Genomic DNA, 110,364 nt, shown 5'->3' on the forward strand with positions numbered 1-110,364 from the left:
TACACATATGTCCATGAGACCAAAGGTTCACAGCTTTAACACTCCCAACGTATCTTACTCCCTCATTTGGTTTCCAGGAGAGCCCAAACTCAGCTTTGGATCCAACACCAAGCAAGACGTTGCTGTCTCCTCCAGCTTCCAGCATCAGCCCAGCTCTCATGCGCAACTCTGGCTATTGTTCTGGGATCATGTGGTTGAGTGTGAGAGAAGTGTGGAAAATGCCTAAGCCACCCATCTAGAGAGCAACATCGAGCTCATTCTTTGGGCTTATCAAGCCACTGTGCCTTGATAAGGCAACTGGTTTGGCAGGCTTCCTCTTCTATACTCTGCCCTCACAGTACATTTACAAAGAGGTAAAGGACCTCCATCATACGCCCCATAAGGGAAAGAGTTGGCACCACCCAATGAGGGACGCAGGTGGTGCTGGTCTAAAAGACAGAGCCTAGGGCTTGCCAATCAGAAGGCTGGCGGTTCAAATCCCCACAACGGGGTGAGCTGCTGTTGTTCGGTCCCTGCTCCTGCCAACTTGGCAGTTCGAAAGCACATCAAAGTGCAAGTAGATAAATAGGAACCGCTCTGGTGGGAAGGTAAACAGCGTTTCCGTGCGCTGCTCTGGTTCGTCAGAAGCGGCTTAGTCATGCTGGCCACATGACCCGGAAGCTGTTTGTGGACAAACGCCAGCTCCCTCAGCTGTGGGATGAACGCCGCAACCCCAGAGTCGTCTGCGACTGGACCTAACAGTCAGGAGTACCTTGACCTTTACATTTAAGAGGAATAAAAGGATCTCACAGATCTCCCTTAAGCTGCAGCTCTACAGGGTCTCCTTTCTGTCCCTATTCCAGGGGCTCTTCTCCTGTCACCTTGGGGCTGGCTAAGGAATGTGCTAAGTGGACACAACGTGCAGCTCAGTTTTCTCCAAATTTGTCATGCTTTTTAGCCTCACTTTTTAGACATGCATCATTTCACGACACAGTAATTCAGTTTTATTATCAAACTGGCGGTTATCCCTTTCCAGCCCTGGGAGGAAGGCAGGGAGCATTCGCACAACAGTTTGGGAAGCTCCGCTTTAGCCTCTCAACAGGGGTCCTCTGTAGGGAAGCAACTACAAAGCCTGCTTGGGAGGAGGCTGAACTGTCTTGAGGAAGCGGAGGTCACAGTCAAGGGTTGTTTGCTTCTGGGTTTTTTTAGCTCTTACAGGCAAAAGCACAGAGGGTGCTAATAGCTGGTGGAAGATGAAGTTCCAGTGGGTTACTTGCCTTCAGTTTAATTTCTGCCTTTTGAATGCTGGGTTGTGGTTTTCTGAACATCTGGCATGTTCCCTTTCTGTCCAGGGGTTACAAATTGAGTCTCCCAAACTTTCAATTTATCTGTGCCACCTCCCTTCTCCCGTAAGGGGCAAGATGTCTGGGGAGGAAACTAAGAAAGCTCCAGGACTGTTTCTGTGAAGATGTGAGACATTTTTCTCCTCAGAAAAGGCAGGAATGTGATTAAACTGGACAGAGATATGGGAGTAGCTCTCTAACAGAGTTTCCCCACGTTTCCCTTCTTCTCCTGCTTGGAAGTATTAGAATTCAGGATCAAAACCTTTCTCTTTAGAGTTGTCTGCTTTGCCGTGCGGCTGCTGAGAGGGATGGTGCCTCCCTGGAGAGGAGGCAAAGGTCTTCCAGAGGCATTGTCCCTCTGATGTTATTTATTCATCATTCCCAGGAAACAGATTCACAACATACCATGTTTGGCTTGCCACACCTGGATTTCCGCTTTGATCTTTAGGGCAGGCATGGCCAAATTTGGCCCTCCTAATGTTTGGGACTACAACTCCCATGATCCCTAGCTAACAGGACTGGTGGTCAGGGATGATGGGAATTGTAGTCCCAAAACATCTGGAGGGCCAAGTTTGGCCATGCCTCTCTTTGAGGTGTGCTGGCCACATGCCTTGTGCTATTTCTGGACTGCAAGTTGCTGGACTAGATGGTCCTTGGGGTCCCCCAACTCTACAATTCTAGATTCTGTTTTACAGGACAAGCACAAAGACCCCAGACTTACTGCTCCAAGGGCAATACTGGCCCTAAGGAGCAGAGCACGTCTTGCTCAGGGTGTAGGTAAGGAAGTCTGGCAAATACTCCTCAAAATGCCCATTTCCCCTCTTACAGACCAAGGGAAAAGTCACCTGCAATCCACTTAAGAGTCCTAGAATTGTAGAGTTGGAAGGAACCCCAAGGGTCATCTAGTCCAACCCCCTGCAAGGCAGGAATCTCAGCTGAAGCATCCATGGCTCAGTGGGCAAGCCAGAGAGGGAACCACCGCTGTTGCTTTCCCACAATCTGTGAGGAAGGAACATGTGACAGATTGTTCCAGGTGGAGGTAGAGGCTCCCAACTTTGGGGAATTGATTCTGAAGCTGGCCGATAACCCGCTTTTTACAAAGTGCTGCAGTGACATTGCTTCCTACATAAGTGGCATGTTTTGCCACAGAGCTCCATCCCTCTTAAAGCAGCCATGGCTCCTTCCCACCTGGGCACAGCTGATGGCCTCTGGGTTTAAGGTGGTTCCACCAGAGGCATTCACCATGTGAACCTGTCACATGTGGGTGAACAATGCAGCTTGTCACCCCCCCCCCAGCTGAATTTTGCATTTAAATAAATAGCTATTAGGGGCCCTATGTGATGGGTGCACGGGGGCGGCTAAACTCTGTGTATGTATATATGCCCCCCACCCCCACAGCACAGGTGTCCCTTGACGGCAAAGAGAGCCATTACCTCTTGCTCCATGAAATTAATACTGAAATATCAGCTCTTTTATTTGCTCAGAAAACTGTGTACAAAAGTGCCAGCTTAGAAAAGGTAGCAGATATATGATCTACCTTCATTGCGGTAGTAGATGTCTAGTTACCTGACAGCTAAAATAGAGAGCTCACAAGCAGGTATGTTGTCACAGCCCCTCTAAACGGGAGCAGGTGGTTTTTGGCATGCGCTGCTCCTAAAGTCAGAAAATTAAGCAAGAGGCAGAATGTGAGAACTGGTGGATAGGAACTTTTTCTCCTATCTCCACTGTGAATTATTTCAAGGCAGCAGAGTAGAATATGGGAATTCAATGAGGGCAGCAAGAGCAGCACAGACTCCAGCCCCCCTCCGCCCGTGGCACACAGCACTTCAGCACTGTTAGGCGGAATAAATGGACAAGACCAGCCCATTAGAACACTGATTCCACGTTGCCCATCTCCACACAGACAGTCTTCAGCTGAGAGTAATATTCTATTGCTGCTTCGCCATTCTCTCGGCCAAACCCTGCAAGAGAGAGGTCCATGGTAAGACTGCAACTCTATGGCTCCCTGTGAGAAGAACTCTGGAAACCTGCATGGCAGGAACTGCTCCATGGAATGGAGAACATGGCATCTGATGCTGAAGCCACTATTTGCTCTTAAAAATATGGTTTTCCTTGTGAAGGTTTCAGAGGCAAGCTTGCTGGCAACTTACCTGTGAGAATGCAAAGGAACCAAGGGAGGGGACTTCCTTACTTATGTGCATGTACAGGTGAACCTAAAAGCTGGAGTTAGCATGTGCATGTCCTTTCTCACAGGGTGAGCAGTGCAAACAACAGATGTATGTATCTCCAACTGTTTCAGGCAGGCTGTATGGCCAACACCCAGAACGACCTTAAGCCAAAGGAACCAAGCGACAACAGGATTCTTGGCCAGCACCACATCCCTCCAGAAGGCCGCAGCTCTCTTGGTCCACAACCCAAGCTTGGCTAATATTTCCATTCCCTTTTACCAACTGGTATGTACTATGCTGAGAACCAAAGCCCAGCACTGTAGCCACCAGCTGAGCAGCTCACCTGACATCTTGTATCCTCCGAAGGGCAGCTCCACAGGGCTGACGTTGTAGTTGTTGATGAAGCACATCCCCGCCTGGAGAGCAGCCACGACTCGATGAGCCCGCTGGATGTCCCTAGGAGGCGGAAGGCTGGGGTGAAGCACCAGTGCGTCTCCCATGGCCCAGGAACCCTGTGGTGTTCCCTGGCCTTCCTTTCCTATGAGACAGGCTAGAGTAGGCCAAGGCACCACTGTCATTTCGGAGGAATGCCGGCTGATGAAGATGGCACACAATTCCAACTGGGCAGCAAGCATTTGCCATCATGCTCTGGGCTGATGTGCTGCTTCCCAACTTGAATCTTCCACAGATGCCACATTACAGAGCAGGCAGCCCCATTTACTGTCCAGTCTGGCCCCCCTTTCATTTTCCACCTCCCTTCCTGAAACCTATGCCCTTGATGGTACCTGGTAAAGACACCTCCTGCCAGGCCAAAACGAGTGTTGTTGGCTCTTTCTAGGACTTCCTCTTCAGTGTCAAAGGGCAGGATGGACATGACAGGCCCAAAAATCTCCTCTTGTACACATGTCATGTTGTCATTACAGTTTCCTGAGAGCAACACAGAAGTGATCAAATAATATTAAATAGGTATGCAGCTGTTCTGAATGCACAAGTGAGGAAGAAACAGATTCTCCCACCCAGTTATCCTGCAGTTATGAAACAAATTGGGATTTCAGAACTACCTGCTCGTTGCTTTAGATCTGGACAAACTATCAGTCTAAATCTATGCAACTTTATTTGAAAATAAGTCCCACTTTGTACAACAGTACTTGCTTCCAAGTAAAGTGTGGACAGGATCTCAGTGCCTGACAACTGAATTATTTACTGCACCCTCAATACTCTAAATATGAAAATTTCCTGCACAAATAAAACTACCATGTAAGGAGAAGAAATTACTTCTCCACACAGGTTATTTATAGTACAGAACATTCAAACATGTGGACCTTGAGTACCATCCCAAACGAGTCTTCTGATCATGTAGTTCAGATCATAGCACCAGCCGCCTGCAGAACAATGAAAGGGGCCACCATCCTTTCTCAATAATAATATAATAATATTTATTATTTGTACCCCGCCCATCTGGCTGGATTTCCCCAGCCACTCTGGGCGGCTTCCAACAGAAACCAAATACAACAATATCAAACATTAAAAACTTCCCTAAAAAGGGCTGCCTTCAGGTTTTTTCTGAATGTCAGGTAGTTGTTTATTTCCCTGACCTGTGATGGGAGGGCGTTCCACAGGGCGGGCGCCACTACCGAGAAGGCCCTCTGCCTGGTTCCCTGTAGTTTTGCTTCTCGCAGTGAGGGAACAGACAGAAGGCCCTCGGCGCTGGATCTCAGTGTCCGGGCTGAATGATGGGGGTGGAGACGCTCCTTCAGGTATACAGGACCGAGGCCGTTTAGGGCTTTAAAGGTCAGCACCAACACTTTGAATTGTGCTCGGAAACGTACTGGGAGCCAATGCAGATCTCTCAGGACCGGTGTTATGTGGTCTCGGCGGCCACTCCCAGTCACCAGTCTAGCTGCCGCATTTTGGATTAATTGCAGTTTCCGGGTCACCTTCAAAGGCAGCCCCACATAGAGCGCATTGCAGTAGTCCAAGCGGGAGATAACCAGAGCATGCACCACTTTGGTGAGACAGTCCGCGGGCAGGTAGGGTCTCAGCCTGCGTACCAGGTGGAGCTGGTAGACAGCTGCCCTGGATACAGAATTAACCTGCGCTTCCATGGACAGCTGTGAGTCCAAAATGACTCCCAGGCTGCGCACCTGGTCCTTCAGGGGCACAGTTACCCCATTCAGGACCAGGGAATCCTCCACACCTGCCCTCCTCCTGTCCCCCAAGAACAGTACTTCTGTCTTGTCAGGATTCAACCTCAATCTGTTAGCCGCCATCCATCCTCCAACCGCCTCCAGGCACTCACACAGGACCTTCACGGCCTTCACTGGTTCTGATTTGAAAGAGAGGTAGAGCTGGGTATCATCCGCATACTGATGAACACCCAGCCCAAACCCCCTGATGATCTCTCCCAGCGGCTTCATATAGATATTAAAAAGCATGGGGGAGAGGACAGAACCCTGAGGCACCCCACAAGTGAGAGCCCAGGGGTCTGAACACTCATCCCCCACCACCACTTTCTGAACACGGCCCAGGAGGAAGGAGCGGAACCACTGTATAACAGTGCCTCCAGCTCCCAACCCCTCTAGCCGGTCTAGAAGGATGTTATGGTCGATGGTGTCAAAGGCCGCTGAGAGATCCAGCAGAACTAGGAAACAGCTCTCACCTTTGTCCCTAGCCCGCCGGAGATCATCGACCAGCGCGACCAAGGCGGTTTCAGTCCCATGGTGAGGCCTGAATCCCGATTGGAAGGGATCCAAATGGTCCGCTTCTTCCAGGCGTGCCTGGAGTTGTTCAGCAACCACCCTCTCAATCACCTTGCCCAAGAATGGTAGATTTGAGACTGGGCGATAGTTGGCCATATTGGCCGGGTCTAAAGATGTTTTTTTAAGAAGCGGTTTAATGACCGCCTCTTTCAGCGGGGCTGGGAAGGCTCCCTCCCAGAGGGAAGCATTCACCACCCCGCGCAGCCCATCGCCCAGCCCCTCCCGGCTAGCTTTTATAAGCCAGGATGGGCAAGGATCAAGGAGACAGGTGGTTGGTTTCACTCGTCCAAGCAGCCTGTCCACATCCTCGGAGGTAACAGACTGAAATTGATCCCACGCAACTGGACTAGACAGGACTCTGGCACTCTCCCGCCCTGGCCCTGCTCCCACGGTGGAGTCTATCTCTTTCCGAATCTGAGCGATTTTATCTGCAAAAAACTTTGCAAACGCATTGCAGGAGATCTTGGGGTCCCTACCAGGCCCCGATGACGAAGGTGGCTCCGATAGATTCCGAACCACCTGAAAGAGTCTCCTGCTGCTATTTTCCGCAGATGCAATAGAGGCGGTGAAGAAAGTCTTCTTCGCCGTCGCTATCGCCACTTGGTAGGCTCGACGTTGAGCTCTAACCTGTGTTCGGTCGGATTCAGAATGGGTTTTCTGCCACCGGCGCTCTAGCCGTCTCAACGATTGTTTCATCGTCCTCAGCTCCGGGGAAAACCACGGGGCTGTCCGGGCTCCATGCAACCGGAGAGGGCGCTTCGGAGCCAAACAGTCAATAGCCCTGGTTAGCTCCACATTCCAGCGGGCCACCAGGGAATCGGCTGAAAGGCCATCAACATGGGATAAAGTATCCCCTACCACTCTCTGGAAACCATTTGGATCCATTAAGTGGCGGGGGCGGACCATCCGAATTGGTCCCACCTCCCTGCAGAGGGGAAGGGTTGCGGAGAAGTCCAGTTGCACCAGGAAGTGATCTGACCATGGCACTTCTTTAGTTTCACTTTTTTTTAATGTCAGATCACCAACATCCATAGAGGTGAATACCAGGTCTAAGGCATGTCCTCGGCTATGAGTTGGACCAGACTTATTCAGGGACAGCCCCATGGAGGCCATGCTTTCCACGAAGTCCCGAGTGGCCCCTTGTAAGGTCGTGTCGGCATGGATGTTAAAATCCCCTAGGACGACCAAACTAGGTGACTCCAGGAGAACATCCGCCACGACCTGAAGCAGCTCGGGCAGGGAATCCTTGGTGCAGCGGGGAGGTCGGTACACCAAAAGGAATCCTGTACTGCCCCTATTGCCCAACTTCCAGAACATGCACTCAGAGAACTGGGTCTTCCCAATAGGACGCCTGGTGCAAACTAATGACTTCCTAAAAATCACTGCAACCCCCCCTCCCCGCCCAGATGGCCTGGGTTGCTGTGCGTAAGAGAAACCTGGTGGACAAGCAGCGGCAAGGACAGGCCCATCCGCTTCATCCAACCAAGTCTCTGTTACACATGCCAGGTCAAGTCCACCATCCACAATCAAGTCGTGGATGGCAGTGGTTTTATTCAACATTGACCTGGCATTGCACAGCAGCATCTTCAGGTCATGTGGGTATCCCTTGCTGAATCCAGTATCCGTCCGGTCAGGACCAGACCCGGAGGCAGGAATAGTCCTCAGACAACGACTAAACCTGCCTCCTCGGCAATGACATGGTCTGGTCTTAGCGTAACTCCTCCTCCTGCCCATGATCACTGAGATCGGTTGTCCCAGTGCATCCCACCCTGTGGAACCTGCCCCAGCCATTTTGTTGGCCGGGACCCCCTCCCAGGCAGCCCTGACCCCACCCCTTAAGAACAAAATTAAACCTATATAAACCTTTCCTTCTCAACCTCAGGAAAGATTGTAAGGAGGCCAATTTCTTCTAAAAATGCCATACAAATCTGTGCACTGTGCTCATCGTCCCTCCCCTTCAGCATCAACATGGAACTGACCATGTTGGAGAATCAACCAATAATGGGGTTCATACCTAGCACACAGGGAGACATGTAAAAGCCACCACTCAGCTTAGGGTCATCTGGCACACAGGCTTCTCCTCCACACAGCACCAGGGCGCCCTGTAAATGCAAAATGTCCACAGCAGACCATTAGACTCCTTAAAAGGAAACTATGGGAAGCATCCAGTGAAGCCGTTGCGTTAGCCATGGGTTTCTGCTTGCGCAGTGGAATTTCCCCTCTCCGTCTCTTTCCCTCTTGCCCCCCTCCTTGCACAGCCTCCCCAGATATGCTCCAGAGGGTTGGGCAACCCCCAGAAGAGGTTTAGGGAGAGGAGAGGAGAGGGAAGGGACAGAAGTTGATGCTGCAATAGCAGAACTACTTTGCTGGACAGTGCCCTCTACTTCTAGTCCTTTGACCAGTCCATCCCAGTCTCCATGGGGCTCTTCTGCAACTGACAGCATTATTTAGTCTTGAAAACAGATAATCTGAGCACCATGCAAGCAAAAGTCATAACCCTTGCCAGAAGGCAAAGTACAATTGAGGCACAAAGTCCTTAAATGTGAATAGTCAAATGGTCTCGGATTCCTTGGCCTTATGTTGAGCTCTGGACTTCATGACCTTTAATCTTGCAGGGAGAATGTACGCCAACAGATCTGAAGCGACCTGCTAGATCCATAAGCAGAGAACTGAAGCATGGCCACCACTGCAAAAGAGCCCTATTTATTTGCTTGACATGAATGGCTGAATCTGCTATTGCTAGTTATGGGGAGGTACCAGTGGTGGAGGAAGCCTCCGCGCAGCCTGGGGCGGCGTGTGGAGACACCCCCCTGGGGGCGGGGCATTGTGATGTCACGACGCACATCGGGACGGGCTGTGCATGCTCAGTCCATCGGCACGGTGCTGCAGCTCCCATGGCGACCGGCGGCTTATGGGCTGCCCCGTCCGTGCTGCTTTATGGATGGAGCAGCCCCATGGGCCACCGCTCGCTTGCCAGTTCACTTGGTTGCCGTGGCGCCATCTCGGATGCACTGTGCATGCCCGGAATTTCTGGGCATGCACAGTGCATCCTGCCTGGTGCTGCTGCTCCCGCGGTGACCAGGGGAGCCGCTGGGCGAGCGGCAGCTCGTTGGGCTGCCCCGTCCGTCTTGCCAGGCACAGCCTTTGTTGTGAGCACAGATTATGGTGTCTGTATGATGTTCTTGGGGTGAAGAGAGGCCTATCCTCTGCTATCTGATATACTTCATGACTCTCACCTGATCCTTTGCTTGTTTAACAAAGCTCAACACCTTCTCCAGGTGGGAGTTGTTGATAAGTGCTCCCATCCGTGTGTCTTCTAGCAGGGGGTCGCCAATTTTGATATTCTGTGTCTGTTTTATGACTTCTTTGGTGAAGGAATTCAGTATCTCGTTTTGCACAAACACCCGAGTACCATTGCAACAAACCTGAGGCACAGAGAGAGATCTAAGAAAGTACCAACCAACCAACCAGCCAACCAACCACACCTTGCTTGCCGGCTCTGGTAGCAACAATGAGTCACCTGCTCACTGGATCTTTGGCACTGATTTAAAATCTCCTGGGAATGGAGAAAGTCAGACTCTTCCACACAGTACAAGAGTGTGAGCCGTAGTGCCACTTTTTGCATAGCAAACAAATGTTAGAATATAGGAATAGCACTGAAGTGTCTTCTTATGTGTCCTCTGAATACTGAGAATCTAGACCACCAGAAAAACTGGAGCTGCCCTCCCTTGAATGAGATAAGAAAAAGTTTGTTGAGAATTAGAGCACAAAGATATTCTTAGAACCCTCAGTGCCACCATGTGGGGAAAATATAAAGAGCAGTCGAGAGTGAACTACGGCATAAAGCAAAGCAGAAATGGCCTGAGACATTTAGCAGGCCCAATGATATTAGTTTAATCACTGCTCACACCAGTAAGAAAGGGATAGGCCTTGGCCTCTTGTCCTAAATAGTTGGGACTTTACAGGCATCTGCTTTCATGTCAAAATCAGATTCTCATTTATCTTAAAAACCAAGGTCTTCTATGCTGCAGTAATTTAGAAATGACAGATTTCTTTTTCAGCTGTAGAGAATGTTACCACTGAACTTTGGACTTCCCTGACAAGACATAAACAAGCTCCTCAGGAGGTCCACACCTCGCCTTGTGTGAGGAAGTTGGCCATGAGAGCTCCTTTTACAGCATTCTCCAGGACACAGTCAGAGAAGATGATAAGGGGGGATTTGCCCCCCAACTCCAGAGTAACTGGCTTGATCCCTTTGGCTGCCATCTCCATGATCTGTTGAAGCAAAGATGGAAGAAGGTGTATGAGCAACACAAGCAAGTCTATCACAACTCTGCAAAATCTCTAGAAAAGTGAAAAGGGACATCCTCATTTGGGAGTCTACATTTTTGCTTACGGAAGATACTTTCTGGTAATAAGTCAGGATTAAATGTCGAGCAATTCTGAGCCTGCAGTGATGTTACACTAACACAACTCTGTCTTCCATGCATAAAAGCATTTTGCAACACATGATAGATTTAACCACTCAGGACTGAAATTTCATCTTGCTTTTCATGTGTCCTTGCCAGACAATTCTGCAGCAACATAGATTGAAAGGAGGCCAGTGGAACTGCTAGCAGTTTCCCCAGAGGATACAACACGGAAAGCACCGACTGTAAGTGCAGTGTTGACATGCTTTACATCTGCGGCTTGCTCAAAACACACTGTCCTCTAGCAATTCAAAAGTCCAAAGAGATTTGAATGAAGTGAATGGCAAAGGCATAAACAGAAACTTCTCCTGTCCTGCTCTCTGGGGCATCTCCAGCTGGCCTTCCCCACCCCAGAGGCATGCCAGGTACTCCGAACTGGCCTTTGCATTGCATGCTTGTGCTCCTGTAGACTTACCACTTGGGAAGCCAGAGGGCTAAACTTTGCAGTTCAATATTGCCAGCTGGCATTGGTGTCCTGTACCTTGATTCCTGTAGGAACGCTCCCGGTGAAAGAGACCTTGGCCACATTCGGGTGCTGGCACAGGAACTGGCCTGTGGCAACTCCACCTTGCACCACATTGAAAAGCCCCTTGGGAACTCCAGCCTCATGGTAGATCTCTGCCAGCATCACAGTGGAGATAGGGGTGAAGGGAGAAGGCTTGAAGACCATTGCATTACCTAGGCAAGTCACATGGGCCAAGGGAGAAAGAACAGCTGTGCATTAACTCTATCTGGATGTGCAAAGGAGAAAGCTGGGGTGGGGAATGGATTTGCCTCTCTGTTCCCAGCTGAATGCCCAGTCCAAACATGATCGTTGAGTAAAGGCTTCTGCAAGAAATGGAGCCACCACAATGCTCATTCCGCCAAGCCCCATCTTAATTTGGTGGCCTCACAATCCACATTAATGTGTTCTCTCTCTTCTTCATCTGCCATTTATATACTTGACTTTATAATACTGCAGAGTATTGTTCCCTATTCCATGCATGGGCGCCCTACAAAGCCACTCCCTGCTACTAGCTGTTGGGGATGACACCCACATTCTCACTCCTCAAATACGAGCATCTCTTTTACCACAGGCCAAAGCCGGGGCAGACTTCCAGCAGGCAATCTGGAAAGGGTAGTTCCAGGCTCCTATTCCAACACAGACTCCAAGAGGTTCTCTTCTCGTATAAGCAAAGGATCCCCCGGGAAGCTGGATGTGCTGGCCTGGACAGGAAGGACAAAGCAAGATGAGCAGGAGAAGCACAGCTGGTCAGAGTGAGTGGCTTGCAAACTAAGAACCACAACAAAACAAAACAAAACATTACAAAGAGGTAAGAATAAAAAGAGTATAAAACATATGGTATATTTTATATTATAAAAAGAACAGGATTGCAAATAAATCCCCATTCATTAAGTGCATTTGAATGGCTTTTTGCTTTGGATTCTGGGTGCAACCTTCTTCCTGAGGAAAAAAGATTTCATTTAATTGCTCCAATTTACCGGTACCACCTGTGTGGTTAAGGTTGTAACAAGGTCACCAGTGACTGCAGATATTGATTTAGCCACTGCATGATCTTCCAGCACTATACTCAAATTCCCAAAGGTATCTTTATACTGGTACAGGTAGGTAGCCGTGTTGGTCTGCCATAGTCAAAACAAAATTAAAAATTAAAAATTTCCTTCCAGTAGCACCTTAGAGACCAACTAAGTTTGTTCTTGGTATGAGCTTTCGTGTGCATGCACACTTCTTCAGATACACTGAAACAGAAGCCACTAGACCCTTATATATAGTGAGGGAGTGGGGAGGGGTATTACTCAGAAGGGGGGTGGGAATGGGTGAGGTAAACCTGTTGACGACTGTTAACGACTGCAATTGGTCTTACAGGAAAAGGCAAGGGGTGAGATGGCTAAAGATAGGAACTGGTAATACTGATTATTTCCTTTGTAGCTGAGCCACCTGATGTCATATTACAGTTTCGGCAAGTATACAATACTGCACACACGGAACCATTTTTCACGCCCAGAGCTGGACCCCAGACATCACTGCATAAAACGGCATACAAGAATTCTGGAAAAAGTAACAAACCATATTATCTAAACAAGGAATGTTTCCTGTCTGAACATTCAGGCTCCTCCCATGACTTGAAGATGTTACCCACAATTGACTTCTGTACTGTTCCAAGGAGTATATTAGACTACTTGGGAAGAATGAAAAAATACAGAGCTAAGAGAACAGAACTAACAAATGGAGTTGCAGACTCTCACCTGCTAGGGAGCCAGCTAAGCCGGCATAATACTGCAGACACTGCCAAGATGTATCAATATCTATTCGGGCTTCAGTTATGGATTTGCCATTATTGATTGTTTCCAAGGTAGCTATTTCTTCCCTTCGCTCCTGGAATCCCAACAGAGACACAGTATGAATCAAACTATGCTATAGCAAGTGGAAATTGAATTACATGGCTGCCCAAAAGAAAGTCTTTGCCAAAAAAGCTAGAACTGTGGCAAATGAAAATGATAAACTTTATGGAGCTTGCCAAGCTGACAGCGAGACTGCGAGACTATATGATAATAGTCAATTGGTTAATTTATTAAACCGTTAAAGAATAGTGCAAATGAAACCCAGAAAGGAGAGATCGGAGGAAGTCCCCCTATAATGTTATAGAAAAAATGTTAAGACTTATAAGAAATGTATGTTTTGTGTTTGTATGATTTTGTTTTGTATGTTCTCTTTATCTTATAAAATGAATAAAAATTATTTAAAAACAAAAACAAAAAAGCTAGAACTGTGAAGTGATATACATTTGTGCATATTTCTTTGTGCTCTATAATCAGCTATTTCTAGTCATTCATTTATTAAAATAATGTATGAAGCAGAAGATGCCAAGGCAGTGTGCACTATAATAACTGAAGACAATTCACTAAAACACTACAATTATAAACATTTATATCTGCTGTGTCTAAGGAACAATAAAACAGGTACAACAGGAAGGCCTCAGTGAACAGATACATTTTTAGTAGCTGGTAAAATAGCAGTACTTTTGGCCCCTGCTGGATGCTCAGGGTGTGTGTGTGTGTGTGTGTGTGTGTGTGTGTGTGTGTGTTTGGGGGGGGGTGAGCGAGCAGCATGTGGCAGGACCAAGAGGGCTTTCCTCTTGAACTGCTCTTATTTATTATTTTGTTAAAGTACCAGCAACCTCCTGCAATGAGCCTTTAAGCAACATGCAAAATAAAAACAAACATTAAAACATATCAAAAGGCCACTAAAGTACAAATAATTCAGAATAATGCAGTCAGCCAACAAGAATAAAAACCGCCATAACTCCTTTTGGCAAATTAAGCAATGGCTACATGGCAGAGGCATAACGTAGCTGCAGAAGGAAGGCAGCTATGATCCAAGGGCCTCCAAGCACATGTCATACAAAGCAGCTCTGAGCAGTATGATAAGGTTGGGAAGGCAAGGACACCCCAACGCTTTCAATCTGAGCAAAGGTGACTTTTACTTACCCAGAGCTGTTAATAGGTTAGTGATTGACACAGCAGCACTGCAAACCAGAGCCCACAAATCTGGCTTCCAGGGGCAAATGCACTTCCCCCTCTAGCAAACTCTCCTTGCACAAGTTCTCCTCTCATTCTTCAAGTATTGCAGAGAACTCAGGAGAAGAGAGAGGCTGGCAGCAACCACAAGCTCGAGTTATTAAGCCAAGTCAAAATTGGTGGGCAAGGGCTGACTCATGTGATTTTTAACACATACCCGGATTATCCTGGCAGCCTCCAGCAGGACAGTGCTCCGTTCCATGCCGGACTTCTGACTCCATATTTTAAAGGCAGCCTGTGCATTTTGCACAGCCATGTCTACTTCCTTCTCTCCAGAGAAGAGAAATTTGCCAATAACTCGCCCTGAAGGGAAAATAGTAACAACAAGAATTCATATTTCTAAAGCACAATTTGTTAGCATACCTCTGTTACAAAAAGCTCTTAGAAGCAGATCTTGCATTTTGATTTTATGTTACTATTACAGATTTATTCCTGGTGTATCTGAATGGCCACATTCCTTAATTTTGAAAAGCCACAATCCAGAAAGAGGACAATTATTTATTAAATTTGTATACTGCCCTTCATCCACAGATCTCAGGAAGGTTCACAACATAAAAATATACTTAGACCAATGCACACTTAAAAACAAGCACCCAAGAGAGTCCACATTCAGCAACAAGAAAAGGAGAATTCTCCACAATCATACTGATTAAGCAAGTTTGCACAATTTCTTAAATTTGTAAATTGTTTGCTTTGCGTAATGTATCCTGTTTCCACCAGTCATTAGGAAGGTTAAAAGTGGAGGCAAAACTGGTTTCCCCTACATTTCCCCCCATGCTTTTACAGTTCTACAACGAGCTGACTGAAAATCTTTTGAGATGTCAATAGCTATTACTTACATGCTTAAATCTTATGTTTGCAACTGTAAGATCCAAAAACTTGGTAAAGAAAATATTTTTCAGAGTTCTGTGAAAGCTGCCTTTTCTGCACTTGCAACGGATTGGGCTTTCATTAAGGCCTTCAGACTCTTCTTTCCCAGGCTGGTTCAGGCTGCCTGGTCAGGGTGGTTCTCCCAGGTTACTCTGAGTTGTTGTTGCTCTTCTTCTTCTTCTTCTTCTTCTTCTTCTTCTTCTTCTTCTTCTTCTTCTTCTTCTTCTTCTTCTTCTTCTTCTTCTTCTTCTTCTTCTTCTTCTGTGAGCATCCACTAAGACTCACCTTGATCATGGTTGTCTTCTGGGCAGCTTTCAGGACAAGCCCCCACTTGTGAGCGTAGGCGCCTTTTCCATTATCACACGCTCACTTTTTGGCATAACCCCATGACTGCAAGTAGAAATGACTGCAGTTGTCATCAAGGTACTGGCTGTGCAAATGGCCTCTCCTTTTGTGCTGATAACAACTTTCTGATGGACTTTGAGGCTGTCTTCATACCACAGCAGGCCAGGTCACATGCTCTTTTCAGCATAACAAACGGTGTTCATTGCATTGTCCTTCATAACCAGTCACTTGCAGGATGTCAGCAGCTTCTCCAAGGGGAAGATCACCCTCCTGAGAGAATACTGTGTCCAGTTCTGGGCACCACAGTTCAAGAAGGATACTGACAAGCTGGAACGTGTCCAGAAGAGGGCAACCAAAATGGTCAAAGGCCTGGAAACGATGCCTTATGAGGAACGGCTTAGGGAGCTGGGTATGTTTAGCCTGGAGAAGAGAAGGTTAAGGGGTGATATGATAGCCATGTTCAAATATATAAAAGGATGTCATATAGAGGAGGGTGAAAGGTTGTTTTCTGCTGCTCCAGAGAAGCGGACATGGGGCAATGGATTCAAACTACAAGAAAGAAGATTCCACCTAAACATTAGGAAGAACTTCCTGACAGTAAGAGCTGTTTGACAGTGGAATTTGCTGCCAAGGAGTGTGGTGGAGTCTCCTTCTTTGGAGGTCTTTAAGCGGAGGCTTGATAGCCATCTGTCAGGAATGCTTTGATGGTGTTTCCTGCTTGGCAGGGGGTTGGACTGGATGGCCCTTGTGGTCTCTTCCAACTCTATGATTCTATGACCCCAGATCACACACAGAAGCTCCTGCTTCTGACCTGCCACTCTCAGCAACAAGCCCAGGTGCACACATAGCACCCAGATGCCAGTCCCAGCTGCACAGCTCACCCAGAAAGTACCCAATCTTCTTTCTGGATCATATTCATAAGCATGTGGCTTGCTCAATGCACACAATTAGACCCCCAGGCACTTTGGGGTACAGCGTGCCACTGTGCAGTCATCTCAACATGGAGGATGCAGCAGACCCAGGCCACCACTTCATAGAAGGGTTGGGAGGCTTGTTCTAACTGATGACGCCCATCCTTACACACTTGCCAATCACTCTTCTTAAGAGATTGCAACCAGAAGGAAGGAGTGTGTAGCATGCTGTCCTCACTTTCAGCTTGTCAAAGTTCTTGAGAAGTAAAGGCCATTGCGATATGTCCAATTGAGCCTCTCTGGATTCAGGCTTGATAAGGAATTCTCCTGAATATTGTACACCAGCAACTATTCATTGGGCAGGGTTTCTATTCTTTCTTTTTCCTATGCTTCTTAAGAGACAGAGTGTGGTTCATCTATTATCTTCTGCATAGGACTGCAGCCTGCGTGCTGAACAGAAAAAGCTATTTATTCTGCAACATGACATACCAAGAGGAAAAGCTTGAAGTGTCCCATCACACCCATGCCTGTACCAGGGGTAGGCAATTCATGGCCCTTGGCCTAATTTCATGAAAGTGGCAAGGGGAAAAACCAGAAGGAAAAGGGCAGGTAGAAACTCACTTACAGCTCTGTCCCTGCCCACTTTTAGCAGGGTAATTAGCAGGGTAACTAACCATACAAACACAAATTGATGTTCAAGACTGGAGTATTGTAAATTTGGTTCTTTGGTGTCAATGAACAAGATAATAAGTAAAAAGAAAATAAGCTTATATAAGCAATAAGCAACAACAAATGCCAATTAAATTGGGTGGGAAATGGTCTGACTTCTCAGACATGTTGGAAACTCTGCAACCTCTATCCCATTTGATGACACTGTAATGGCATCAGGACACTTTGGTTTATGATGGAAAATGCATTACCACAGATTTTTTTTAAATTGCCTTTTCTCCCCAAATAGTTTTATTGAATAATATAACAAGCCAAGTTCAATATTTGCTTGTTGTTGATTTGCTAACTGTAGCAAGAAAGTGACTTGCCAAATATTTGACACTGCACATCTCTGAAGGAATTGCTCCAAAAGGTTTGTGTTGAAAACAGGATCTGGTGTTATTGTATTGTGTAGTGAGACATATAAAGAAACATACATAGTCATTACACAGGGAACTGAATAAATGGTCTTTATTTATTAGTTATTAGAGAGGGGGAAATCCATGCTTGCTTGGGGGGAAATGATATAGTAAAGTATCAATGATTTTTGGTAAATGACAGACAATAAGACTCTCTGACTTATCATAGAGTTGGAAGGGATTCTGCGATTCATGTAGTCCAGCCCCCTACAATGCAGGAATCTCAAAGCATCCCTGACAGATGGCCACCCAACCTCTGCTTAAAAACCTCCAAGGAAGGAGAGTCCACATCTCTCGCGGGAGACCATTCCACTGCCGAACAGCTCTGTCAAAAAGTTTTTCCAGATGTTTAGTTGGAATCTCCCTTCTTGTAACATGAATCCATTGGTTCGAGTCCTACCCTTCAAAGCAGGAGAAAACAAGCTTGCTTCATCTTCCATATGATAGCTCTTAAGATATTTGAAAATGGTGATCATATTTCTTCTGTCTCCTCTTTTCCAGGCTCCCTCAACTGATCCTCCTAAGGCTGGGCTTCCAGACCCTTGATTACCTTGGTCATCCTCCCCTGCATATGTTCCAGCTTGTCAACATCCTTCTTAAACTGTGATACTGAGAACTGGACACCACAAGCAGGGATGAAACTAGACTTGATTTCACCTGGGTCAAAGACGTGGTTTGACACACACCCCAACACACATTTGTGTACACACACACACACTGTCTAGGAGCCTCAATGGTGCCCCTCTGAAGACTTCACCCGGGGCAAAAAAAAACCTGGCTTGCCCTACCATAGCTATGCCTCTGCCACAAGGCAGAATAGAGCAGTTCTATTACTTCCCTTGTTTGGGTCACTACACATCTGTTGATGCAGCCTAGAATAGCATTACCTTTTTTGCTGCTGCATCACTCATGTTTAGCGTGTGGTCTACTAAGACCCCTACCTAGATCCTTTTCACCTGTCACCTGTCCAGGTGTCTTATAGTTATGCAGCTGGTTATTCCTGCCTAAGCGTAGAACCTTAAATTTGTCCCAACTGAAATTCATTCTGTTAGCCTGGGCCCAGTTTTCCAGTCTGTTAAGGTCATCTTGAATCCTGATTCTGTCTTCTGGGGCAATAGCTCCCCCTCCCAGTTTGGTGTTTTCTACAAATTTGATGAGCATCCTCTCAATTCTTTCATCCAAATCATTTATAAAGACACTGAACAACATCTTTATCATTTATTATTGTTACAGCAAATACAATAGTTTTAAAAAATACATGTGCCTGGACAAATACCAGTGCTCCAATGTCTCCATTATTTGCAAGTCTTGCATATCAGCCCTCAGCCACATTTTTTACCAATCAGCAGATTCAAAGTTCAAGAATTAAAAGATAAGCAATTCAGAATGCACTTTGGCACGAGTACAGCCAGGCAGCAGCTTCAAAGGTCATAGATTCTTGTTTCTTCTGGTTGGAATAAATCTAAGCCAGAAACTTATTTGAATAATGTGAATAGTGATGTTAAATTCTCGAGAATAAACTATTGGAGAATATTGTCTATTAATGAAAATATTAGAGAGTTCTCATTAAAAATAGGAGAATATGGCACCTTGTACCATTGAATGGCACTGCAAAAACCAGTTACTGGCACTAAATAAAAATATAGAAACGTCAACTGTTTAAATCAAGGCCACATCACATGCTGTAACACATAATTGTATAGGCCTAGGTACTTTAATGCTTTATACACCTAAAGTTACTTTCTGTAAAAAGTATGGTCAAGGGTATAGAATTGCTAAGAATAAGGTCACACCAAAATGGAAAAAAGGCTATTACATATAGTTGAAATACATTTGAATTCAAATGTTCCTCAAATTAAATGAAAAGCACTTTTAAAACTAATAAAAAAAAGTTTTCTGTAGCTCACATTTCAGAACTGCCAATGGTGAATGACACAATACTCAGTAATGTAACTGGATTTAAAAAAAAATCATTATTCATTACTTACACTGGCAATATCACAGCTTGACTTATTATTTACTAGATTGTTTAAATGAGTGTTGTAAAACTGGTTCTTACATTAGAATTTACAGTTTGTGGAGAACATTCTCAGGATAATTTTCTAGTAGAGAATATTCTCAAGAATATTCTTTCTCGATAATACTCTCACCTCACCTCACTGAATGTGAATGCTAGCAAATTGATGTACTACAGAGTGTGTGTGTGTGTGGGGGGGGATTCCAAAGCCACCTTTTGCTGCAGCCGGGCTGCACTCCCTGAAGCCCCCCCCCCCCGGAACGTCACCCCGGAGATAATTACCCGTTGCTGGTTCATACGTCTCCTCACTGTGATCTCCATCCACAGGCTCAACGCGGGCACCCTCTCGGTAGTTGAGGGGCTGCTGCAGTTGAAATGTCCCAGTGATGGTGCTCATTGCTGCACAATGGAGCAGACCAGGAAAACCAGGTGGAATGAGTAAGAAGCGGGGATTGTGAAGCATCTGACAGCTGGCGAGCAGGATCAAGGCTGCATCAGACGGAAGAGAGGCCTATCAACCTCTGCTCCTTTCAAGCAGCAGGCAATGTGCCTGGAAATCGGTGTTATTTATCTGAAAGATTTATATACTGCCCTCCAGCAGAGCTACCAGGGCAGTTCACAAAAACAAGATAAAACTCACTATCTTATCAAGTTTTACCCTTCAATGAATTCCAAGCATGTCTATAAAACAGAGCCATGTATAATCCACTTTTAAACCCTCCTATTATTTTACGCAATTGGCTACAGATTGTCCCCAAGAGATAGGCAACACAAATCAGCCAACAGAGGGAAGGCTCCTTTCACCTTGTGCCGAGTGAAGCACGGTGGGAGAGGGCCTAGCATGGCACCTGGAAAACCAAAAGCAAGAGCAGCAAAAGCTTCCTGAAGAATCCTGCATCCAAATGGATGCTGTGTGCAGGGTGGCCCTCCAAACTGGCTCTGGAAGGGGTCAGGAGAACCCCCCAGAACAGCCCATGGGGTGGGGGAGGGGAGGGAGATTACAGTATGGTGTTGAGCATCTTTTGTAAGCTGTTTTGAGGGTCTACAAATGATGCGTCCACATCCCCAGGAGCGCAGGATTCAGGGCGGCCCAAAAGCTTCCTGTGGGGTGTACGTCCCTATCTCTTACTCTTTTTTTACAGTTACAGGTGGGTAGCCGTGTTCGTCTGCCATAGTCAAAACAAAATAAAAAAATCTTTCCAGTAGCACCTTAGAGACCAACTAAGTTTGTTCTTGGTATGAGCTTTCGTGCACATGCACACTTCTTCAGACAGTATCTTGGCCCAGCGGTCGCGGGTCCCGGGGAGGGAAGCGTTGGCTGGGCCTGGGGCTCCAAGGTATCTGAAGAAGTGTGCATGCACACGAAAGCTCATACCAAGAACAAACTTAGTTGGTCTCTAAGGTGCTACCGGAAAGAATTTTTTATTTCTTTTTTTACAGTTTGTTCACAGAGCTAAAATTCCCAACACAACAAAGGTTCCAAATGCACATTAAATGCATGGCTGTGGATATGACTTGGCCAAATGTGATTCAATAGCATCTCACAGAGACACTAACATCTCAAGGTGAGCGTCAATATTTCTATATACCACAGTATCATGGGCAGGGGCACAGCCCTGACAGGTTCTTCTCAAAACAACATTTAGCCAGAGGCTATTCAATAGCGGGTGGCGCTGTGGGTTAAACCACAGAGCCTAGGTCTTGCTGATCAGAAGGTCGGCGTTTCGAATCCCCGCGACAGGTGAACTCCCGTTGCTCGGTCCCTGCTCCTGCCCACCTAGCAGTTCAAAAGCACGTCAAAAGTGCAAGTAGATAAATAGGTACCGCGTCAGCGGGAAGGTAAGCAGCGTTTCCGTGCACTGCTCTGGTTCGCCAGAAGCGGCTTAGTCATGCTGGCCACATGACTCGGAAGCTGTTTGCGGACAAACGCTGGCTCCCTCGGCCTATAGAGCAAGATGAGCGCCGCAACCCCAGAGTCGGACACGACTGGTCCTAATGGTCCCTTAACCTTTTACCTTTATTCAATACCATCTCATGGAAGACACTCTCCTGGAGCAAAGTCTTATTGTGGCCCTAAGCTTATTTTGGGGGGCACATATTAAGTCCTTATCATTTTCTACATATTTTAGTAATTATTGGCAGAAAGAGAGCAAAAGCAATGAGTTACGGGAGTTTAAAACATGAAAATCCATATGCTCCAAGAGTATTTTACTTTGTTTCTTGAAGCTTGAACAGTGCTTTTCTGTTTGTGCTTTGCTGATAAAACTCCACAGGCGCAGAGAATATTTTTAGAATCTATGGAAGCTCAAGCCATGACCAATTGGCTGGTCCTTAAAATACCACATGGCTTGCTTTATGGCACCTTAGGGGGGGGGCAAGAGGGGGTGCTACAGTGCCAACCCAGGCTTTGCTGCAAGGTCCTCCTTGACTCCTAACACAGTTTCATTTCCCGCTTTCATGATTTGGGAAACGGGCCAACCAAGGCAGAGGAGCCAAGCTAACATTTCTTCCTCTGACGGCCCCCTGCTAGGTGGGAGGCTCCTGGTGCCACCATTAGCGAGCTTTAGGCACCAGGCGGAAACGTTCCTGTCTCCCAAGAGGGCCTCTTCGAAGCTGCCGGGGGTTTCCAAGGCATCCCCCCCAACACACACCCACCCTCGCTTTATGGGGCGGTGGGGGTTGGCCGCAAGTCCTTAGGCAGGATAAAGCGACCAACAATTTTAACAACAACAATAAGAGGAGCAGCAGCAGCAGCAGCAGCAGCACCTTGGAGCCCCCAGGCCCAGCCGACGCTTCCCTCCCCGGGACCCGCGACCGCTGGGCCAAGAGCCCCTTCGCAGGCCCCGCCAGGAAGACGGGAGGCCTCCAAGCGAGTCTCCGGGCGCCGGAGGCGAAGGGGCTTCTCGGCCCCCCCCCCACCGCGGGACCCCCGCTTCGCCCCTCCCGCGACCCGCACTCACTCGGCCTCCGGCGCAACAACGTCCGCGCAGCCCCGGGAGCGGCCGAGGGAGAGGACCCCGCCCCCGCCCCCCCGGAAGCAGGAAGCGAAGGGGAAGCCCCTGCGCCGCCCAGGGCGCGCCCGGGAGCAGGTTTAAAGACTTGCGTGTTGATGGGAAACCATCTGAGACACAGAGGTAAAAAGGGTAATAACAACCCTACTCTCCGCACTAGATAGAATCTCTTTTTGTTGCCCCCAAATTAAGTGTCCCCCCCAACTGTGTCGTGAGCACTTTTTGCTGTCCCGATAGGGAGAATCTAGGCAGCGCAGTTCTCAGAAATAAGCTGAGATCCGTGAGACTCACTCCCAACCTAAACCCAGCGCTCTTCTAAATGTATTTTATTAGAAATTATATTAATACATACCAAAAAATGAATAAAAAGAAATGTTTGCACACAAGTTATTACCATAATGAAAACATATTGTACAGTTGTCTCTTATCTTGATATGTACGATAAAGCTCATTGTTATATAAACTTATTTGGCTGGTTATTAGTAGCTCTTCTATAAGAAGTTAACTTACACATTGTTCTGGCAGTCCATAGTGCTGTGAGATTGAAGCTGCACAATGCTTTTTCCAATTTTACGCTTTACAGTTTGCAGCAATAAGATTTGTTACTATCTCCAAATCATTTAATACTGTGTTTTAAAGTACCCTAATAAAGTTCTGTTTGCAAGGCTATGATGCACTGCTCTCCTCTCCAGGACCCTCTAAAGCACCCCTTATTTCAAATTAATTGAATTTGGGGCAGTTCAAGATGTTTTACATGATGCTGCTGGCAGATCTTTTTTGCCAAAAGGGAGCTTAACTACCATAACTATGGCTTCTGTTTACTGACCCAGTGTGGGGCAAATCCCTTCCTAAAAAGAACCTTTCAAACTCTGGTGTCTTTTCAAGGTGTTGTCATGTTAAGTGGTGATTAAAATGTGATTTCTGATGGTCATGTGGATAGCAAGGGCTCCATAACTTTAAAAATGAAAACATAAGCCAATATTTTTGCCAAAATGTTACAATATTTTAAATTCACTGGCGCATGGCACTTGCTCCACCCAACTTTTGTTTCTAGCCTCATCCACACAAGCTATACAGTCATATTGATTTTGTCCCTTTGTCTTTTGTTGAATCATGCAAGCGCACCCTAAGCCATTCTCAGATCATGTCCTAGTACGGGAAGTAATACAAATCTTTCACAAGGTTGTAATGGCTCAGCGATTCCCTCCCATGATGTTGCAGCACCACCTGGTGGTTGAGTGCATTGGGGAAGAATGGAAGTCGTACAGTGGTACCTCTGGTTATGTACTTAATTTGTTCTGGAGGTCCGTTCTTAACCTGACACTGTTCTTAACTTAAAGCACCACTTTAGCTAATGGGGCCTCCTGCTGCTGCTGCTGCGCTGCCAGAGCACGATTTCTGTTCTTATCCTGAAGCATTATTTCTGGGTTAGCGGAGTCTGTAACCTGAAGCGTCTGTAACCCGAGGTACCACTGTACTTGGAACCAACACAGAGGGAATCAGAACTGCAACAGTATGGGAGGCAATGAAAGCTGTCATACAGGAAAACAGCACCAGCAAGACAGGAGACATGAAGAAAATGTGCGTCTGGGAAACGACCCACCTTGAGGTAGATGTAAAACAAATGGAGGAGGGGGCCGGAGACTTGAAATCAAGCTGCCATTTGACTCTGCGGCAAGCCAAGCCCCACTCAACTGTCTCTTGACATTGCTTATATACAATGCTAATCTTAACCAACTGCAATTGAAAAACGTCCAGGGGAAGCCAGTGGCTGAAACAAACCAATGCTGCTGTTCTGCAGCTGTCGGGAGTTTGTGGAATAAAAGCCTTGCTCAGAATAGTGTCTGAGGTGAACTATATGAACTGGAAGCACAGAGACAAAACAATTTTTCTTTTATTTTCACTTTGGTAAATGTTATTACACGAGATTCTTCTAACAAAGAATACTACTTCTGCTTACTTCTAAGTCATTCTTTCCTCATCAAACTTTGCTGAAGTTTTCACTGAAGCTGCACAGCACTCCATTTAATTCCACTAATCTATTTCTCCAATGTCCCAGAGTAGTAAGTGCAAGATTTAGCCCAAAGATGTGCTTCAGTGCTGATCTCTCTGCAAAACAAAGGTATGATAGTTACATAGGCAACATGTTCAGGAACCCTTCTGTGCAATCCAGAGTTTCTTGCAAAGTCAGGATGTTTCGACTAGTGAGATGCAACAAATTACTTCTCTTGTTTCAGGAGAACTTCCCAGATTGAGGTGGTGGGCCAAGGAATCCTCCAGCTTGCTTGGTGGCAGCTCGAGAAGGAGCCAAACCCAACAGCTTCTGAATATTCTGACAAACAAGAGAAAAACAAAAACTCATGTTGGTTTGTTTTCATGCAAGGGTGTGCATTGTGTAGGGCCCAACTGGGGTGATTTAGGGGTCTTCCCAGCATAGTCGGAACAGGGTCCCCACAAAGCCTTGCTGTATTTGTACTCTTCTATATGGAATAGCTCTATGCTTTGCCCACAGAGCACTGAAGAGCACAGCATTGGTTTTCACTAAAAAAATCATTAAAGTTTTTAGAAAACTGTATTTTACTGCAAGCAAAGAAACAAACAAAACCAGAGTTCTTCCAAACTCTGCAAGGAGCATTCTAGACAGCCTCACATTGCCAGGCCTATCAGAGGTGTGCAAGGTCTAGCACTGGAAAGGCTGGTGTAAAGTTGCAAGTTTTAAAAAATGCGCAAGCTAGAATACACACCACTCAACCACCTTTTAATTGCTTAAAGGTAAGAAAGAGCAAGAGACAAACCCCCACTCTCAAAATATGAAACTGGGAGGCTCTGACCCTCCCATACACATTAAACCCCTAGAACTTGGTACTGGTTGAAAACCTCATTCCCCCTTCTCCAACCCTATTTCGAAGCCACTTTTCTCTTCTATTCTGCAGCCCCGCTTTGCCCCCAAGTCCACGCAGCTGCCTCTTCTCCTTTAGGGCAGCTCCCCTTGCACACAGGACACCTCCATGTCTCCTCTCACCCACTGCAACTACTAAGCACCCTTTACACCTTTCATCCAGTTATGAAGCTACCACCCCCCATCTGATTCTGCAGACCCTTTTGTCCCTTGGCTTTCATCTTCGTACCCATTCCCATGCCTACCTCTTCCTTTATTGCACCCCATTTTCCACCTTCCCCCCTTTTCACTCTTCTCAACTCTCTTGCTCCCGGACCGTTGTCCTCTCTCATGTTCTGCAGCCCTCTTTGTGCATCCCCCCAAAAAATATTTACGTTTGCTCAGTTAGACATTGCCCACACAGCAGTATTTGCTTGTAGATTAAACATATGTTCAAAATTACTACACTGAACCTGGACCTTCATGTTGAAGACAACAGGGAACCAGGAGTGACACACATTGTATGAAGGTGCTATGGGATATTTGAGGGCTCTGCATCTTTTTGCACAAGGCAGCTGGGAAACAGACGAGAGAAAAGTGCAGCAAGAAAGGAGAGATGCTGAAAGGAAAAACGGGGCTATTTTAATCAACAGTAGAAGTTTGAGTAAAGCAGGGATGGACCTACCCTGGTAGACTTTCCCCCCTCAAATAACGCCCCCCACCCAGCAGTAACAAGGAGAAACAGCAGAGATGATACAACACAGAAGCTAATACCAAAACACTTAACACAGCAGAACCTTTCCAAATTGTCTTCTCCCTGTACTCAATCCTTCCTTCAAACTGCCACTTCCCCCGCCATCCCCTGCTCTCTAACCTCTGCCATTATTTGAAATCACCATTTCCCCCTTATATGTTATTTATTTATTGAATTTATATACCGCTCTACACCCGGAGGCCTCAGGGTGGTTCACAGAAAAGATCAACATAAAAACCACAACATTATTTCCCCCCTACTTTACTCAAACCTCTGCTGAGGTTTAAAACCACCATTTTCCTCTCAGTGATTCCCCATAACCACTTTGCTCAAACTTCTGCTGTTGTTTAAAACTACTACTTCTATCCTTTCACTGTTTCTCCTTCCTGGCTCCCATGCCACATCTGTTGCGCAACCAGCCTTCTTTTTGCTCCCCGATTCCACCCTGACTTTGCAAATCCAGGGTTGTGATGACACGCTCCCAAACCTCCAATGGGAGCTGTACAGTGATAGACAAGTTGAGATAAAATTAAAATGAATTATGGAGGAGAGTGACTCCTTTTTACTTCTGCCACAGAAGTCCCGCCTGCAATTGGGCATGTTTAATCCACTTTGGGGACAGCAAATTTCATTCATTTTGACCAAAAGTTACAGCAGTTTTTAGATTCCACATTATAGTGAACAGGGGTCAAGAGCTCTGTTTTCTACAGTGACATGGAACCCCAAACACAGATCAAAGTGGAGAGAGCACACACATACAAAGCAAAACACCCCATTTCTTGTCCCACTCTGTGCTTTAAGTTTCTCAGCAATGCTAAAACTACTCTGTTTATTACCAATAACTGCTGCTGGGACACATCATTTTGCTGCTTTAGCATAAACTTTAGATCTAATCATGCTGCCACTTGACACAATCATCTCAGCATTGCCCACCACTCCTGTTGTGAATGATACTTTTGCCTACAGTTAAGCTCTAACTGAATTATCTCTGACTACTTTTGTGCTCCATTCAACTCCAACTTTAAATTCTCCCAACCCCCATTTAAACTGTATGTCTGAATATGTATATATCTGTGTGACACAAGACACACACAGAGAGACACACACACACGACAATAGAGCATCTCACCCTGTATGCATTTGATGAATGGGCTCTAGTCCATGAATATTTATGTTGTAATAAATTTGGTTAGTCATTAAGATTCTATAAATTAATCCATGCTAACTGAGGCCACTCAGTTATGGACGAGGAAATGTGAACAATCTGCCTTGAGTCATTTTAATCAGCCAAGTTGTTGCATGGAGTGGGCAGAGGAAGAACAAACAAGGGACAGGATGTACATCTTCACACCCAGTCCAGATGTTGGTCGACTTTCCCAGCCACTTAAGGGTCCTTGAAAAACAATCCATGCAGCACTTCACACCCTCAGCAGGAAGCAGGAAGAACTCCAAGGCAGGATTGACGTGCCAAGGGGACATGGAAACAGCACAGAGGAAGCTGCTCACTGCAGGGAGATATTTCAGGCAACCTCAAGCTCAAGTCAGGAGTGAGCAGTGTCCCAGCCAAGGCTCAAAACATTTCCTCAACATCAAAACAACCAAGGGCAAATCAATTGAGACCTAAGTTGTTCACATCTCCTGGAGATCACCAGTGCAATGGCCTCAAACATTCCTCCCCCAAGTGTGAAAGAGTCAAATCTCTGCTACCCCCTTCCAATCAACAGTTCTGCAATACTGCATTGTCTCTCTAATGTACTTCCACTCTTCAACAGATTCCAAACAATATATTACACAGTTTATACATTAAAGTACACACATTTAACTTGTGTGCATTCAGCTTTACCTGCTCCTAAAAAAATACAAAAAGGGGGTGGGAGTCCAGGGGAAAAAGACAGGCAGCCCCACCCACCCTTGCACCTACTGTGTTTTGGCTTTTGCTGCTTTCCCCAGAATGGAGCCCCAGCATATTTTGTGGGTTTACTGTACTGCAATGTCCAATGGGACAGCCTCTGTGGTGCATGTGAAACTTTAGCCCATGCAGAATGAGGCACCCAACTGTTAACCAGAGCTAGTTATTGGGACCATGTTACTCTTCCGTTTAAACAGCTGCAATGGCTGCTGGTTTGCTTTCAGCACTAAGAACTTATGACCAGTATATGTAAAAGATCACTTACTCTTATATGAGCCTGTCCAACTGCTAAGCATGTCCTGCCAATTTCTGAGTTGAATTTGGCTTTTTTTTTTTTTTTAAGGAAGTACAATGGCAAGGATACTGAGAACATTACGCTAGTCATTTGTGGCCTCCAAAAATAAGGGAGAGCAGCGCTCACTCATTTACAATAATCTGGAGACAATTCTTATTTGATACATGTGCCCCCTGAAGAGTGGTTATTTAATGAGCCCGAGAGAAAATATCAAGCTCATATGAATGAGTATCAAAATGGTGGAAGGCTAGGGGAAAGGAGGAAGAGAAGAAGGCTACGACTGCATCTTTATATCACAGCATTGTAGTTGTGTCAGCCCTGTCAATTATGATAAAAGTAGTAAAATGTGAAACAGTGTTCCAAGCAAATTTTCTGAATAAGGCAACCCTCCATAGAGCAGCACTTACCTGCCGAATAGACATAGTGCATAGAATGTAGAGGAAGATGAAGGAACAATCTGTATAATCCTCACCCAGAAGATTACGATGGGACAAACCTTGGATGTAGGAAAGTGGCACAAAGGGGAGCTTGGCTACCACTCGGCCATCAAATCTGGGAAAAGCATACAGATGCACTTGGTTATCAGTACAAGTCGTCTGTGGTCAAGACACACATTCTCCAAACAAGGCAGCAGATGGAGCATTTAAACCAAACTGTGTAACATTCAAGGCATAGCATGAATAGGGTTGCCATATTTCAAAAAAGTTAAAATCGGGACACTAAAGTTGTTTCTCTGGGGTGGGGGCAAAGTCATTGAGCTTTTGGAAATTCACCAAAATATAGACTTCTGGCATGGGTTGCCATATGTCTGGATTTTCCCAGACATTTCAGTGATTTCCGCCTGGACACTGTTTCCGACTGCCATATTCTGGCTATATCCAGGAAATACCCCAAGGAATCTATCTTAACTTAAATCACTCAGGGGTACCAGATTTATGGTGCTGTAAGAGCTGCTGAACTGAACTGACAGTTTGACCTTAGAGCTGTTTGTGCTGAAAATGATAGAATAAGTCTGTAAACACATACTGGTACAGGCAAACCTCGGTTGTCTAATGTAATCCATTCCGGAAGGCCATTCAACTTCTGAAATGTTCTGACCACCAAGGATCAAAGGGCAGCTGGCAAAGTCAATGAGGGGAAAAGAAGAAAACTCCCCAGAAGCCGTTCGGTTTCTGGAAAACGTTCGAAAACTGGAGCATTTACTTCCGGGTATTCAGCATTTGGGAGCTGAAATGTTCCAAAACAGAGCCGTTTGGGAACTGAGCTTTGACTGTAGTAAAACTTACCCAGAAACAATCAGATTGTGAAGAGTCTGTGCCACCAGGAACCTTAAGCCACTGGAATACTACGAGGACTACAGGACACTTGTAGCTCCCAAGTGAAAACGCCAAATTTATACAGTATTTGGTTCAAAGCAGATTTGTCCTCTCCCAATTAGAGCAACCACAATTTCTTTAGGTGTACAGAGATAAAGAAAAACCCTTTTGTTTACAAGCCAGAGCAGGGACGTACTTCATCCACTGCCCCAACCCTCTGAGGTATACAGGTTGAAGGCTGTACAACTGTGTTTTGGAGCTGAGCCCAGATTGCTCAGGTCCAATATCATCCCTCAGTGTTCAGATCCTTTAACAGAAGGAGAGCAACAGCATGTAAAATAAGGGACAAACTTCTCAGAAATCAATTAACCAAACTGGGTTTTGAAAACATTTTATGTGTTGCCAAAGGGGAACAAAATTTCTTCCAGGCTCTACTTATACAGAGCAGAAAAGAAACGTGTGTATTTTAAGCTCCTGGCAGGGAGAGAAGTGCATGATGCTCCTTAACCAAGGTTACTCTGGGGGCAAATGTAGATGGTGGATTCTAGGCATCTGGCTAACTAGTTTCCAACAGCATGTCCTATAGTGCATTGCTGTATGAAGCTCTCTCTCTCATTTTCAGCAGGTGCTTCTGGTACTGTAAACTCTTAAATGAGTGTTTCTTCCTGCAGAGTTAACAATACAAGGCGCTGCACTTCCAGTAAGTGCCAACTGGAGAGCAAAGGCATTTTTGGCAGAACAGATAGGAACGGATGTTTATCTCCCTCTGACAGTGTTGTGATATTCTACGTGGTTCCTGTCTTCTTTTCTGGACACAGCTAAAAGAAAAAATTAGCAGGAAGTGCTACAGGGTATGAGCCCCATGCCTTTTAAATTGTTAGGGAAGAAAGATGAATATAGGAATATAGTCTAATTATCAAAATGAATATGACTAAGTCACTTTGAGACTTCTTACAAAAACTCACTTTTAAAATAATGTAAGAAAAACCCTGCTGGAACAGACAAAAATCTAGTCCAGCATCTCAAAGTCAAGGTCTTTCTTATCTGAAATCTATGGTTATTTTCCGCACCACCACATTGGGTGTACAGGTATTTATACAAACACCATAATGGAAGAATAGGTTAACCTCTTTTAAAATGTCAATGTCAAACTAAACCTTTGAGTTGCTTGAGGGTTGCGTTTAAATATCCTGGTTCATGTCTCCTCAATCATAAAGCACACTGAGTAGTCCTGACCAATTTATCACAGAATCATAGAATCAGAGTTGGAAGAGACCACAAGGGCCATCCACTCCAACCCCCTGCCAAGCAGGAAACACCATCAAAGCATTCCTGGCAGATGGCTGTCAAGCCTCTGCTTAAAGACCTCCAAAGAAGGAGACCCCACCACACTCCTTGGTAGCAAATTCCACTGCCGAACAGCTTTCACTGTCAGGAAGTTCTTCCTAATGTTTAGGTGGAATCTTCTTTCTTGTAGTTTGAATCCATTGCCCCGTGTCCTCTTCTCTGGAGCAGCAGAAAACAACCTTTCACCCTCCTCTATATGACATCCTTTTATATATTTGAACAAGGCTATCATATCACCCCTTAACCTTCTCTTCTCCAGGCTAAACATACCCAGCTCCCTAAGCCGTTCCTCATAAGGCATCGTTTCCAGGCCTTTGACCATTTTGGTTGCCCTCTTCTGGACACGTTCCAGCTTGTCATTATCATTCTTGAACTGTGGTGCCCAGAACTGGACACAGTATTCCAGGTGAGGTCTGACCAGAGCAGAATATAATGGTACTATTACTTCCCTTGATCTAGACGCTATACTCCTATTGATGCAGCCCAGAATTGCATTGGCTTTTTTAGCTGCTGCATCACACTGTTGACTCATGTCAAGTTTGTGGTTAATTGTTCTTAGCCTAGCTCATCTCACAGAAATGCTGGGGAGATAAATGACAATTGCAAAACACCCCTTTTCTACTATGAAAAGCTACCAAAATTACCATTGAGAATCCATATTGCTAGTGTGAGGAGCTCTCAACTAATTTCTGCTAGAAATGTAACAATGAATATTTGGGATATGTTTGACAAAAAACCTTGCTGGAGTCTGAGCTGAAATTCAAGAGCCAGTGCAGATAGACAGCTTATGAGTGTATGACATGGGGATTAATGGGAACTCATAGTGGCTACTTCCATTATTTGGAAAACTGCAACTTTCCCCTGCAATCATGAAAATAGCTCTGTGATCTTCCATGGGTCCGATGTCACACATACACAACTCAGTTTCTGGGAGATGGCATGCAAGCCTGCTAGTTAGTGAATGAAGGGGTTAAGGACCAGAGTTGTACTGCTAGATAGACTCGAGTTACACCCACTCTCCTCCACGGAGGAAGTGAAGCTTCCTATCCTCTTCTCTCCCCCTCCTCTATACAGTATATCAATTCCTACACACACACACACACACACACACACACACACACACACGACATCAATCACTTGCAAGAATGGTTATTGCACAGCTGCAACCATGTCTGCACCAACACTGTTTCCTTTTAGGAAGGCACAGTGAGCTATGGAAAACATATACAGTACACTTGCAGCTTATGCGCATTTAACTTGAGCATATCCAGCTTTATGCGCATGGCAAAAAATAAAAAATTACAAAGGGGATGAGTGGGAAATAAACTCTGGCAATCCCACCTGCCATATCACCCAGCGTGTTTTGGCTATACACAGTTTTGGCATTGGGCGCTATGCCCAGAACGTAGCCCTGACGTAAGTTGTGGGCTTACTGTACCCTGAAGGAAGAAGAAAACATAGAGCATTGTTAACACTTCTTAAAGAAAAGCAGAGTGGTAACCACTTACATGGAATTGAACATTCCCATCAGAGCAGTGAAACAAAAACCAATTGCAAACATGGACTTCATGCGAACCTGCAGTCAAAAGAACAATTGAGGACCCATATTAGTGTCTGGCAAATGCAGATTCAATGGAGAGGAAAAACTGGAGAAGAGACTGTGGCAACTGAGTGCCTCCTTTCACAAAAAACTGATGAAAAACTGGGATGTGTATATGCATTATCTGCAGCCACTAGTCAACCTTGGTGAGGCCACTGAATGTTTATGGAGTTCTCACCCCAAAGGCTATAAAAAGTTAGACCAGGAAATATACTAGCACAGGGGTCGGCAAGGCTTACTGGGCATGGGCCGGATAACACCTGTGGAAATCCTCTGTGGGCTGAACCGGCACAGCGCGACGCCAGAAATCGTGTCTGCGCATGTCCGCAGTGCCAGAAATTGCTTCTGCACATGCCCAGACGCCGAAAATTATGCCTGCCTTACAAATTGCGCCTGTCTTACAAATAGCGGGGAGAGAAGGCAAGCAAAATGTGAGGGAGATAGTGAAAGATACAGAAAACTGAATGCAGACTTCCAAAGAATAGCAAGGAGAGACAAGAGGGCCTTCTTAAACGAGCAATGCAAAGAAATAGAGGAAAACAACAGAATGGGAAAAACCAGAGATCTGTTCAAGAAAATTGGAGATATGAAAGGAACATTTCGTAGAAAGATTACCATAATAAAGGACAAAAGTGGAAAGGACCTAACAGAAGCAGAAGACACCAAGAAGAGGTGGCAAGAATACACAGAGGAACTATACCAGAAAGATATGGAGGTCTCATACACCCCAGGTAGTGTGGTTGCTGACCTTGAGCCAGACATCCTGGAGAGTGAAGTCAAATGGGCCTTAGAAAGCCTTGCTAACAACAAGGCCAGTGGAAGTGATGATATTCCAGCTGAACTATTTAAAATTTTAAAAGAGGATGCTGTTAAGGTGCTGCACTCAATATGCCAGCAAGTTTGGAAAACTCAGCAGTGGCCAGAGGATTGGAGAAGATCAGTCTACATCCCAATCCCAAAGAAGGGCAGTGCCAAAGAATGCTCCAACTACCGCACAATTGCACTCATTTCACACGCTAGCAAGGTTATGCTTAAAATTCTACAAGGCAGGCTTAAGCAGTATGTGGACCGAGAACTCCCAGAAGTACAAGCTGGATTTCGAAGGGGCAGACGAACCAGAGACCAAATTGCAAACATGCACTGGATTATGGAGAAAGCTAGAGAGTTCCAGAAAAACCATCTACCGGTACTTCTGCTTCATTGACAACGCAAAAGCATTTGACTGTGTCAACCACAGCAAACTATGGCAAGTTCTTAAACAAATGGGAGTGCCGGATCACCTCATTTGTCTCTTGAGAAATCTCTATGTGGGACAAGAAGCTACAGTTAGAACTGGATATGGAACAACTGATTGGTTCAAAATTGGGAAAGGAGTACGACAAGGCTGTATATTGTCTCCCTGCTTATTTAACTTATATGCAGAATTCATCATGCGAAAGGCTGGACTGGATGAATCCCAAGCCGGAATTAAGATTCCCGGAAGAAATATCAACAACCTCAGATATGCTGATGACACAACCTTGATGGCAGAAAGTGAGGAGGAATTAAAGAACCTTTTAATGAGGGTGAAAGAGGAAAGCGCAAAATATGGTCTGAAGCTCAACATCAAAAAAACTAAGATCATGGCCACTGGTCCCATCACCTCCTGGCAAATAGAAGGGGAAGAAATGGAGGCAGTGAGAGATTTTACTTTCTTGGGCTCCATGATCACTGCAGATGGTGACAGCAGCCACGAAATTAAGAGACGCCCTGCTTCTTGGGAGAAAAGCAATGACAAACCTGGACAGCATCTTAAAAAGCAGAGACATCACCTTGCCGACAAAGGACCGTATAGTTAAAGCTATGGTTTTCCCAATAGTGATGTATGGAAGTGAGAGCTGGACCATAAAGAAGGCTGATTGCCGAAGAATTGATGCTTTTGAATTATGGTGCTGGAGGAGACTCTTGAGAGTCCCATGGACTGCAAAAAGATGACTTCCGGCGCGAGCACCATTGCTAGTGGTTGGGAGCTGTCTCGACTCCGAGACAGCTCTGGCTCCCCCAGGGGTAGGAGCCCCGCAACTGCGTTGCGGGCTCCAAAAAACCACGGGAAGAGCGTCCCGTGGCTAGGGCTTCCCAGCGAGCTCCATTGTGCCGTCCCGTTCTCAGGCTTCCCTTGTAAAAGGGAGGCTTGAGTGAACGGGCTCCGGCGCGGAGCTGTGGAAGTCGCCTCCAACCGGGGGAACAAAGCGGCAGCCGGCTGCTGGCTCTGAGCGCTCTGTTCTTTCTTAATTCGGCGAAAAAAAGAAGAAATCTGTAAGTACAGACGGTTATTTGGACTTAAATTGTTGTAATTGGCTTACAGAGAGAGATTTAAAAAGAGGTAGTCCGTCTCTCTCTGGTGCGACAAGATCAAAGTAACACCGGATCTGGCTGTTGCTACTCTGGATTGTTTTGGAATTTTACGTTAATTCTGATTCTGACTGTGTAAGAAGCCCCTGCTTGGGGCAAAATTGAGAAATTCGAATTTTTTCTTCCGATTGACAGTGGAATATAGTGAAAGAAAGTTTACCCTCTGATTAAGGGGGGAAATGGCGGCTGAAAGTTGAGCTGTGATGATGGAAAAGTACTGAAACTTTGTTATTTCCTGCCTACTCCTGCCTATCTCTGCCTGGTTCCCACGGTCTTTCCAGACTTAGCAATGACACCAGGGCAGAGAGAAGTTTTGCGGCAACTACAACTTTTGCAACAGAATGTCATTGAAAAGTTTTCTGAGATTCAAAGTGTTTGTAAGAACTTTGCTAAGGAACTCAAAGAAACAATTAGAGAGAGTAATCTTCCAGGGATTTCATCTGAAGCAGAGAAGACACAAGTACAACAAGAAGAAGGGTCTCATGGATGTGAGAGGTCCGAGACTGGTAAACGAGACTGTATAACGGCTTTCTGGGGTGGGAGCCCAGAAATGCAGGAACAACAATCCTGGGATTTACAAATTGATTTGAAGACTGGAGTAAGAATATTTGGTGACAATGTACAACTTGTTTTGAAGAGTTCAGCAAAGATACTTGGTGGCAATGTTTCGGTTTTTAGGTATCAAGGAAAAAGTGACATTCTGTATCAAGGAAAATGTGTCATTTTGAAAGAAGAAATTGGTGTGGGAGAAGGAAGATTTGGACTGGAAAAATGTTGGGGGGAAGACTGGTGGGAGAATGAGATGGGAAGAGGGAAGATGGTGGGGTAAAAGAATTTATGAGATTTATCAGGAAGGCTAACCATGGTACTCCGACGTCAGAGGGTAATAAGCGATTTGAAGAAAGGAAGAAATATTTAGGTTTTTTTATGATAGTGTTGATTATATTTTTAAGGTAGGAATTAGAAGTAATAAGAGCAATAGTTTTACTGAGTTAAGAGAAAAAAGGATATAAGAAGTTAAGATTAGGAATATGAGGTTTTATTTGATAATAATAAGTTGAATGATATAAGATGTTTATTTGAAGATTAAGAACATTGGTGAATGATTGTTAAATTAGTTACAAAGTTACTAAAGTAAATTAGAAATGAACGCAGAAGAGAGAACGGGGGAAGTCCCCCCAATAAGATTCGAAATAAGACTTTAATTAATAATTGGTGTATTCCTGTGTTAGGTGGGTTGTTAGGTACGTATTTGTTTCTTTTGTTTGCTTTTTGTATTTCTATTTTGTAGTTTGTTTGTATTCTTTGAAGTATGTATGTTTATGCCTTGTTTATTTTGTGTGGAAATACCAATAAATTCTTTGTAAAAACAAACAAACCGTTCCATTCTTAAGGAAATCAGCCCTGAGTGCTTCAGATCCTGAAGCTGAGGCTCCAATACGTTGGCTACCTCATGAGAAGAGAAGACTCCCTGGAAAAGAACCTGATGCTCGGAAAGATTGAGGGCACAAGGAGAAGGGGACGACAGAAGACGAGATGGTTGGATGGTGTTCTCAAGGCTACCAACAAGAGTCTGACCAAACTGCGGGAGGATAGGCGTTCAACTGACGACTGAACAACAACAACAACAACCAACATTATATAATGTTTTGGTCATTTTAATATTTTGTTAATACAGTATCTTGCATAAAAGCAAACTGAACAACCAGGAACTAGAAGTTCTTTCTCAGTAATGTTTTTTCAATAGAACAGCAAGTGACCAAGGGTGGTGCCAACTGGGCACAGAATACAAGCATGGCAGGAGCCTCTGTGCAACAGGTGAGACAGACAGTAGCATGGGTGTTCTACTGCCCAACAGAACACCAAGCAGGTGGAGTTGGTTGACAGACAATACTTCACAGGCATTAGTAATGGAAAAGTGAAATGTAGCATTAGTTGATGGTAGCTGTTGATGAGTTTATATGAAAACTAGGCATCTCTTCAGTTCACTTCTACAGACCATCTGTTTCTTAAGTGTTGCATCCCACAGAGATAGTGGAATTTGGTGCTCACTTCCTAGTAATGTCTGCAGGTTAAACACACTGCTTTTCTGGAAAGCTGCCCCAGTTCCTACTCCTTCTGCTTATTATTACTTTCTTCATTTAGGAATCACTTGGTTGAAAGATTGGTTTATGTTAGAAAATGCTGATGTATTAGATTTGGAAGGACATGATAACGATTTGGATGGCATGCATATCTTTGGTATGATAAGATTAAGGCCCACAAAGGTTTTTAAATGCATATAATTAGAAAATCTCTGTTTAAAGTATGGATGAAGTATAAAGATTTGTTAGAAAAGAAAACGCCCAGATGGTTGTCACCGTTAGAAGCAAAAGCCCACAAAAGAGCAAATACCGATAGACAATGGCCAAAATATAGTGACATTTTAATACAAGAAGGAGAACAGTTTAAGTTGAAATCATATGAGCAATTGAAAGGACATGTTACAGACTGGTTGCAATACTATCAGATTAATGAGATATTTAAGTTAGATAGAAAAATTGGTTTTCAGTTAGAAAAATCCAAGTTGGAGACAGAACTGATAGAGCCAAAGATTAAAAATCTTTCCAGAATGTACAACTTATTGCTCGAGTGGCATACAAAAGATGAAATGGTTAAATCAACAATGATAGATTGGGCAAAGGATGTGGGGCACAACATGATGTTGGAGGACCGGGAAAAACTGTGGAAAACAGGTATAAAATTTTCAGCGTGTAATTTGCTTAGAGAAAACATTATGAAGATGATGTATAGATGGTATTTGACACCTGTTAAATTAGCAAAGGTGTATCGTGGACAAAGTAATAAGTGCTGGAAATGCAAACAAACAGAAGGAACTTTCTTCCATATGTGGTGGTTGTGCCCAAAGGTAAAAGACTTCTGGGAAAAGATTTATAATGAAATGAAAAAAGTGTTGGAAAACACATTTAAAAAGAAACCAGAAGCCTTTTTACTGGGCATCCTAGGCCAAGAAATTCCAAAATGTGACAGAACTTTATTCATGTATGCCACAACAGCAGCTAGAATCTTGATAGCTAAAAACTGGAAGACAGAAGAATTACCAACGATTGAAGAATGGCAGATGAAAATGATGGACTATATGGAGCTCGCTGAGATGACCAGGAAACTTCATGACTGGAGGGACAACGCAGTGGAAGAAATTTAAATTATATTTAAAAAAACCATTGTATGATAGAAAATTAGATATAATTTGGAAGAAAAGCTAGACTGTAGATTCAGAGTTTGGTTATGATGTAGAAAATGAGAAGGTATGAGTTGAGATATTAAATAAGTTTAATGATTTTTTATAGTAAAGTAAGATATTTTAAGATGGTAAGAAATTACTAAAGATGTTTCACAAGGAACGCAGGAAGTGGAGACAGGAGGAAGTCAGGACACAATGTTAAGGATAGCATAGGTTTATTGTTTTTATTGTAGTTTTGTTTTTTGTTTATTATAGTTGTATCGTAGTTTTTTTTTTGTTTATTATAGTTGTATTGTTTTGTATTAGTGTGTTTGTAATGTTTTTATAAAATTTAATAAATATATTATATATATAAAAAAGGAATCACTTTCCCAAAGGGATTTACAATAAAGGTTCAGTTTGTTCTGTTTCCTCACCATTGACAGATCCCTGTTGTTGTTCTTCAGCTTCTCCTCCTGCCTCTCTGAAAAAGAGAAACAAATTATTGCAGGTCACAAAGCCAGGAACTTGCTCCTAATAAGGTTGTGAGGGACTTGCAGCAAGAAAATAGCAACAAAAAGGCATACTGAAAGTTTGGGGCATGTAAAGGTCACCAACCCACTTCAGGTGCTCTGACATTCAGTACAGATAGTAGCAATCCTAGAAGCTCAAGAGCGTTTCTCAATACAAACCATCCAAATAATGCAAAACTGTATACAGTGGTACCTTGGTTTACAAACTTAATCCATTCCGGAAGTCCGTTCTTAAACCAAAGCATTCTTAAACCAAGGCGTGCTTTCCCATAAAAAGTAATGGAAAACGGATTAATCCGTTCCAGATGATGAAAAACAACCCCTAAAACAGCAATTTAGCATGAATTTTACTATCTAACAAGGCCATTAATCCATAAAATGAAAGCAATAGACCAGGCTGCAATCCACTACCCAGTATAAAAACCCTTACTGCAGTGGTGGCGGCACCAGCACTCTGCCCACGCTGTCCTGCACCTCCCATGGTTGCCTCTTCACTCGTCTCCAGGGTCAGTCAGGCTTCTCCTCCCCAATCTCTCTCTCTGACAGGCTGCAATGGAGGCAGGAGAGACCCCTGGGGACTGCAGGTCTGCCCGTGCCTGAGCCCTCCACCCCCCATTTCTCCGAAGGCACAGACGCCAAGACACCCCCCTCCCTCTGCTTAAAGGCCCATACAAAATGCGCACTTTCCCCCTACAACACATGCTGGGCCCGCGCTCGCTCGCCCCACTCCCTCGGCACACTCCACTCTCCCAGCCTTGAGAGGTTTGTCTTCTCCTGCCTGGCACAAAGCACCAGTTTGCGAGTGAGCAAGCACGGAGCTCAGCCCATCGCCAGCGGCAAATAAGGGAGTCACCTCCAGCCCAGAGCCGCGTGCCGCAAACCCCACACTTCACCTACTGCTTTCTCCAGATAGCCCCGGTTGCTAGAGCCGGGTTCCCCACTCGCTCCTTCCGTCACAATCTTCTCACTGGCAGAGCAATCCCCGACTCTCAGCAGAACAGAGCCAAGCCGAGGTGAGCTGAGCTGAGCGGCTGTTGGTGCCACAAGGATGGCCCTCCGAGCAGCTGCTTCGCTCGCCCACCTCCTTCCCAGAGCAGGGTGGGCGCAACAACGCAGGTGGGCAGCTGGAGCCAGGGAGCCCAAAGAGCCACACACCTGCCATTCCATTTGCCTGCAGTTGGCACTTCCACGGCAGAGGGACCCAGATGCAACTGCAGGCAAACGGAATGGCAGGCTCACTGCTCTTTGGGCTCCCTGGCTCCAGCTCTCCGCCTGCATTGCCGCACCCGCCCTGCTCTGGGAAGGAGGCAGGCAGGCAAGCAAAGCAGCCAGTCAGAGGGCCATCCTTGCCAGCGCCGAGAGGAATAAGCAGCTGGGTTGTGCGGAGGCCACGGGTGAGCGTATCCGCGCCGCCGCGGCTGCCACTGCTTCCCTCGCTGTTCGCTGGGCAAAAAGCGCTGCGTCTTTTTGCTTCTTCAGCTCTCTGATTCGGAGCCGGTGAGCAGGAAGCAGCGGTGGCAGCGGTGGCAGCGGTAGCAGCGCGGACACGCCCACCCCCAAGGGGGTTAAAGAGGCACGCTTCCCTCGCTCGCTCGCTGTTTGCTGGTCAAAAGGCGCTGGGCCTCGCCGGCGGGGCGGCTGCTTCCTGCTCACCGGCTCCGAATCGGAGAGCTGAAGAAGCAAAAAGACGCAGCGGCGGCAGCAGTTGAAGCGGAACGCCGGCGCTCTGCGGGGCAGGCTGTTCTGGGCCACTAGGCCTCGGGGCTCTGGTTGGAGCGGCTGTAGCGGCAGCGTAGCCTCCCTTCTCGGCCTCTGGAGCGCCGGCGTTCTGCTTCAACCACCGATTCAATTGCCGCCGCTGCTCGCGGCCCGATCTCTCTCCATCCAATCCCTGTGTCCGTGGGGCACATGCGCAGTAGCGCAAACCCAGAGACACAGGGACTGGACGCAGAGACACTTGTGTTTTATGTATATAGATATGATTATAATCAAGTTCAAATATAGGTGCAATATGTTGCTTTTGTTTAATTTTTAGTATTTTTTTCAGCTTTTTCCAGTAAGGCTATCATACTAGTTCAAGAACAAAATCCTGATATTTACAAATAAAGCAAATCTGGTGTATGTTTAATTTTCATTCAGTTGTACGTCCCCCATTTACTTCTTAATGTTTATGTCACTGAATTACATGTTCTTTATTAAATAAATAAATGAATGAATGAATGAATGAATGAATAAATAAATAAAAAGAAATAATAAGTTTTCAGGCAGCCCAATTTAAGAGCTGATCTCATATTGCATGATTTACAGAAGGAACTTGATTTTTTTTCAACAGAGTATGTGTGAAATCCACTTCCCTCACTCCATCATGAAACGGTATGAACCAGGGGTCAGCAAACTTTTTCAGTAGGGGGCCGGTCCACTGTCCCTCAGACCTTGTGGGGGGACGGACTATATTTTGAAAAAAAATATGAACCAATTCCTATGCCCCACAAATAACCCAGAGATGCATTTTAAATAAAAGGACATATTCTACTCATGTAAAAACATGCTGATTCCCAGACCGTCCGTGGGCCTGATTTAGAAGGCAATTGGGCTGGATCCGGCCCCCAGGCCTTAGTCTGCCTACCCACTCTGAACATTGAAACATGACAAACCATGTAGCCCCCAATGTTACCTATTTTCTTTTTCTGCTGTCGACCAGCTGATTCTGTAATTGTTTCCTTTTTCTTTTCCACTGCAGAGATAAAACAACACAGGGCATTTATTTCATAAAGAAAACAGTCCCTCTTCTTACCTCAGGCCTCATCAAAATCTCTATATCAAAAATCAGACCAATGAGTATGGCAAGCAAGAGCTGAAAAGCGATTAATAATGGTGAAATGTTTATTTTTCCTAAATTATATTATTATAAGGCTTCAATTCTATACTGGTTTAGCTTCGTTGAAATTAACGGGTCTTACTTCCAAGCAGACATGTTTAGGATGGTGCTCTAAGTGTCCTGAAGTGAATGCCTCCAGAGTTCATATTATAACATAAGCTTCAAGAAGCACAATTTTTTTTTGCTGAGCTTCCTGCTCACATTTACTCCCTTTTTAAAGTTTTGTCTCTATGTGTACACCTGCCTATTTAAAATAATACATCATGGATCTGATGGAGTAGACACTAGTCCAGTGTTTTTCAACCACTGTTCCACGGCACACTAGTGTGCCGCGAGATGTTGCCTGGTGTGCCGTGGTAAAAATTGAAAAGGTTGCAGGCGCGGATGCCGAAGCGGCGCTCGCAGCCGCCCAAAGAGCTCCCACCACATGAGGACGGTCACCGGCACGTCGCCCTCGTCGTTGCCGCGGCCCCACGCGGGCGGCAGCTCCCGCAGGCTGCTGGCGGCGTAGAAGGCCAGCACGGTGCAGCAGGACAGCCCAACCGCCAGCAGACACCGCTTCAGCCCCAGCACTCCCGGGTAGGAGAAGCCGTGGCACGGCTAGGGCGCACAGCGCGCAAGCCGGCCTCTCAGCCGACACAACAAGCCCAGCTCCGGGGGCTCCATCGCGGGCCGCCGTCCCCGCCGCCGCCGGCTGAGGGGATGAAGAAGGTGCCAAGGGCACATCGTGGTCCTTTGGCGGCGTTTGCCACCGCCTCCTGCCCAGCCCCGCCTGCGAGGGCGCCGAGTGGTGCATCCCGATGGGTCCGGGGTTGCAGGCCCGCCTTCCCCAGAGGGGGCCGCGGGCTCTCCGGCCTCCTCCAAGCCCTGCTTCTAGCAGGAGGGTGGCCACTCCAAGGATCCGAACTCCTTGGAGAGCCACCGGACACGACCTGGTTGCTCCTTGTCCCTTTGTTTGTTTGTCTGTCTGTCTGTCTGTCTGTTTGTATATGCCGATTTCCTTGGGACGGGCAGAGATTCAGCCGGGACAGCTCCCCCCTCCGCCAGCACAGCGGGAGAAGGGATGGCATGCACCTGTTGGATTTCTGCATGCTGTAAGAGGTGGAAGGGGGTGTGAGCCCGCGAAATCGGATGACATCTGCTGTGCTGTTGCCCTCTGCCTGCTCGGAGATGCAGTGATTTAGTTGGGAGCTGGAACGGCTTTAGTTGGAGTTGGAACGGCTTCTGTCTTGCCCACCCGGGAGGGAAATGCCCAAAGCTCTCGCTTTAACAGCGCGCTCCCAAGCATGGCGTACTTAGAAGTCAGCCTCTGGTTGAGTTAACCTGCTGCGGTATTGCAACCCGAAGCACGGAGAAGTGCGATGCAAGTTGTGATCACGATGCAAGAATGAATTTTTTAAAATTAAATTTCTGTTTTACATTTTAGAATATTCACCTTAAAATGTCAGAGACTTCACTTCCTCTCTTTCCATGGTTCATTTTGCACAACATAAATCCATGCATATTTTATATAAACTAAACCATTCAGATTTCCATTATTACATCAGTAAAAACTTATTTACATGGTTGAATTTATCTTAATGCTGCCCACATTTTCAATTTTCCTCCATATATTCAATAAACATTTCCCAATCTTCTTTAAACATATGTTCTTCTTGTTTTTTATTCCAGTCAGTTCCAAATGCATACCATACATGCTCAAAGGCATTGTATAGATCAGGCATAAGCAAACTCAGCCCTCCCGATGTTTTGGGACTACAACTCCCATGATCCCTAGCTAACAGGACTGGTGGTCAGGGATGATGGGAATTGTAGTCTCAAAACATCCAGCCAGAATATCAGCTTTGTGTTCAGCCAAACAGACCCAGGTTGCGCACTGAATAAAGTATTTTATAATTTTTCATATTTCTGTTTACTTACTATTTCATAATAAAGTGATTATAAAATACTTTCTTTGTGTTTATTTGATTCCTATTCAAGAGAATTACTTTATATATAGTCAATATAGGCACAGAGTTAATTTTTTTAACATTTTCTAATGGTGGTGTGCCTCGTGATTTTTTTCATGAAACAAGTGTGCCTTTGCCCAAAAAAGGTTGAAAAACACTGCACTAGTCCATGAAAGCTCATGAAGCGTTTCATGTTAATACACAGCCCATGACTATTTATTTATCAGCCATATAACTGCATTCTCTGGGTGGTTTATAGACAAATACATGATGAGGGAGCCATTTATTTCAAGATAAAGCAGTTAAGCTCAATTTAAAGAAATATTGCCCAGAATTAGAGTGTTGTTGGACAAGACAAGCTCTATCATGCATTTGCACTTACATTTTTTACTCTGCTTCTCCACTTCTGCTTTCAGCCGCTTGTACTTGTCTGTTCTATAAACTAGCACCCATGTTATGCCTGAAACAAATAACACAATAATCAGGAGACAGAATAATCAATGTATCTACAAAGCACTCAGCATGACTGCCAGAGGACTTCCAAATCCAGCAACTTGAGCCCTAGTAGCATAGCTTACAGTCTCCTTCCTACAACTGCAGTACCATGAGTTACAAGCTATTCCCAACCTGATTCCAGCAGCCCAGTGAGAGCATGCATGACTCAACCATCATTCACAAAGTCAGAGATGGGAGCCCCTAGCAACTGATGTCACTTTCCAAGAGAGATGAAGCCCATTGCCCATCATGGTAGGTCTTGTGAGCACATGAACTTTGAGATATTGACGGTGCTTTAAAACAGGCTTTGGTGCATGAGTAGGAACATCTGAAAATAACAGAATGGAATTTTGAGTTGGGCTGCAAGCATCAACATCACCACTGCTCCTGAAAGTGCCATCTATACATGTCTCTTCATTCCCTGCACCCAAGTTACAGAATGACAAGAAGACACCATTGTAACCATTGCAGGTGCTAGTGCAACAGTAGCTGCAGTACAGTGGTACCTTGGTTCTCAAACTTAACTTGTTCCAGAAGTTCGTTCCAAAACCAAGGTGCGCGCTCCCATGGAAAATAATGCAAAATGGACTTTTTAAAACCCCTGAAACAGCAATTTAACATGAATTTTACTATCTAATGAGACCAATAATCCATAAAATGAAAGCAATAAACAATGTACTGCAGTCACACAATCCATCAATCTGTAGCTGAAGTGGGTTCCACACAGTCATTAAAAAAGCCGCAGAAACAAAAAATAAATAGCAAAAACAGACCCCAGCGTAACACCCAAAAGGGAGCATGTCCGGGGGGGGGGGGAACACAAACCAGAACACTTATTTCCGTGTTTGCAGTGTTTGGGTTCCAAGTTGTTTGAGTACCAAGGCTTTTGAGAACCAAGGTACCACTGTACAAAGAATTCAAACTGGCATTCATTGGTTTGGCTACATAAGGATCTTGAATGAAGTCACAACTATAGGATGGCTTAATCCACTCCTGAAGATGAAGAGATGCAACTCCATGGGTATAGCCAGGATTTATTGGGGGTGGGGAGACAGGCTTCATGCTGGGGAGGGGCAGAACCTCAGTTGGTTAAGCATTTATATTGATTTACTTAATGCAGCTGCCCCCCTGCTCCTGTGCAACTCAGCTCCCTCCCTGGCAGGATGTTTTTACAGTATTTGGAATTTCGAACTTGAGGAATTCAAAGCATATGATTGATTCCTGTGCCTTTCAGAATGACGAGGAAATTTAGGTGGGTCCCTTGGTCAGAATGGGGAGAAAAGCTGCTCTGGTCAGGATTTGCTCCTCTGCCCTCTCCGCTGCCTCTCCCGTTTCCGAGGTGCAAAAGCCACGGCTGCCAGCTCGTCTCTCCCAGGGGAGGCTCAACCAGATGACCCCCACCCACCGCTGAGAAACCAGCACGGGTGTCCTTAGGGCGCCTGCAGCCCCTTTGCCCGCCCTCTCCTCTCCGCCTCCCCCGGCCCAGGGGCTGCCCTCACCCTCGGCCAGCAGCGCCGTGCACACTGAGATGAAGACGATGAGGACGGTGTCGGCGAACATGGTGCTCATCTTGGGCGGCCGGAAGTTGGGCCCAACCGGAAATCCGCGAGGCGCTCTCGGGACACGCGCGCCGCTCTGCTCCTTGCCTCGCTGGCCTCCGCGTCCCTCCTGGCGGTTAATCGAGCCTGTCCTCGGTCTTGACAGCCGCAGAGAACGTAGGTCTCGCTCGGCCAATCGCAAACTTCACCTGCCAGGACGCGGGGGAGGGATGGAGGGGTCCTTCCCCCAATCAGCGGCCTGGACGGCCGCGGCCTCTCTCTCTCTCTCTCTCTCTCTCTCTCTCTCACACACCTACCCCCGCGGTGCCTGGACTTGATTGGCTCGCCCCTCCCATCTGCCGCCTCCCCTCGCCACGGCCGGCGGGCAGTGGTGAGGCGCGCTGCCATTCAAGAGCACACGGGAACCCCGCGCCCACCCCCCCCCCACCCCAGAGGAGAAAGGCCTTTTCGGAGGCGCCCTCAGACGCGCGTCTCCCGAGGCGGGAGCTGCTGCCTCTTTCGCCGACGAATGACTCTCTTGGTGCGCGGGCTGCACCCGATGCGGCCGAGGGACACGCCGGGCCGCTGCTTTTCCCTCACGAAAGAGAAGCCAGGCCGCCCCGGTGACGTGTACACGTGACGGGCGCTTCCCACGTGCGTCAGGCGGGAGGGGGGTCCTGCGAGGGACAGGCAGCGGGGAGGCCGAGGAGGCGCCGGCCGCAGGAGAGCGGGATCGGCCATGGCCGGCGACAGCGAGCAGGGCGTGCAGGGCCGCGGGAGGCCGCCCGGCGACGGAGCAGGCGGCGGCGGCGGCGAGCCTTTCCTCATCGGGGTCGGCGGAGGGACCGCCAGCGGCAAGGTGAGCGGGAGGGCTCCAGGCGCCTCTGCACGTGCTCAGAGGCACTGTCGCCATCCAGATGGAAAGCAGCCCGACTGGGGCGGCTCCGCGACCTTCCAGGAGCCTCCTCCCCACGTGCGCGCCCGCGCTTGAGGCCGGCCGGCTGGCTGGCTGGCTGGAGCCCGGGAGGGGCGGCCTGGGGGCCTCGAGAGCGCGTGCGGGGGGAGGGGAATCAGGCGGCCACGCGGCAGCCTGGAGGGCCGACACGAGCAGGTGGCTGCGGGAGGGTGGGCGGGCGGGCGGACGGAGCTCCGGCTCTCGGCTTCCGTTCTCCGTGTACGGGGATCCCGGGGGCCAGAACTGGCCCTTTTTAAACGTGATTGCAACTTGTCAAGGCAACAGCTGCGCGTGAAGCGCATTGAAGTACTGTAATAGCGAAACGTTTTTCCCAAGATGCAGGTACAGTGATGACATCCCTTTTTTCCAGGCGATGCTCTCCTGCCCCTTAGAGATTAGAATAGTGGGAGTGGGGTAGGTTTGCAGGACCGCCGGTGAGTTGCTGGTAGGGGGGGGGAGCAAGGTAGGTACAGCATGCTATGAGCCACAACCCAGTCGGATTCCTTGTGCAGCTGGGTGTCTCCACATTCCCGCAAGACAAAAGCCAGATTCCGACTATCCTGTTCTAGAGGAAAATAAGAGCTTATCCTATACCTCAGTGGCTAGAAAGTCCTCAGGGTGGCTTTGCTCTGCTGGCTTATCCTTGGTGGCAGGAATATGGTCAAGGACTGGTGGGATCCTTCTCTCTTTCTGCTTCTGCGGACATCTGCCTGCAGCTGGACAGATGAAAACTCTAGTCTTGTTTCTGTTTTTCTCCCCTCAAGTCCTTAAAATCCTGCATGCTTGAGGGTTTATATATTAAAATGACCACTTGAAAACTCTTGTTACCCGCTCCCACATTTTTTGCAGGCTTTGTGTTGTTCCTGAGACTTGATAGTCTTGAAGCAAAACAGCATGTCAGAATTCTAGGTTTCATCTTGGCACCTGCCCTTCCTAATGGTGGTTTGTAGTTTTGAGCGCTGCAGGTGCTTCCTTTCTGGGTTTCTCTGCAGATGTAGGGGGTGAACACAGATTTCACCATTCCCTCAGCTTCTAAGAAACTTGAGAGCTGTACAATCTGTTCTTCCATTTTTCCTTAAACTATTTACTGAGCTCTGTTAGGAAAACAAATTAAGAGATGTTTTTAAATAGTGAGTTTTATTTGGTTTGAAATCACAACTCCCACTTTTAACAGCTGAATCAAGTGGCCAGTAATTGTTTGTTTCCTATTAAATTGAATTAATTTGGCAATGATTTTTAATAATTTGAAAATCAATAAAAATAATTAAAACAGTAATTGTTTGCTTCCTACGGTATTTAAGCATTTTATCAATAAGTTCCACCTCCCCAATTTTCCTTGTTTTTTAATGCAAAGCAGCCAAAGTACAAGATAGATGTACTCATGGTAAAAATCAACAAGCTTCTCTTTGGGCCTTATATGCGAACCAAAAATAACAGCTAACAAGGAAATAACATTAAAGAGAGAGATCTGGGTAAAGGTAAAGGATCCCCGGATGGTTAAGTCCAGTCAAAGTTGACTATGGGCGCTCATGGTGCTTTTCAGGCTGAGGGAGCTGGCATTTGTCCACAGTCAGCCTTCCAGGTCATGTGGCCAGCAGGGCTAAACTGCTTCTGGCTCAAGGAGAAGCTGTGCTCCTAGGCCCTCTGCCAGTACATGGAGAGAGCGGTGTCATGGTGGTGACTGCTTGGGCCCATATGGTGGCTCCCAGGGCAGAACAAAATCTTGCTCCTTTCTAAGGTAGGGCTGGGCGGTATCAATATAACATTCAGAACTGGTTTTGAAGTCTGCATCATGATAACTCTTTAATAATGTATTTCCTGGCAATATATCACAAATCATGGTGTGTGTCTGTGTGCTATGCAAATATAGCCAGCCAGTGCTGCTTTTGATTCCTGTGCAGCTCAGCTCTTGGCTACCTCATGCAGGGGCAGTGAGTCACAAGGCACTGGCAAAAGCAGCTGGCAAAGCAGCCAGCAGAAACTTCCCTCAGATGCCACGAGGCTCTTCATGCTTTAAGTAGGCTAGTAGGTGGTGCACCAGGCTGGTAGGTGGCTCATGGAGACGCTGGTCTGAGCTGGCTCTGGGCTTCTTGCTGGAAGCCCCTTTCCCCCTTCCTTTCTCCTGTGAAACGTTATTAACTTCAAAATAAAAACAAAAAACGTAATGGGAGAAGAGAAATTAGAAGGGAAAAAAACCAGCCAGTGACTTTCGATCAGAGGATGATGTAGACGTTGGAATGGATAATGGAAACGTGAATCTGCAAAAGGGGAAAAAAAGAGGTGCAGCCAGGGTGGTCTGCAATTTTTTATGAGAATGACATTTGGAAGTTTATCTTGCAAAAAAATAAGAAGAAAACAGAAGAGAGAAAGAATTAACTTTTGGGCCCTTGTTTTTGAAAGGGTTGGTATGGGTTAATAAGTATATGTTTTTATTATTTCTCTTGTTCATATGGTTTAGACTTATGGGTTTGGATGTTGGTGCAAGGAGAGGATGCTAAGAAGTAATAGCTAATATTTCAAGACCGGAGGGAGGGAAGGGAGAGAAAAACGAAGAATTAAGGGGTCAAAATTAGGATAATAGGGGTAAATTTGATGTGGGTCAAAGAAAGTATCAGAAGTACGTAGCAGCCAAGGTTTGAGTTTAAAATTTTAGGAGTCTAAGAGGGATTATAAGACTATGTGTAAAAAGATAAGGAGAAAATATAATGAGATTGGGTAAAAATAGATTTGATCATGATTGGAAAACTGGTAAAGAGGCTAGATAGTGAATTCAACAGGGGGGGATCTGAGGAAGTCAATATACAATGAAATAGAAGAAAGAAATAATGTCTGGCCTATGGAAGGGCCAGACTTAAGCAATAATTATTTGTATGTTTAATGGGTTAAATTTGAAATGTTAAATATTAGCTCCTGTAAGAGAGGGGTTTAGATGATTGCTTCCCTCAGTGGGAGGGGGGAAGGATGAAAAATTTAACTGACTATGTAATGTGCTTAAAATTGTTAAAATCAATAAAATGTATTTAAAAACAAAACAAAACAAACAAAAAACTGCCCTACTGTTGAAGCCTCTTTCCTGCATGTGTGTGTGTGAGATAGTCTCCCCACCCTGGTTATGCTTCCCATTTTCCCCTCCTCACCTGTGAACTCTCCCAATTCTCCCCTCCCCTTTGCTTTCTCACATACCAGTAATTGTTTTCCCAACCCTATACTTCCTTATGTGCTGCTGCTGCTGCTGCTACTGCTGCTTCCTTTTTGTTCCCTCCCACCTACCCCCACTGGCAAAAAAAGGAAAGGGGAGAAGTGTTTTTATTTTCTGGGGGTGTTTACATTGTTGGTTCCCTCTACATAGTTTCCCTCCATATAAAAAGGAAGATTTTAGGAAGAGGTAAGTAAAATTTTATCATTTTTGGACCCGTTAGTAGTAGCAGTTGCCGAGACATTACCACATTTGCCTCTACATAGCTCCATCCTTATTTCAGACATTGCGATGTGTTGGTATATCACAATGTTGAAAACCAGATACAGCCCAGCTTAGCCAGTATTCCTTGGAAGCCCTAACCCAGGCTTCTTCAACCTCGGCCCTCCAGATGTTTTTGGCCTATAACTCCCCTGATCCCTAGCTAGCAGGACCAGTGGTCAGGGATGATGGGAATTGTAGTCTCAAAACACCTGGAGGGCTGAGGTTGAGGAAGCCTGCCCTAACCTGTGATCTAGGATGTGCTGTACACTTCTCAATAGTTGAGCAGAAAACAGTTTTATTGTTAAAGATCTTGCTTTTAGTCAATACTAAAAATGATTCCTGTACAACAGATTAAGAATGAAGTGTAATTTGCTCCTGGATACACAAGCTTCTGACATTTGGGAAAGAAAACAGGATAAATTCTCTAGCTAGGTTAAATGGAAGGCTAGAGTGAAACACACCATATCTGAACTCTCTTTAAGCATTTTCTGTTGGTTTTCCCCTGTGGAGAAGTGATTTTTGGCTTGCCGAAAATATTGAGATATCTAGGATATTCGTGTAGGTATGATTGTGGACTAGTGTGTCAGCTCTAGAACAAATGGTAGCTGTTCACTGGTGAGCAGCAGCAGCTCATGATATTTCTCTTATATAAACAAGTTATTTCTAATGAGTGTAAACCATGGGTAGGAAAACTAAGGGCCAGATCCAGCCCAGTCGCCTTCTAAATCCGGCCAGCGGACAGTCTGGGAATCAGCATGTTTTTACATGATTAGAATGTGTCCTTTTTTAAAAAATGCATCTCTGGGTTATTTGTGGGGCCTGCCTGTTGTTTTGACATGATTAGAATGTGTGCTTTTATTTAAAATGCATCTCTGGGTTATTTGTGGGGCATCAGAATTCGTTCACCCCCCCTATAGTCTGGCCCCCCACAAGGTCTGAGGGACAGTGGACCAGCCCCCTGCTGAAAAAGTTTGTTGACCCCTGCTGTAAACAGTTTAAAAATGAATGCCAATACAAAGTCCACCATCATTATACCCATATGGTAGGGGGAGACTGTTGCTGAGAATGGGCATTTCTCCCGCTAACTAATCAATCATTCAGAAACAGATGGGTTTTAAATCCTGCCACAAGTTAATAAAATATTTGGGAGTGCAGATAATTTAAAATCTGTCAGCTCTAAGGAAAATAAGCTTTACACCATTGGTTTTACATGCACAACGGGATATTAGATCTTGGAAAGACCTACATGAGGTCTGCTCTGGTCAGACCTCACCTGGAAGACTGTGTCCAGTTCTGGGCACCACAGTTCAAGAAGCATACTGACAAGCTGGAACGTGTCCAGAAGAGGGCAACCAAAATGGTCAAAGGCCTGGAAACTGCCTTATGAGGAACGGCTTAGGGAGCTGGGTATGTTTAGCCTGGAGAAGAGAAGGTTAAGGGGTGATATGATAGCCATGTTCAAATATATAAAAGGATGTCATATAGAGGAGGGAGAAAGGTTGTTTTCTGCTGCTCCAGAGAAGCGGACACGGGGCAATGGATTCAAACTACAAGAAAGAAGATTCCACCTAAATATTAGGAAGAACTTCCTGACAGTAAGAGCTGTTTGACAGTGGAATTTGCTGCCAAGGAGTGTGGTGGAGTCTCCTTCTTTGGAGGTCTTTAAGCAGAGGCTTGACAGCCATCTGTCAGGAATGCTTTGATGGTGTTTCCTGCTTGGCAGGGGGTTGGACTGGATGGCCCTTGTGGTCTCTTCCAACTCTATGATTCTATGATTTATCATAGTTAGGACGTATAGCTGCTGTAAATACAGCTTTCCTTCTGAAAGCTTAGTTTCTTTTCAAGTGTTGCCTATCATAAAATTGTAGAGCCGGCAGGCACTCCAAGGGTCATCTAGTCCAACCCCCTGCAACGCAGGAATCTCAGCTAAGGCATCCCTGACAGATGGCCATCCAACCTCTACTTAAAAATCTCCCTTCCAGGGAGACAGTTCCACTGTTGAACAGCTCTTATGGTCAGGAAGTTCCTTTTAATGTTTAGTTGGTATCTCCTTTCTTGTAACTTGAATCCATTGGTTCGGGTTCTACCCTCTGGAGAGGAGAAAACAAGCTTTCTCCCTCTTCCATGTGCATCCCTTTAGATGTCACTCTTATTCATTGGACTCTACTTCATGGGAGATTTTTAAAAGAAGTTGGATGGTCATCTGTGAGGGGTTCTTTAACTGTTATTCCTGCATTGCACGAATTAGACTAGATGACTCTTGGTGGTCCCTTCCAACTCTACAGTTGTGATTCTAAAACTTCCTTGTGTGGGAGGGAGGGAAGGGTTTCTGTTCAGTGTCATTGTTTGTACCCTACTAACTTATCCCAGTGTTCTCGAAGCCACTAACATGAGTTTGGCCAAACTGCGAGAGGCAGTGAAGGATAGGCGTGCCTGGTGTGCTCTGGTCCATGGGGTCATGAAGAGTCGAACACGACTGAACGACTGAACAACAACAAACTTATCCCCATTTCTAGGACACTTGCTTTAAGCGGTTACAGGCCTGAATGGGCTGTTTCCCTCTTCCCTGCATTTTCCTTGTTTCTTTTTTATTTTTGTTAACTGACCCTAGCATTGTGTGTCAACTGTGTTGGGTTGGCAGGGTTTCTTGTCTGTCTAGGCTTGACTCCCATCAGCTTTCTGTAAATTCTGGGGTCTCTCAGGTTGTCTTGGGGTGTATTTTAAAAAATCTTCTTTAATTTGCAGATTTAAATGCTCCTGTGTCTCCTGAGTATGTGGAAACCACTACCTTGTTTTTCGGTGCTCCCCTTTAACTTCCAGGCTGGCAGGTGCTCAGTCATCAGAGTTTGCTATTAGGCCAGGGGATGGTGATAATTGAAGGCAATTGAAACATCAGCTGTTAACATGTCAGTAGAAGCAAAGGCTAATGGAGGAAGATTGAGGGGAATTTGCCTGTTTGAACCCATAGCAGTTGCTGATATCCTGGAAATGGGAATTGGAATTAGGGGGGGATACACCCTATGAGGTTAAAGGGCTCTCTTCTCTGCTTCAGGACTGGCAGCCTTCTAGTACCATATAGCACAGTGGGGAAAGTTTTTGATTGTGTGGGAAAGGGAGAAAGTGTCCTCCGAGAGTGCCAGAAATGTACTGTGAGATGTTTGTTCTAGGCTGACTAGAACCCTGATTTGGAGCACTCGTATTGGGGACTAAGGATAAACTGCAATATATTGTTGGTTTCTTATGGAATTTGTTATAATAACTATGTGGAAAGGTAACAGCTAGGGATGTTCTGGAAGGGAAGGAGGCACATGTTGTTCCCAACTGAGCCAGTGAAGTGAGCTTTGCTTCTGGTAGAATGATCACAAGTTAGGAGTCTGCAGAAAGTCTCAGTAAGCACTTCTGCTGTCTGGTAGATTTATCCTGTTCCTTTGACTAGTGTAGCAAACTGGAGTACTTACGATGAGACCTTCTGTCAGGAACATCAGAACAGGACCGCTATGACCTTGGCCTGGCCTGGGCTGAGCCCAAGCCCCGTAAAATAGTGGAGCTTTCCCTGCTTGGTCATGCCCCCCCCCCAGTGCCCAGATATGATGTACTTGATGAGTGCTGGAAAGACTGAACTGGAAGCAAGTTGCACTACCCTTAGCCCAAGGTTGGGGAGGGATGGTCTGTTGACATCTGAAAGACCAGCAGGAGACATGAAATCCTCCCTGGGAGAGAAGCAGCTGGCCAGAGGACAGTCCTGTGGGAGGACAGAGCAGTGGGCCAAAGCCTTTATAAGAATATATTTTCTGCCTATGACGACAATGCTCAGGTGTTGTCATCTGGCTACTGATTTTGGGATCCACCGATTTATATCTAAATGTGGAAAGGGAAGCAGCTGAAGACACATGCCTGCCCCTTCTGTCAGCATATTTATACTGGAAAAGAAAAGATGACCGGGGGGTCGGGGTTGGGAGGTGCTTGGAATATCTTCCAGCCATGGGGCACAAACCTGTCGCCTCCTCGGCAAGGGAGAGTCAAGGAGATCAAAATAATTGTGGGTATGTAAGCTAGAAAGGGGAGAACTAACAGGAATGAAAGGACTGCCTGTTAATGAAGGAAAAGTATGCCTGCAACATTTGCAAAAGAAGTTTTTCATGCTTGATCCCTGTCCTATGAACATGTTCCTGCTGGACTAGGTGTTGCAGGGCCTTCACTTTTCTGCTCTCTCCAGGAGACAGAGTTATATACAGTCTTACCTCTAGATCGAACGCTGTGTGTTGCGTTCGTCATGGGTTACGAACGCGTTGAACCCAGAAGTACTGGAACGGGTTCGCGCGTGCGCAGAAGTGCTGAATCGCATCATGCGCAGAAGCGGCACTTCAGGTTGTGCGCTGCTCATGTTGCGAGCCGGGCTCCGGAACGGATCCAGTTTGCAACCAGAGGTATGACTGTATTTGTCAGATGTGGCTGTACTCCTTTCCAGAGGAGCCCCCTGCCCCTTGGAAGCTTGCGAATAAGGTGGGTCCTTTGCAACTGGAGGGTCAACATCTGTCAGTCCTTCAGTCCACTTCAGATTATGTTTCTCTCTCTCTTACTTTGCATCTTTTGCAGTCCTCTGTCTGTGCCAAAATAGTCCAACTGCTTGGTCAGAATGAAGTAGACCATCGCCAGAAACAGGTGGTGATTCTGAGCCAGGACAGCTTCTATCGTGTGCTCAGTACAGAGCAAAAAGCCAAAGCTCTCAAAGGCCAGTTCAACTTTGACCACCCAGGTAACTCATCATGAAGCCTGGGAAGGGAGGGGGGGGCTTTTTCCTTAGCTTCTGCTTAGACTTCCCAAAGACAGAACTGGGAAATTGCAATGTCAAAACAACCTTGACAATAGGATAGATTGTTATTGCTATTGTTGTTATTATTATTTACAGTGGTGCCCCGCTAGACGAAAATAATTCGTTCTACGAATTTTTTCGTCTAGCGGTTTTTTCGTCTAGGGAAGCGGCAATGTAAACCGCGGTTTTCGCTAGACAAAAAAAAAAAGACGAAAATTTTTTGTCTTGCGAGGCAGCCCCATAGACTTTTTCGTCTTGCGGGGCAGCCTCCCGCTAGACCAGGGGTCTGCAACCTTTAAGACAAAAAGAGCCACTTGGACCCGTTTCCGAAGGGGAAAAAAAAACCTGGGAGCCGCAAAACCATTGCGACATTTAAAACAAATATAACACTGCATATATTGTTTCTTACCTTAATGTTATATATACAGGATTATAGGAAGAATGACAAGAACAGAATTTGAAATTGTTTATTTATTTATTTTAAAATTGTGAAAACAAGTCATAAAACAATTTCTGATTTATTTTCTCAAATAAGCAGGGACCTCCTCTCCACCCCACCCCCTGAAAAAGGGGGGTTCCCAACACCCAAGGGCTGAAAACAATCGGAAGACCCCCCCTAGCACGCGTTACCCCGGCTTTGCTCCAAACAAATCCACCCCCTCCCCCCAAAAGTTGTCATTTTACAAGCACCTGAAATCAGGTTTTGTTTTCGTTTTTTTAAGAGAAACCTCTTAAATCGCCAGGGGTTTTTTCTTTGTGGGGTGGGGGGTGGGAGGCAGATGTGGGGAGGAGTTTGCAAAAGAGAAAATTGGGAACATTGCCATTTGGGGATCAAGAGGGAACAGAAGCGTGTAAAAGTACCGTATTTTTCGCTCCATAGTACGCTCCGGACCATAGGGCGCACCTTGTTTTTAGAGGAGGAAACAAGAAAAAAAATGCTTTTCTGGTTTTCCTCTAAAACCCATGGTTTTTTTGAGAATCAGCTCAAAGTTTTACAGCCTTTTTTCCAAAGGGAAAAGCCCTGCTTTTTTGAGGATCAGTTCAGATTTGTGCAGCTTTTGCAAAGGGGGAAAAGCATTGCTTACAAACCAGTAAGCACCAGTACAGACCAGTAAGCACCAGCAGGTAATAGGAAGCAAGAGGAAAGCAAACCAGTACAAACCAGTAAGCACCAGTACAAACTAGTACAGACCAGCAAGTAATAGGAAGCAAGAGGAAAGCAAACCAGTAAGCACCAGTACAGACCAGTAAGCACCAGTAGAAACCAGTACGCACCACCAGGCAATAGGAAGCAAGAGGAAAGCAAACCAGTACAAACCAGTAAGCACCAGTACAAACCAGTACAGACCAGTAAGCACCAGTAGAAACCAGTACGCACCACCAGGCAATAGGAAGCAAGAGGAAAGCAAACCAGTACAAACCAGTAAGCACCAGTACAGACCAGTAAGCACCAGTAGAAACCAGTACGCACCACCAGGCAATAGGAAGCAAGAGGAAAGCAAACCAGTACAAACCAGTAAGCACCAGTACAGACCAGTAAGCACCAGTAGAAACAAGTACGCACCACCAGGCAATAGGAAGCAAGAGGAAAGCAAACCAGTACAAACCAGTAAGCACCAGTACAAACCAGTACAGACCAGTAAGCACCAGTACAAACCAGTACGCACCACCAGGCAATAGGAAGCAAGAGGAAAGCAAACCAGTACAAACCAGTAAGCACCAGTACAGACCAGTAAGCACCAGTAGAAACCAGTACGCACCAGCAAGCAATAGGAAGCAAGAGGAAAGCAAACCAGTACAAACCAGTAAGCACCAGTACAGACCAGTAAGCACCAGTAGAAACCAGTACGCACCAGCAAGCAATAGGAAGCAAGAGGAAAGCGAACCAGTACAAACCAGTAAGCACCAGTACAGACCAGTAAGCACCAGCAGGTAATAGAAAGCAAGAGGAAAGTAAACCAGTACAAACCAGTAAGCACCAGTACAAACCAGTACAGACCAGTAAGCACCAGTAGAAACCAGTACGCACCACCAGGCAATAGGAAGCAAAAGGAAAGCAAACCAGTAAGCACCAGTACAAACCAGTACAGACCAGTAAGCACCAGCAGAAACAAGTACGCACCACCAGGCAATAGGAAGCAAGAGGAAAGCAAACCAGTACAAACCAGTAAGCACCAGTACAAACCAGTACAGACCAGTAAGCACCAGTACAAACCAGTACGCACCACCAGGCAATAGGAAGCAAGAGGAAAGCAAACCAGTACAAACCAGTAAGCACCAGTACAGACCAGTAAGCACCAGTAGAAACAAGTACGCACCACCAGGCAATAGGAAGCAAGAGGAAAGCAAACCAGTACAAACCAGTAAGCACCAGTACAAACCAGTACAGACCAGTAAGCACCAGCAGGTAATAGGAAGCAAGAGGAAAGCAAACCAGTACAAACCAGTAAGCACCAGTACAAACTAGTACAGACCAGCAAGTAATAGGAAGCAAGAGGAAAGCGAACCAGTACAAACCAGTAAGCACCAGTACAGACCAGTAAGCACCAGTAGAAACCAGTACACACCAGCAGGTAATAGGAAGCAAGAGGAAAGCGAACCAGTACAAACCAGTAAGCACCAGTACAGACCAGTAAGCACCAGTAGAAACCAGTACGCACCACCAGGCAATAGGAAGCAAGAGGAAAGCAAACCAGTACAGACCAGTAAGCACCAGTAGGTAATAGGAAGCAAGACGGAAGCAAACCAGTAGTGCACCAGCAAGTAATAGAAAGCAAGAGGAAAAGTAACAGAAAGCCCCAAATGGCTGAAAAACTCAATTTCCCAGGATCCTCAATTTCCCAGGATCCTACTGTGCAAGGGGCCTGGGCGGGGCAGGAAGGGAGCTAGCTCCCTTATCTCCCTCCCGATCTCCTGCAATCAGCTGTTGAGCGGGTTCTTTTCAATACTCTCTTTCCCTCTTGTTAGCCTTTAGCTCTTTCTAAACAGAAAAAGCAGGATCTGCAAGGTTTTGAGCTGGCTCTGGCTGCGTCGCTGATCGCGGGGGTGGGTCCAGCTCCGAGAGTGTCACAGCGCCCCCCACCATTTCCCCTTCCCGGAGCCGCGGCAAAGCTGTCAAAGAGCCGCATGCGGCTCCGGAGCTGTGGGTTGCCGACCCCCGCGCTAGACGAATGCCTTCGTCTAGCGAGTTTTTCGTCTAGCGAGGCATTCATCTAGCGGGGCACCACTGTATTAAATTTATATGCTGCCCTTCATCCATAGATCTTAGAACAGTTCACAGCAAAAAAATGCAATATAAAAACACAAAATACGTAATAAAAGAAGAAAAACAACAATAACCCTCTCCCCTGCAAACCTCTTTGTTCATCCTGCTACTTTACATTTGCTTGGAGTACAAGCGTAACCAATTCTTCCTTCCCTTCAGCTACCCAAGTTACATAACATACAATGTTCTGATCACAGGTAGGTAGCCGTGTTGGCCTGCCATAGTCAAAACAAAATAAAATAAAAAAATCCTTCTAGTAGCACCTTAGAGACCAACTAAGTTTGTTCTTGGTATGAGCTTTCGTGTGCATGCACACTTCTTTATTGAAGTAATAACAATAAGTAATTAATATTTTTATTATTATTTAGATGAAGTGGCTACCTAAATTAGCAGGTTACAGGCCTCAGAGGTAGAGCTGATCCATGGCTATCAATAATTAAATTAAAACAATTATATACAGCAGGGGTAGGCAACCTAAGGCCCATGGGCTGGATGCGGCCCAATCGCCTTCTCAATCCGGCCCACGGACGGTCCGGGAATCAGTATGTTTTTACATGAGTAGAATGTGTCCTTTTATTTAAAATGCATCTCTAGGTTATTTGTGGGGCATAGGAATTTGTTCATTTCCCCTCCTCCCCCCAAAAAAAATATAGTCCGGCCCTCCACATGGTCTGAGGGACGGTGGACCGGCCCATGGCTGAAAAAGGTTGCTGACCCCTGATATACAGTATAGTGGAAAACAATATATAGCCAAGGCGAAACTACAATGAGCAAAGAGCAAAGAAGCAGGAGGAGAAAGAACAAGGTAGAAACCAGGCCTCCTGGTGGGATTTCCCCCCCTTGTACAGGTACCAAAGCTGAAGGTGCCTTTGCACTCATTGCCAGATAGAAAAGAACCATGAGAGCAAAGTTGCTCAGATAATCTAGTTCACTCTGATGAAAGGACTTTTCCTCTCCACTGATTGTGACAACCATTTCTCCCAAGCTTGAAACTGCAGAATTTGAGAGGAATTATCTGGCAGCTACCCAGTGACTCCCCCCCCATACCCAGAGGCTGTTTGGCCAAGGCTCCTGGATCACTTTTGCCAGGCAGAGCCAAAATGGCAGACCCCCCCTCCCTTTCCTGTTCCAGAGCAGGAAATAAGAGTTTGGGGGCTTTCTTGGCTGGTGCTGCAGCCCGAGCCCCCTAATTCCAAGCCATCCTTTCATTCAGAGGCTTCCTTGGCCACTGCTGTCAAGTGGGACTGGGTAGAAACTTGGCAGGCACAATTTCTGGTTAGCCAAAAATGGTACCTTCTTGTGATCCAGAAGACTTCACCTAACTCGGAAGGTTTTGTGGGACATTTATGCTTTCCTCTGAGGCTTTCTCTGCCTCACTAGGGAGACCTACCTCGCACTGAGAGACCCAGCTGTTTAACTTCCCCTCTTTCATTCTTGCTACAGATGCCTTTGACAATGAGCTGATCGTCAAAACTCTTAGGGAGATATTGGAAGGGAAAACAGTTCAGATCCCCGTTTATGACTTTGTCTCTCATTCTCGGTAAGTCTGCTTCTCCCCTCTTGCTCTGCTTTGGATGCGGTGCTTTCGTCTGCATCGCTTCTCATTAGCAGATCCTTCCAGTGAGCCCATGGTGGAAAACATTTGCATAAAATGTAAATGCTGCAACTTGCCCCCAAACCAACCTGTAATATCTAATTGTGTAGTCAAAGCAAAATTGTAAAACAGTTCTTCCCACCTCCCTCATGTTTATCAGAGGTAAACACTAATCTAGCGTTTGCTTTGGTAGAAGAAAACAGAGGTGGACTCCTATGTTGTGTTGGCTGTGTTTCCTGCAGTGAAATGACAAGAAAGGAGCTGTTTGTTCCCTTAGTTTCACTATTCCAAATCCACTGAATTGTAGCCTAGTGGTCTTCAACTGGTGGGTCGGGCCCCATGCATGGGTCACATCCCGATCCAAGGCTGGTTGCAACATTAGCAGTCCAGTACCAAATACATGGTAAAAGAGTAAGAAATGGTTCCCCAAAGGCATGTTTGGTCTAGACATGGGTCTGAGAAGGTAGGAGGTACTTGGTCTAGAGTTTATTTTTGGGCAACTCCATGGCAATGATAATGACGAGACATAATTTCCTTTCCTCCCCATTACATCTGCCCTCTTCCTGCCAACAGACCAGAGCTATTCCAAATGATGAGGGGCCTTTTAAAGCTGGTCTTCTCAGAGAAGTTGAAGGAATCCATAGAAGCAGACTGTGAACATTGTGCATGCATCTTGTGAATGAAATCTCATACATCCTCTCAGTTTAGGCTCCTTTGGTACAGGGCCACTTATCAATGTTTCTATGTTTTTCATGTTTCTGTGTTTGCTTTTTAGTTTGCACAACCTGAGGTGGTAGCAAGTTGTGACATATCAGCATGGAGCTTTCCCTACTACTGATCTCCTTTTTGTACTGTTTTCTCAGAAAAGAATCATGAATCCAGTCAGACTGAACCTCTTGACAAATCCAAGACAGTCCATAGGGCAATTCCAAGACCTATAGACAAGGATCATTCCCGATAGGAAAAAATAAAAAGGAAGCAACTTTAGTTATGCATTCCCGGATCCCACAGAACATTGTAAACTATCATTGGAGGCACAATTGTGCAATCTTGGCACTTGGGGAAGATTTCAGTGAGAAATCTAACAGAAATGCCTTTTTAAACCAACAAATCCATTTTTGGGGGCAGGGAGAAGGCAGCAAATCACACATATAGATTTTATGGGGCGTGACTTATCAAGTATCATGGCTGCATAATTCCCTTACACCCAAATAACAGATTAATTTAGAAACCCAGAGTTTGCTTTAAGAACTGGGTGATGAAAGGGAGATGGTCCAGAAGAAAGAAGTGAACTTGAAATCCTATGTTTCTGGTACAAGAAGCTCTGCACTACCCAGGGACATCAGCTAGCAAAACTGAGCTGTATCTGGTGGTGAATGCAGACTCTCAAAAGTCACCAAAACTCCCATGCAAAGTCCCAATGAAGGGCACTTTTCCTTGCCAATTTCTAACGTGACAATAACTTTTCTCAGCCTGGAATGAAGTCTTATTACAAATAGATTAGAAATAAGCTGAAATCTTATTAAAATTAATGGACACAGAAATTGCAGCTAGTAAATACCGTGACATGGAAAGCTAACATTATAAGAAAGTAGGAAAACAGCTCACCCTAATAAAGCACTTCACTATTAGGCAGGTGACCTGAAAACAAGAGACATTTAAATTTGAGGATGAGAAAATCCTCAAATCCTCAAAGGACAGATCCTGAAGTTGAGGCTCCAGTACTTTGGCCACCTCATGAGAAGAGAAGACTCCCTGGAAAAGACCCTGATGTTGGGAAAGATGGAGGGCACAAGGAGAAGGGGACGACAAAGGATGAGATGGTTGGACAGTATTCTCGAAGCTACTAACATGAGTTTGGCCAAACTGCGGGAGGCAGTGAAGGATAGGCGTGCCTGGCGTGCTCTGGTCCATGGGGTCACGAAGAGTCGGACACGACTGAACGACTGAACAACAACAACATGAGAAAATCCAAAGAAGTAAACCTGGAAGTCTTCTTAATTAAATGGATCAGTGAAGTATGCCTGGACATGCAGCTGGCAGAGGAAGACTTAAAAAGAACCAATTAAACTCCAGGACCAAGATCTCAACAGGCAGACCAACCCAGGGGTGTCTTGATACGTTTCACTAGGTACCCTTGCAAGCTAGAGGAGATGAAAGTGCAGAACATCTTGTGCAACTTGGAATGGGTCCTAATTTCAAATATATCAGGACCCTTTCCCTGAAACTCCAGAAGCACAAATCTCACTGCCGTTTCACAGAATGCCTTTGTAAAGCAAGACTTGCTTCTTACTGGGGCTTTGCATTTAAGCTGCTGTTTGTCAACAAATGAAGTGGCACAAACTGCAAGGATACTGCAGGCACTGGACATAATGTAATCCATGACGGAGGCACGTCTGCAAACCGCAGCGTTCGTATCATGCAGTGCCACATCTGCGCACGCGTGTGACGTAATTCGGAGCTTTTGCGCATGTGCGAAGCGCAATTTAGCGCTTCTGCACATGCACGAGTGCCAAAACCCGGCCGTATCCCGTTCCAGTACTTCCGGGTTTGGCGCAGAGCGCAACCTGAAAAGACATAACCCGCAGCAGCCATAACATGATGTATGACTGTACTTAGAGTCTTTAGTATCATAATTCTGTTATTTTTGTAGTGTATGGCTCAAGACATACTACCTCACAAAAGGTTTGGAAAACAATATTGGGATGCCTTCAAACTTGCACATTGATTAGGGCATAAGCTTTTATAGACCAGAGTTCATTTCATCAGTTCTATGCCTCTCACTTGAGGATTACTCTGCACCCATCTAAGAACCATGCACATATCTGGTGTGTCTGTGCCTCAGAAGAAGAAGCTGAGAACTATAAAAAGTTTGCAACAAAAGTCTTGAACTCTTTGGAGGAATGACTCCATGTGTCAAAAATGAGGCTGCTTCCTGCAGGTCTTTTGTCTACCTGCTCCTAAACTACCGTGTTAAGTTCATGGATCTGTTTGAGAACTTTTGAGTCCTCAGTTGTAGTTCACGGGCATACTGATTTCTGAGTGATAGGCTTGGGAAAGAGGAAAAACAATCCTTTATGTGCTCATCCCTTTTTTTGGAGTTAAACCAATCAAAGTCCACAGGTTTTCTCACTTCTTTCTTGGGCTGAAAAGAATTCTATGTGGGTGGAGCAACAATCTGCTCCCAATCATTTTATTTATACAAATAATTATATGCCATGTTTTGGCTCCATGTTACCTAAACATATACAAATAAATACAATTCATTTAAACATGAACAATAACCTAATAAAAAAAGGAAAACAGGAGCATCATAAGAGCTTTGGATCAGACCCCGTTGTCTGTTGGGACGAGTGGGGGCAAGGACAATCCCCCAGGCATAACGCAGGAATGTTTCCAGCCTGTCTCCCCCCTCAGCGATGAGCTTGCAGCTCTCCAGGGAATTCCGACCGCCTTCCCGACGTCATACTATGACCCTTGCCTTGCAGACACCAGGCACATATTCAGATATCTTGCAGAGTATCTTGCAGACTCTGGTTGTACATAACTCCAGAAGTGCTTTTATCTGTGGTGTCACTTCCAAAACTTGCATCTGCAAATATCTCAAGACCTCCAGACTTCTGATCAGTGAATCTCAGTCTGTAGTGCATAGTACCTTTCAGGTAGCGTGCTATGTGCTTCAATGCTTTACAATCCTTAACTGTAGGATTATTAGCATGTCTGCTTAGCAATTTTGTGCTAACTGCAATATCTGGTCCTGAACATCTGGCAATTAAGTTTAGTTTGCCTAGAACACATCTGTACAGTGTAGTGTCAGAAAATGCTTCATCAGTATTATCTACCTGACAACCTGTTACCATTGGTGTATCTACAGGGTTTGCATCAACCAAGTTCAGTTTGGTTAGCGCATCAGCAATTTTCTGTGACTGGTGTACCAAAATATTACCTTCTTGGTCTCTTTCTTATCTCCAGAGAGAGGTAGTTGGCTACCTCATCAAGATCCTTCATGTCAAAATGCTCCTTCAGTTAAGCTAGGGTGCTATTGTACAAATCAGCATCTTTCCAAAAGAAAAGAATGTCATCAACATAAAATAATACAGTTTGTTTTGCCCCTCCTCTTTGACAAACACACATGGATCAGCTTTGCCTTGCTGAAAACCTAGAGAAAACAAAGTTTCTGTGAGTTTTGAGTGCCAGCATCGGGCGCTCTTGTTTGAGACCATTTAGGGATTTCTTAAGAGAACAAACAAATCCCTGCTTTACCTGTACTCTATCAGGTGGGAGCATGTAAAGTGATTCACCCAAGCTCCCGTACAAAAATGCTGTGTTTACATCATACTGGGAAACCTACAGTTTCTCCTCTGCAGCAAGTTTTAGCAAAAGCCTAATGCTTTCATATTTCACGGTGGGTGAGTAGGTCTCATGATAGTCTTCTGTCATCTGCATGGCGTTCCTGACCTGCCATCCACGCATTAATCTCTTTTGCACATATTAACAGCAAAGAAGAGGCAGTGACTGTGTACCCTGCTGATGTGGTGCTGTTTGAGGGCATCCTGGCCTTCTACAACCAAGAGGTTCGGGACCTGTTCCAGATGAAGCTCTTTGTGGACACAGATGCAGATACCCGACTCTCCCGCAGGGGTAAGTTGGTAGCCCTTTTTAGGTGAAGAGGGGAGTAAAAAAAATTATTTTAAAAATGAAGTTCACAACAGTACAAAAGCAAAGCATTGCACTTCAGGATAATGCTGTGGTGGTGAGGGAAAACCTTGTTTTCTATAGTTGTCAGGCTTCCACGTTGGCTGATCTAAGCTTTCTGCTCTCCTACTTTCAATGCCCACCGGGTTCTGGGGTAGGGGGGCTGGAATGCTTTCTAAAGACACTGAGTCTTGTCAGCTGTTCTCCCCTGCTGCTGCTGCTCCCTGCTCCCTGCTCCTCTCCCAATATTTCCCAGCTTCTCCCCTCTGCAGCCTTTGAGCTGTGACCTTCCACAAACTCCTGTTGTAAATCTATACCGTCTACCTCTTCTCTGGCAGGTTCAGGCTGAGGAGGCGGTATCCACCATTCCCCCTCCCTCTACCCAGTCCCTGACAATAGTGGAGGAAGGGAGTCCTTCGTGGGTTGTCATTACCCACCCTTTCAAAAGGGTACATCTAGGGGCAGGGCAGTTCCCTTGCCAGTTCAACTTCTGCCAGCTCCACTGCAAGACACTGTCGCTTCCTCTGCCAGCAGCCCCCAGGCACAGCACAGAGAAGTTGGGAAAGCCATTTTGAAAAACCTTTACTTTGTCTTCCTACACTCAATCTGTTCTTCCGCCTGCTGCTTTTTGGCTTCTGGCTCCAGCAGTAGTTTTCTCTCTCCCTCCCGCTCTCTTCAGCTGCCTCCTTCCCCCAGGGCCTTGCAAACCTCCAGAGGCTCCTGGTGGTTCAGGGTGGAGGAGGTGGAAAAGGATGGAGAACAGTGGAGCATTTACTGTGAAGATGGAGCTCGTCTGGATGAACATTGGCTGCCTGGGCGCCTGTGCAGGGTACCCCAGGAGTTCCCCACCCCCAAGAGGTTACTCCCTGGCTGCAGAGTTTGTGGGGATCCTGCAAAGGCCCATTTGGGTTTTGTCTCTTCCAGGGGTGTGACTTTTGCCCCCGAGGGGCTAGCCTGGCTTGCATAGGCTTTGGGCCTCCCCTTGCCTCCTGCAGCATCTCCCAGTTGGGAGGGGCAGTAGCTTCCTCATGCGAGCAACCTGGGGGCAGGCAGGGCTGAGAGCTGTTGTGGCTGCTGAGCCCGCCGTCTTTGGAGGCTACTGTTCAGCACCATGGGAGTGGCTCTGTGGTGTCTTACAAGCATCTTGTTCCGCATTGCAGAAGTCTCATACTCCTTTCCAAGCTGGCTTTGAGTAGCGCAGTGTTGTATTTTTCCCGCTCAGCACAAGTTCCTGTTCTTATTGACTTTCAGGGGGGCACTTTGGTATTCAAGTTTTATTTCCTTTGTTTAAAGAAAAACTATCTCTGTAGTTAAAGCCTTGCTCTTTGCAGAAAAAGAAAAAGCAAGCCGCTTAGAGCACCATATTCTGCTTGGCTGGGCAACTTGTCAGTGCAGCTCTGTTCTAGCTCTGCTGTTCTCAGTCTCCTCCTCATGGTTTCTTTCCCCCCTGCAGTTCTCCGAGACATAAGTGAGAGAGGCAGGGACCTGGAGCAGATCTTATCTCAGTATATTACATTTGTGAAGCCAGCCTTTGAAGAATTCTGCTTGCCTGTGAGTAAAGGATATGGTAGCCCCAGGGCTGGCTTCTTTGTGAGTGCCTGGGACAATTGTGACACTTGGTTGACTACACATGAAGTTTCAGTTAGGCGTCAGTAACAAAAACCCTTGGTTTTTTGCAGGCTCTTTACACTTCTCACAATTTCTCACACTTTTATCTGTTACCATAAGGGCTGAGGACTTTCTGTGAATGCATCCCTGATGCAATTCCAGGGGCTCTTTCTGCATATCTTCCTCAAGTGATCCTGCAACAGCTGCCATGTTGTTTTTTAAGTTTTGTCACACTTGAAAAACGTAACAAATGTATCATGGCTTAGACTAGATACTGTGTAAATGTGCACACAAATCCATGTCTCATGGGTGTGCATATTTTTCCTTGTTATATAATTTTATTAATAATAATAATAATAATAACTTAAAATTAATGTCTCCAGTTCAGGGAAGAGCTATCAGTGGCTACTCTGCACAGGGTGTGTGTTGTGTCTCCACTGTCAGAGGCGATATGTCCCTGAATTGCAGTTTCTGGGAACGACAGGTGCAGAGAGTTATGCTCTGGCTCTTCTATATACCTGGAGGGGGGGTGGCACTGTGAGTGCTGGACTTGTTACAGGGCCTTTGGCCCGATCCGGCAGGCTCCCCTCATGTACTTCAGGTGCCACAAAGTCTCCTCCTCTTTTTTGCTGTGCAATGTGGAAGCTGGCAGCAGTTCTGCCAGGGGAAAAGAGGAGCAAGTTGGGGTATTTTCAGCATTCATTCCTTCGTCAGCTGTTTGAGCTGAGGAGAGAAAATCCTCAAGCGGTTCTCTCCAAGGGGTATGGGTAACAGCTCTGGATTTCACCTGCAGCACCCTGTAATGTGATTTTCTCTTTCTGGCAGACCAAGAAGTATGCTGATGTGATTATCCCAAGGGGCGTGGATAATCTTGGTGAGTAGTTGACCTTCCACGTCCAACACTTGCTTTTGACTTGTGCAGCTGTTTCAGAAGAATGTGAATCTGGAGAGGGTAATACTGAGGATTTGGCTTTCTGCAGCCTTGGAAAGAATGCAACAATTCCTTTTCTTATTCCTGCATTGCAGGGGGTGGGATTAGATGACTTTTGGGGTCCCTCCCTTCCCAAAAAGGATAGATTTGTTGAGAGAGGACCATGGTGTGGAGTAGAGCTGCTGAGATGTTGAGTATGTGTGGAGGGCGATGAGGCATTTGGAAGGAAACATGGGACTGTATTCTAATCACTCCTCCTCTTCTCTGCCCAGTGGCCATCAATCTGATTGTGCAGCACATCCAGGACATTCTGAATGGAGGCCTTGGCAAGCGCCAGTCCAACGGTTGCCTGAATGGCTACACTCCTCCCCGCCTGCAGCAGCACTCAGAAGCAAGCAGCCGGCCACATTGACCTCAGGGCTGCTGCCTTAGGAACTGAATGCCCTTGGTTCCTGCCCTGTATTTACAGCCCCATGTACAAACACACTTGCCGGGCTTGATGGCTTCTTTTCTGTCTGATGGATAAATGGATGAGTCTGTGCTGAGGACTCTTGCTTCCGTGGTCAGATTTTGCCTTCCGATGGTGGCTCTGCTCCAAACTCCAGCATGGGGCAATACATTCCTACAGTGAGGATGCTAATGATTTCCAGGTTTTGTGGAATGGAAAGGTGGCATCCCTGTCTTTGGGGGAGATCGTGCTGTGTGCAAGGCATGGGGGGAAAGAATTGAACCAGAACTGGGCCCCCAAATGGCTTTGCCACTAGCTTCAAATCACACCTGGACCTCAGGTTTGTATTACCAGCTAAGAAGGGAGGGAAGGGGGAAGGAAAGCATCATTTTTGGCTTGAGCTTTCAGAAATGTAGGTCATTGGGCTCTGATATGATGAGAGATGGGGGAGTTGTTAAGAGACAAGGGTTTCAACTGGTCTCACCTGGGCTGAGAACGCCCGTTTTCACCCCCCTACCGCTGAGCAATAGTTTTGCAATGGGCTAATCTTTAAGTGATGAGAGCAAGGCAGACACAGCTCCAAGTGCTGCTTGGCCTTAAGCCTCCACCCATGTGACTGTACGGCCACATACTCTCTGCCTTCCCAAGTATTCCTGAGCTAGCCTCAGAACTGGTATTCAGCTGATGCCTTTGGATCATCAGAAGTTCTGCATGTTCATCCTAGTGGTGCTGAACACAAGAGTGTTGTGTGTCCGTCCCAGCCAGGGAGCAATGTATAGATAGTGACTTGGGTGAGCAGGGCTAATAGTGAGCATTTCTGACTGGGCCCTGGGAATGAATGGGGAGTGACCAGGACATAGGCAAAGGGGTGTGTGTGCCATGGTGCTCAGTGTAGGGTTCTGCTGACACAGATTGAAGCAGCCAACAATGTTCTCTACCACCCCCACCCACCTTAATGGTGTGGTTGGACAAAGAAGGTGCTTGTATGTCCAGGCTGGCTGACAAGCCACAGCTAAATATTAGCAGCTTCCTGCTCCTGTCCTAGAGGGGGAATAGGAAGAGCCACTTGTTTTGCCTGCAAGTCTAGGAGGCTTGTTCTTCAGGGTTTAGATGGAATCTCTGGATGAGGTCAGGTGGGAGAACTCTTGGGACTTTGTGCTCTTTTCAGTAATAATTGCTTTCAAGATGTAATATTCAGCCTTAATAAAGGTGGCATGAAAAGTGTAATGTGGTTTTTGTTTATAATTTTGGTCACGCTGACTACTCTTTACTAGGCTCTAGAATTCTGTATTTTAAAAAATCTGTAGCATACACATTGAACTCTTCTGTAAGCATGAGTTCTGTTTGCACACATAAACTATGCCATTCTACATGCATTATTGTAACATGCCTTGCAAAATTTAGAATGGTCTCTTTTTCTGAACTATGAATGACGGCTGGGAACATGTGACAAAAGAAGAAAGGGCTGTTGCTGCACCTAAAAGTAAAGCTGTGGAAGGTGCAGAAAAAGGCAACCCAAATCATGGAAGAGGCCGGAGCAAGTCGCCTGTGGGGAGACCTTACAGCATCTGAAGGAAGTTTGGGGGAGAGATGAAAGGGCTTTCATCAAATGATGCATGCTGTGGAGAAAGGGGCCAGTGAGAGCCTGAGCTTCCCCCACTTTGGACCTCCTGTTTCTGAGCTCCTCGCTTGCATGTTAACCCAGAACCACTTTGATTTTGTTCTTGGGCACACCACCCTCAGAGATAAGGGGATCCTGGAGAAAGAGGGTTAACCAGTTGAGATGGCATGAAACACTTGCTCAGCAGAAAGGCAAGGCCAGTTTCTGTCCACGGTACCAGACATTTTTAGCTGGGCTGAAGCTGTCTTTCTCTAGCATTGAGCTGGATTAACTTGAGTGACAGCCCAGGCCAACCATCTGGCTTCCCCCCCTTTCCTGCACAGCAGATTAGTTGGGGCTGAGCAGGAGGGAGACCCAAACGATGCTTGTCATGGTAATGGGAGGAGAGGATTTCTGAAGTTTGCCTTGCACCAGGTGCACCATCATTCCCAATAGATGAATATAGTAGTGCCTAAAAGATTTTCAGTTTGATATTCCGTTTTTGTTTCTAATCTTGAGACCACAGTATCCTTGACTGAGGTGCTGTACTTTATTGCAATGCTGCCATTCCTGCCTGTGCAGTTGAGTACATACCGAGTATGGCAGGGGGAGGGTTTTGTGGCCCCCTGGCACTTCTGCTATGGGGTCCCACAGGGCACTATTTTGTCCCCAAATCCTATTTAACATCAACATGAACCTGATATTGGTAATTGTTTTAGAGCGCAGGGTGGTCAATATTCTGATGGTGCACACCTGTTTCTCCATAACATTTGAATAGGGTGTGGCTGAGCAAGCCCTGGACCAGGGCCAGAATGTAGTGGCTGGAAGAGGGCCAACAAATGGAGTGTGACTGGGTAGGTGGCTCCCATGTACAGCTGACAAACCCATTTCCTATTCTGAATGGGGTTGCACTCCCTCTGAAGGAGCAGGTGCGTTGCTGGTCATTAGAGGCTCAAGTGTTTCAGGTGGTCCATCAGCTACATCTGGATAAGGGTAGCCTGGCCACTCTAGTCCATGCACTGGTGACCTCCAAACTGGATTGCTGAAAAGTGAACTTTGTGAGCCTCCCTTAGGCCTAGTCCAGAACTCCAGCTGGTGTGAAATGCAGCAAACTTCTGATGGGTGCAGATGGTTGACAGAACACTTCTGCTAAAACTCACCCCCTGCAAACATTAGGGACATTTTTCACCCCACCAACTGACCCTCCTCGACCCCCCCCCCTCCCTCCCAAGCATTTCCACCACCATTACACCAACGGGACACAACACCATCCTGAAAAATCCCTCAATCCTGATTTGATTTGATTTCATTCTTTGGTAGATTTGCAAAAAGAAAAATACACCAATAAATAAATTTTAGAAAGGGGACAAGATTAGACGTGGACACAAAGCTTTTTTTAAAATAAAAAAGCAGGACTCCTTGCGCTCCACTCTGCTCCCCCTTTCTACCTGCCCTCGGAGCGTCACACAGGGCTGGGCTTTGGCAGCAGCCTCTTCCTCCACAGCTGCTACAAGCTGCCCAAGGGAGGAGGCTGGCAGCAGCAGCAAAGGAGAGGCAGTGGGACGCTCCCAATGCAGCCACCGCTCGGTACAAGCACTGGCTCCTCTGCCCTAAGCTTGGTGGTGGCGGCACCAGTGGGGGAAATAGGGACATTCTGATATCAAACCAGAAGCTGGGGTGGCTTTCATAATTCCAGGACTGTCCCTGGAAAATAGGGACACTTGGAGGGCATGAAAACTGCTGCACTTGCTTCCCATATGCTGCCGGACCAGATTCAGTCTACAAAATTCTTGACCTCCTTGGGTCCAGGATACCTTAAGGACTGCCTCAGCCTTTCTACCCCATCTCAATCACTGAGATCATCTGGAGAAGAGCTCATAGTGGCTGCCTATGTTTCAGAAGCCCAAATGGGTTCAGCCAGAAGTCAGGTATTTAGCATTCCCAGTGTTTTACCGTGAAATGCCCCTCCAGCAGAGATTTGGCAAGCACCCTTGCAGCTGGTTTTCAGCTGTCTCTTTAAGACCCTTTTGCCACCAGGCCTATTCAGTTGTTTAAAGTTTATCAGGCTGAGTCTGTCATTTTTAGCAGGACATTAGCCTGGCGCTTTGAGGGGGCCCTTCCTCCTCCCACTCTGGAGTTGGTCTCCCAGCCCCAATGGCGGTGCTGCCTTCCCCACACTCCCTGGCCTCCTGAACTTGGGATAATTTCTCCATCAACTGCCTCATTATTTGAAATTTGCCAGAGAAGCCCTACTGAAGAGTTCCATCTTACAAATGCTTAAAATGTTTTTCAATGTATCTACCAGGAAAAAAAACACGCATGTGTTTGGTTAGACATCATGTTAACTTCTTTGAACCATAACCAAGAAAGGAGAAAATCAAAGGTTCTGCAGATGTGACAGATCATCGGAGCCTCTAGTCAGTTTCCTGGTTGATTTCACCATGAACGTCCACGGAATCCTCTCCCAAATGTTACTGACGTTTGGAAGCCAGAGCTTTAAACCTGCCCCATCTCCCCTAAATAACGGAAACAGCCTTCTGTTTGCAATACATGGTATATTTGACAATTTGTTAAAAATCCCAGAGAAGTGGAATGCAACATTGCCTGACCCTCTATAAAATTCAGAGATAAAGAGCAATCCCCTTCCCATCTCAGATTAAAGTCAGTGTTTTAAGGCACTCTGCATAGCCCGCTTTCATCTTCCTTCCCTGCTTCCAGTCTTTTCAAAATGGCAGAATACCTGATTTTTCTTTCCAAAGTGACTTCCACATGCTCCTGCTCCTATCTCTGGAAACTGGGAACATCTAATACTGCAGAAGTAAAAAAAACCACACACACACACACACACCACAAAGGGAGAAAGAAGAAAAATGAGGATGCAAAGGCAGAGGCAGTATTGGGACCAGTTTGGCTTCACTGGGCACCACAAGGACGCTGTAGAACAGAGCCCTGAGAGGCGGGGCTGCCAGATTTTAGTGACATGCTGGGCACCACTGAAATTTGAGAGCCCAGTCTGCTACTGGTGAGGGAGATCCAAAAACAGCAGACAAAGGTATGAAAGGAGAATCTCGCACCGAAAGGAATAGATTCAACCCTCTTTCTCCAACCCCTTCAACTGCTTTAATGGAAGCCCCCAATCCTGTTGAAAAAGGACAACGACAAACAAGGTTGAAGCTTAAGACAATGAATAGCACATGTGAGAAAATCATCCCTCCTTACATATAGCTTTGTTTCAGTACAACTGCCCCCCCGCCCCCGTTTTCTGTAGACCTTTCATACTCAGGAGCTCGCCTGAGGAAGGGTACATGTGTCTCTTAATTGAAAAAAATAACAAAATAAATAGATCAAATAAATAAGCTAAGTAAGTAGCCTTCAGTTTAAAGCAGTTCATGTTCAAGTCCAGAACACAAAGTGTGCTTGCTTCCCTGATGCACATGAACATAAGCACAGAATTTGGCATGGAGCTACACAGAGTGGAGTTGTGGAGGGCTGCTTTCTCTGGGCTCATCCACACTTCCATTGACCCTGCTGCTCCCCCCACCGGTGGGTTAGCACTGAACTGGAACAAACAGCCCTTGGCTTTTCTGCAGGTGTAGTGCTGAAAGAGCAGGCGTCCTGGGGGGATGCAGCAGGGCAGAGGCCAAACTGCTCAGACCTGGGCTTGCTAAGCAGAGGACAAGTGTGGGAGAAGCCCAGGGTCCAGCAGCGGAGCAGCTTTCTCGAAAAAAGGGCAAGGCCTTTGTTTTTAGCAGAGTTGCCGCCACACAGCTCTGAGATCTGCGAGAGCCAAGGGGGAGGCTGCTCTACTGATGCCCCAGAAGATGGATCTGAAAAGTCCACAAGGGTTTACTGGCTCTAGTGGTGAAGGGAGACCTCCCAGCCTGCTGCAACAGATGTCTTGGGGATGCAGCTCCTATGCGGCCCCTGGAGGCTGGAGCTCATTGTGCAAAGGCAGCTGGGCACTGGAGAAGGTTCATGTCCAGTTTCAGAGCTGAATAAAGTTTGTGAGTCCCCATTCTACAAACAGGCTCTCTTTTTATCCCTGAGAGATGTTGGATCCTTTCGAAACAGCCTTCTGCACCCTGGTGCTCTCAGCCTGCAGTTTGGACTATAACTCCCATCATCCCTGACAGTTGAGCATGTTGCTGGGGGTGATGGAGTTTGGTCTAAAACAGCAGGAGCGCATTGGGGAAGGCTGCTTCAAGAAGATGGGGGAACCATTTCAAAACAGACATGGCCAACTGGTAAGATTGCACACATTTGGTAGAAGCAACGATTACAGGTTGGTAGGGTCCAGAAAGTCCACTTAACTGACCCAAGGTGCAATTTGCCACACAGTTCCCTGTAAGTTAACCCACTGAATCCAATTTATAGCAAGTTGCAAGTGGGATCCAGTAAAATGTTCTAAGATAGCCTGAAGAACTGGGGAAAGCAAAAACTGCCAAGGCTGCCAGCCCCTAGGAAGAAAAGTTGAAGCAGTGCTGGCAGGATGTTTTATTGTGCCAATGCTGTTGCTGGATGATGTGCACAAAACAGCAGAGTAGAAAGGAAGCTCATTCTCAGCCATAGTCCTAAGGTGGATAGTGGATAGCGGCTGAATCATATAACTGAAAAGCCACAAATTCATTGGTCTAAAAATCAGGCTTCCTCAACCTCAGCCCTCCAGGTGTTTTTGGCCTACAACTCCCATGATCCCTAGCTAGCAGGACCAGTGGTCAGGGATGATGGGAATTGTAGTCTCAAAGCATCTGGAGGGCCGAGGTTGAGGAAGCCTGGTCTAAATCGTCACTGAGGTTGCAGCAGTTGGGGAGGAGTGAAGGGGCCACAACTCCAATAGTGTGCACCAGCACACTGAGTGTTCACCTTTAAACTGTCATTTATTTAACTATCATTTAAAAATACATGCAATCGAGGCCATTATATCCAAGTTAATGCTTATATTTTTATGTCTATATAAATTCCTAACCAATACAACCTCAACATTTAAAAAAAAATGACCACTGTATAGTGCTAAGCTCCTGCTCTCTTCCAGCCTAGTTGCAGACACCAAAACACTTTCTTAAAACAACAACAGCAGTGCTTACAAAACCTAGCAACCATTTAGAATGCAAAATGTGCCCATTTTGGACATCCTTAATGCAAAATAATTTAATCAAAAAAGAATGCTCAACAGTTATGAGATGAGGCGAGCATTAGTTTTTAGAAATAGCATTCCCCTATGCACAGGTGAGAATTTGGAAGGGGGGCTGTTTAACTGAAAGGCTTGCATATTTACATTGGTTGGCTATTTTCAATCAATATGTAGTATCAGTCATCCTCACCTCTTTGACTGTTAAAGATGCTAGTCTTTTGTTATATGAGAAAAAATAGGGGGGCCTTAATGAAACCCACAAGCCACCTTGAGTCCCCCCAATTTTAGCCCAATCATGCTTTTTGCAGCCTTTAGAAACAGGAGCTAAGGGGGCCAATGAAAGGGTAAGGGGTCAGGCCTTCTCTTGCCCCCAACATAATTTGAGAACTGGCCCGTTACCTTCTCTGCAATTTTCTTGCTTTCCTAGGACTCCATCCCATTCTAAATATATCCATTTCCTGGGATCTTCTACCAATTGTATGTCAGAACAGCTGACCCAGGCACTGCCAGAGACCCTTCTGGTGACCCACTAATCCTGTATCTGAACCAGCTGTGCCAAATGTTTCATTGGTACCTATAAACAGCCTAATGGTTTCCCCTGGAGTAGGGGCCAGTTTGACTTGGGCCTGAAATTAGCTTGTGGGCTACACACCTGCATTCCTTCACAGCTGGGCATCACACTCAAACAAAGACTCAAACATCTTGGGCTGATTCTCCCCGAACATTCCCTGCACCTTAAGTTGTATCTATTGAGTTCCATGCTGTCGCTCACCCAAGAAACAGTGAGGTCCTGCAATGTGCCTAAGAGGGATCCATGACTGATCTTCACTTCAGCAACACAGTTCTTAAAATACACACAAACACTTTTTAGTTACAGTATCTCAAACAGTGAAATAGCTTGAAGTAAAGTCAAGTTGCAAGGAGAACTGATACCAATTATCAGTTTTGCTGGCTAAGCCAAACTTGAAGGCTCCAAACCCTGGGCAAGTTGGTGTCAACCCTTGCTCAAGGTGTCACTAAAATCTGAAAGACCAAATTCCACCCTGACACGGCTCTCCAGGGTATATTTGCCATGCAGCTGGCAAACAACCCCCAACTTTCCTCACAGCTTTGGAGGGGGTGGGGACTGCCAAGCAACTAGCAGGCTGATCTCTGCCGACACCTGCAGGTTCAAACCCCGGAGGCTGGCCAGTCATACTGCCCAAAGGTAGCACAACACATCAAGGCAAGTGGAACTGTTGGAATAGTCATGTCTAACGTACACAACACCATTTACTATACTGCACAGATGTGGGTTCCATCTTTTATATTCCAAAGCCAAGTAACAGGATGTCAGTATTAGTTGTCAATCAGATCTCTATTCTACTGCACCAATGCATGTTTGCTAGCTTGCATTTCTGGCCTGGGGATTGGCTGGCTGCAAATCTTCAATGGGGGCAGTTTTTGGTTTCTCACATAGGCCTTTAACGCTGCCAGGGACAAACAATATTGTTGTCCATCTTCAAAAAGAAACAACTGCTGGGTTGTGCATCTCATGACCAGGGGGCCAGGACCATGTAAAAGAACAAGCTCTAGACACATGATAGCTAGAAAAGGGAACTGTGGTGCATGCACACCTCTCCTATTGAGTTTCTTCAATACACCAAAAAGGCTCATCGTAAGAGCAGCTCTGCAGGATCAGACCAAAGGCCAATCTAGCCCTGCAGGTTGTTCCCACAGTCACAAGTCTATGGGAAGCCCACCAAACATGGCAATTTAACTCTCTGCTGGGTGAAAAGTGCCAACCATTGTCTGTCCTGAGTCTCCCACTCTTCTGCTTAATTGGATGGGTCTTGGATTGGAGTGTTGTGAGAGAGGAAGAAAGACTTGTCATCCCCCTGGGGTCAGACCCCTCCTTCAGGGGATGAGGCCACAGAGTTGAAGTGGGAGAGGAATTTCTGCTAGAGGACCTAGTTGGGCCAGGATGTCTCCCACCTGAAAATATGCTGTTGCCCTCTTCTACCTCCAAGGACTCCAGCTCAGAAGCCTTCATGGCACCTCTGTGCTGCTGATGCCATGGTTCAAAACAGAAAAAAAAAACTTCTCATCACTTTTTCTACACCATACATAATTTTTGACCCTCTATCATGTCCTTCCTTATGTCTTTCTTTCATGTAAATAGTCCCAAATGTTGTAAGCCTTCCTCACTGCAGAGTTGCTCCAGTCCCCTGATCATGGTTGCCCTTACTTTAGGTTAGATATTCAAGTACCAACATTTAGAGTATGATGGGGAGGGATGTTCCATACTATAATTCACTGTTCCTTTCCTTTTCTGCAACCTTGTTTATTTTCTTTTACCCAGAACTAGGAAAATTAATTTTAAATGAGTTCCTAAGATATTTTGTAAGAAAATATATACTTAAAACTGCACTACCATTCATAAGCTGTTCCATTTTAATTTTCAGAAACTGCAGAAAATAATAAAACTCTCCATTCAGCTTTTTGGGAGGCCATTATAATACTTTGTACAGAACATTCCCAGGAAGAGTTTGTCCTAGTCTTTCAGAGCATTAGGCTCCTCAGTCACTGGTTTTGCTGAGGTAATGGAAATAGCAGTTGCTCCCAGCCAGGGCCAAACAAAGGCACAGGTCTTGAGAATCCACACAGGCTGGGCAGGAAGACTTTGGTTACATTCCTCTGATGTGGATGAGGACACATGAATAGCCAAACTTGTAGGGCAAGTGTCAGGGAACTAAAGCTCAGGATGAACTTAGGCTTGTGAGAAAGGTTAAAAACAAGAAGAAGGAGCCAGTCTGGAGCAAGTGGAAGAACAAGAAAACCATAGATCAGTTGAATGGAAATGTTAGTGGGAGACAGAGAGAAGATGGGACTGCTCAACTCCCACTTCACCTCTGTCTTCTCCCAAAAGTGAAATTCTGCCAAAAATAAAAAATAAAGATAGATGAAATAATTAAGGGAATTATTCCTCAAGATGCAAACAGCAACACCTAGCTGCCCTAAATGAAATCAAGTCCAGGGCCACATGAGCTGCACTGCAGATATAATATCAGAGTCCCTGTAATTTTTGAGACTTATTGGAGAGCAGGTGGGATTCTAGGTGACTGATGGCAGGCAAATCCCCCCCCCTTTTGAAGATAGTGACACAAAAGGACCCAGGTGATTGGTGGCAAGTACACTTGGCATCAATGCTTAGAAAAATTCTAAACAGATTATTAACAGTTGGTCTGTCTTTAGAAAAGCACAATGGTTACAAAGAGCCAGCAGGAGTTAATTTCATCTCCTTCTTTTGGGCTTCAGCTAATGGCTTGCTAGATCAGGGATGCAGATGTGCACAAAGTATCTTAATGATTTTCAACAAGCTCTCTCATATTTTTGATGGAAAGCTAGGTTCTGTTCCCAAAGAGTGCTCTTCAATGGGTCATCAACCTAGAAACCCTCAGGGTTTCCCTAAACCCAGTGCTGCCCAACGTTTGCTCATCAAATTTCCAAATGGCACTAAACTGAGAGTGCTTGCTAATACTTAGATGCAGGAATCAATGTGATCTTGGCAGGATCTGGGCCAAAACTAACAGAACCAAACAAGCAAAATGAATTTCAACAAAAATGAATATGAAGTTCTGCATTATGGTAGGCTAACTAAGGTGCCCAAATACAGGGAAGGTGATACCTGGCTTGGCAGCAGTACATGTAGAAAGGATCTAGGGGTTTTAGTAGCTAAACATGAGTCAGCAGGATGAAGTGGAAGATTAAAAAGTGAAGACAATTCTAAGCTACATCAACAGAAATATAGTGCCCAGATCACGATAAACACCATCTATTCTGCTTTGATCAGACCTCCCTGGGTACTTCAGCTGAAGAGCTGAGTGAGGAACTTGGAGACTAATAAAACCATAGCTCTAAAAGAGATGGGAATAGATGGAGAACTCAGTGGAAAATGTATCACTCTTTAGGTGTGCCAATCTCTGCTCACTTGAGAATTTAAATTCTTAAGGCCAGCAGCTGACTACTTGCAGAATTATGGTGGGAATCCACAAAAAGGCCACACATGCTGTGCTAGCACGGATTCTGCAACCAGTTGTTTGTTATAATTCACAACATAAATATTCAACTTCTGTTAATCTCTCATCTACATTTTCTATCCATAGCAGTATGTTCACATTATTCTGGGAGTTAATGTCAGTAGTTCTAATCTTCTATACACTTTTCTACAGTAATTTTGCTCAAAAGCCTTTTAATGCTCCATTTCCACAGCTGGAGAACCAAAAACCAAAGCTTGGAGCTATATAGTCAACTGCACTGTGTTCCTCCTCCCAGTATTCCAGAACAGGTCAGCAACAGAACAGAAAGAGAAGTAAACTGACTGCACATCTCTGGAGATTTCACAGGAGCTAAACTCCATAGGTTCTCTTCCCTTTCTTGTTAGGACACCATCACCATCATAAGCAAAGATGCTACCAATTTGTGGTTTTGACAAATGCTCAAGAAGATACAGGAGAAGTTCCCATTACCTTCCAATCTTCATTTATCCTACATAAAATCAAAAATTCCTCCTCAAATATGGGATGATCTAATAATACTTTCCTTAACTACATTAAATATGGGGAAGGAATAATTTTCAGAAAACCTTCCCTCTATGTCATGCATTTTCAAATAGTGTTGGACAAGGACTGGGCAACCCAGACAGAAATCCCCACTCAGTCATGAAGGTAATTTCGTGATATTGGACAAGTCATCCTCTCTCAGCCTAAGCTACTTCACAGAGCTGTTGTGAAGACAAAATGAGGGAGCCATGTATGCCACCCTCCGTTCCTTGGAGGAAAAGTAGGAAATAAATAAATAAATAAATAAATAAATAAATAAATAGGTCAGTCAATCAGTGGCATCTAACCTTGTGAGTTTCTGTCCAGCTCTGACTGTCTATTAACAAGAAAATGCTTTTGCTCCAGGTGGTGTTCTTTCTCCCAGTCTTCTCCACCATGAGCAAAACTGTCACTAATTGGGAGGATATGGAAAGAAGGAGTGTTTCCAACATTACCCATTTTCCTGTTCAATGGCAGTCTGAATCTTCCTATGGCAGAAACAACATACCAAGATTGTTAGATTCCCCCCCCCCCCCAGCACTGAGCAATATTCTGCCTGGGCTTTTCTGGGTCTTCGTCCAGCATGCCAGATATAACCCTTTCCCACTGAGCTGGAGAAACATACTGTGCACAGACAATCTTCTGAAATACAGATTAACTGTGCTTGGATAAAAAGCAGAGTTGGGGATGGTGTGTGGTTTTTCGTTTTGTTTTGTTTTGAAGGTGTAGCCAGTTGATTTGCCTTGCATTTCACCCACAGCATAGAAAACTATGGCAGAACTCCTACACTTACAACTACTTGAAACACACTGAGAAACATGCAAAAGGTCTGAACCCGATGAGGCCGAATCAATTCGCCCCAGAAAGAGGGAGAGTGGGTGAAATTATTGGTAGTTCAAAATGTGTTTTAGTTCAGCACCATGGACAGTTTCCTCGGGATAAAGCTGCACTTTCTACAAGAGTGAAACTTAACAGACGACATTCTTGTCCCCCCCTTTGTAAACATTTTCTTCCTTCTAATGAGCAGGTGATAACATTGATTATCAATCAAAAATGCATAGGTATCATGTTGTGGGAATATGCCATCCCTTCCTGTCTTAACCCAAAGAGCAGGCATTGCACTGAATGTCTGGTAAGCACAGCCTCCAGGACTACATCTAGTTGGCTGGGAAGCAGCATTGGCCACAGGCACTGGAAATCAAACTCTGGATCTCTGTGTTTCAGCCTCTTTCCACATGAGAACACACTCGAAGTGTGAAACAACCTAAATCTTCTTCCGCAGTCCGTAAGTCCAGCTACTCTACTGTGGCCCAGCACTGGCCATTGCGATCTCACGCTGTCTTGAAGAAGCCCTCTTTGCGGTTGTATCGCAAAAGGCAGGTGAACACAGAGGTCTTCTTTGGCTCAGTTATCCATGCCAGTGGTGGCAAAAGCCCTCATTGATACCATCAAGTGTATCTTTTATTTGGGTGGTATCACTACCAAAGGTGGTCCTCTTTTGGGTCTCCACATAAGGACCTGGGCATCATTGGCATTGGGTTTCACTAGTGCATTTGGTGGGATGGGTTCCATTCTGCTCAAAATTTTGGGTTGCTCCTGCTGAGTCCTCCCCACTAGCCGGGCTCGCTTGCCCAAGAGCTGCATGGGATCAACTTCAATGTCCACTCGCATCCTCCACTTTATAGTCTGCAAAATAATCTTTTCCTTGGTGGTCATATTCATGGCTACTAGCCATGTCGTAAAGCTTTGGTCCCGTTTGATCCTGGTTAGTAGTGGCACGTTGCTGTCACTCACAGGAACAGCCCATGTCACGCTGGGGTAGAAATTGTCATTCATACTGACGGAGAACCTGGAGACCTTATTGGTGGGGCCAATCAAGGTCACTGTTTCTGTGGTTTTCCCATACCAGGGGTAGCTCACTCCATCAGAGTCACTGATGGCTTTTACACGCCCTTCTCTCAAGTCTGGAAGTTCCCAGCTTGACCTAGAGGGGCAAAGCAAAAACAAAACAAAAACATGGGTTAAGAGCTGTATTATCAGTTGCTAAGAATGTTTAAGAGCAAGAGAGAGGAGGGGGGAAATAGGAGGGCAAGGGGAATGAAAGACGTAATATACAATAAAAGGTATAGGAAAAATACTAAAAGTGAGTCCTATGCTTCAGGCCTATGGATCTAAATGTATTTCCCAGGCCTGGAAAGATTAAAAACTACCATTGTAAATGGCAAAAGAGCTGAAGTAAAATGATGTACAACACTTCAGCAGCAGTCAGTCTTCTGAGCAAATAGCTTTGGCTAGCATGTATTGATTGCGACACAACCTTCTCACATAGACAGCATCCCTTGACTGGCAACTTTTGCAACGATGTCACTGAAGCAGCAGGAAGCTGACTGTACCCAACACTTTCAAGTGCGCTAATACATCAACCTCAACCTCAGGGATTCCAGTAGGAGGGATGGATTCAGGTTTGGATCCACTTTTATCTATGTACCCCATTTCACAGTATGAGAACAAAGAGATCACAAGAGAAAGAGAACAGGGACAGCAATTACTCTAGTGCTACACCAAGACCATCGTTAACCTGTTCCCTTCTAATTGAACTGCTGCTAATCACTCTTCTGGTAAAGTGTAGTACTGCTCTTTGAGATACCACATCACTCTCAAAAATAGGGATAAGGAAACTGTGGCCCTCCCAATGCGGTCGCCGTCCAACTCTCATTAGGCCAATTGCCAGCGATGGTGGGAGTTGTGCCCAGAAACATCTGGTGACCACAGATGTTTTCTGCTCTAAAATCTGACCTTCACACTAGGGCAGGGGTCAGCAACCTTCGGCTCTCCAGATGTTTCGGACTACAATTCCCATCATCCCTGACCACTGGTCCTGTTAGCTAGGGATCATGGGAGTTGTAGGCCAAAACATCTGGAGAGCCGAAGGTTGCCTATGCCTGCACTAGGGGAACATAGAAGGCTATGCAGTAGATCTATGAGAACCCAACAGGGAGCACCCACAAGAGCTTCTAATATGCAGCTTCTCTCTCTCTCTCTCACACACACACACATGTGCATACCTCAAACAACCTGATTCATTTCTACCCCATTCCATTGTTCACTTAAATAACAAAAAGTCTTGCAGAACCTCCAGTATTAATATATCTACTGTGGCAGGATCTTAATGCAACTGAAAAACAAACATTGTTTTGGAACAATGTCCTTTGGACAGACGAGACCAAAGTGGAGATGTCTGGCCGTAATGCACAGCACCATGTTTGGTGAAAACCAAACACAGCATATCAGCACAAACAACTCATGCCAACTGTCAAGCACGGTGGTGGAGGGGTGATGATTTGGGCTTGTTTTGCAGCCACGGGACCTGGAAACCTTGCAGTCATTGAGTTTACCATGAACATCTACAGGTGAAACTCGAAAAATTAGAATATCGTGGAAAAGTCCATTTATGTAAGCAATTGTTTTCATTAGCTACTGGAGTTTAATATATGAGATAGACTCATGACATGCAAAGCGAGATATGTCAAGCCTTTGTTTGTTATAATTGTGATGATTATGGCGTACAGCTGATGAAAACCCCAAAGTTGAAATTGTTAATTTGGGGTTCTCATCAGCTGTACGCCATAATCATCACAATTATAACAAACAAAGGCTTGACATATCTCACTTTGCATGTCATGAGTCTATCTCATATATTAGTTTCACCTTTTAAGTTGAATTACTGAAAGAAATGAACCTTTCCACGATATTCTAATTTTTCGAGTTTCACCTGTATATATACTAAAGTACTGTATTCTAGAGTCAAATGTGAGGCCATCTGCCCAACAGCTGAAGCATGGCTGAAATTGAGTCATGCAACAGGACAACGGTCCCAAGCACACCAGCAAATCTACAACAGAATGGCTGAAAAAGAACCGAATCGAGGGGTTGCAATGGCCCAGTCAGAAGAGCGGGCCAAAATTCCTCCACAACGATGTGAGAGACTGATTAAGTCCTACAGGAAGCAATTAGTTCAAGTTATTGCTGCTAAAGGTGGTTCTACAATTTTAATTACAGGTGGGTAGCCGTGTTGGTCTGCCATAGTCAAAACAAAATAAAAAATTCTTTCCAGTAGCACAAACTTAGTTGGTCTCTAAGGTGCTACTGGAAAGAACTTACCGGTACAATTTTAAGACCTTCTAAGGAACAGATTGCTATTATATCCTTAGGTGGAAAACCACAGAGTTCAAAGAGGGTGTACTTTCGTTTTCCCATGATTGTATGTTCTATGCTGAACTGCCTTTGAACACTGTTCATAAACTTCCAAAATGTGCTGGGCAATTTATGAATGGGAACAAGCCTTGGGCCTATCAGCAGCAATCTATGTCAGGGAGGACTTCAAAATGCTGCTATTGACCTTTAAATCACAAATAGCCTTCATTCGATTTAAGGATCAACTCTACCTTTTGCCTGGAGGCCACGCTCCCCACAAATGCCAAGCACAATGCCTTTTATCTGGGGGCAGTGTCACTGGGGAACTCCCACAATGCAACGGCTTCCCCAAAGAACCTTGCCAGGGCTGCCATAGTCTTCACTATCAGAAGGGGGGGGGGGGTGACAATCAATAATCTGGCAAAGGGTTTCTTTTGTAGAATGTGTCATACAGGTTTTTATATGTTGCTACTATCCCTCAGCTCCTCATATGGGGACAATCCATTGACTTCTCTTACAGAATTGCTGTAAGGATTTCTGAAATAAGAATACAGTACAATGTAAAAATCAAATATTATTATGATTGCTGATTAGGAAGGATAAGAGTTCAAGAGTATCAAGTTATTCCAAATCACCACGAGGCCCAAGGCAATCACATGAAAAGGAGCTCCAAAGTGCTGTTGCGTCTTCTAGCAACAGGAGGAAATTCACTGCCAGGACAGAACATTCACTTTCCTGATACTACACTTAAAGGGGATGTGTAGCTTTGCAGTGGTTGGCACAGCAGTGCACTGTCCAAGGTGCTTTCTTGCAGGAGGAGAAGGGTGCCTGGTGGCATGAGGACAGGTGCACTCACCTGCCCAGGTGAGCTCAATTAGCACTGCTCACAAAGGACCATGTTGCTGTAGCTGTTGGAGCATCAAAAGGGGAGGGGAACAAACACCCACAAATAGGCAGCTGAGGGCCAAGCTGCATGAGGGGACGGAAGACCATTTTCACTTTTACTTGAGAGCTGCGGGGGGGGGGGGTTGTATTTCAACTGTAGACATTTAAGGAATTTCGTCCCTGGATTGTCTGCGATTTGGGCTGCTAGGCAAGGAAGAGCAGCCTTTGCCCATTCCGCTCACCGCTCGCCACAGACGGCAGCTAAGGAAGGTGCTGCTCCCAAGGGCGCCGTCCCACCCCACCCCCAACCCCAGGGGGATGCTCTTGCTCCCGGTGTCTTCTGCAGCGGTGGCCTTTCCCTTTGGGGTCCATGAGGTGGGGGAGGAGGGGGCAGCCATCTTTGTGGGAGGGCGCAGGCTCGGGGAGGCTGCTGGGTTCCTATGGCGACCCGGTGATCCCCCCTCCTCTTCCCGGCGCCACTCACATGCCCAGGTCACTGTAGGTGTTGTAGAACTCCATGTGGTTGCAGGCCTGGATCCAGCCCACCACCCAGGTGTGGCGCCGCGGGATGGGCGGCATGAGGACGCGCGCGGCGGCGCGGAAGTAGGGCGTCCGGTAGCGCAGCACGATGGGCGACGTCTCCTCGAGGGCCGTGGCGCCCGGCTCGATGCACGCCGACACGTCCGACACCACGATGTGCTCCCGCCGCACGCGCGCCTTGCACGCCACGCTCTGCAGGCAGCCCATGGCCCGGACCCGCCGCCCCCACTAGCCCGCCCGCCCGGGGGCCCCGCCGCCGCCGCCGCCCCCCGACCGCCGCCGCCCCCCGATCATCTCAGCCCGGCCGGGCGGCGCTCCGGGCGGACAGGGTGCCGGCGCACCGCGCGCCCGCCCGGCGGCTCCACCTGCTCGCCAGGCCGCCGCCGCCGCCGCCGCCGCCTCGCCCGCCCCCTCCCGGGCGGCCCCGAGCGAGCGACTCAGGCCGAGCAGCTCGCCGGCGGCTTCCTCTCCGACGCCGAGCAGGGTGCGCCTGGGACACGTGTGAGGGAAGGAGTCACGTGAAGGGAAGGAGAAGCGGGTCAGAACAGCGGCGCCCACCCTCGGCCAAGCGAGCAGGGCCGCCGCGGGGAAGGATGCTCGCGGGGCGGCGGCTCGGGGCTCCACGCCGAGCAGTGCCCAAAACGCGCCTTGGCCGCTTGGGCGCATGCGGAAGCCAAAAGGGAAGCCGCAAAGGCCGATGGAAACACCTGTAGCCTTACACTGGGTGCTGTTGGATGGGTGGGTGGGTGTGAAAATATCGTTTTTTATTGTTTTCACCATTGCTTATTAAGTTTCTATACCGCCCTTCATCGGAAGATCACAGGGCAGTTTACAGAATACAAAACACACCCCACCGCGCCCAAACACAGCATTTAAAAGGCCATAAATTGTTTCATTAGCTAAGGCCTCAGAGAAGGGGAATGCTTTCACCTGGTGCCAAAGACAGGTAAGGAAGGTGCCAGGCGAGCCTCCCTGGGGAGAGAATCATCCCACCAATGGGGAGCCCGTCCTTGTGTTGTGGCTCTCCAGACCTCATGTAGAGGAGGCACACCAAGAAGGGCTTGCGAGGGTGATGCTGGTGGGGTCTGGGCTGATTCAGATGGAGAGAGGCAGTCCTGGAAGTATTGCTGTCCTGAGCACTTTGAATTGGGCCTGGAAACTAACAGGCAGCTAATCCGGTCAGGCCATGTTCGGTGTAATACGCTCAAACCATCTTGTCCTGGTGGACAATCTGGTCGCCAAATTCTGCACAAGCTGACCTGCAGATGTAAGAAGCGGGGCTGTGTGTATTCAGTATATTGGTGACAAAACTCCAGATAACCCCACTCAGCGGTTTTATGTATATGTTAAATAGCATGGGGAATACAATCGAACCCCAAGGAACTCCACACTGAAGACTCCACAGGGCCAAAGAGCACTCTTCAAGCCTCACCGTCTGGAAAAGACCATCCAAGTAGGACCAGAACCATCACAAAGTGGCGCCACCTATTCTGCCACTCCAGAAGGATACCATAGTCAATGGTAGTGGTTTTCGACCCGTGTGCCGTGGCACCCTGGGGTGCCTTGAATGATGGTCAGGGGTGCTGTGGGTAACCCTGGCCTCTGTCCCTCTTTCCTTCCCTCCCTCCTCTGAGGCTCTCTTGTGTCTCTGCCTCCCAAAGGCTTGCACAGCTGTTTGTGGCAGCAGCCCTGGCTATAAGCCCCGTATGCGAATAGTGCCTCTGGGGCTGGCCAGGGGGTGCAGGTTGCCAGGAGCTGAGGCAGCCTTGGAGTAAGCAAGCAAGCAAGCGGGTGAAGGGAGCCCAGCCAGCCAGTCCGCCAGTCCTTGCTATTGGGAATGGACAGACAAGTCCCAGACCCCTGTGCGGCAGTGTGAGGAAGCACCTCTCTTTTGGGCAGGGGGGTGGCTCAGAGACCAGGGGTGGTGGCAGCTGCTGCCCAGAGGACTCCCAAAGAGAGGAGGCCGAGGGAACACTCCCCAAGGGAGGGTGTTCAAAAAAGGGTGAGAGGCTGCCAGCTCTGCAGACAAGGGGTGACATAACAGCTCCTGAGCCTCCTGGTGCCGCAGAAATAATGTAGTTGGTCAAGGGCAAGGGTCAGCAACCTAAGGCCCATGGGCCGGTAGTGGCCCATGAGGCTTGTCTAACTGGCCCATGGTGACCCCTGCCGCCCCTGCTCTTACCGGCGTGGTACGGGGACTGACTTCTGGGTTGATGGTGCCTGTGCGCATGCACACGGGTGCTCCTCTGACCCGGGTGTGCACTGGAAATAGTGTGTGCCCACGCATGTGGGACAGATAAGCGCCTGTGTGCCTGTGCACACGCTATTTCCGGCGCACTTCCAGGTCAGAGGAGTGCTGGAAATAGCGTGTGCACACGTGCACGGGCGCTCCTCCGACCCAAAAGAGCGTGCGAGCGCACATGCTCCAACAGACGGAGCGTCAACCAGCCCATCCTCCGATTAAGGTTGCCGACCTCTGGTCAAGGGAGCTGTAGACTCAAAAAGGTTGAAAACCTCTGATCATTGGTATCAAATGCCACTGAGAGATCAAGGAGAATTAGCATAGACACATTTCTCCTGTCTCTTTCTCAACAGAGGTCATCATACTGAGTAACCAAAGCAGTTTCGTTGCCCAAGCTGGGCCTAAACCCTAATTGAAATGGATCTAGAAAATCAATTTCCTACACGAGGCCCTGGATCCAGTCCACAAATACCTTGCCCAAGATGAGGAGATTGGCAGCTGGCCGGTAATTACTTAGATACTTAGATTAAGAATATCATGGGGCACCTTGTCAAAGGCCTTGCTGAAATCACAGACTGGAGGAGGGCAAATGTCCCTATTTTCAAAAAGGGGGAAAGAGAGGACCCAAACAATTACCGCCCAGTCAGCCTGACATCAATACCAGGAAAGATTCTAGAGCAGATCATTAAGCAAACGGTCTGTGAGCACCTAGAAAGGAACGCTGTGATAACTAAAAGTCAGCATGGGTTTCTGAAAAATAAGTCATGCCAGACTCACCTGATCTCATTTTTTGACAGAATTACAAGCCTGGTAGATGAAGGAAATGCTGTGGATATAGCCTATCTTGATTTCAGCAAGGCCTTTGACAAGGTGCCCCATGATATTCTTGTAAAGAAGCTGGTAAAATGTGGGCTAGAAAATGCTACCATTCAGTGGATTTGTAACTGGCTGACTGACCGAACCCAAAGGGTGCTCATCAATGGCTCCTCTTCATCCTCTAGAGAAGTGACTAGTGGGGTGCCACAGGGTTCTGTCTTGGGCCCAGTCTTATTCAACATCTTCATCAATGACTTGGATGATGGGCTTGAGGGCATCCTGATCAAGTTTGCAGATGACACCAAATTGGGAGGGGTGGCTAATACCCCAGAGGACAGGATCACACTTCAAAATGACCTTAACAGACTAGAGAACTGGGCCAAAGCAAACAAGATAATTTTAACAAGGAGAAATGTAAAGTACTACACTTGGGCAAAAAAAAAAAATGAAAGGCACAAATACAGGATGGGTGACACCTGGCTTGAGAGCAGTACATGTGAAAAGGATCTAGGAGTCTTGGTAGACCACAAACTTGACATGAGTCAACAGTGTGATGCAGCAGCTAAGAAAGCCAATGCAATTCTGGGCTGCATCAATAGGAGTATAGCGTCTAGATCAAGGGAAGTAATAGTACCACTATATTCTGCTCTGGTCAGACCTCACCTGGAATACTGTGTCCAGTTCTGGGCACCACAGTTCAAGAAGGATACTGACAAGCTGGAACGTGTCCAGAAGAGGGCAACCAAAATGGTCAAAGGCCTGGAAACAATGCCTTATGAGGAACGGCTTAGGGAGCTGGGTATGTTTAGCCTGGAGAAGAGAAGGTTAAGGGGTGATATGATAGCCATGTTCAAATATATAAAAGGATGTCATATAGAGGAAGGTGAAAGGTTGTTTTCTGCTGCTCCAGAGAAGCGGACACAGAGCAATGGATTCAAACTACAAGAAAGAAGATTCCACCTAAACATTAGGAAGAACTTCCTGACAGTAAGAGCTGTTCGACAATGGAATTTGCTGCCAAGGAGTGTGGTGGAGTCTCCTTCACAGGTCTTTAAGCAGAGGCTTGACAGCCATCTGTCAGGAATGCTTTGATGGTGTTTCCTGCTTGGCAGGGGGTTGGACTGGATGGCCCTTGTGGTCTCTTCCAACTCTATGATTCTATGATTCTAGTAAGGGCAGCTGGAGCGAGCGGGGTTGAAGGCTGGGTATTGTGGAGCACCACTACCCCTTCAGCAAGAAGTAGCGACTGCTGGCTACTCAATTCTTCCATGATTTGGATCTATTTGGACTTTGTAAGTACCCATTTATCAAAAGAAAAGCTCTTTTGAAATTCGATTCGGAAGGGAATTAAAACATGGAAGTTGTTCCCTGACAGTTGATGTATTAAAGAGACAGTGCTACATTATATCCGAAGCTGCTGTCAAAGCTTGAAACAAAGAAATATCCTGTAACTGCTTTTCCTGTTAAAAGAAAACTAGGATTTGAGATTGGACTGGACTGATTGATTCAGGAAATACGTACCCCTTTCCCCTGGGGTCTTGGAAAATTTGGCAGTAACTAAGTAAAATGGCACTGAAGGCAGAAAGGAATTAAGTTGTTTTGACTGGAAACTTGTTGTTCGACCTTGAGCATGGCAAAGCGTAAATGGTCACCAGAATTTCAGAAAAAAAACTTTGGAACTCATGCAGCAGCTGGTTGAAAGAGTGCAGAGCTGGGGTCAGTCGGTTGGAACAGAAGCGATTTCACAGAATAAAGAATCTGAGACTAAGGACAATTTGGAGGATTTAATGCCAGTACAAAAGGAAGAAGAAAAGATCAATGGCAATGATGTAGTCGTGGTTCAGGAGGAAGAGGAACAAATGCAACTACCCAGCCCTACGCAATTCTACCGTGAGAAAGTTGCAAGGTTGCATGAAGATAAACAGGAACAAGAACCAGCAATTTCTGACTTTTGGGTTGTCTTTTTTGAAAGGGTTGGGGTAGGTTAAAAAGACTGGATTTATTATATGATATGTTAGTTGTATATGGTTTTGACAAATGGATATGGATATTGTGACAATGGAAAATGTTAAAAAAAAAATCAGCCAAATTTTTAAGGCCAAAAGGGGGGTAGGGGGACAAAATTGGTTGAGGAATAAGAAAAGTGCAGAAGTACAATGAAGCGGAGTAAGAAAAGAAAGTAATTAATTATGGAATATAAATATTTGCAAAAATGTTAAGGAGGAAAGTAATGTGGTTTAAATTAGATTCGGAAGATGAGAGGAAAACTGGAAATTATATGTTATTTTGAAGTCAACAGGGGGGGAACTGGGGAAGTCTGTTTAAAAGATGAATTTATTGGATGTATGAATACCTGGCCCAGGAAAGGGGCTGGGCTTGAGCAATGATTTTAGTATAATATGAGGTTAAATGTGGAATGATTTGGTGTGCTCCTGTGAGAGTGGGGTTTGGATATCTTGCTTCCCTCGGTGGGAGAGGGGGGAGTATGAAAAGTTTAACCATGTAATGATTTGTGCTTGTAATTGGAAAATCTTATAAATTTTTAATAAAAAAAAATAAAAAATAAAAAATGGTGTTCCGTTGGTTCCTTTCTAGTCCTCAGGTATGACTGGTTTGAGTTCAGGTATGCAAGATCTAACCACTTGGCTTTTTAGAGCTATTTTGAAAAGTGCTCTTTTTCTTTGACATCAAGTCATCAAGTTGTAAGAAAGTTTTAAGGAACCTCTGCAAATCATCGCCAGCTTGTTCTACTGTGCATTTTTGTTGTGGATGTTTATTGTAAGGTTTTGGTGAAATGCTTTTATTATTGCCACTATTCCAACCTCTGGTTCCTGGCACCATCTAGTGGCTAAAACAAAGCAAATCCCTGCAGGGTGTAAGCATCAGAGTATGGTTGGGCCAAGGATACTCGTGAAGGATTTCATGGTGCAGTAATGCAGGATTATAACTGAGCGTGCAACTGGGTCTTTGGATATTTTATCAGAAAGGGCTTCTGCATGGCTTCAGCTTAAAGCTATCCCTGCCAGAGACTCTTAAGTAGGTTTGTTTGTCTCTCAGCCCTGTGTTCCCACTATCAGGTTAGCTGCACAGGGCTTTAATTTGAGACAAGGGTTGGGAGGGCCCTAAACCCTGCTCTGGAAGATGGCACCCTTCTCAACCATGAACTACCACATCCTGGAGGGTGGGTTTTCTAGGCAGGCTTCAGACTCACTGGATTTTGGTCAACTGTTAAAAGTTTTGAAGCTGGACCATGTTATGAAACTGCCAGTATAATCTGGGCAAGTATTCTTTGGTGAGAAAACCACGGCAGAGATTTAAAATAACAAAACACACAGCAATGGAAAGCATTGAAATATACATCAGTCAGAAAGGTTGCACATGCAGTAAAACTTGGCTTAGTTCCAAAGTGGTGAAAATTCCTAAATTATTGGTATAAGGAATTCAAGAGTGGCTGAAAAGTGGCAGACTGAGCAACCAGCTCAGACCTCCTCACATGTTGGGTTTCACAGGTAGACTGGGAGAGAACAAAGGCCTGGTTACTTATTTCCTCCCAAAGTGAAGGGAAGTTGACCCAGCTAAGCCTGGCAAGGCAACTTACTGTATGGTATCAACCCCTTTCTGCGTTAATTAGACTTAAGCTGGTTATCCCATACTATCAAATTCCTATTATGCTGCCTCTTAAAAGTTTTGACCTTCTGTTTCTGAATTCATAGTATTTCCACTTTAAGTGAGACAGAGCAACATGAATTTACACCTTTTCACTTAATCTGTTTGCATCTAGAACATGGATATCTCTCAAGCAGAAGTTTCACACTCTGCTGACCTCACTAGTACCTTAATAGTCCAATTCAAGAGGTGAAAGTACAGTAGAGGTCATCAAAAAATGAAAACTCATTAAAGCTCCAGGGCTTGATGCCTCTAACTGCTTGTTTTACAAGGCATTTCGTAAAGAATTAACTCAATGCTATTTTATAATGGGGGACTATTCAATCCTCAATATTTGGAGAAAACAGAAAATTATAGTTTTACATGAACTGGACAAAGACCTTACTCCAGTGGGGTAGAAATATTGCACTCATCAGTTAAGATACCAAATTACTATTAGCTGTACTGGCTAAATGGTTGATGTGCCTTTTCTGGATCATACAGACTTTCCTGAGATTGACAAGTGTGCTCAATATTAAGAACAGGAGGCTACAGATTTATATAGGGTGCATGATTTGTTTGTGCAAGAGAGACCAATTGTGAAAGCATTATTATTACCGGTAACTTTACTCATGGTGTTGCAAGCCACTGATTGCTGAAGCTCAGATATTCACCCTAACAGTGGGGTGAACAAGCCTTAAGTGGTCTTAGGCAAGCTACTGTCCCTCAGCCCCTCATATGGGGATGGTCAAGTGGCCTCTCTTATAGATGGCTGTAAGGATTACTTACAGGATTACTGAGTGCAATATAAATATAAAATTGATATTGAATGATTTCTGCTTGATTCCAAGGCTGTGGCTGTGGCAGAAGCAATACCTTCTTAGGGTGTTAATGCTGTGAGACCCTCCATCATAGGCCCAAGTTGTGTGGATGTGTAAATAAACCATATATCCTGAAGACATCACAGTCTCTGCTGTCTGTTCCTCATGCCAAGGAAACTGATCCCTGGAGTAGCACCTGGAATCTTGCACCACTCAAACATCGGGGTAGCATGTGACAGTGACATTATTCTCCTGTAGAATAATGTAGGTTGCCAGGTTTACAGAAAGGAAACAGGGAAGATGACCCCAGGGAAGAAGGAGAAGGCACAGCTCCAAAAGCCACCTCTTTCTGCTGCCGCAGTAGTCCCAGCCATAGTCGATTTATGTCAGGGGTAAAGCATAGCATATACAGATAAGCTGACTACAGAAGTAATTGCTCAGTACCCTAACAACATTGGCTAAACTGTAGAGGTCCATTGATTTTCTCTCATCAGCAGAAAAGTGAAGCAAAAGATGGTTTAACTCATGATCAGTGCATGCTCTACCCATGATTTTCTGCCAATTTAAACAGTTGCAGGGTGATTTCATGGGAGGATCTCATGATAATCTTTTTGGGGATTAGAATGCTGCCTTTATTTGTTCAAACAAACAATCATACAAAATCCTTCCAGTAGCACCTCAGAGACCAACTAAGGTGCTACTGGAATGATTTATTATTATTATTATTATTATTATTATTATTATTATTATTATTATTTATTTTGTTTTGAGTATGGCAGACCAGCATGGCTACCTACCTGTAACTTTATTTGCTCACTCACTCCATGAGCAATTAAGGTGATGGCTAATCCAAACAATGTCTATTCAGAAGTAAATCCTATTGAATTCAATGGGGCTTACTAGTGGGGTTAGGATTGCAATTTCAAGTAGCCTTAGAAATCAAAGGAAAGTGGTTTTCTATATCCATCTTGGACAAGTGATGCCTTTGATGCAGGTTTAAAGCATTCTTGATTCCTGCATTGCAGGGGGTTGGACTAGATGACGCATGGGGTCCCTTTCAACTCCACAATTCTATGACTCATTCATTCATTCAAAACAGTATCCCACTGTTGTAAGCCAATTAAACTATAATAAGGAGAAAATAGGGCCCGTTTTCCCAAGGGGGAGTTCCGGAATTTTTTACCCTGGGGAAGACCCCGTAATTTGCAGAGCCTCCCACTTACACTGAAATGACAGAGACGAACCGTAGCTGAAAAAGCAAAGCGTAGCCTTCCCATTTATTCCAAGATCTGTTGCAACAGAGGTTCCCCAGACGAACAGAGAACCCCGACTTATGGTACAAGGAGACTTATATACATTTCTGTTTCCATACAAGTCAATGACACGAAAAGAGCGGGAAAAAGGGATTTTACATAAGGTAAGTACATTTTACTGTGTGATTGGATTTGACAATGGTGGTTGAGTGCTTTTTCCTGTCCATCCTTTGACTAGATAACAGTCCTGTATATCTCTGTATGCAGGGTGGAGCCGGCGATTGGAATTTCCTGAATTGCAAATGTCCATGCTTTTGTTATGAATAAAGGTGGTTGTCCTTGTTTATAGTTGACGTCTCGATGTTTATTTCTTGCTGCTTTGGTAGTAGACCCAACAGGTGGCGCAGGTGTGGCTGATGGGTTTAGATTATGCAAATGGTCAAGAGGCTGGGTGGAGAGGCTAATCCAGCTGCAGGCGATAGGCATGGGTGGGGTGCGGAGATGTGATCAGATAATGAGCGGTCAGATTTGCATCTGAACATCAGGATTGTCGCTGTCCGTTCCCCCCCCCCAACCTGCCCTTCTGCTTCCGGAAAGAAATGGATCAACATGGCTCTCTCTCCCTCCAGGTGGCCTTGCCTTGGACCTGGGTTCCGTGGGTCCCCTCTCTGTTCATTGGGGTGATAGTGGGGTGCAGATGGGGTACAGGTGGGGTGCACTCCTATTACACCCACCTTTTGACCTTCTCCAAAGGCAGCACCTTCCACATACCCTAGAGCAGGCTTCCTCAACTTTGGCCATCCAGATGTTTTGAGACTACAGTTTCCATCATCCCTGACCACTGGTCCTGCTAGCTAGGGATCATGGGAGTTGTAGGCCAAAACAGCTGGAGGGCCGAGGTTGAGGAAGCCTGCCCTAGGGCATGTGGAGCTCAAGTAACTGGTATGGTTTTTACCTTTAAAGGGGCAGCTTCTCTGAGGCTCTCCAGATGTTGCTGGACAAAAATTCCAGGGGGGGGGGGATTCAGAGAAGCACTAAGGATGCTTCCTTGGAGTCTTAGGCACCCCAGCCCCTCCCTCCATATGACACTAACTACACACTGAAATCCTCAGATGAGGCCCTATTGTGGATCCCACAGCAAGACTCCTTCGTTTGTTTTTAGGTGCACTACTATGCACACGAAAGCTCATACCAAGAACAAACTTAGTTGGTCTCTAAGGTGCTACTGGACAATTTTTTTAATTTTTTATTTTTATATATTTCTACTGCGTCAGACCAACACAGTTACCTACCTGAATCTACTATTCAACTAAATGTGTAGTTTTTTTAAATAAAAAAATTGATGGTTTTTTAAAATAAAAAACCTGTTTCTGCAATTTATATTGTTAAAGAGTTGAGGGGGTAAGCTGGTATATTGTTAAAGAGTTGAGGGGGTAAGCTGGTAACCACAGAGCCTAGGGCTTGCTGATCAGAAGTTCGGCGGTTCGAATCCCTGCCACGGGGTGAGCTCCCGTTGCTCGGTCCCAGCTCCTGCCCACCTAGCAGTTCGAAAGCACATCAAAGTGCAAGTAGATAAATAGGGACCGCTCCGGCGGGAAGGTAAACGGCGTTTCCGTGCGCTGCTCTGGTTCGCCAGAAAGCGGCTTTGTCATGCTGGCCACATGACCCGGAAGCTGTCTGCGGACAAACGCCGGCTCCCTTGGCCTATAGAGCGAGATGAGCACCGCAACCCCAGAGTCGGACACGACTGGACCTAATGGTCAGGGGTCCCTTTACCTTTACTGGCCCTCTAAGTATAGGCAATTAAGGTAACCAAGGAAGTGGCTCTGTGCCAGAACAAAAAATGGTGGAGCCCCTCCCTTTACTTGCTGGTAGTTGAGAAGCCAAAGGCTAGAAGCTGCAGACAGCAGACTTGGGCAGCTGAGACACAAAGCCATGCCTGATTTCTGTTTGCTCTGGGAGAAGTCCCTCCATTGTGGGCTCAGGTTGTATCTTGTATAAATAAAGCCTATATCCTGAAGACACTGCAGACTCCGCTGTCCCTCAGTCTGAGGAAAGTGGATCCTTGGGATCTTGTCCCACTCAGAGATTGGGTGGGGGGGGCACTACAACATGAAAGCACTGGCTGGTTGTGTTTCTTGGTAGATTTTTATAACTGTTGATCTGGTGCTATTTTGTTTGTCTTGTGAGCCTGGAAAGCCATTTGGCATTGAGCTCCAAGTCCCCCAAGTGGCTTGAGTGCTGGACAGAGGAAAGGCCTTGCTGCTCCTTCTTTACCAGGCCAAGAATAAACAGAACAAACAAGCTGTTCAGGAAAGTACAAAGGCTAATCAAACAAAATGTCTAAAGAGTGTGTGCCCTGAACATGATTCAAGGGCTCCAAGCACGCTGGACAAATTGGCAAACACTTTTACAGCCCGAGGATTAGCTTCCCCTGCTAGATGTTTCATTTTAGATAAATTCAATCTTCTTTGTTTGTTACAATATCCTCCATCATTTTCCTCACCCTTTGCATAAACAGCTGGAAGCGACCCATTTTTTAAAAAGTGGAATTTATATATTTATAATAAATCCTTTCAAGGTAGAGCAAGAGACTCTTAATCTCAGGGTCGTGGCTTCAAGCCTCACATTAGGCAAAAGATTCCCGCATTGCTGAGGGTTGGACTAGATGACCCTCTTGGACCCTTCCAACTCCACAGCTCTAGGATTCTCTCCACATGCATTGAACAAGTGGAGAAGGGAGGAGCAGGACCATGGCACTGGCCACACACAGGGCCAGGCTATTTTGCACCCTAGGCAAGGCTCAAAAAATGGCGAGTGTTGTCTTGTTGGGCTATGTATGTAATGAAGGCATTCTCTGCTTTTTGTCCCCGTGTCAACTGAAGACAACCAACCTGCCCCCCTCTCACTACCAATGAAATATAATAAATGAATAGAAAGAGAACCTACCCAAGTGACACTGACACGAAAACCTCACACGTACACTGAGTAAAAGAATATAAGTTCACCACCCTCTCCTCACCTCTCTTCTCCCCCAACCTTATACTGTATGCAACATCAGTGTCTCACTGTCTCAAATGTAACTGATCTGTAGAAAAGACTCTACGACCTGAAAAATGAGACAATGCATGTATTTTTGTAACCCAAGAAAATATTTAATTAAAAATATATATTTTTTAAAATGGCTAACTTCAGTTTTCAAAAACAGATGTAGAAAAAATGAAAAGCACAAAACTTGAAACTGCTAAATTTATTTTAAATTGCAAGAATAAGTAATACAACAATATTTGATTATCTTTTTTTTCCGCCAGGCAGCCCCGCCCCTAGGCCGGCGGAAGCGGAAGTGGATCCCAAGGCCCGCCTCCCGCGAGAGCAGCACAGGGCGGCGAGGTTGCTAGGTAACGGCGGGGCGCGAAGGCGGTGGGCGGCGCTGGCTGGGCTCAGGGCCGAGGGCGCTTCGGGGGGGCGGGCGGCGCTGGAGGGGCAGGGAGGGCGGCGTGAGTGAGGCCCCTCCGAGCGCGGTGCTGCCGTCCCGGCGTGGCCCTCAGGAGCCAAGGCCTTCCTGCGGAGAGCCTCTCTCAGCGAGGCGGCGGGCGGGCAGGCAGGCCCCGCTCTCTCGGTGTCGGAGACCTTTCCCGACAAGCGCCTCCGAACGAAGCCTCTGGGTCCTCGGGCAGAAGGGGGCAAGGAGAAAAAGGGGTCGGGCCCAGAGCTCGCCTTGTAAAGCCCCAGGTGGGCGGAAGGAGAGCTCAGGGCCGGCCGGGGCTGGAGTGAGACTGCCCAAGGGTTGCATTACACGTGCGGGCGGCTGCCCTGGAGACGGTCCGCAAACTTCGGCTGGTGCAGAATTCAGTGGCCGAGTTGCTCACTGGGGGAAGCCGGTTCGGACATCTCACGCCGATCCTGGTCCGACCGCACCGGCTGCCCGTTAGCTTCCGGATCCAATCCAAAGTGCTGCTTTTGACCACTGAACCCTTAAAGGGCTCAGGACCACCTACCTTTCTCCCTATGAACCGACCCGGGCCCTGTGATTTTCAAAGATTGGTTACATTTTTACGTAAGTGGGCTACAGCACTTCTGTTCTGCTTGTAGGTATCTGGTTGGCCACTGTGCGAACAGAATGCTGCATTCCATAGCCCTTTGGTGTGATCCAGCCGAGCTCTTCCTATTCTCCCAAGTTCTTATAGCACCTTAAGGTTTCTTATTGCTTAAGTAATATTCTACAAAGTAAATCTTTTGCTGATTGTGGAGAGGAATGAAAGCCATATTTATTATTCACATCAAATTTGTTGCACACAGAATTTTTTTTAATTCTCTCAGGTTTATGAGTTTAAAGGCCAGTTAAAGTGTGCAGAAAGAAATGGATGTGATACAGTCCTCTTATATGAGTATCTCACATTTAAGATGGGGACAGTTGTCTGTTAGTGTCCAGCATGCATAGTGTACCCTACTTTTCTTGATCCAACTTCAAATCGCATCAGTGGACTGAAACTCGACCCCCCCCCCCCATTACAATAACCTGAAAAAAGAAAGCAGCTAAATTCTGTGATAGGTATACATAATGTACACATATTAGGTAATTCTGTATGTTCTTGCTTCTTGTAAGTGAACTGGAGGTCCAAAAAACTAGGACACTGAAGTGCTGCCCTCTAAAAATCCTCCACCTTGCCCTTCCAGCTTCTGAGATTTCAGCAGGCACTTGCAAGATACTTTTGTAGCCATGGCAGCTAGAAATAGCTATTTCAAAAATGATGTTGAAATCCTTAGCATGCTGAATTCTGCACCCCTAGTCCAAATTATATGAATGTGCGCTACAGCTGCAGAACTTTGCCATCAGTACCTGCATGTATGAAACAATAGAAACTGGTGATTTATTGGATAATTGAAATAGACAATGCTATACTGTAGTTAAATGCTAGCAATTAGTTCAACCATTATTTTAAACACACCAGTTGGTTGCTACTTGTAGAATGGAAGTGTGTAGCTTGCTTACAATGTTGAAGATGTTTCTCGGAGTACTTACTGATCAGTAATGCAATGATATACTGTACAGATTTTTATTTGTCTGGTTTTTATTGTTTTGTTAAAGCTAAAATAGCTTTTGAATCTCAAAAGCAGGTAGCTCTCACAAATGCTGTTACTTAACTGATTTAGACTACAGTCATATAAACACGTATGTGGGAGTAAGCCCCACAGAATTTAGTGAGATTTTTTCCCTGTTTAGGGAAGCTTTTAATGTTTGATGGATTATTGTACAGTATTTTAATATTTTGTTGGAAGCCGCCCAGAGTGGCCGGGGAAGCCCAGCCAGATGGGCAGGGTATAAATAATAAATTATTATTACTATTATTGGTCAAAATATGTGATTAAAGTATTAATGCATTTATTGCATAGACTGACGAATCAAACTGCCCCAACTTTTTATCTTCCCAGTTCTTCCGACAAATCAGCGACATCCGCACTATCATGCCTAGCCCTAGGAATAGCCCAAAGAGTAGCCGTGAGAGACGGGCCCCAGGCAACAGACTGGAGTTCCTATCACTGACAAGTCAGAGGAGCTCAGCACCCCCAGAAAGCCCTTCTCATCGCAAGGAATCGACAGCCAGCGCTGGCCCTCCACAGGCTTTACCTGAAGAGGACTGCATGAAGCTTAATCCATCTTTTGTGGGTATTGCCCTGCGCTCCTTGTTGGCTGTTGATCTTTGGGCCTCTAAACAGTTGGGGGTATGTGCTGGAGAGAATTCCCCTTGGGGCAGTGCTCGTCCTCTGATGAAGGCTGTAGAGATTTCAGGACATGGCATTCCCTGGTTGGCTGGCACGTTGTATGGGCTCTGTAGAAGTGCCAGCTCAGCAGGCCGTGAGGTGCTGCTCAACCTGCTCTTTGGTAAGAGCTCCCTTTCTTATCACAGCTTTACCTTGTGGGGTCTTTGCTTCCCATTTTTTTTATCTGATAACTGTGGGGAGTAGCCCAGCTGTCAGTGTATCTGGGAGAACTGGGAAGAGAGATTTCCCACATTCATTCCACCTTTCCCTAAAGTGTCATTTATGAAAATGATGTCCCATTGCAATGTTTTCTACAGACACGTTTGAAGCTATCCCTATCTGCATTAGGAAGATGTACATAACTTAAAAAATGCTGGAGCTATAATAATTGTGTTTGACATACCATTTACTGTACTAATATTTTTACCATTACTTACATTTATTAAGTCATATTTAAATCTGAGCTTCCACTTCTAGAAAATCTGCCTTGTGTTTGTATTTCAGACAGAGCCCCCATTCAGCCTAAGAGTGCAAGGGCACAAAGAGTGTTATGGCCTTGGCACTTGCCTTCATCCCAACCTTCCTGTGCTAAGAGGGAAATTACATACGAGATTAGCTATTGTTGCAACACTCCAAAACTTAGTTTGACATAAATTGTATGGATGTTGATGCCATGGTTCTTCATGAGATAGGTGCAGTAGGAGGGCGGCCAATGGCCATTTATGAAAACGGTTTCCCCTGATTTAGATGAACCTGCACAGGTCTACTCAAATGTTGTCAGTGTTTGAAAAAAGCAAAGGTCTCTTCAGCCTGGTCCTCGGACCCTTTGTCTCTTCAGCCTGGTCTTTGTCTCTTCAGCCTGGTCCTCGGACCCTTGTCGGCATAAAAGAGTCCACGAGAAGAGTGTCCTTGCAGAGTATTTTCTGCTTTTATTCTTAAAAGTCTTTATCTGCAAAATGACAGACCAACTGTACACACATCAACACTACTTTCTCTAACCAACCAACCCACAACACAACAACACAACACAACACAACACAACACAAACATTGACCACTCTATAATACAGGTACAATTAGGTTAAAGGTTGCACGAGTCATTGTAGGCCGCTGACTCATGCTGACTTAGTTCTTTTAGCATTAAAGAAACAGCGACCAATTTTTAGCCGTGACAAATGTTTAATCCCAAACTATGTTTCATTTGTCATCCAGGTGGAACCTGCTGCCAATATTGCTTTTCCTATAGAAGTCTTTGCAGGGATACAAATATACCAGAAACTCCCCATTTATGCGCTTTGAAGGCATGCACAACTGTGCACACATGCATTGTCGTGAACCCAGATGTGATTTTAAAAATGACAAAAATGGCCGTAAAAGAGTGCAAGAAGGTTAAAAAAAGGTGCAAAAGCAGCTCCTAGCAATCCCACAAGGCAGGGGGATTTGATTTAAATCAAATTGATATAAAACAATAACATTCTAGCATATGTATCCATGTTTGTTAAATGGTTTTTTAAAAATTATATAATTATGAAATTATTGTGAGGTTTAATAAGTTAACTTTATATTTGGACAACTTTTCTGCTGTACTTTATTGGAAGGAGAAAAACAATCATTTCCTTAATAACAATTTAAACAATTTATTTAACTAAAACAATAACATTATAGCATATGTATCCATGTTTGTTAATGGTTTAAAAAACCAACAACTTAGACTGGGTTTTAGCACACATGAAAGACTTAAAAGAAATCCTTATTTCCTGATGAATAGCCTTTGGACTATAATGTAAATTAAATAGAAAACTCTCTTTAGAAAGATTTTTCCTCCAAAAGTGTTTTATTTTAAAATCCAATTTAAATAAAAAAAAATCCCACGTGGGAGCTGGTGCGGTTCACCCTGGTGATGGCTAGCCCCAGTGGCCCAAACCACGCCAAGCCCAGTGAGCTAATGTAGGTCCCCTTGACCCAATGGCCCGGTCACAGCCGGCAGCCCCGGAACAAGAGCCAGAACCAGGAACCCCTACCGAGGGACACCCCAGACCACAAGGCATATGCAGGCGACCGGCATACCTTGATGACTGCAAATGCTAACTTGCGGGCGCAATGGGAACTTAGAGGGGAGGGGGTGTTATGTACTAAGCTTGGATCCTAGAACAATAGGCAGGTAGGATCCTAGAATGCAACAACTTGACTGGCCTGCAGGAGCAGCCCAATTAGACCCCAGGAGGAAGTTAATCAGCCTATTAGGTGGGACACGGGTGGCGCTGTGGTCTAAACCACAGAGCCTAGGGCTTGCCAATCAGAAGGTTGGCGGTTCGAATCCCTGCAACGGGGTGAGCTCCCGTTGCTCGGTCCCAGCTCCTGCCCACCTAGCAGTTCGAAAGCACCCAGTGCAAGTAGATGAATAGGTACTGCTCTGGCGGGAAGGTAAACAGTGTTTCCGTGCGCTGCTCTGGTTCGCCAGAAGTGGCTTAGTCATGCTGGCCACATGACACGGAAGCTGTATGCCGGCTCCCTTGGCCAGTAAAGTGAGATGAGTGCCGCAACCCCAGAGTCGTCCGCGACTGGACCTAACGGTCAGGGGTCCCTTTACCTAGGCTGGTAGGATACTAGGATGCAACAACTGATTGGCCAGCAGCAGCCCAATCAGGCTCCAGGAGGGAAACATAATTAGTCAGATGGTGCTCACTGTGTAAATAATGTTTATAAAGCCTGAGGTTTGGGGGGGGGGGGAATTCAATCACTGTTCCTATGAGCTTAAATAAAGAGCAGGAAATTACTACTTGACTGAGTATATTACAAGTAAGGAGGTTTGGAGGGAGTGATCAATATGAGTTTGGTGGAGTTTTAGGAGGCGGAGTTTCTGAAGGAATTTTGGTTGTTGTTTTCAGGTTTTTTTTGAGGAGGTTCTTTGAAATGGCACCTAAACACATTGCATTGTGATGGCAAACCCAAGAGGTGGAGGAGAAATTGGAAGTGCTGGCCTGTTTAGAGCACGTGTACAATGGATGGCACAGTTCTGGAATGGTTGTCTTGAATGTCTAAGGAATCTTGTGTAGCGCTTGCATGTCCTCTGTATGGAGAATGGTTTTGATGTTCACGGTAAAATACCGTGTACAACCTTGTCACAATCACCTGTCCTTGAATGAAGTAACGATGACAATTACTTCTAAGATAATTTAAAACATTTGAGAAAACATTGTACAGTTGTACTTTGGTTCTCGAACGGAATCCGTTCCAGAAATCCGTTTGACTTCCGAAGAAGTTTGAAAACCAAGGCACGGCTTCTGATTGGCTGCAGGAGCTTCCTGCACTCAATCAGAAACCGGGTAATTCGCGTAAGACATTCAGATTCCAAAAAACATTCGCAAAGCGGAACACTCACTTCTAGGTTTGCGGCGTTCGGGAGCCAAAACGTTTAATTTGCAAGGTGTTTGGTATCTAGGGTATGACTGTATTATGAATTTTTGACTTTTTTCATAACTAAGGTTTCTTTCATTACTGATGGCTGTCATGGAATACAATGGCTGTAGGCTATGGCTATATAGATCAACAGCTAGGGTGATACCAACAATTTAAGCAGGGACATACTGTTTTAAAACAGGCATGTTACTTCAACAGAGATATGATCAATCATTGATCATTGTCAGTTAACAGGCTATATGTAGAAAAGAGACCATTCTTCTGCTTCCATGAACAATTCAATTTATACATGAAATCTAAAATATAAGATTCCCCTCTGCCCCATTATATACAGATTTTGGACTGTTTCTTCTGCAGCTTTTCAGTGATGCTCTCAAAAATTATTTGAGTACATTATGGATCTTTTCTGGACTGTTTGAGCCCTTGTGGGCAAAATAAAACTATTAAATTGGATAGTAGAAACCAGCCATGAATTCTGTGGCACCTTAAAGGCAAATCAAAGTACTATGACCTGAATCTCCTTGCATCTGATAAATGGGTGTTAGATAACAGAAATTCAGTCTCTAAGCTTTGTTGTTTACCAAGTTGCTCTTTAAAATGTCTGAAACCTCTTTATTCACTTTGTCTCCCAGCTCTGATCCTTGATCTAATTTTGGTGGCAGCAGTGAAAGGATTGGTAAAGCGCAGGCGGCCAGCTCACAACAAGATGGACATGTTCGCCACGGTGTCTGTGGACAGGTATTCCTTTCCTTCAGGTCATGCGACGAGAGCCGCCATGGTCTGCAGATTTATTCTACATCACCTTGTCCTGGCTGTTCCTCTGCGGGTGCTGGTGGTACTTTGGACCTTCATAGTGGGAATCTCCCGAGTCATGCTAGGCAGGCACAATGTAACAGATGTCATATTTGGGCTAATCATGGGCTACATGCAATACAGCCTGGTGGAGTACTTCTGGTTGTCACCTGTCAGTGCTCCTGTTCTTTTTTCATTGTGGAGTTGATGGCCTTGTCTGCCTGAGCACAAGCAATAAAAATTAATAAAGCTTCATATGGTCAGCAAGATAGATGGGCAGGACCAGCAAGATTCCTCTTCAGCGGGTGGGTGGACTGCTTAGGTTCATTTGGTTGTTTGGTGCCTTCTTGTTTTCTGAACGTGTTGCTGGGCTGGAGCATGGACCAACCCATGAAACTGCAGAAACCATCCCATAGTAAAACTTCATTTACTTGTGAGATTAGAAGCAATACTCTTTACATCAGGCAATTATGATGACAGATGATTGACAGATGAGTGATCCCGCACACCTCAAAATCAATCCACAAGGGTGGGAAGATAAAGGTCTGGCCCAGTAGGCCAAAAAGGTCCCACCCACCCTACCCCCCGCTGTAAACTGATAAAGATAATATCTCACATAAACCTCTGTATTCCACGTAAGTGGTGGATACGATTTTGTGCCATAGTTGTCTGGTAGATACTGTGTAAGCTGTACATATTCCAACTGGTATTGATAACTTGCTTTTGAAATTGTCACAATGGCTATTTGGTTATTCCAGCATTTCTCAAATTGTGTTCTGCCAAACGCTGGGGTTCAGCAAAGCAGCCCAAGAGATTCCGCAGAGAAGAACGTAATAATAGTTGACAAGCATGCACATCACAATGTGTGATTTCGATGGAGCTGCAGCCATGGGGATTAAACGTACTAAAGCAATTGTCCTGGGAATCCTTTCCCCCTTCTTTCCTTCCCTTACCATGCTTTCCACGGGCGGCATGGACAGGATGGCATTGCTTCCTTGGCTTTCCAACCCTGTGCATTGTTGAGAGTGACAGAGAGGGAGAGGCAAGGCAGCGTGCAGCTTGGTGCAGTGGGCACAGCGGAGAAGCCAGTTTGCCACTGCCTGCCTCCTGCCCTCCCAGCCCTTGGTAACCAGCCGCAGTCTGCAGCATTAGGAAGCCAGGGAAGCAATGTTGGTCTTTCACGTTTCTGCTTGTCCTGCTGCTTCCCCCAGGAAACCCTGCTGTTTGCTGCTGAATCAGATCAAATATCAGTCATTTTTTCTGCAGATCGATGATTGTCCAATTCAGTGGTAAACGGTGGGTTTTCCGGGGAAAGCAGCGGGGCAAATGAGAACCTCTCAGACCCATGTTTTCTAGGCATAGAACAAGTGGAAGTGGACGAGCCCTGAGTGTGGTGGGATATTCTCAAGACTGAAGTGCCTTTGTACTATTCTAATGGCAGGAAGTAAATGGAAATGGGTTCTAGGAACATTGCTTACTCAAACTGTACTTAATACAGACATGGTCCCGTCTGAACAATCAAACAGCTTTATGGAGAGACAGACTTTTTGCAGGACAAGAATATGGCTGAAGAACCCAGCACTTCATGTTTCGCTTTTCAAAAGTAGAAGTTTGTGGTAGGAAGGTAGGACTTCAATGCAGCTTTAAATAAGATTGCTTTCTTAACTCTACAATATTAATCGGAAGCTGATGTTAATGCAGGCATTTGTTGCAGTGTTTGCCTGCTGTGAGAGTCTAATCATAATTTTTAGTATATTCAGTCCTAAATACAGCCTTGTAAGAAAAACTGATATTAAGATAATCCCATTCCAGCCTTTTATCTGACTCCCACCTCATGAACTGTAGCTCAAGCTAAGGTGTAGCTCAGGTGTAGCACACCTGTTTTGGCCTGAGCTCCACATTCACCCTTGGCCAGTACTTGGGAATTGAACTGTACACAACACACAGACTACACACCATAGACAGATCAGCTGAGGAAGCAGGTTATTGCCTTCTCTCCACTCTCAAGATAATTACTCTAATGGGCAGGGAAGAGACCATTTTCTTCTTGTAGTGCAGAGATGGGCAGAGAGGTTTAAAACTCACTGCCTGGTACCTCAAAAGGGGTGAAAATGGCTCTGCCCCATTTTTACTTGGCACGGGTTTTTTTTTCCACCAGAGGTGCTGTGTAACATTGGGTTGAGGGGTTAGCAAGTCCCTGGGGAAGGCTTGGAAGGCTGGATCCAGCTCAAGAACAGGCAGATCACTGCAACTGATGTAGCTGAATCAAGCACAATGAAGTATATTTGGCAAACACATTTTTTTTTGCTCAATGCACCACCACCCCATTTTGTGTTTGATCTGGAGTTCATTCTGTGTGTTTGCAGCCAGTCTAGAATCCCTGACAAGTAATAATAATAAAAAAGCAGTAGTGTTGTTCACCAAACTGTTAACTTTGGAATTAAAAAGTGTCTTATGTAAGCTTACCTTTACCAGTCTAGGAATTAGTTTTGTTGTTGTTGCAAAGTTACTTGAAACAAATCCTATATAAGTTTACAGTGTTTTCACTAACATGTTTTTACTGTGAGAGCCTACTGTTTCACCTTTGTGCCATTCTGTTTTAAAAGTGGGTTTTCTGTACAAGAACATAAAACAAGTCTGCCAAGGGCTCATCTAGTCCAGCATCATGTTTTCACAGTGGCTGACCAGATGCCTGTGAGAAGACTGCGAGCTGCAGATGAGCATCACAGTACTCTGCCCACCTGTGGTTCCCAGCAGTTCTGTCTATGATGCACATTGTACTCTTACTCTGTTTGGTTGTAATTCTTCATGTTTGCTGGGCATTTGACTCTGAAACTATTGTGAGTTGTTGCTAAATGCTAGTTTTCCTGGAGCTTTGATCAATAAAATATTATCTTTGTCTGTGCCTTTCCATGACTTAACCTTGTGTTTTGCCAAATGCAAGTGTTCTTTTGGATTCAGTGGCAATAAGAACATCAGTGGAGAGAACTTCAGTAGCAGACTTCATGCATAATAAAAAGCAGTGAAACAGCCTGTAAGCAAAATAATGCAACATAAGTAAGATTAGACTTTCCCATTGGGGGCTGCAAACAAAGATGCCAATATGTAGCACCTATCCAGTCAGGGCCTACATCAAGACACATTGGTCAGGCCCCATCAATCTGGGAGACTGATACAGACTCGTAGTGGCTTCATGCTGGCTGTCCTGATACCTAAATTCCTCCCACTTGTCAGGGAAGATGGGCCCATAGCCAGGAGCTAGCAGACTTAATTCTGCAGCTGTGCTACTGCTGTCAAGCTCAGCCTCCAGCAGACCCACGAAGGGATCTTCCCATATCCTGCCAACACTTATCCCTGAAGCACAAATAATACAGGTAAACCAATAACATAAAGCAATCCAAAAACACTTTAGGATGTGTCAATAAGCAAGCCAACCTATTTCATCAAAAGTTGTTCTGCACTTGGAATGCCCTGCCCTTGCCTCATGAAGGTCACTAATATTTACCGTCAATGGCATATTCATGAGAAAACTTGTCACTTCCGCTTTAGTAAAAAAGCTCAGCTTGGCAGGCCTTATAAGGTTAACACAAAAGTGTTGTTTTCAAGTAAGTACTCTAAACTTCAGGCTGTTCAGTAAGTTATTGTACAAGCACAGGGCAGTGCTCATATTGAGTGTTTTGTATTGTTGCAGTTGGAGAATATTACAAACCATGTATATGTATTTATAGTCTGTAAAGTATAATGGGCTGCCAGATGATAATACTGTGACGGTGATTCTCTGATTGCCTTTGTCTTCTAGTGTGTACATGTTTTAACAGCTTTTGTTGGCAAATTGAGCCACACTGTAGATCTTAGAGGTACAGTGGTACCTCGTGTTACGTACTGTTCCCCCTTACGAATGCTGTGGGTTATGCACTCCGCTAACCCGGAAGTAGATGACCCTTGTTGCAACCTTTGCCCCAGGATGTGAGTGGAAGTTGTGTGCCTCATGTTACGAGCGGTTTCCTGTTACGAACGGCCCTCCAGAACGGATTAAGTACGTAACACGAGGTACCACTGTACCACTTAAAATGTAGCAGGCAAAGTTGCTCTTTCTGGCATGAACTTTCACCGTGGTTTTTTAACTACTAGACGGTGTGTTCAGTTACATGCTGCACTCTTTTTCTGTACTGTATCAAGTACAACGGGGCTTCATATCTCCCTTTCATATTAAAATGTTGAGTATTGACTCCAATGTTTTTCTGGTTCTTTTAGTATATACTTCTTATAAACGTACATCTGCAACTGCCAGGAGCAATAAGTGGAGCAACTGAGTGGGGTCATTGCCTTTGTCCCTGCTACTTCCTTTCTGGGCTTCCTTTTGTTCCCTCCTTCCATGAAAGTGGGGTAATGAGTCAACTGTCATGGTGTCCTTACTATTCATAAGGATGGTGACAACATGGCGGAAACAAGACTGTTTGAAACATGCTATTCATATCTATTTGAGGAATCAAACATGGTGGAAACCAGACTGTTTTCAACTATACGTATTCATGTCTATTTGAGGAATAATCATGATGACAGCTATCACTTGGTCCAACCCCCTTCAATATAAGACAATGTAGCCATATGGAACCTGATCCTATATAAGAACCTGGAAGGCCTTGGGAACTCTGCGTGCTGTCCTACCTGCAGGAGGATGCCGTCCGACAGCCCTTAGAAGAGACTGGCCATCTCTTCTAGTGAGTCCAACCATCTGGTAGGTATGAATGAATGAGTGATGAATGATTGAGTCCTTATTGCTTGTTACTTGTTAATCAATAAAGGGTTGTAATCTGAAGAGAATTGTGTCATTTTGTCTTTCTTGAAAATGCTCTGATAAAGGTAAAAGAACTTAACTCTGTTTTCATGACAGAGAGATAGGATTATTGGGCAGAAGTGAATATGAGAATAAAGTAGAAGCTTGAGAGGTTTCTACATTAGTCAGATGAACTCTCCATACTCCTATTCCTGACAAAAGCATATTTGTACTTTACAGGATTTATTTCACCTATTTTTCTGGTTGAAGTAAATGAACAAGACAAGTAGGCTCCCATCCTGATGCAAACCTTACATAGAAAGGCCAGATATATGCACTATTGTAGCAGCAGTGCAAGTCACTCTAAGGGTGGCTGACAAAATATCCCATACATGTCTACTTGGATGTAAGCCCCATTGACCCCAAGATGAGTGTGTGCAGGGTTGCAGCCTAGGTGATCCAAAACAGAACACATCTGTGGCCATTAAAACAGTTTTTGAAGGGAAAATGTCCCTTTGGCTTCAAATCCCTGCTTGTAAAAGCTTTGAATTGTGAAATGGTTATCTGTATTCCTTTCTCCGTTGGCACAGCTGTCACAGCTTGCAAATCCTCTCCTGTGCTGAAGATGCACTTGTGAGTTGAAGCTGCTGACGAAGTATTCTTCCATCAGTACAGAACAGGTTGCTCCTGAACAAATGCATATTTAGGTAGGGACTTGCTCATAATTGGTGCTTGTGCACTTCTCACAACTGTGTTTCCAAAAGCATGAGATCATGTTAGTTATCCATAAACTACATTCTGACATACCACAATGGTGTGAATTGCCCAAAACCGTTTTAAATATTTTTCGGCATTTTGTGAATTTCCTTACCTTAATCTGTGCTGATAAAGCCCATGCTGTCAATTCCACTCATTCGATCCTGGTGAAGGAAGTGGGTGAGGCGGGACGCCTTGGGACAGTCTAGCCTCAGCCAGAGTGAAGGGCGTTATGATTTATTTCATGTAAAGCACTTTAATCCTACACTTCAGTCACAAAAGGCTCCTGGTGTGGCTTACAAAAACCACTCTCCCCGGAACAGCTTGAGAGCTCCTCCCGCTCTTCAGCAATGTCAGCTTCCCGCCTCCCTTGCGCTGCTTCCGTATGTAGGCTGGGTGACAAAGGAAGCCGAGGGCGGGCGGGCGGGCGGGGCCGACGGCCTTGTCTTTCCCAGTGGTTCTCCTGCCTGGCTGCGGAGGGGAGCTTCTCCCACGCGTGAGTGTTTCTGGAAGGGGGTGAGGAGGAGGAGGATTCAGAAACCCCGACGCCTTTCAACTGCACGGAGCTGAAAAGTTTCAGTTCTAAAAAATGAGGTTTGTGAAACAGGAAAGAAAAAAAGAGAACGTGCTAGCAGGGACCTTAATAAATTTTCGTGCACTACACGGAAAACTCACCTGGTGCACTCATTTTTTAAAGGCAAAAATAGGTAACCTCTTTTGTCTCAGTTTGGCAGGATTTCATTAAATACATTAAAAAAGAAAAAAGACACTTGCCTCTGGAGGTCAACCCTGCTGCAACAGAACAATAAAGATCAAGCTTGCTAACTGCTTTGCTTCTAATTATTCTCTGGTTGGCCTCTGTTTTTTACTCCTACCCATGGAGAACCTGCAAAGCACTTTACAAGGGCTCTTGTGTACCCCATAAGGGAATGAGGGCAGATTTTTGTTTATTACACCTCTTCTGCAAGCCTCTCAATTTGGGACAAGTAGCATCGATTTGGTTGGAAAAAAATCTTGATGTTAAAGAGAGCCATTTGTTTTTGGTACTCCTTGTGCCTTTGATGGCTTCAGCTGTGGACGTGTTTCTGTTCAAGCCATGTGCCTCCACCTCTGGTTCTCTCATTTTCTATGACGGTGGCCTCCCCTTACCACCTCCTCTGTGCCTTATCACAAACTTTCAGATAACCAGCTTTATCATTTTCTCTTGTGAATGTAACATCTCATGCCAGCCTTGGTTTGGTTTAGTTTTTGTGTGTTTTGTCTCATGAAATTTTATTTTGTTACTTGGATTCTATGGATAAAATTCATGGACGTAGCTAAGGGGGGGCAGGGGGGCAGCTCTCCCCCACAATCAAGTAAATCAATAAAAATATTTAACTAACTGAGGTTCTGGCTCCCCAACATGAAGCCTGCCCCCTGCAACAGAAATCTTGGCTACGCCCATGATAAGAATCATAGAATCATAGAGTTGGAAGAGACCACAAGGGCCATCCAGTCCAACCCCCTGCCAAGCAGGAAACACCATCAAAGCATGCCTGACAGATGGCTGTCAAGCCTCTGCTTAAAGACCTCCAAAGAAGGAGACTCCACCACACTCCTTGGCAGCAAATTCCACTGTCGAACAGCTCTTACTGTCAGGAAGTTCTTCCTAATGTTTAGGTGGAATCTTCTTTCTTGTAGTTTGAATTCATTGCCCC

The 110,364-nt window shown here is 45.7% G+C and overlaps 5 protein-coding genes across 7 annotated transcripts; 2 read left to right on the top strand and 3 right to left on the bottom strand.

Moving 5' to 3' along the window:
• Nucleotides 1-3,185: 3,185 nt before the first annotated feature.
• Nucleotides 3,186-28,960, bottom strand: ALDH9A1 (aldehyde dehydrogenase 9 family member A1). The gene is made up of 12 exons (XM_033151134.1): nt 28,822-28,960; nt 19,850-20,056; nt 14,455-14,600; nt 12,966-13,095; nt 11,790-11,924; nt 11,200-11,396; nt 10,384-10,524; nt 9,486-9,674; nt 8,264-8,351; nt 4,276-4,417; nt 3,834-3,946; nt 3,186-3,283 (listed from the first exon to the last, which is right to left on the bottom strand). Exons 1-12 carry the CDS (start codon nt 28,841-28,843, stop codon nt 3,189-3,191), a joined length of 1,605 nt encoding a protein of 534 aa, XP_033007025.1. The 5' UTR covers nt 28,844-28,960; the 3' UTR covers nt 3,186-3,188.
• On the bottom strand, nt 24,692-45,801 carry TMCO1 (transmembrane and coiled-coil domains 1). The gene is made up of 7 exons (XM_033151135.1): nt 45,646-45,801; nt 44,034-44,111; nt 41,499-41,558; nt 38,729-38,775; nt 32,586-32,653; nt 28,822-28,966; nt 24,692-24,910 (listed from the first exon to the last, which is right to left on the bottom strand). The coding sequence occupies exons 1-7, from the start codon at nt 45,713-45,715 to the stop codon at nt 24,812-24,814; spliced, it is 567 nt and encodes a 188-aa protein (XP_033007026.1). The 5' UTR covers nt 45,716-45,801; the 3' UTR covers nt 24,692-24,811.
• A 585-nt stretch (nt 45,802-46,386) lies between these two features.
• UCK2 (uridine-cytidine kinase 2) lies at nt 46,387-68,310 on the top strand. Of its 2 annotated transcripts, XM_033151136.1 has the most exons (7): nt 46,387-46,543; nt 54,696-54,855; nt 59,621-59,717; nt 64,270-64,412; nt 65,920-66,017; nt 66,900-66,948; nt 67,278-68,310. In XM_033151136.1, exons 1-7 carry the CDS (start codon nt 46,424-46,426, stop codon nt 67,415-67,417), a joined length of 807 nt encoding a protein of 268 aa, XP_033007027.1. In that variant the 5' UTR covers nt 46,387-46,423; the 3' UTR covers nt 67,418-68,310. The 2 variants fall into 2 exon arrangements, with proteins under 2 accessions (XP_033007027.1, XP_033007028.1); XM_033151137.1 differs by lacking the exon at nt 54,696-54,855 and having other exon boundaries at nt 46,391-46,543.
• An 11,341-nt stretch (nt 68,311-79,651) lies between these two features.
• FAM78B (family with sequence similarity 78 member B) lies at nt 79,652-84,605 on the bottom strand. The gene is made up of 2 exons (XM_033151138.1): nt 84,328-84,605; nt 79,652-80,748 (listed from the first exon to the last, which is right to left on the bottom strand). Exons 1-2 carry the CDS (start codon nt 84,588-84,590, stop codon nt 80,226-80,228), a joined length of 786 nt encoding a protein of 261 aa, XP_033007029.1. The 5' UTR covers nt 84,591-84,605; the 3' UTR covers nt 79,652-80,225.
• An 11,887-nt stretch (nt 84,606-96,492) lies between these two features.
• On the top strand, nt 96,493-106,055 carry PLPP6 (phospholipid phosphatase 6). Of its 2 annotated transcripts, XM_033151140.1 has the most exons (4): nt 96,493-96,558; nt 98,594-99,044; nt 102,975-103,080; nt 105,812-106,055. In XM_033151140.1, the coding sequence occupies exons 2-4, from the start codon at nt 98,627-98,629 to the stop codon at nt 105,816-105,818; spliced, it is 531 nt and encodes a 176-aa protein (XP_033007031.1). In that variant the 5' UTR covers nt 96,493-96,558; nt 98,594-98,626; the 3' UTR covers nt 105,819-106,055. The 2 variants fall into 2 exon arrangements, with proteins under 2 accessions (XP_033007031.1, XP_033007030.1); XM_033151139.1 differs by having other exon boundaries at nt 102,975-106,055.
• The last annotated feature ends 4,309 nt before the right edge of the window (nt 106,056-110,364 follow it).

Source organism: Lacerta agilis, chromosome 6, assembly GCF_009819535.1.
Source record: "Lacerta agilis isolate rLacAgi1 chromosome 6, rLacAgi1.pri, whole genome shotgun sequence".
In the NCBI taxonomy this organism is placed as follows: Eukaryota; Metazoa; Chordata; class Lepidosauria; order Squamata; family Lacertidae; genus Lacerta; species Lacerta agilis.

Coding starts and splice junctions, on each gene's coding strand:
- ALDH9A1 (XM_033151134.1), bottom strand. CDS start 28,843: ATGCACTATGTCTATTCGGCAG. Junction 20,057..28,821: donor GCACTATGTCTATTCGGCAG/GTAAGTGCTGCT, acceptor CGTCTGATGCAG/CCTTGATCCTGCTCGCCAGC. Junction 8,352..9,485: donor TTAAACAAGCAAAGGATCAG/GTGAGAGTCATG, acceptor TTGCATTTACAG/GGCGCCCTGGTGCTGTGTGG.
- TMCO1 (XM_033151135.1), bottom strand. CDS start 45,715: ATGAGCACCATGTTCGCCGACACCGTCCTCATCGTCTTCATCTCAGTG. Junction 38,776..41,498: donor ACAGCAGAAAAAGAAAATAG/GTAACATTGGGG, acceptor TCTCTTTTTCAG/AGAGGCAGGAGGAGAAGCTG. Junction 32,654..38,728: donor ACAACAGGGATCTGTCAATG/GTGAGGAAACAG, acceptor TTTTGACTGCAG/GTTCGCATGAAGTCCATGTT.
- UCK2 (XM_033151136.1), top strand. CDS start 46,424: ATGGCCGGCGACAGCGAGCAGGGCGTGCAGGGCCGCGGGAGGCCGCCC. Junction 46,544..54,695: donor GAGGGACCGCCAGCGGCAAG/GTGAGCGGGAGG, acceptor CATCTTTTGCAG/TCCTCTGTCTGTGCCAAAAT. Junction 66,018..66,899: donor TTGAAGAATTCTGCTTGCCT/GTGAGTAAAGGA, acceptor TCTTTCTGGCAG/ACCAAGAAGTATGCTGATGT.
- FAM78B (XM_033151138.1), bottom strand. CDS start 84,590: ATGGGCTGCCTGCAGAGCGTGGCGTGCAAGGCGCGCGTGCGGCGGGAG. Junction 80,749..84,327: donor ACCTACAGTGACCTGGGCAT/GTGAGTGGCGCC, acceptor TTGCCCCTCTAG/GTCAAGCTGGGAACTTCCAG.
- PLPP6 (XM_033151139.1), top strand. CDS start 98,627: ATGCCTAGCCCTAGGAATAGCCCAAAGAGTAGCCGTGAGAGACGGGCC. Junction 99,045..102,974: donor GCTGCTCAACCTGCTCTTTG/GTAAGAGCTCCC, acceptor TTTGTCTCCCAG/CTCTGATCCTTGATCTAATT.